The sequence below is a fragment of the Trifolium pratense genome, linkage group LG2, assembly GCF_020283565.1.
Source record: "Trifolium pratense cultivar HEN17-A07 linkage group LG2, ARS_RC_1.1, whole genome shotgun sequence".
Classification (NCBI taxonomy): domain Eukaryota; kingdom Viridiplantae; phylum Streptophyta; class Magnoliopsida; order Fabales; family Fabaceae; genus Trifolium; species Trifolium pratense.
In genome coordinates this window covers 46,645,885-46,790,063 of record NC_060060.1, presented here as the reverse complement: position 1 = coordinate 46,790,063, position 144,179 = coordinate 46,645,885, and the positions used below count along the sequence as shown (strand labels likewise).

The following is a 144,179-nucleotide window of genomic DNA, read 5'->3' as shown; positions in this document are numbered from 1 at the left end:
GTATCTTTTTATAAAGAGGATTATTTGTACAAACACTGTTTTTACTAATTAACTACATTAGTATTATTTTGGTTGAAGAATGTAATACTTAGACTGATATTCTATAAATTGAATTGTGATTTTCCGTTGCGTATTTTGAAAAAGATTTCAGTAAAAGATTTTCGCTTAAGTGTTTTTCTCTCCATCGCACGGCTAAAAGTTAGTCTCCCACCAATAGGAGACATGTCCAGGTCTCCCATGCTAGAATTGCCCTGTAAAATGTAGTCCTTTCGTCTTTAATTAATTATATAAGTCTTCTTTTTTATGAAATTATAAGTCTTCTTAAATAAAAAGATTTGTCCCTAAACATAATTTTTTATTAATTTATTAAATGTTTTTCAGACTGGACCAATATCCACAATGTTGGCAACCCATTTACATTTTAGGCCCAAGATAACTCACCCTCGTCCAAAGCTAAGGCGTATCACTCTCTTATGATACACTGTCTATATAGTGGATAAATGACCTCTGTCATGAGATATTTGTTATTGATTGCACTCACACTATGGAACCCACAAGACGGTTATTCTCACTATCTTCGCACTCATCCTTAAGGTATACACATTTTGCCCATTTCGAATATACTGACTTGAACATTAGATTGTTTACATTTTTGCAAGTACCCTTCCCCATCATATATGAGCTTCATCACCACCGTTAGTAGTAACTAATCTCACCAAAAGAATCATTCAATTCTATCTGTAGTTTAGAACAGTGACGCATGTGTCGATAGGTTTTTTCCATAAATCTTTCCGAATTCACCAACTAAACCCTTTTTTTTTTTTCAATCCAACAAGTACCAATGGTAGGGATAACTACAGACCTACGAAGTACGAATTAATTTTTTGTAAGGAAAATCTAGGGAAAAGAAAAAATGCCCGTTTAAAATTAATAACACGAAATCATATACTTTTTGTATGAGAATCTTAGTGAAAGCAACTTAAGCCATCGTCACTTTATTTTTAACGCTAATTAAAGATTTTTAACTAAGCCATCGTCACTTTATTTTGTAATTAAGGAGTACCAATTAGTAGGGATAAGCTCTTGTAATTTTTTTTTTTTGACACAGTAAGCTCTTGTAAATTATGTAGTTATTAATTGGTTCATAATAACATCATAGTGTATATGGACGGATGATTACCAACATCACAATCATCATTTGCATATGTGTCAACCTAATTATCCAAACTATATAATTCAAGACTTGACCAAGTTAAAGTAACTTGCCTCACGAGTGCATGCAAATTAGAGAATCGTTTATTAGTCAAAACAATTAAAAAGATCTTTGTGTTAAACGAGAGAAAAGATAGGCTTAATTAGTAAAATGGTCCCTTAAAGAAAAAAAGGTTCAAATAGATCCTTAAAGAAAAAAAAGGTCTGAATAGGTTCCTTAAAGACATCTCCGTTAATCAGTTTGGTCCCTAAAAAGATGTCTGAATAGGACCAAACTGATTAACGGATATGTCTTTAAGGGACCTATTCGGACATTTTTTTCTTTAAGGGACCTATTTAGATATTTTTTTCTTTAAGGGACCAATGTGAAACCAAAAATATCTTTAAGGGATCATTTTACAAATTAAGCCGAAAAGATACAAATCCAAAGTAGATCATGATAAGCTTCATGAATTAACGACTTTATCATTGCAAATTTGTTTACTCTAGTTTTCCAAAAAGAACGATTTTAAACGTGTTTTTTTTTTTTTTTTTTTGCAACTATGAATTTTGTGTCACAATTTTTTTTTATTAAATATCATAGTGGCTAGATATTCCACTCTTAAAGCGGATAAATGAGATGTTTAGAATTCGAACATCGACGTCTACATATAAAATACGATGTCTCTTACCAACTGAGTTAAGCTTACGAGGACTTTTGTATTCCATATTTATTGGTCAATAAAAGTAAAAGATGTAACCAAAGTTATCATCACTTCTTAAACTTTCAGTCATTTTGTCATAGTTTAAATCTTATGTAACTTTTGTCGTTTGTGTTGATTAAAGGATAATAATACTTGCAAGATGATAAATCCTGACTACTTTGTTGACTTTGTCTCCTTCAAAAAAGTTATTTCTCATGCCACTTTAATTTGTTGTCTCATTTCTTTGACGGTCACTCACTTTACAGTCGTTTGTCTTGAAAGAAAAATCACATTCTCCTTTGGACATATATTACTATCTTCATCGAACTATAATAGTGGTATTTGACATTTTGTAAGGATTAAAAACAAAAAAAAAAATAAATAAATAAATATATATATATATATGGGATTTGCTATAACACACCCACTCATTTTTATGAAGGTGTGCATTAGCAACGTACACCTTAGGGTGTATTTAATCACTTTTTAGTTATTACTTGCTAAAACACACATTCTAAAAAATTAGTGGGTGTATTCTAGCAAATGCTTATAGGAGTTGCTAGCGTACACCCACTTATTTTTTAAAAGGAGTGTTTTAGCAACATGCACTTCAAGGTGTATGTTGCCACTTTTTAGTTATGACTTGCTAATACACACCTTTTATAAAACAAGTGGGTGTACGTTAGCAAAACCCTATATTATATATATATATATAAAAGATATGATTCTACTATTCTTAGTGTTTTTATCAGTTAAGTTTGAATTTGTAGACTACTATTCTTATTTATTGTTTGTTGTATTTTTAATGTAGCGAGAATTTTTATGTTACATTGATAAATTGAAGTGTATCGATATATTTTTCACTTATAATTTAATAAATAATAGATTATTTTTATGACTTTAAAAGTTATTAGTCGATTATTGTGTTTTTGAGAAATCATTTCATAAGAAAAACATAATTTGATTGTTTATAAGCATTATACTCATTTTTATATTTAGTTTTTGGTTTTAACCATCAGTATTCAGTCCACTGGACATCATCTCAAAAATCATTCATGTTGTGAATTCGTTAATAAATCACACCAATACGAAACTTGATGTGTGGAGCAAAATTAATCAAGCAACCAATATATATGAAGTAGATAGATATGATGATAATAAATAATCCAAAGAGCAAGTAAACAAATAAAAGAGAAGAGACAACAAATCTTTGCTTACCAAGTTCGGTCAAAATAACTTAGTCTGGGGGAGAGAGCAGTCCATCCGTTCCACTATAATCAAAGAGTCACCTTACAAGAAATTCTCAATTGGGTTACAAGGAATAAACCTAGTTTTACCCAAAAACCCGAATCTCTTACCGTGACCAAGAGACTCAATTTGATCTAGTCAACCCAAGGTGAAGAACAAACAATAAATCTTTGCCCTAGAATTATACCAAAAGAAAACTCTTTTGTTCTCTCTCTAAAACACTAGCCTTTGTTGTTGGCAAATCCTTATTGTTCATTTCATTCTTATTTTTCTATGAATAAAGTGATCCCTATTTATAAAAAATATATGCCTTTTTATTTTAAACAAAACTACTTTACAATAAATCAAATCTGAGTCAAAAGAAACTAATTTTTTTCTACAAAATCAACAAAAAAGTATCCTGTTGGCAGCACACATGCGCCTAGCGCAGCATCCAGAAAGAATCCCCAATTTTGCAAAACAATTGTGTCTAGCGCAGAGATGCTTGCGCCTGGCGCAAGCCACAGCTCCTAACCTGTTTTTCTGACTTTGTGTGACCAAGATTTCAAGGCATACCTCAACAATTCATTTAATTTGTGAATGTACCATAGAAGTTGTGACTCCATTGAAAAAATAATGGAGATTAAGAAAGTTGATTTCCATATTAAATTTGTTGAAAATTAGTGTTTTTTCTTTATATAATTTTATCTTTCAAGAGGGAGAATGAATTAATGGTAAGTAGAGACAATTTTCATCTTAGGCTTAACTACATATTTGGTCCCGTACGTTTATTTTAAGTTTTAATTTGGTCTCTTACGTTTAAAAAGTATCAATTTGCTCCCTTACATTTATTTTACGTTTAATGTACATCGGGGAAAAAAATTGAACACTAGATAGAAACGTAGCATCCAAATTTTGATTTTTTGGGTTAATATGATATAGGTACAAAGTTTTCACTATCCGTGGATATACTCTATATAATGTCGGAGACAGCGAGGCAATTGTTATATCTACAATGTTTTTTGGACTAATGCTATATTATCTTTTTTTTTTGACTTAATATATAATGCTATATTATCTACAAAGTGTATTTCATTGTTTTGGGCTTTCTGTTGTATTTTTCACAAGATATTAGTATCGGGCCAAAGTTTAATTTTGTATTGGAATAGCATAGCTACTATTAGTTACCTTGAATTTTTCCCACGTCTCCCCCACCCCACAACCCCACATACATCCCTATACCCTGGAAAATATTAAAACACAGTAGCTTTTGATTTTAAAATTCAAATGCTTTTTTTTCTTCAAATATTAGACTCAGGATGATTTATAGGTCGGACGTTATGGTTTGAGTCTAAACTCTCCGGTCACTCGATTTTGTATGTGTAAATTTTTAATGACTTATCATTTTACCTATATACTATAAAAATAAAAAAAAAATTGACCACGGTTAATTTAGTCCACACCTTAGAACAGCTAGTGTGAAATTAAATTAACTGATTAAATTCAAGAAGTTAATAAGTTGGACCAAAGAATAAACTGTTTGGAAGATCATGAGTTAATATTTATGAAAGTAATATTTTTTTCAAGGAGATCGAAGATTAACAATATAAAGCTACTATAAAGTGTAGTGAAGGATGCTAGATGATCCAAATCCGTATTTTTTATAGGTTAATTACATTAAAAATATTTTAAAAAATTGCCATCTATTTGAGTTCCAAATAATTCGAGGGATTAATTAATAAAGCAGTTATGTGCAGAGATATCATTAGAGCTGTCAAATGGGCTGGCCCGGCCCAGCCCGGTCCGACCCGGTGGATTAGTCAAAATAAATTGGCTAGACTGACCCGACCCGATTATTATTGGGCTAGCAATTATCAAGTTCGGCTTGGCCCTTGTGGGCCAATTGGGCTAATTGGCCAGTCCGACCCATTTCATTTTACTTTTTTTACTTTTCTTTTTATTCAATATTTTTTATATGATTTTGATGTATTAGTTCTTCATAATTATCAATTTTATTGAGATATTATTTTATGTAAGTGTAAATAATTTTTACATCAACACTAAAAAGTGTTTTTATCAATTAAAAGATGGGCTAATGGGCCAACCCAAATTCCGATGGACTAGCCTAGCCCGATGTCCATATGGACTAAATGGGCTTGGCCCGAAAAATCTCGAATACATTTTGGGCTGTATTTTTTATGCCGAGCCCATCCAAGGCCTTGGGCTAATAGGCCGGTCCATCAGGCCGACTCATCATCCCGCCCTTTTTGACGGCTCTAGATATCATACTTATACCTAAAAATGTCAGCCATAAGTTACCCTTTAAACTATTGTAGGTCACAAACTAACATTTGCAAATTTGTATATGTGGTTAATATTTTTTGTTACGAAAACTACTCACAATTTTTTATGGCAATAAAAAAACAAGACTTAATTGCACGTTTACGCAATTACGTTTATTTTGTATATATGTTTCAATTTGATTATCTTTGTTTAAAAAGTTTAAAGTTCATCCTTATATTACTAACGTTATTTTATATTAGTCATTGTCAACTTTCTTTTTAAAATTGTCTACATGTCAAATATAATTGCATAAAAGAATAATTTTGAAGGTTGTCTCGTAGAAGTTTTGAACAAAATTAACTTAAGAATAAGAAAGGTCAAATTTGTACCGACATTAAATATGTAAGAGATAAATTTGAAATTTTTTAAACATAAAAGATCAACTAAAAATTTAAAATAAATACATTAAATATGATTAAATTTTTTTTTAAAAATAAATACATACTCCCTCTAGTCCCTTATACTATAAGAAAACTTTTGTTTTTTAAATCATAGAATGATTTATCTACAGTAAAAACTCTTTAAATTAATAATGTCAGGACCGGAGAAATTTATTAATTTAGAGAGTTATTAATTTAGTTCATTTTTAAACCAAATGCATTAATTATTCCACAAATATAAAAAGTAAAATATTATGTATAAAAGAACAAAATGTAATTAAATAAAAAAATTCGTGTAACACAAGTGATAGATACTTGGGTTCCTTAACTATTTGGTCCTGAATTCGATTCTCAGCCAGTACATATGGAAAAACATTTGTTGAGAGAAGTCAACCCTTAAATGAATCTCAATTACATCGAGGGGATTAGTCCCTCCAATTACACACGGAGAATATCTTTGATTTAGAAAAAAAAAAAAACCCAAAAGTAATAGTAACTCGAAACAGATCAGCTGAATGGTTAGCTAATTTCAGTCTAACTTTGAATTCTTTTGATTTGCATGTTTTAGAGAGTCCTCCTAGAGAACTCCAAAATCTCATTTTTGATGATGTATCCGGCATCTGCATGCCTCGGAGTGTTCGCATAGTGTTCTAGTTTCTTTTTTGGGCTCTGCCCTCTTTTTGTAACCAAAAAAAAAATAGTAACTCGAAACGTGTAACGTACTAAACTAAACGTACAAAGCCATGAAAACAAACGAGACACCCGAATGATAGTGCACGTACGGGTCATTGGGGGACATGGATCCTTGCATAGCGGTTGATACACGTGTCCAGTGGAACAGGGTCAAAGGCTTTTCCCTACTGAGGGTAGTGTGGTCCACTATATCATAGTTTCCTTTCACAAAACAGCCTTGAACTTTGAGGTAGGGGACCTTGTACACTTTATTATCCTTCCACAACTATAGGAATTAATATCTCAGCATGCAATAACCAAACTATTTGACATATATATAGGACATGATATCTGATTACATAGTATATTTCAGAATATAATTTTGTAGTATGAAGTTTGTAGTTCAATTGATAAAAATATTAAAAATTGATAGGTTAGATGTTGTGATTGGAGTTCGAATTTTGATTCATTTATTTATGTATTGTTTGACGATTAAAAGGAGCTTAATTAAGTCTTCAAATATTAAATACAGACACTACTTTATTTGGGATGTCATTTTTGATGTTTTTAGGAGAGCATGAGTATCTATGAAGAAATAGACACATGTGTACTTCTAAACGGACTCATAGGATGAGAGATCTACATTCAGGTGAAGAAATGTTCTGGTGTACGAGTGGGTAAGAAAAAAACATGCACGTATTGACTTGATTGGAGTTTCCCCACTTGTGGGATTGATGACTGAGTTTTTACTATGTGGCAGACAACTCTCAAAGCTACTTTATGTAACACCCAAACCCCTTAACGCGTATTTATTGGATATAAATAAATAAAACACTTAAGAAAATTCAGGCGTCACATGTTATAATACAAAACCACGGCATAATTAAATCAATCATGCTAGCACAGCGGAAATTAAAAACGATATTTATCATAATGTATATCATACAATGATCATAATTGTTCACACAATATCCCTAGGCTCTAGGTCATATCAACAAAGGATATTATGTTTACAACCCAAAAGATAGGATTAGCAAAGTTAAATATGCCATCACGGGCTCAGATACAAATCAAGCGAATATCCCATCACGGTATTACACCTAATCAGAGCAACTCTATACAACCCGTCAAAAGAGATATACAAATATATCTAAAGGAGTAGTCTAAGCTAAACTCCTCACCAAAAAGCGCACTACACGAGCACGAGCAACCTCTAACTTTGATCGGGATCCTCAACCTGAGAACCTGAACCCCCAACGGTCCAGCACATAACACAAAGCATGAGAGTTAGATCACATAATCAAAATATAAGTGTAAGCAAAAGGTACTTAAACACTCCTTCAACAACAACAAGCATATTCATAAGTTATAAACATGCATCACCATTAACTACTCAATTACAAGTTCTAAACATGTATAATCAAGTACCCAATAATCAATCTACAATTCATTACACTTAGCCAAATTATATGTCACATATCACTTATCAAGTAATGCACACACATATAACCTAATGCAACTCTAATGCTTCAACTTCATGAATGTCAATCCTAGACATTACTAATGCATGTGGTACCATCTTCTTTATTAGAGTATCTCACCTCTAATATCCTTCTTTATCGGATAAATATAATCCGATATACTTCTTTATTGGAATATCCAATATCCTATTTAATTCATGAATGCATGTATATGTGTTCATGAATTCACTCACAAATAATTAGCATAAGCTCTTCATTTATTATGTGGAACACTATCCAACATACTTCATCATTAAGATTTAACAAAACCTTAATATTCTTCATTTATACTTCATACATGATTAACAATCATTATAAGCATCAACAAGCATCAACAATCATCAACAATCATCAACAATCATGTAAGAATAAGACACTGATTCGAAACTACATGCAAAGGAAGATCGCAGATGAAAAACTGCAAAATCTGCAACATTTTCGCCTGAGGCGAAAAACCTCACTGCCACAATTTCGCCTGGAGCGAAATAACTGCAGAATGACTGGTTCTCACTGACCAATTTTCGCCTGGGGCGAAACAAATTTCGCCTGGGGCGAAATTCTGGCGTTTTCTACACCAAATCACCCAAAAATCCCATTTTTCATGTTATAAATCCCAAAAGAGTTTGTATTCAAGCTTAACAAACATAGATAAACACAAAAGGACAGTTCATTTCTCAGATCTACGTCATAAACATCGAAAAAGTAAAGATTGAACACTTTTTCATCAAAACTCTCAAGAACACAAAGTTCTTGAGTTTAATCCATTAGAACACTCGTTTTTAACCATTATTTTCGTTTATTAATCATGTTAAAAGCATGTTAAACATATTAAGAACCTTAGAAACGATTTCCATCAAGAAAATCCATTCCAAACTAAAACGAAAATGGGGTGGAGGAAGTTCGGGTGAGGAGAAATCGACATTCTCCCCTTCCTCGGGTCACCCACGATTAAGGAAACTACTCTCATACCTGGATTCGAAGAAAACTCGACGAAGATCTCGAATCTCTAGCTTTTCTTCTTGCCCTAGCTCCACAAACTCTCTTCTCTTCTCAAGAACACAAAGTTATGAGAAAATGAAATGTTCTCTCCCTTGCTTCCGGTAGTCGATGTAACTCTTAAGTAAACATGATCACCTTCTTGAAATTCAATGTCTTTCCTCCTCTTGTCATGATAACTCTTTTGACGACTCTGAGACGCTTTCATCTTCTCTCGAATCATTCTAATCTTTTCCGTAGTCTCTTGCACAATCTCCGGACCAAGAATCATACTCTCTCCGGATTCAAACCAACAAAGCGGTGTTCTACACCTCCTTCCATACAAAGCCTCAAAAGGTGCCATTCCAATACTCGAATGAAAACTATTGTTGTACGTGAACTCGATCAACGGCAAACACGAATCCCAACTTACTCCTTGCTCCAAAACACAAGCTCTCAACAAATCTTCCAAAGATTGTATCGTCCTTTCCGATTGGCCATCCGTTTGAGGATGATAAGCCGAACTCAACCTCAACTTAGTCCCTAAAGCCTCTTGCAAACTTTCCCAAAATCTCGAAGTAAACCTCGGATCTCGATCCGAAACAATACTCGACGGAATACCATGCAACTTGACAATTTGCTCCACATAGATCTCAGCCAACTTAGGCACCAAGGTACCTTTCTTAATAGCAATAAAATGCGCACACTTCGTCAAACGGTCTACTACCACCCAAATCACTTCATAACCTTTAGTAGTCTTGGATAAACCTCCCACAAAATCCATCGCAATACTATCCCATTTCCATTCCGGGGTAAACAAAGGTTGCAACAAACCAGACGGTTTCTGATGCTCAATCTTCGACTTCTAACACACTAGGCAAGCATAAACAAACTCAGAAATTTGCCTCTTCATTCCTGGCCACCAAAATAACTTCTTCAAATCTTGATACATCTTGGTTACTCCCGGGTGAATACTCATTCCACTCCTATGACCTTATTCCAAAATCATCTTCTTCATCTCGGGCACATCGGGCACGCACACTCTTCCATGAAATCTCACAACTCCATTCTCGTCAACTTTGAAATTAGCTTCTTTTCCTTCCTCAACTACTATTGCCAACTTCTCCATTAACTTCTTATCCGTCTTTTGACATTCTTTGATATTCTCTAGAAAAGGATTCGTCAACTTCAACATTCCCAATTTAACACTCTTAGGAGTCACTTCACATACTAGACTCAAGTCTCGGAATTCTTCAATCAACTCTAACTCCTTCACCATTAGTGATGACATGTGCAACGATTTCCTACTCAACGCATCGGCCACCACATTAGCTTTTCCGGGGTGATAACTCAAATCAAAGTCATAGTCCTTCAAAAATTCGAGCCATCTTCTTTGCCTCATATTCAACTCCTTCTGATCGAATAGGTACTTCAAACTCTTGTGATCACTAAAGACTTCAAACTTCGATCCATACAAATAATGCCTCCATACTTTCAATGAAAACACAACTGCGGCTAACTCAAGATCGTGTGTCGGATAGTTCCTCTCATGAACCTTCAATTGTCTCGACGCATACGCTACAACTTGACCTTTTTGCATAAGCACACCTCCTAGTCCCATCTTCGAAGCATCACAATACACGACGAAAGATTCCTTAGCATCCGGTAAAATCAACACAGGCGCGGTAGTCAACCTCTTCTTAAGCTCTTGAAAACTTTCTTCACACTTCACATCCCAAACAAACGCTTGATCCTTCCGAGTCAACTGCGTCAAAGGTAAAGCCAACTTCGAAAATCCTTCAATGAATCTCCTATAATAACCGGCCAATCCAAGAAAACTTCTTATCTCAGAAACAGATTCCGGCGTTCCCCATTGCAATACGACATCAACTTTCGCTGGGTCAACCGCTATTCCTCCACTTGAAATCACATGACCAAGAAAACTTACTTCTTTCAACCAAAATTCACACTTCGACAATTTGGCATACAACTTCTTCTCTTTCAAAATTTGCAAAACAATCCGCAAATGCTCCTTATGTTCCTCTTCGGACTTTGAGTAAACTAAAATATCATCGATGAATACCACTACAAACTTATCCAAGAATGAATGAAAAATCCTATTCATGTACTCCATAAAAACACCAGGTGCATTGGTCACACCAAAAGGCATCACCGAATATTCATAATGACCATACCTCGTCCTAAAAGCAGTCTTTGGTATATCCTCCGTTTTCACTCTAATCTGATGGTATCCGGATCTCAAATCAATTTTACTAAAAACGCAAGCTCCAACCAATTGATCCATTAAATCATCTATCCTCGGAAGTGGATACTTGTTCTTGATCGTCACTTTGTTCAACTGTCGGTAGTCAATACACAATCTCATACTCCCTTCTTTCTTCTTAACCAACAACACAGGTGCACCCCACGGCGATACACTAGGTCGAATAAACTTCTTCTCAAGTAGTTCTTCTAGTTGCTTCTTCAACTCATTCAACTCTGACGCTGACATTCGATACGGTGCCATAGATATCGGACTAGTACCAGGTACCAAATCGATCGTAAACTCTACTTCTCTTTTCGGCGGTACATCTGACACGTCTTCCGGAAATACATCGGGAAATTCACAAACAACCGGTAACTCTTCCACCTTAACTTCACCTTCCATCTTCAAGGATGCAAACAACGCGTACACCTCTACAGGTTCCTTCAACGATTCTACTACTTCCTTCTTACTCATCAAATGCAAACTCTCCTCCGGTTTAGGAAATACAACGGTCTTCTCGCAACAATTGATATGGACTCGATTAAATATCAACCAGTTCATACCAAAGATAACATCTATTCCACTAAGTTGGATACACACTAGGTCCATTCCAAAGTGTCTACCAAACACGGTTACGGGACAGTCACGACATACTAGACGGGTAGTTACAAAACCATTAGCAGGAGTTTCTATTTCCATACGACCAGACATTTCAGACACAGGTATACTAAGACGCTTCATGCAATCAACGGATATAAAAGAATGTGTTGCTCCCGTATCAATAATCGCAATTAAAGGAGTGTTATAGATGAAACACGTACCTCTAATGAGATTATCTCCCTGATCCGCATCATCTCCACTCAAGGCAAACACCTTTCCCATAGTCTTCTTCGGCTTCTTGCACATAGGACTCTTGTGACCCTCTTCGCCACAATTGAAACAAGTCACTTTCACTTGACAAACATCCGACTTATGTCCTAGCCTCCCACAGTTAAAACACTTGTCCACCTTCTTTGGGCACTCATAAGACTTATGACCCAACTCACCACACTTGTAGCATTGTCCACCACCTCTCTTCTTTCCACCACTAGACTCAACAACCTTCTTCCCCTTGTCACCATAAGGCTTCCCACGGTCTTGACCTTTTCCTCTCTTGTCACTCATGGCCTTGTAGTAATTAGTCTTGGTCTTTCCATCATCATCACAAATACGGCACTTATCCACCAAAGTTGCAAAGTCTCGGATTTGAGAAAATCCGATAAGATGCTTGATGTCCGGGCGCAACCCACTTTCGAACTTGACACACTTAGCCTCCTCAGCGTCCACGGTGTTGTAGTGTGGACTAAACGCACAAAGTTCTTCAAACTTCACGGAATACTCCGCCACAGACATGTTCCCTTGCTTGAGCTCCATGAACTCCACCACTTTCTTGTTCCTAATATCAGCCGGAAAGTACTTCCTCAAGAACTCTCCCTTGAACATCTCCCAAGTGATTACCACACCACCAATTCCCATCCTCAGCTTAGCATTCTTCCACCACTTGTTAGCTTCATCACGAAGTACATAAGTACCCAAGGTCAACTTACTCTCCTCGGTACACCTCATAGCCTCAAAGACAATCTCAACTTCCTCTACCCACTTGACAGCAGCATCTGGAGCATAGCCTCCAGTGAAAAGTGTCGGATTATGCCTCATGAATCTCTCTAACCTCATCTCATCTTCCCTCCCGGGTTGATGATCTCTAGCCACGATGTTGGTCAAAGTAGCTATCGCATCTGCCATCTGATTGTTAGCCCTTCCAGCCATGATCCTGAACAACCAATCAATTCCAAGAACAGACTTAGAAAGGTAATATCAACAGTGTTATCTCTACACAAGTTGAATATAGGGGCAACTAATCCTAATTGGTTCCACATGAACCGACCTTGCTCTGATACCACTATTGTAACACCCAAACCCCTTAACGCGTATTTATTGGATATAAATAAATAAAACACTTAAGAAAATTCAGGCGTCACATGTTATAATACAAAACCACGGCATAATTAAATCAATCATGCTAGCACAGCGGAAATTAAAAACGATATTTATCATAATGTATATCATACAATGATCATAATTGTTCACACAATATCCCTAGGCTCTAGGCCATATCAACAAAGGATATTATGTTTACAACCCAAAAGATAGGATTAGCAAAGTTAAATATGCCATCACGGGCTCAGATACAAATCAAGCGAATATCCCATCACGGTATTACACCTAATCAGAGCAACTCTATACAACCCGTCAAAAGAGATATACAAATATATCTAAAGGAGTAGTCTAAGCTAAACTCCTCACCAAAAAGCGCACTACACGAGCACGAGCAACCTCTAACTTTGATCGGGATCCTCAACCTGAGAACCTGAACCCCCAACGGTCCAGCACATAACACAAAGCATGAGAGTTAGATCACATAATCAAAATATAAGTGTAAGCAAAAGGTACTTAAACACTCCTTCAACAACAACAAGCATATTCATAAGTTATAAACATGCATCACCATTAACTACTCAATTACAAGTTCTAAACATGTATAATCAAGTACCCAATAATCAATCTACAATTCATTACACTTAGCCAAATTATATGTCACATATCACTTATCAAGTAATGCACACACATATAACCTAATGCAACTCTAATGCTTCAACTTCATGAATGTCAATCCTAGACATTACTAATGCATGTGGTACCATCTTCTTTATTAGAGTATCTCACCTCTAATATCCTTCTTTATCGGATAAATATAATCCGATATACTTCTTTATTGGAATATCCAATATCCTATTTAATTCATGAATGCATGTATATGTGTTCATGAATTCACTCACAAATAATTAGCATAAGCTCTTCATTTATTATGTGGAACACTATCCAACATACTTCATCATTAAGATTTAACAAAACCTTAATATTCTTCATTTATACTTCATACATGATTAACAATCATTATAAGCATCAACAAGCATCAACAATCATCAACAATCATCAACAATCATGTAAGAATAAGACACTGATTCGAAACTACATGCAAAGGAAGATCGCAGATGAAAAACTGCAAAATCTGCAACATTTTCGCCTGAGGCGAAAAACCTCACTGCCACAATTTCGCCTGGGGCGAAACATTTTCGCCTGGGGCGAAATAACTGCAGAATGACTGGTTCTCACTGACCAATTTTCGCCTGGGGCGAAACAAATTTCGCTTGGGGCGAAATTCTGGCGTTTTCTACACCAAATCACCCAAAAATCCCATTTTTCATGTTATAAATCCTAAAAGAGTTTGTATTCAAGCTTAACAAACATAGATAAACACAAAAGGACAGTTCATTTCTCAGATCTACGTCATAAACATCGAAAAAGTAAAGATTGAACACTTTTTCATCAAAACTCTCAAGAACACAAAGTTCTTGAGTTTAATCCATTAGAACACTCGTTTTTAACCATTATTTTCGTTTATTAATCATGTTAAAAGCATGTTAAACATATTAAGAACCTTAGAAACGATTTCCATCAAGAAAATCCATTCCAAACTAAAACGAAAATGGGGTGGAGGAAGTTCGGGTGAGGAGAAATCGACATTCTCCCCTTCCTCGGGTCACCCACGATTAAGGAAACTACTCTCATACCTGGATTCGAAGAAAACTCGACGAAGATCTCGAATCTCTAGCTTTTCTTCTTGCCCTAGCTCCATAAACTCTCTTCTCTTCTCAAGAACACAAAGTTATGAGAAAATGAAATGTTCTCTCCCTTGCTTCATGGCCATATGGCGCCACCCTCACCTCACACAAGGCCCATTGGGCCTCAAGCCCAATTGGCTTGGCCCAATAACACACTAACTCTCACTATCGCTTAATAACTAAAGTACTCGATAAATAACTCTAGTTATTAACTTAATTAAAATTTCTACGTTAATAAAATACTTTAACACATAAAAATTATTAATTTGAAAATTGGGTCGTTACACTTTATGCAAAATGATCAAACATGCGAAAAAATGTTGTGATACCAACCATGTTTTTATTCCTTTTGCATTTAAAACTTTTGGATTCCTAGCACTAGAGGTTGTGGTTCTTTTGAAACGAATTCAAAGTGTCATACATAACAATAAGTGAGATTACTCATAAATACAAGGTCTTAAGGCTTTGAATAAAGTTGTGGTGTTAAGATCACTTGTGTGGTCGCTCTTAGCCTAATTTGTTCATCCAACCTTGTGAGACATCTTCTCTTGGCCCAACAATTGTTGATCCAATCAAATGAGATTTTCTTCATGGTCGAACAGTGATATCAGAGTATGATTTGACTTAATGACAGAAGAATAAAGGAATCTCTGATAAACGATACCATAATATATATATATATATATATATATATATATATATATATATATATATATATATATATATATATATATATATATATAATTTAGGAATTTAAGTTAGTTTAGAGTTTATATTAGTTAGCCTTATATTTGAATTATTATTTAACTGACTTTTAATCATTCGGACCTTGTAGGTAATTTTCCATTGCAAACACTATACGTTTTATCCTGGTGACACTTTACAAATCATCCAAAATGAATGAAACATTTTATTTTATATATCTTTTCTTTTAACTCTCTTTATGCTTTCCGTGTAATAGTTCTATTTTTTTGGCATGTATCCTAATGGAGTGTTTAGAATTTGAACCTTAGTCCCTAGGTATATAATCTAATATCCTACCAGCTGAGCTAAGACCACAAAGACAACAGTTGTAGCTTTCTGATAGAGAATATTAGATTTGTCAAGTTCCTATATACACAACCAAAAGTTCAGATTCAATTGTAATTATAAAGGTTTACTATTCCAACTAATTTTACTTATATCAATTATAATGACACTTCTCATTAATCCATGAATTATGTGTTCCTGAATGGCCAAGGCCCACAAAACTAGCAACCCACATACATCTCTTGAGCCCAATAGCATTTCCAATTACCTTGGACTAAGGTGTACCATTCTTATAGTGTACCACCATTACCCCTTTACAGACTCACCTTAACCATATGATATACTTTCTATGGCTGATAAATGACCGCTATCAGAAGATATTTATGATTCATTTCACTCACTTAATGGGATCCATAAAAAATTTATTCACATCATTTTCTAGATATATACATCTGCATTCATTATCAAGGTACACATATTTCACCCATTGCATATACTCTCATCTTGAGTACTTACTGATCGACTTGAGACTTGGACTGCTAAAATTCTTGCAGGTACTAGAGTTCAATGAGTATAAAATCATATTGAGTTCCACGATGATTATAATTTTGTTGGTACAGATAAAAGTTCGAATCTCGGTACGTATCACTCTTATTATTAAACGGTGTTTCTAATCAGTAGACTATTTGACAAAAAAAAATCGTGTAATTTTCCCACTCTTCAAACCATTGGTAATTTTATCAAATAATGTGAAATTAGAATGTTATATTATTATTAAAATAAGAGAAGTAGTACAATGGGTACTTCAACCCTTACAAAAATGCATTAGAATGTTATATACTTTCTAGACATGCTATTAGATTGATGCACCAATCGAAAAATACATAGCTTAAGTTCGCCCTCTCCGACTAATAAACCAAAGCCATGAATGTATCTTTAATTATCTTCTCCATCAAATTGTTAATACAAATTGAAGCTCCTCTAAAGATAACTGTTGTGAATTCGTCAATAAAATTATACTAATACGAAACTTGATGTGTGGAGCAATTGAATCAAGCAAGCAATATCAAAGAGTATAGAGACGACGATAATAATCCAAAAGCAAGTACACAAATAAAAGAGATAAGAGACACAAAACTTTGTTTACCCAGTTCGGTTAAAATAACCTAGTCTGGGGGAGAGAGCAACCCCTCCGTTCCACTAGAATCAAATAAGTCACTTACAAGTAATTCCCAAATTGGGTTACAAGAATTAGAAAACCCTAACTCTACCCAAATCCCTAATTCCTTCCCGTGATGAAGAAACTCGATTTGACCTAGTCTACCCAAGGTGAACAAAGCCAACAATAAACCTTTGCCCTAGAATTATACCAAAAGAAAATCCCTTTGTTCTCTCTCTAAAACCCTAGCCTTTGATGGTGGCAAATCCTTATTGTTCCTTTCACTCTTCACTATGAATAAAGTGATCCCTATTTATAGAAAAATATATGACAAAAAACTAGTAACAAATCTATTTTAAAATAAAACAAATCAAAGTCAGAGTGTCCTCCAAAAAAAGATTTTTTTTCCACAAAAAATCAACAAATCAAATCTGTCAGCCCGTATTGGCGCCTCATGCGCCCGTTCCTGCGCATCATGCGCAAAAGGCAGTGGCTGCCTTGTGTTTTGCGCATCATGCACTGCTTCTTGCGCCTCATGCGCAACTAGCAGAATCGACGGTCCTCTTGAGAAAAACTTCTGACTTCTTGTTACCGAGATTTCAAGGCATATTCAACAATAACATTGTTTCTCAAAGACCAAATACACCATGTTGTTGCACACCATATTAAGTGCCTCACTTTCTTGAGTCTACAAGGCTGTAACAATTATCCAAATATTATGAAATGGGCACAACCAACATTCTGCATATTGTAATCAAAGCCCAACCACTCAAAACCTTGTTTCATATCCTTTGCGTGAAGGGACATAAGAAGAAAAGGTGGTCACAGTTTTCTGCCAAACAGAAGCAAAATACGTACGCAGGTTTTGTTTATAGGATCTAAGATAATACCTCTGTTGAAGAGTAGTTCTCTAGTGTCTCTCCTCCCATAATCACCAAGGGTACGCCTTGGCGATTGAGGAACCGGTGGAACCTGTTCTTCCTCCATTGTTGCTGCAGTCCTTTCTTGACAGTCCGGTGTATCCCTTAGCAACGCTGTTCCCCTTGAAGCTTGAGCTTCCCTTGTTGCCTTTCGAATTGCGCGAGCTGTTTTTTCAATCTCCGGATCAAATTGCAGCTCTTGAGGACCTGTTCTCCGCATGCACAATGAAACACACAAGTAGAACGCTCCGGGAGAAAAATATAAACCAGAAAATAATAAAGAAAACACAGAAAATATGAACACTATTGCCTAGTTGAATCAATCACAATCCCCGGCAACGGCGCCAAAAACTTGATGATAAATTTCGCAAGTGCACGAAAATCACGCAGTAATAAAATATCGATCCACAGGGATTGTGTGATCAAACTAGTCGAATCGTGTTCATAGACATTATACAGAAAATACACATAAATTGGGGGTATGTTGAGTAATGAATTGCTAGAAAATGTGCTTGGATAAATTGGAAAAGCGAGGTAGAATCATCGGAATCATCTAGTCTATAGCTAACCGCATGCAACCTACAATGTCACAAGATCTACTCAAGTGTTCACAACTAGATCGACAAATTAGTGAATCGCAATCTCTTGTCAAAATCCACTCTATTCGTTGTCGATACTCCCCCGATCTCTCGGGCGGAAGCTACCTACAACGAATGATGTTAACGCGCGTCAATCGTTCGCTACACTCTATGCCTCAATCTCTCGACCGGAGACACTCGAGTGCTCAATACAATTCAGTTCAGACATTAAATCAATACTCTCGCACGTGACTTAACTCAAAATCATTATAACACTAATGAAGGATTATAAAGCATTAGAAACAGACTTGAATTGAATGAACACTATAAAGAGAGTATGATCTTACACAATTGCAGGTTACATTCAATGAACTACATCCTAAACTATCCTAGATCCTACCTCCAAGGAGTTTAGCTCCTCATCGTTCTTCGTACGCTTCCTCGCTTCATCGCCACGGCTTGTGAATCCATGATCTGATGCGCTTGGAGCTCTCCGCTGGAGTGTTGAATCACGATCTTCAAGTTCCAAAACCAGAATGTAGTGAAAAGATGCAGAATTTTCCAACCCGAAAACAGAATTATGCAGAAAATATATATACAGAAGGCAACCACGCCGCGCGCCAGATCTACCACGCCGCGCGTGGTTGCAAATCCATCAACTATGCTGCGCGTAGTAACAGAATCACGCGGCGCGTGATCAAGTCAGAGAGCATTCTTCTTCTTCAGCAAAGCTTCACGCCGCGCGTGGTAAAGCATCACGCCGCGCGTAGTCAAGTCAGAGAGCAATCCAGTTCCTGAACAAAGTTTCACGCCGCGCGTGGTCAGGTGTCACGCCGCGCGTGATCAGAGTCACAATCTTGGCTCTCTGTGAGCTCCATCACGCGGCGCGTGATGGGCTACGCCCCCAGCGTAGTGAAAATCATTCAAATCCTGCAGTTTTTCCTGTTTTCTTGCAAAACAAGTAATCAAGCTAATGGTTAGATTTCTCTTATATTTATTGCTAAAAACCTACTAAAATGTATCTAATGTTGCTAAAATAGGCATGGATTAGAGAGTGTGACGATTTGTCATCACAACCCCAAACTTAAACCTTTCCTTGTCCTCAAGGAAACGACTTTTACCTCAAGCTTTCGTGTCAAGACCTTGGCATTTTCCTTAAAATCACTCGAATCATACATACGTGAGACTCACCTGATGATCAATGATCCACCTGCAAACAATGCTCAATTGCACAACCGTTACCGCAAGACATTTTCAAGTAGTTCACACTTTTCGACCAAAGCTCTATGATTTCATCACACTACTCACATGCACTCTTCAGTTTGGGTAATTCACTCAAATCAACACATCAATGCAAGTCAACAATAATTTTGCAAGTAGTCTAAGAATTCATTCGGTTCACTTTGTGCACACACATTAGAGGTCTTTTAGGGTTATAACGTGGCTTGGCTAGGGTGGATGGTGACATTTTGGGATAAGTAGTAGAAAAACTTGGAGTTAGATCCCCCTATAAGTCAAAGAATATTTCCATAAACCAAACCCCTTTTTCCTTTGAACTATAGTGGACTAGAGAACTTTTTCAATCATCAAACAAAGTTTTGCAAGTCTTTGAATTCAAAGCTATCACTTCTTTTTGTACTTCTTTTCTATTTTTCTTTCACATTCATCTCTTTTTTTTTTCACTTTTTTTTTTTCTTTGCAAATTTTTGAAATTTTCTCAATTTTTCAAATCAAAACTTTTTGTAAGTTCTCTAGTACCCTCACCCCAAACTTTATTTGTTGCTAATTCCAAAGAGCAACCCCAAACTTAGTAGTGAGCAATGTGCATCAACCACTAATTAGGTGCCTAACCTCCAAGAAAGTCATTCCTTTTTTCATCAAAAATTTCTCAAGGTTTTGCAAAAATAACATTTTCTTTTTCAGCTCAAATTGGTTAAGCAAAGGATAATTATATGTAAGGGTGGATAGAAAGGCTCAACGGTACCAAGGAACATGCCTCGTGTGTGCTACAAAAGTACCAATCAAATAAAAAGACTACAAGCAAAATCGAGAGACAATACATGAGTGGATATCACACATAGAAAGAAAAGTAGTGTTTGGCTCAATACCTCACGGTTGGGTCGAATCAAAGAACCGGTCAAAAAGTGTGCGTTCCCTTCCTTTGCCTCTTGATCACATGAGTGCAACAAGCTATTGCACTGCAAGTTTCACATATCACACACGGAGAAAATCAAGTAATTGATACTCAAGTGACTAGAAAGAACATGCCAAGATATTGAAACAAATTCTAAAAGTAAAAACCATTCCACAATTTAAACAAAAGAAGATTCAACTTCAGAGTACACAATTAAAATATCCAGCCAATATCCAAGCAACATCAGAATATTATTACAAACCAAGCAAATAAAAGACAAAAAGTAAAAATAGAGATAGAGTAGTAGAATAGTAGCAGCAGCAGCAGTAGAACAGCATCACCAACAACATCAAACCGCGTCATCCGGCTGGCCGGTGAAGTAGTTTGTGAACGGGCTATTCAAATTCAAATTTAGCCCATCTACATCCAGCATTTCCCTCTCCATCGCAGCAGCCTCATCCTGCTCAACCCGGCGTCGCCTTTCGATCTCCGCCAACTCAGAAGCTCTCAAACCAGAATTGTATGCTTGTCTGGCCTGAAATGAAAGTGGGAGGAGGGAAAGTAGACCGATAAGTCATCACCTCGGTGTACATGGAAGAGGCGGTATCAAAGTAAAGATTCGGCAGTCCGGAATATTGAGAAATTTCCATTTGATGCAACATCGACGCAAGCTGATTCATATCATGAGAGTAACGAGGAGGGTCTTGAGCTGGTATATCGTGAGACTCATAAGCCGGATCCCCCTGTTGATCCGGATGGTTACCCTCTTCAAACCGATTAATCTCTTCTTCCTCTCTCAAAGCCTCCTCCCTTGCAGCATTCCCCTCACCTTGGGGCACAATCGGACCTCTCTCAAACTTTTTGATGAAGTATGATAAAGACAATGGACGAACGGGATGAAGATCACCTTCTTGCACATTCATGGGAACATTATTCGCCCTACACAAAGCAGCGATGAGATTGCAATGTCCCAAAGTAAAAGTCGGATTCGGATGATTGGCTATCTCATGAAGATCTTTTTGTAACCAATATCCCAGATTAATAAACTTCCCTTCAACCAACAACCGGACCGCGTGCGCATTATCAAGCTGAATTTCTGAATTGTTGCCAACAACCCTCACATTTTTCAACCAAAATTCACCCCAAGCACGGTGAACCGGATTAAAACTTGTTAAGCTCAACCTTCTAGGGAGAGAAGCTGCTGAGTGCGGCAGCCACATTGCTCCCGGACGACATACTATATTCTTTAGTTCCTCCCTAACTTCGATCCCACTCTTGTCAATCCTCTCTCTATCACGCAAGAGTTCACACACTCCTCCAGCAGCACAACCAAGCAGATTATTTATAGTTTCAAAAGAATAACTAACCTTAACACCCCTAACCACAGAAACATACTCCGGAAACATAGGTTGATCCGGTAAATAGGCATTTGCAAAGAATTCTCTAGCCCACATCTGATTTCCAGGATTCATGTCATCTTTAATCATCAATTTATTAAATCTCTCCCATCCCCTAGACCTTATCTCATTCCCTAACTCAGCTACACCTTTCAACAAATCCTCACCAAAACCCTTCTCTTGATTAATAGTAAAGGTTCGAATTTGTGAGTACCTTTTTTCATGAACTTCACTGATGAAGTGGGGATGAACCTGTGGCCGAGTGACATTGCTCCGGCGAGGAGGAGATGCTTGAGCAGACCGAGAAGATTGGCCCTTGCTTGCGCTCATCTTTGTTCTTGCTTTCTTTGGAGGCTCTTGTGGTGGGTTAGCATCACTCTTCTTCTTTTCTTTTCCGGTTAGCCTAGTCAACATCTTGATATTGTAAGGAGTGAAATGGGTTAATTTGGGAAATGGTGAAATGAGATGAAATGAGGGATTTGGAGTGGAATTAGGAGTGGTGATAAGGGTGTAATGTCAATGTGAGGGAAATGGATGATTGGAGGTGATTAGAAGTGAAATTGGAGAAGTTTGGAGAGTGAAAATGGGTTGTCAATGGAGTTTTCCGTGTGGGAGACCGTGTGAATTGATGATGGGACGGATGGAGTGGTTGAGAAGGTGAAGAAATTCAAATTTTACACGCTTTTCTGTGTAACCACGCCGCGCGTGACCCCTGCTACGCCGCGCGTAGTACCAATTGTAACGGTCAAGAACTTCTTTCCTCAAGGCCACGCCGCGCGTGATAACCATCACGCGGCGCGTAATCACTTAGTCAGAGACTCCATATTTCTCCAGTTTTCACGCAGCGCGTGATATACCCCTACGCCGCGCGTGATAGCTTCTGAAAACTCCTTCCTCTATGATGAAGGATCACGCCGCGCGTGATTGTACTGCGCCCCCGGCGTGGTAGAATCCTGTTTTGCCCTGTTTTGCTTCCGTCCTTGCTTCTGCTGCACACCTACCTACATACTTCCAAACAACACAAACTAAACATTAGAAACCGTTGGGTTGCCTCCCAACCAGCGCTTGTTTAACGTCCCGATGCTTGACGTTCCATGCCCCTAAGGGTCACGAAGAAGAAGCGCCACCATGTGGCAAGTAGTGTGCATTCCAAGGTAACTTAAGAGCATGTTTCACAATATGATCATAAACCTGGATTTTAAAACATTGTGGGTCTCCATCATCGCACTCCATCTTGTCAAAGACATTGAATGTCACCTGCTGATCATCGGTCCTTAGCATGAGTTCCCCCATCTCTACATCGATTAGGGCACGGCTAGTTGCCAAAAAGGGTCTACCAAGTAGCAAAGGTTCCCATTCTCTAGTTTCTTCTATGTCTAATACCACAAAATCTGCGGGAAACACAAACCCAGCAACCTTAACCAACACATCATGGAGAATTCCTTCCGGATGCACCACCGATCTATCCGCCAAAGAGAGACTCATCTTTGTCGGCTTTGCTACTGCTCCCGGTATCTTCTTCATCATTGATAACGGCATCAGATTAATGCTAGCACCCAAATCACACAAAGCTTTTTCAATAGTGAGATTTCCAATAGAACAAGGAATTGTAAAGCTCCCCGGATCTTTCTTTTTCTGAGGTAGCTTCCTTTGAATGAGAGCGCTGCACTCTTCCGTCATACTTACCATTTCATCATCTAATGGTTTTCTTTTCTTTGTGAGCAGCTCCTTCAAAAACTTTGCATAACTCGACATTTGCTCCAATGCCTCAACTAAAGGTATAGCCATCTCAAGCTTGTTCAACACCTTCATGAATTTCTTGAACTCCTTCTCCCGCTCAAGATTCTTAACTTTCTTTCTCCTAGGAAAAGGCATCCTAGCATGCGGCGATTCATCAATCCCTTTACCTTTCTCAACCTTCTTACTCTCTTTTTCTTTTATCTCCCTCTGTTTTTCAACTTCTTCTACTTCATCCTCACTAATCTCCACTTCCTTAGACAGATTTTCATTTTCTACTTCTCCTTCATATCTCTTATTTTCATCTTCAACCTCTTGCTTATTTTCAACTTCTCCCTCATTGACCTTCTTTTTCAAGGGCTTCTCCACAGCTGGCCTTTCCGGTATCTCTCTACTCCTCAAGGTGATTCTATTACAAGTTTCATTTTTCGGATTATCATGAGTGTTTCCACCGAAACCTCCTTGGTTTTGCAACATAGAAAACTGTCTTGACAGCTGACCCATTTGCACCTCAAGATTCTTTATAGAAGCTTCATGATTCTTGTTAGAGGTTGCTTGACTCGATTTCATCGCTTCAAAGTTGCTTTGGGTCATGAGCATGAACTGATTTAGAGTCTCTTCCATCCTTGATGGAGGCCTTTGCTGCTGTTGCTGTGTACCTTGACCTTGCATACCATTCCCCCACCCGGAACCGTTGTTATTGTTGTTGTACGGCTTCCGAAAATTGGCCAAGTAGCGAGCCTCCTCTGAACCCTCCGGGAAGCATCCGCCATTAGGGTGGTCCTGCAAACAAAAATCACAGCGCACATTGTCAATTTTACCTATTGGAGAAGATTGAACTTGTGGATTGGACAGCAACTTCATCATTGCTTCCATTTGGCTAGTCATGAGCTTTTGCTGCGCCAATAGCGCTGTTTGAGTATCCAATTCCAACACTCCGCCTTTCTTTTTGGCTCCCCTATCATTAGTAGCTCTATACTCGTTTTGAGCCATGCTTTCAACCAATTCTCTTGCTTCAGTTTCGTCACGGTTCTTCAACGAACCACCGGTTGATGCGTCAAGTATCATTCGCGTTTGAGCCCTCAAACCTTGGGTAAACATTTGCATCTGATTGTGGCCATCGAAACCGTGATTCGGGCACCTTTTAAGACAAACTTTGAACCTCTCCCAAGCATCATACAACGTTTCACCATCCGCTTGTTCGAAGTTGCTAATTTCAGCCCTTCTTTCTAGAAACTTATGAATAGGAAAGTAACGATCTAAGAACTTCCGCTCCAGCTGTCTCCACGTCTCAATAGTTCCGGCGGGTATCGTGTCCAACCAGTCTTTAGCACGGCCGGTGAGAGAATGCTTGAATAACCTAAGTCTTTTGTCAGATTCGCTCACCCCCGGTGGATCGGTATAGTCGCAGGCTTCATAGAAGTGAGACAAGTGTAAATTCGGGCATTGAGCTTCCGAACCTGAATAAGGATTCTCTTTTAAGGCGGAAAGGACCGTGTTCTTGATGTCGAATGAGACAGGATTCGCCGGCTGAAATCCTTGATTTGCCAACGCGTCATTGTCTCTCCTCCCATAATCACCAAGGGTACGCCTTGGCGGTTGAGGAACCGGTGGAACCTGTTCTTCCTCCATTGTTGCTGCAGTCCTTTCTTGACAGTCCGGTGTATCCCTTAGCAACGCTGTTCCCCTTGAAGCTTGAGCTTCCCTTGTTGCCTTTCGAATTGCGCGAGCTGTTTTTTCAATCTCCGGATCAAATTGCAGCTCTTGAGGACCTGTTCTCCGCATGCACAATGAAACACACAAGTAGAACGCTCCGGGAGAAAAATATAAACCAGAAAATAATAAAGAAAACACAGAAAATATGAACACTATTGCCTAGTTGAATCAATCACAATCCCCGGCAACGGCGCCAAAAACTTGATGATAAATTTCGCAAGTGCACGAAAATCACGCAGTAATAAAATATCGATCCACAGGGATTGTGTGATCAAACTAGTCGAATCGTGTTCATAGACATTATACAGAAAATACACATAAATTGGGGGTATGTTGAGTAATGAATTGCTAGAAAATGTGCTTGGATAAATTGGAAAAGCGAGGTAGAATCATCGGAATCATCTAGTCTATAGCTAACCGCATGCAACCTACAATGTCACAAGATCTACTCAAGTGTTCACAACTAGATCGACAAATTAGTGAATCGCAATCTCTTGTCAAAATCCACTCTATTCGTTGTCGATACTCCCCCGATCTCTCGGGCGGAAGCTACCTACAACGAATGATGTTAACGCGCGTCAATCGTTCGCTACACTCTATGCCTCAATCTCTCGACCGGAGACACTCGAGTGCTCAATACAATTCAGTTCAGACATTAAATCAATACTCTCGCACGTGACTTAACTCAAAATCATTATAACACTAATGAAGGATTATAAAGCATTAGAAACAGACTTGAATTGAATGAACACTATAAAGAGAGTATGATCTTACACAATTGCAGGTTACATTCAATGAACTACATCCTAAACTATCCTAGATCCTACCTCCAAGGAGTTTAGCTCCTCATCGTTCTTCGTACGCTTCCTCGCTTCATCGCCACGGCTTGTGAATCCATGATCTGATGCGCTTGGAGCTCTCCGCTGGAGTGTTGAATCACGATCTTCAAGTTCCAAAACCAGAATGTAGTGAAAAGATGCAGAATTTTCCAACCCGAAAACAGAATTATGCAGAAAATATATATACAGAAGGCAACCACGCCGCGCGCCAGATCTACCACGCCGCGCGTGGTTGCAAATCCATCAACTATGCTGCGCGTAGTAACAGAATCACGCGGCGCGTGATCAAGTCAGAGAGCATTCTTCTTCTTCAGCAAAGCTTCACGCCGCGCGTGGTAAAGCATCACGCCGCGCGTAGTCAAGTCAGAGAGCAATCCAGTTCCTGAACAAAGTTTCACGCCGCGCGTGGTCAGGTGTCACGCCGCGCGTGATCAGAGTCACAATCTTGGCTCTCTGTGAGCTCCATCACGCGGCGCGTGATGGGCTACGCCCCCAGCGTAGTGAAAATCATTCAAATCCTGCAGTTTTTCCTGTTTTCTTGCAAAACAAGTAATCAAGCTAATGGTTAGATTTCTCTTATATTTATTGCTAAAAACCTACTAAAATGTATCTAATGTTGCTAAAATAGGCATGGATTAGAGAGTGTGACGATTTGTCATCAATATGCCTTCCAGTTCTATCAAGTCTGCAGCCTCCTCGCGGTGTTCAACTCAGTCGTCCAATATCATATCCATCGCCATCTATCTTCCTCCCACAGACCATGATCGGCTACGGATACCCCATGAAATCTCTCGAAGTTAAACAGACGTGGAAAAATGAAACAAAGAGGAGTGATTTGTTGCAAATACATTGAGGAATTGGACGAATAAATAGTATTTATATATGCAATTAGAACTTATTACACTTCTGTAACCCAAAAAAAAAAAGAACTTATTACACTTCATATATATAAGAGTAACTTTGGAAGTTGACTAGTAAACTGTTTAATTAAGAACAAGAAAAATATAGATATGCAAATCTATAGTATAGCTCATTAAAAAACAAAGTACATGAAAAATATATGAAATCTAAATTTGCAAATCTATTGTAAGTGTTGAAAAAATGAGTATAAAATAACGATAAAACATGTGTTTGTTCAAAGAAAATGTGATTATTCATCGATCGAGGATTTTACATATAATAGAATAGTTTAGCAGTATCTACAAAAAAAAAAAGAATAGTTTAGCAGTAATACATATATATATTAGGAAATTTTCATATATAATTTGATTATGCAACGACTTATTTTTTAGGTTATGAAAAATAACTTATGCAAATAAATAAATTTTTATGTTAATTCATAAATTTTCGTTAACAAAAGTTGTATCTTGATAAGTTGTTTTTTCATAAACTAACTTGATAAACTTATAATAATATATAAAACTGCATAAATTATTTTACATAAAAAAAAGTCAATTGAAACAAGTTTGGCCAAGATCCTTAAAGACCATACATGGCTTTCAATCAAGACCAAATTATATCGCGCAACAATGTATTCTTTAGTAAAAGACAAAAGAATAGTTCACTACGTGATCATCACGCAACAATGTATGATACACAGTAACTTCCTATTCCTCTAATCTTCCATAGTACCCAACAAAGCTTCAATAAGATCCATATCAAATTCCTGCATTAATATTAGGTAAAATAACCTCATCTCAGAAAATATTCCAAAATTAATTTCAATAGACAAACATTTATTTTAACAAGTAGACTTGCCAGATCAGTAGCAGCTGAGGTACTTGCTTTAGACATGTTGTCCTCCATGAACCTATTAGATGCTTCCCCATTTGAAAATCTTTCATTTCCTTGCAACTAAATATATATCCCATAAACAGATGAGTTGGATTGAAAAAATCTTAATCAAGTAAATTTATTCTATCTATTAAGCATAAAATAAATGCTTAGTAACATTTTGTTGGTCCCTTAAGAGCTAACCTAGAGAAGTTATTCAATTGTAAATCATAAATTTCATTTCTAGAATAGTTATGTTTGGCTTTTTAAATAAAAGTTTATAGAAACTAAATAAATAAACAATTTTATCAAACTATATCTAAACTTATGAAATATTAAACAAACAAAATGTGTATATTGAAATAACAGGAGAATTTGCCAATTATTAGTGGAAGTAAACACAATAAAAATATCCGTAAATTAGAGAGTGTGGCGATCAATGAGACTTACCTGTATCGAGATTCGGTTTGAATTTGGTGACTCTCTTAATACACATGATGTGATTCCAGTTAGAGGAGAGAAAACATTATTACCACCATTATATAACTGTTATACAACGAGGAATTTTCAATCAAGTATCTCTTATAAAATAAGACACATAATACATGTTATCATGTTCTACATAATTTATAGAAAAGGAATACACATACTTTTTATTTTATCAAATTTGCTCTAAATTTATAAAATATTAAACATAAAATTGTGTATAAATTAAAAGATTATAGAAATTTGTTAATTAATTAACATAAACACGTGAAAAATAAGCTTCAACAAGATACTATAATGACAAATAAAACTTACTTGATTCGAGTTATGGCTTGAAATACTTGGAGAGTCGTTCCCCACACATGATGTGATTCCAGCTAGTGGAGAGACAACATTATTAACACTGTTGTATAACTGTAATACAATGAGGAATTTTGAGTCAAGTAATTCTTATAAAACAACACACATCATAAATGTTATCCCAAATACTTTTTATTTTATCAAATTGGCTCTAAATTTATAAAATATTAAACATAAAATTGTGTATATATTAAAAGATTATAGAAATTTGTCAATTATCATAAACACAAAAGATACTATAATGATCAATGCGACTTACCTAATTAGAGTTTTGGCTTGAAATTTTTGGTGACTTGTTCCACACACAAGATGTGGTTTCAGTTAGAGGAGAGACAACATTATTACCACCATTTTACAATTGTTATACAATGAGGAATACAACAACTTTTTATTTTATGAAATTTGTTCTAAATTTATGAAATATTAAACATAAAATAGTGTATATATTAAAAAATTATAGAAATTTGTAAATTATCATAAACACAATAAAATATGCTTCAAGATGACCAATGAGACTTACCTGATTAAAGTTTTGGCTTGAACTATTTGTTGACTCGTTCCCCACACAAGATGTGGTTCCACTTAGATGATACACATCATTATTACCACCTTTATATATCTATTATACAATGTGGAATTTTGAGTCAAGTTAATCTTATAATAAAACAAGGCACATCACAAATGTTATCCCAAATACTTTTTATTTTATCAAATTGGCTATAAATTTATAAATTAATAAACATAAAATTGTGTATATATATTAAAAGATTATAGAAATTTGTCAATTATCATAAACAAAAAAAAAATGCTTCAACAAAGATACTATAATGACCAATGCGACTTACTTGATTAGAGTTTTGGCTTGAAATTTTTGATGACTTGTTCCACACACAAGATGTGATTTCAGTTGGAGGAGAGACAACATTATTACCACCATTATACAACTATTATACAATGAGGAAAACAATATTACAAATACTTTTTATTTTATGAAATTGGTTCTAGATTTGTAAAATATTAAACATAAAATTGTGCATAAATTAAAAAATTATAGAAATTTGTCAATTATCAAGATAATATAATTACCAATGAGACTTACCTGGTTAGAGTTTTGACTTGAACTACTTGTTGACTCGTTCCACACACATGATGTGATTCCACTTAGAGGAGAGACAACATTATTACCACGGTTATATAACTGTTATACAATGAGGAATTTTGAGTCAAGTTATTCTTATAAAACAAGACACATATATCATAAATGTTTTCCCAAATACTTTTTATTTTATCAAATTGTCTCTAAATTTATAAAATAATAAACATAAAATTATGTATAAATTAAAATATTATAGAAATTTGTAAATTATCATAAACACAAAAAACAATGCTTCGACAAGATACTATAATGACCAATACGACTTACTAAATTAGAGTTTTGGCTTGAAATTTTTGGTTACTTGTTCCACACACAAGATGTTGTTTCAGTTAGAGAGACAACATTATTACCACCATTATACAACTGTTATTCAACGAGGAATACAATATTACAAATACTTTTTATTTTATGAACCTGGTTCTTTTTTTGAATATTTTATGAACCTGGTTCTAAATTTATAAAATATTAGACATAAAATTGTGGAAAATTTAAAAAATTATAGAAATTTGTCAATTATCATAACACAATAAAAATATGCTTCAACAAGATAATATAATGACCAATTAGACTTACCGAATTAGAGTTTTGACTTGAACTATTTGCTGACTCGTTCCACACACATGATGTGATTCTACTTAGAGGAGAGACAACATTATTACCACCGTTATATAACTGTTATACAATGAGGAATTTCGAGTCAAGTTATTCTTATAAAACAAGGCACATCATAAATGTTATCCCAAATAGTTTTTATTTTATCAATTTGTTTCTAAATTTATAAAATAATAAACATAAAATTGTGTATATATTAAAAGATTATAGTAATTTGTCAATTATCATAAACACAAAAAATATATATGTTTCAACAAGATGCTATAATGACCAATGTGACTTACCTGACTAGTGTTTTGGCTTGACATTTTTGGTGACTGGTTCCACACACATGATGAATTCAGTTATAATTAGAGGATATACAACATTATTACCACCATTATATAATTGTTATACAATGAGGAATATAAATACTTTTTATTTTATGAAATTGATTCTAAATTTATAAAATATTAAACATAAAATTGTGTGTATATTAAAAATTTATAGAAATTTGTCAAAAATATGCTTCAACAAGATACTATAATGACAATTGGGACTTACCTGATTAGAGTTTTGGCTTGAACCTTTTGGTGACTTGTTCCACACACATGATGTGATTCCAGTTAAAGGAGAGATAACATTATCATCATCATTATATAACTGTTATACAATGATGAATTTTTAGTCAAATAATTCTTATAAAATAAGGCACATCATAAATGCTATCCTTTTCTAAATAATTTTTAGAAAAGGGAGACAAATATTTTTTATTTTTTTTATCAAATTGGTTTCTAAATTTATAAAATATTAAACATAAAATTGTGTATATATTAAAAAATATAAAAATTTATCAATTATCACAAACACAAAAGAAATATGCTTCAACAAGATACTATAATGATTAATGCGACTTACTTGAATAGAGTTATGGTTTGAACTTTTCAGTGACTCATTCCACACACATGATGTGATTCCAGTTAGAGGAGAGACGAAATTATTACCACCATTATATAACTGTTATACAATATGGAATTTTGAGTAAAGTAATTCTTATAAAATAAGGCACATCATAAATGTTATCCTTTTTTTATATAATTTATAGAAATAGAAAAGGGATATAAAAATACTTTTTATTTTATCAATTGACTCTAAATTTATAAAATATTAAACATAAAATTGTACATATATTAAAAGATTATAGAAACTAGTCAATCATAATAAACACAATAAAAATATGCTTCAACAAGATACTACATAATCATCAATGGGACTGACCTGATTAGAATTTTGGCTTGATGTTTTTGGTGACTCGTTCCACACACATATTGTATTTTCAGTCGAAGGAGATACGTCATCACAACCTTTATATAACTGGTGATGTGAAAAATTTTGAGTCAAATATTTATTATAATTATAATAAAAGAGGTAGATATAAATATAAGTTAAAGAAAACCTGAATTCTTTTGAAAATCGTATATAAAGCTATTTTAGGAAAATAAACTCTTCATTGTCAAAGTTTTAGTAATTTAATCAAAGAAAAGTAGAAATACATAATAAGTTTTGTGATGTATCTACCCCAATTCTATATTTTCAAAAGTTAGTAGTCGTTTAAGTTAGTATATCTCAAGCCGTTGAATGAAGATCAATTCCATTGTTTTTAACTTCAATAGATTATAGATTTAAAATTCAACTTGAAAAATAAGACATTTGAACTACATCTAAGAACAAAAAAATGGTGATTGCGACAATTATGAAATGACATATACAACATTACCTGCTCAAGAGGTAGCACATCTTGAAAGAAATTGAACATGTATGATTTCAATTCACTCCCATCATGGTTCACATTCATCTGTTTTTAGGACAAAATAATGTTAGTAAGCAATATTTAAATATTTGTAAGCAATGCATTGAATAAGTTTCTATAGTTTTCATACCTCATTCAAAAGATTCATGTCATCAGCCATCAAAAAATTAGAAAGGTTAGATTTCATTTGGTTGAACTCAACCTCATTGTCGGAAGCACAATCAAAGTTAAGAACATTGTTATCATGTTCCATTTGATTTGATAATGCTTGCAAATTTTCATTTGTCGGCTCGCGATTTTTGTTTGCTCTCATTGCCTTAATTTCTTTTACCACCGATATTGGAAGATCCGAAGCAAATTTTGATTTCAACGTTTTATCGGATATATCCCCAACCCTTCCTTTAACGGCGACATCCCGTTGAAATATGAGATACTTCTGCAATTGTTGTGTCGTTATACTAAAGCATTAGAACTTGTAAGTTATATTAGAAAAAGTTGAAATAACGATAAAAATTAGAGGGAAAAAATCAAATTTGTCACCAAATTTGGCATCTCTAATCCTTATTTAGGTCTTTTATGTCAAGCAAATTGTATTTATCAACAAAATAGAGACACTAAATAATCTAAACCTATTTTCACTATAATCAACATTGACAATAACTATTTTACATAATATTTAAAGGATTGACTAAGAGGACTTATGTGCCACATAAAAATAATATATCATATAATAATTTATGGTCAAACATGTAAAGATTGGAAAATAATATATCATATATTAAGTAATTTAGCAGAACAACCTGTAAGTGACTTGCTATATGTGTTGTTGTCAAGTTTGGTATATTCATTATCTCTCGAATTTTCTTTGGCTTAGCATCTGAGTGAGAGAAAAAAAAATAAGCACAAGAAAATTCATAATAAGTATATGATCATATAAAAATTCAATTGCACTTTATTTTATATTTTAGAAATATTTTATGTGTCATGTTTAAATTGTGATAAGTGTATTTGTTTAGGCCTACATGAAAAGTGATATTTGCATGTGCTTTGAAAAATATTATTACTTACTTTCCAATCCAATTTGTTTTATTGCAAGAAGAAACATATTGTGAAGATATCTTGTCCAAACAAGCCTTGGTTTCTTAACAACTTGAAATTCTCCATCTCCTTGGTATTCTTCAATATTGTTTCTCTTACGACATACTTTACGTTTTTTTGCTTCTATAACATACTTCCAAATGTTTCTGAAATCTTCAGCACAAAAGGGCTTTATTATAAAGTGTGCTGCTCCATTTTTTAAAGTCTTCGAGATCAAATGGTGTCTGTTGTCTAAAGACATCACTGTTTAAAACAAGAGAGAAAAATCCAATATAAACTTCTTCTTTTTTTACGAAAGGGTGCTTATAGCATATCATTAATTAAAATGTGTTCAATACAACTTAGAGCATGAACCAAGATCTGGAAACTAGCTGCTAATGTGGCGGTCTTAGCTAGACAATAGACAACCTCATTTGTTTGTCTCCGCACAAACTCTCCAATCCAATATAAACATATCATACCTTATACTTACTTTTTATAAAATGGGAAAATTTAGTTAATGCTCACTACTAAGGTGATCTATTTTTTAATGCTCACTATTTTTTAATTCAAATAATTAATTTCCAAATCATCTATCCAAATTATATATGATTATATTACAGAATAATTGAAATAAAAATAGTGAGAATAATTGATTTAATTTTGAAGAATTGACACTTACTTATTATAGGTATATGGAATTGATCTTGTATATGCTTTTGAAAATCTAATCCATTCATTCCTAGTAGATGGAACTCTGAAATTATGAGATCATAAAGGCCTTCATTGGCATGAAGAGTGACCAAAGCCTGTTGAGCATCTTTAGCAGTTTTAACTGAAATTCAAAACCAAATAGAAGAAACAAGATCATTAAAACAGTATAAGGAGTCACTGATGAAATTTCTGGTACACAGTAGACAAGTGTTGTCCACGATGTTTAGATACTTGTCGTAACACCTGTCTTAACAGTAAGAACAATAAATCAGGGCATTAAAAAACATATACTGAAAAGCATAAGCAACACACAAAATTGTTAACCCAATTCAGCATAACAGCCTACTCTGGGGGCATACCAAGTCAGGGATAAAGTCCACTAAATAGTATCAATTCGAAGACCACACAGCAAACTCCTCGTTTACAATCTTCTCACTTAATCACAACTCGTGCTATACTTTCTACCTAAGACTCACCTAAGTATGAGGCCCTCCTCAACTCCCTCTTCAATCATATGCAGTGATTGGATCAACAGATAAATTCTGAACAAACGGTATGGTGGTGACACACTCCTATAAAACGAACCTAACTCCGTACTTCAAAGCTTATGAGTGATTCACAAGTTACAACTCAATAAACATAGTCCTACTTAATTAGGTATTAAACCAATACTAGAGAGGCTCACAGTTAATAATGAATAGACTAAGCCCTAATTGACACTTTGACAATTGCGGCTTCAGTCAACATATACCACGATTAAAACAAACCAAATATGTGCTTTGATAATCAGAGTCAGCACCCGAGAGGTTTACAAAGTAAAGCACAAGGCTTTACAAAGACACGAAACCCTAAAAGACTACATCTTTGATATTCTATTTTGATTCTAGTTTCGGTGAGTAAAACAGGGTTAGCAGCACCCTTTATATAGCAGAACTTTCATGGGCCTTGAACCATTAATCTTCTGCTCCAAGAAAACCTTCAAAGGTTATATTATAAAATTAAATCTTTGATTCCTTAATTTTATATAATACTTGAGGTCCAAGTAACCTAATACAGCCGCCTTCTGAAGACTAATAAACCACGTGCACCTTATTGTATAAGTAAGCATGAAACAATTCTTCAAGCAAATCTTCGAAAGATTGAATACAAAATTATAACGCAAGCTGGCGCGCAGTCAGACTACACAGGTGTAGTTCCACATGTATACACATCTGTCTCAACACTTGGCTAAATGATGTTTTTGCAAAATGTAGCCAACATACAAAAACCCAACAACTTATGCATAAGGAATAACTTTTATTCGCAATATGAATTCAAAGAGAATAGTGGTACTTTTAACTTGAATATAAAATCAAATACAAGAAATTTGATTTTTGGAAGCGCCTCTTTTTGTTACAAGTCGTTGGCAAAAACTACCTTTCTTGTCAAATATAGAGCGGAAGGCAATACATTCAACAATATAAAAGCCATTAAAAAAAACACTCAACAACATAAAAAGTAAATGTTTCATAAATACTCCTAGGGTTGAAATTGTTGTTTGTGATACATGTTTTAGTATTGTTGTCTAGCAAGCTTAATAACGATAATGTTAGTTACATGTTGTTAGTTTGTTAGTTAGAGCTTGTCAGCAGTTAGGCGCAGGTTAAGCGTAACTTAGGCTCAAAGCTAGCATGACTTGGCCCGTGAGATACGCGCAAGTTGAGCCTAATTGCGTGTCACTAGAGGTGTTAGATTTGCAGATAAAAAATGAATTTGGCATCACAGATATGGTCATTTAAATTTCAGAAGCTTAAACTTGTTGAATTTGAAGAAAAATGTGCATAGCCAACTTTGTAAAGAATTTTGCATGGCCAAGTCAGTAAGGGAGGTAACTGCTATTTTGTCACATTCATAGTTTGTTTGGATTTATATGATTGAGAAAAAGAGTGATGTGTTAACCGAGTTCAAGAAATTTAAGCTACTAGTTGAAAAAGAAAGTGAGTGTAGCATTAAGAAATTTTGAGAACTGATGGTTGATGTGAATATATCTCTAATGAATTTGCAAAATTCTGTGAACAAGAGGGTATATATAGTTCATGAAATTATTGTTCCTTACACACCACAACATAATGGAATAGATGAGTGGAAGAATAGAAGTATAATGGTTAGGAAGCAAAATTAAGTGTGTTTCAGAACATATATGTGAAAGGCTCAAGCAAGCTTGATCATATTATTCTGTGTCTTTATGTTGATGACCTACTTAATCATAAGTGCTAATGAGAAAGAGATCATGAACTTCAAATTCAGCTTGATGCAAGAGTTTGAAATGTCAGATCTAGGAATGGAATTCAAACACACTGATAGAGGAGTTTTCTTGCATTAGAAGAAATATGCCAAAGAAATTTTGAAAAGGTTCAAAATGGTTAATTGTAATGCAACCATCACACCAAGTTCAAAACTTAGCAAAAATTCAAGTGTGAATTTGTAGATACTACACTATACAAGCAGATCTTTTGAGATATATCTGTAACACTAGACTTGACATAAGTAATAATGTTGGATTGGTGAGTAGATTTATGGAACAACCTAGAGTTTGCCACCTACAATAAATTTGATTTTTGGCAGCGTCTTTTTTTGTTACAAGTTGTTGGTAAAAACTATCTTTCTAAAAGAAAGGTAGTTTTTCCAACGACTTGTAAGAAAGGTAGTTTTTGCCAATAACTTGTAAAAAAAAAAAGCACTTGCAGCCAAGAGAAGCATGAGATACATAAAGGGCACAATTGATCATGGTGTTCTTAATTATGCCAAAACAGAAGAGCACTAAAAAGGCAAGAGTGTATGGTTACTCTGATTAAGATTGGTGAGTAGATCAATGCTCAAAAACTTGAATAGAGATAAACTTGAATTGGAATATTACAAGTTAGAAATTCAATGCTTGTATTTCATATATTTCAATTTCCGGAGAAAAAAAAATATTCACCCAATGGGTCGAGTCAACAAAAAGATGATAAAATAAAAGCTAATTCAATCCTTTTTTTCAAATGTGTTGGCACCCCTATCATAATAAAATTTACCATAATTATTTATACTAGCGCGTCAGGCAAGCGCGTTCTGCGTCTGCATGTGTCTAACTTATGTCCAAAAAAAAATGTCTTATATTATGGTGAGTTTGTTAATAAAAGATTTTTGCTGATAAAAAAAAAGTGTCTTATGTTATGGAGAGTTTATTAATAAAAGATTTTTGTTGCTACTAAAGAAAAAACCAAGGATATTGTTGGTATTATGAAAAATCTACATCAAAACTTATGTATTCTCTTTATTAATAACAGTGTGTATATATATATATATATATATTTCCATCAAACATTTTTTTATTATTTAATCTTTAAAATAGCATAACAAAACCTTGTATTTACATCTTTCTATAACATCAATTTGAATAGAATTTTTTTTTTTGGCTTTATTAATATAACATTTGTACATATATATTACTCCATCCGTTCCTTTTTATTTGTCGTTTGGGAATCGTGTGCACTATTCACATAATCTATTTTGACCGTAATTTTCTAGTAATATATAAAAATAAATATTAGCATATAAGATGTTGTTCAATTTATCTCGACGCGTATTTTCAAAATATAAATTTTTCATAATTGTTTATAAAAGATAATTAAATATATTAGTGATTAAAGTTGTGGATTGACATATGTGCAGAAATCTAAAACGATAAATAAAAATGAATGGACGGAGTAGCAAAATTTAATATGATTTAAATTCGAATTACTAGATAATTAAAGATATTAGTGATTAAAGTTGTGGATTGGCATATGTGCAGAAATCTAAAACGATAAATAAAAAGGAATGGACGGAGTAGCAAAATTTAATATGATTTATTCACCTCAACTAAATTCTAGTCGATTACTAGAGATCCATTTCTCTAAGAAACAAAACACAAATTGTCAAAAAAAAAAAAAAAAAAACCAATATGGAGTAAATAAATATTTGCCCGAAAACTCATTAATATACTTAAATTTACTCAACAACCATTGTAACTGAATATCTTTGGAGATTATCATGGCATACAAAAGGATCGAAAAATAAGCATTGGTATACTGATTTTAGTAAAAATAAATAAAAAAATTGAATTTCAATCAAATTTTTATAGATTTGAAAAGGGTCCAAATCCATAAAATATCAATAGCTATATATGAATAACCAAATAAATTAATAGAGACACATACCTATGCATTGCCATTCCATGAGTACATTAGCAAGATATTTCAAAGAAGCATCATCATGGTCTATAATCAAAACATTGAAATTAGATCTCTCACAATCCATTGTCTTGTAATGTTGTTTTTTGATCTACTAAAGTACTCAAGAATACCACTCTAAGATGAGAGTTGAATTTATATAAGCAATTTTTTTCACTTTTTTAGTGCTATGATGTTTTACAAATGTTACACAACTAGAGAGTGACCAAAAAAAGAAAAGAAGAGGTGTATATATAATTGAAGAGAATGTATCTTTTATTTCGTCAGATTTGTATTTATCCTACTTTTTATTTATTAGTAATTATGTAGAAAAAAATAATAATTATGTGGACATTTTTCATTCCTTTTGCTAAAGTATGGGTAGGTTCATCGTATGTTCCTTATATGGAAAATTTCACTATTTTTAATTTCTCTTTAATCTTGCCTTTTAAACAAATTCTTTAAAATTGAGAAGATAATAAAATGTTAGAATATTCATGATAAATTTATTATTTTTATTTTTTTTAAACCAAAGGTATCCTCCGCGTGCAACTACAGAGACTAATCCTCTCGAGGTAACTGAGATTCATTTAAGGGGTTGACATCTCTCAACAAATGTTTCTCCATACGCACCAGTCGGGGATCGAATCCAGGATCAAATAGTTAAGGGACTCAAGTATCTTGTGTCACACTATGTTGATTATATTATTTTTATTTTATTACAATGCTTTACTATGGAATTTTCACTGCCATTCAACACTGATTATCTATACAAGAGGTAGGGACTAATTCATAATCTTTTATTATATTTATTTTATAAACTTTCAATTAATTAATCACAATTAATCATGTGTAATTTTAGAGTTTTTAATAATTTAATGATTATGATTTTTTTTGGTACAAGATGAAGAAAAAAGGAAAACACAAAAAGAAAATTATCTAGAAAAAATAGTCTCACTAGCATCAGCTAGCAGGAGAAGACTCATTTCATCCGGCGGAACAGCTATAGGAGAATAAGCTTCAGGGTTGCGAGCTCCAAACTTGGCTAAGAAATCTGCACAAGTGTTCCCCTCCCGAAGAGTATGCACCAATCTAACCCTCCAGTTTCTAGTGAGAAGATCCTTTATGTTATAGATAATCGCTGCATAGTGGTGCCACTCACTTACATGATTAGATAACAGCTTAATCACGATTTTGGAGTCAGAATAGCACCACAAATCCTTAATGTCCAGCTCCCACGCCAAAACTAAACCATGATACACTGCCAATAATTCCGCATGAAGGATATTCGAAAAGCCTATATTTCCAACAAAACCGTGCACCCACGCCCCGTCAAAGTTCCGAATCAAACCGATTATGATTGATAACTATATAATTTTTTTTTACACTTTTGATGTATATAATTTTTTTTTCTTTTGAAAAAAGAGTGCAGATAAATGGGGACCAAACAAAACCCTCTTAAGCATATATATATATATATATATATATATATATATATATATATATATATATATATATATATATATATATATATATATATATATATATATATATATATATATATATATATATATATATATATATATATATATATATATATATATATATATATATATATATATATATATATTCTTTTCTTTTTCTTATGAGGTTAAAATCGCACAATTAAAATTTGAGGGGTCAAAACTGTATTTAAACCTTATTGTTATGACAATATCATTTTTTTTTGTGGAATACAATTATGATTAATTTATTTTCCTTAAATAAAAACTCATTATTGGTAGAGATCAAATTGAGATTATATATCATTTGGCATATAGTAGATAAAAAATAATAAGATTTTTCTTATTTATTTAAAAAGCTTATTGTAGCATATGTAAGTACTAGAGACAATTAATATCATTTGATAAGTTATATATGCATATATTTAGAACTAATAGAAATGAATGGGATAAGTCTCTCTGAGCTTAGCACAATTGGTAGGGACATCCCATATATTATGCAGAGTCAGGGTTCGAACCCCGAACACTCCACTTCTTCACCTTTAAAGGTGAAATTTCTAACCACTAAACTACTAGGAAAAAAAAGAAATGAATGGGATAATATGTTAACAACTTATGACAATTTATGCAACATAATATTTTAAGAATGAATATTTTATTCTACTTTTTATGTAATTAAAATCAACTTATTTTGCCCGGTGAGTATAGCTTATCAACCTGTTGTTGAGAAATGATTGTCTTAGATGATGATAATTCATCTGGTAGGAGTTGTGGGTGGTGATAATGAGATGGTTTTTTGGTCGTTATGGGGAAAAAGGTACCTGCAAAAATGTTATGACTCCAACGCTCAAGTCGGTATTTGAATGAGGTGAAAAATTAAAATAGTGTAAATTGGACACGCAAATGTCATACATAGGGATTGATGTATGAATGCATATATGGGAGAATATTAGGGTTTACAGTATAGTGGAGTCCTCTATGTGTAGAGAATCTGCCACATATAACACTTGGATTGTCCTTTACTTGGAGAATGTTTCGGATGTTAGGAGTATGGAGTCTTTTATTTGTTCTCATATATTGGCTTTGTGGTCATTTGTGCCACTTGTTGTTCTTATCCAATGATGATGGCCCTTGACGCGTATTGGACTTTAGCCGATCCATAACATCAAAATTGGTAGGAATATTGTATTTTATATGCATGGTAAGAGTTCCAGCCCGGAAGGGAAACTTCTAACTAGACTACTTTAAAATAATAATCAACATATTTTTAATAAAAAATTGTTCATAATTGCTAAGTAGTTACAAATTAAAAATATATAAAAAATTGATATATATATATATATATATATATATATATATATATATATATATATATATATATATATATATATATATATATATATATATATATGGGGTTTTCTAACTTAGACCCTAGTTAGGTCTAAGTTAGCAAGGTGCACCTTTTGAGTTGGACAAAAATACCCTTTTTTTTTTTTGAAACAATAGAGCAACTGGGGCATGTATGTAATTTGCATCATAAAAATACCTTCTTTTTTTTTTTGAAACAATAGAACAACTATTATATTTTTTAAATTTCTTCCAAATTTCGACCTCATTTTACGTGCGAATCGAACGCCGATTTCAAAAACTAATACCGGAAACCTTTGTAAAATTGAAAAACGATCAAAATCCATATAAGGAACGTCGAGTTTCGTTGAGTATTGAGGGAGATCGAACCGGGTCAAAAACCGGGTCGCACGACCCGTTTCTGCATAAAACGGGTAGGAGGGACGATGAACAGTGCGCGTTGCCCACGCCCACTCTCACCGGCGGCGCGTGGGGGCGCGTTCGGCCTCAGGCATGCTCTATTTTTTTTTTTTTTCATAATAAAATTGTAGATAATATTCTGGAAATTTTGGTATATTGTATGAAATTTTTGGAGACCCGAAACTATTTTTAGTTAATTAAATGAGTAAAAAGGTAATTAAAAATATTATAATTCCATAAAAAATTTCCAAAATTTTATGTAAAGTACTATGAATTATTTAGAACCCTCTTGTGTACCTCACTCTCCCTAGTTCAAGTCATGAAATTATTTTCACAAATTCCGCTGATTATTTAAAACCATTTAACAAATAATAATAATAATTTCATAGATTTGTACTCTGAAACCAATTGTTTTTTTATTTGTTTCAAATAAAATATTAGATAATATTCTAGAACTTTTGGTATATTTTATGAAATTTTTTGAGACCTGAAACTATTTTTCGTTAATTAAATGAGATAAAACGGTAATTAAAAACTATTGTTTGCTTCTGAAACCATTTAGCTGGAAGAATGGTTTCAGAGAGTTATACTGTGAAACCATTCTAGCAGTAAAATGGTTTCAGAAGCAAACAATTAAAAATCAACTCCCCTGAAACCATTCTATCAGTGAAATGGTTTCAAAGTACAACGCTCTGAAACCATTGTACCAGCTAAATGGTTTCAGAATGGTTTCAGAAGCAAACAATTAAGAAATTACTCACTGAAACCATTCTACCAGTAAAATGGTTTCAGAGAGTTATACTGTGAAACCATTCTACCAGCTAAATGGTTTCACAGTATTATATAAAGATAATTAAAGGTAGTGAAAAATTGAGTTTTTTTTTTTGTGTCCAAATCAAACGAACCAAGTCTCTATTTGTAGACAAAAAAAAATTATGAATTTTGGTATAAAAAATAAAAAATAAAAAATTAATTTACAACGAAATAATTGAGTTTAAAGTATTAAATGAAAAAAAAAACACGCCAATCACCCAGCAGTTGACACGTGTCCTGCTTTTTTAAAATGAAATTTTCTCTCTCCAGGCGCATATCTAGTGTGGTGCACGCGCTGGCTTATCATGGAGATGGATGATCTGGACTGTCTGATTGATCCGACAGCCATGATGAGATCATCTCTTGGCCGTCCGATGGAAATCAACGGTCTGTAACGGTGGTCCTGCGGTAGGCGCGCGACACTGGATCAGCGCCAATATGTTTTTTGTTTTTTTTTTTTTAAAAAAAGAAAGGGTATTTTTGTCCAACTCAAAAGGTGCACCTTGCTAATTTAGACCCAACTGGGTCTAAATTAGCAGCCCCCTATATATATATATATATATATATAAAGGAAATAGTTTATTATAATTAATTATGATATTATTAATATTGCCATAATATTAATTTAATGATGATATGTTTGTGTGTTTTATATATATAATATTTCGAATCTTGATTGAAAGTTGCAAAAAAAAAAAAATGTATGCAATATATACCTAAAATTATAAATTTTGTTATGAATAATATGTAATGAATGTCCATTATTGTGTAGGTTTTCTTGTCCCCTAATTGTGTCCTATAAATAAGACCCATTTGTTACAATGTAAAGCACACTTGTGAATAAGTTTATTCCTTTCTCTTATCCCTTTCTCTTCTTCCTCTCTATTCTTCCATATTATTGTTCATGCTTAGAAATAGTTTATAACACGTTATCAGCACGATAGTCTCTCCCATTTCAAGAAAGGTATAGCAACAATGGGAAGTGACAATTTTATTTTATCTATGATTTTTTTTTATTCTATTTTTTCAGATTTTTTTTCTTCTCGTTTTTTTTTAATTCACAAACCTACGATCCAGAAGTATCGTGGTGATATATGAATCCTGTAGATTCATAGTGTGATGAAACTTTAAAATATGAATCCTGAAGATTCATAGTATGATGAAATTTTAAAATATGAATCCTGAAGATTCATAAGCATACACTTATAAAAGTACCGTAAAATATCTTTTAAAATATGAATCCCGAAGATTCATAGATATAAGTAAAATCAATATCTTGTTAATCTTTTAGAAGAATTCAAAAACATCAATCCCTGAAGGATTGGATAAATAACTGATTTGATTTGTTATACAGTTCTTGAACAATTTAAGAATCAATTTTTATTCTCCATAATTCTAAAAAATTCATTACGGATACATCTATGAAGGATCGTACAATTAGATCTATTATATAGTTCTCAAAGAACTTAAAAATTCAAATTTTGTGCTCCATGAAATCTTGATGAATTCAATTGTGACACATCCCTGAAGGATGTAAAAAAAAATAATATATTGATAAGATCTATTATAGAGGTTTTGAAGAACTTATGAATGATTCAATATATATGCATCCTAAAGGATTGTACAAATGATTATTTGTACATTATAAATATGTTATATAGTTCCTGAAGAACTTTAAAATTAAATCTATTTCTTTGTATTCATTATTATTATTATTATTATTATTATTATTATTGTTGTTGTTGTTGTTGTTAATTCATGTTCATGATCACGTTTTTTTTTATTTATATTGTTACATGTTGATGAGATTATGATAATCTTGTTGAATTCCAGAAGAATTTAACATTAAAGCATCCTCGAAGGATTGCTCAAATAATAAGATTTTTGTTGTTAGTAAATATCAATTTTGATATAGTTCCCGAAGAACTAAAGAAGAAAAAGCAGACATTGATATTGAAGCATCCCTGAAGGATTGCAAGAAAATTTTTTATATTATTGTTTTGAAGATTTGGGACATAGTTCTTGGAGAACTAAAGAGTTGCGCATCCCATAAGGATTGCTAAATGAATTAATTACTCTTAAACACTATAAAGATAAATTGTAATATAGTTCCAGAAAAACCAAAAGTTTAATATTAGAGCATCTTAGAAAAATTTGCTCTGAAGCATCTTGAAATGATTTTTCATAATCGTTATCTATAAATATTAAATGGTATATATAGTTCTCTATTATGCTCCTGAAGTAGCAAATTTGAGAAATAATTTTAAGAGTATGTTGAAAGATTAATCACATATTGCTTGCATATACCTTCGATGCATATTCTATATATATTTTTTCGATATATTATGCATTATTATACAATTAATTTTTTTTAAAAAAAAAAAAGAAATTATACAATTGATTTAAAATAATAGGATTGTGAAAGGTGTATATTGCTTTTAAATTCCCTCAATTATTTTATAGCAACAGTTACTATTTTTTTTAATTGATATATTTAGAAAAAAATTCTATACAAATTGATTGCTTCACTTTATCTTATTCTGGTGTACGTTTCACTTTTATATCAGAATTTAATTTAATTTTTTTTGTGCCTCAATTTATTGTATATTTTAATTTATTATTATAATATTGGATGATTGAGTTTTTGTAAAGACTAAAAACAATTTTGAGTGAGTTTATTTATATTAATTATTAATTAGTTCTAATTAATCATTAATTTGTATGAATTGGCTTTGAATAAGTTCGGTTACAAAATAAATTCCACATTGCCATAACTTTTTATAGCTACTATGAGTACCTATTAAAATTTCATAATTTTTATTTGTAATGTTAGTGTAATTAGTGTAAGATCGGTTACATAATTAGTGTAAGATTTATATGTTTCAGTTACAGTTTAACTTATACTCATAACATGACCTTTATTGATTTTAAATATTTTAATTTTAATTCTCCATAATTAAATAAAATGATAAGCCATTGGAACATAAGAAACCGTTTATTGTCTATTATTTTTATTCAATCATTTAATTGATAGTCTTCTATTTTTATACCCATTAAATAAATTGAAGAAATTAATGTTGCACAATGCAAAAATATGGCTCCGGAAGAGCTAATATATTTTTACATATGAAGGAAAAACAAGAACGCGTTGAGAATACAGTATATTTTTCAAGTCTCCAAGAAATTTATTAAAACGAAGGAGACCTCGTATCTCAATATTACGAGACATGTTTTTTTAAAGAAAGTATCAACCTTTTGTCTCTAGTTTGGGAAATACTTATAATATTTGTGCAACTCAAGCACATGTTCAAGTAAACCAGAAGTTTACAATTTAAATCATATATATTAAGTTTGTAATTGGCAAGATCGGATGGGTCATCCCGAATCTATTATGATGCGAAATATAAAATAATATTATATGTATTGAAGGGCCTGAAGTTTCTTCAATCTAATCATTTTTATGTGTTACTACTTCCCAAAAGAAGTTGATAAATTAAGTAAATGAGCATCTTTTATTTTTAGAATATACGAAAGGTGATATTTATAAATCAATACACCGATCATGATGTGAACCAATTAGAACTTTATAATTTTAATTTATGCAACAACGAAATGGTCACATGTGTGTTTGTTGTCAACTCACAACCAGAAGTTTGTGAGATTATTTTTACTAATTTGGTTAAGAGCTCATTTAATATTTAATTTTCTAGAAAGTATTTGATAAGTATCGAATGTCAATTAAAATAATATAGAACATCTTGTAGAATATGATAATACAAGAAGAAAAAAATGGAATTGACGATCCATTCTCTAGACGTCTAAAGTTAATTACATGATCGATACTTATGAGATCAATACTTCAAGTTCTATTTTATATTTTGGGAACATTTAAATATATATGTTGAGATACTGATTCGCTCAAGCCAATATGTTATTATACAAAAGTCTTCCCCTTAACTTGCAATTAAGTTTAGTTTTATAATCTAATATTTTTCATATAAGCATTTTTGGATGTGTTGGTATGTTCCGATTGCTCCAATATAATGCAATACGATGAATTATTAAAGAATATTGGGAAACTATATTTGATATGACTCTTCATCCCTTATAAATTATATTGAGCCAATAATTAGGGACTTGTTTATAGCCCAGAAGGATAATTTTCAAGTGATGATGAATTAGTTTTCCCAATATTAGGGGGAGGGAATAAGCAGCTGAAAAATATGAACCAGAAGTTCAAATGAATCACTTGAAATAAATAATTATTATTATCTCATCTTGATCCTCATATAAAATAGATTGAACCAGATGTTCAAAAGATATATCATTTGCAAAGTCTATGAAATCAACTATCAGCTGCTAATGCTCCAATCAAAATAGATGTCCCTGTTGGACAATCTTATATTGCAAATGAATTTTAACCACCCTGTAGCGTGGTAGGTCAGTCGGTTCCAAAGATAAAAATCCTCAAATAAGAAAAGGAGCTAAAAACAAAGATGACCCAAGTGAGGATATGAAAATTCCAAAAGAACATTCGACATAATTGATTTTGCACTTCAGAAGAACTTATCAGGTACCTGAAATTTATGAAAATAAAGAGATCTCGACGAATTATGTCATGAATGGAATACGATGAAACCGAAAGAAAATCAACGTTGACGATGATTATTTATATAATATAGCGCTATATATTACAAGAAATAATGAGGATCATGAATCAAAGTCTATTAAGGATTATAGACAATGAAATTATTGACTAAATAGATAGACGTGATTGATACAATATTAAAGTAGCTTTGCAAAGCGAAATATTCTTGGACTAGTAGTCCATTTCATCTGCAGATGGAAACAATTCGATATGAATAAGTTCTCAAGAAAAAAGAAAATAATGAAAATAAAATATTTAGAGTTTGAATGGTTATTCAAGTATATCGATAAATGTCTATCATTGATTTTCAAGAAGCATATTCACCTAAAGTGAATTCCAAAACTTCTTTGTAATTAATTAAGTTGAGTAGCATATGAAATACTCAATTTATGTGAAATATGTGTTTTAACGTATTTGATTGGCTCACTTGATAATGATGATTATATGAAAATCCTAAAAGGATTTAATTTTCGTAAGACACATATATATTGGAGAGATGACTTTATAAACATGAATAACTCTCCTTATATACTCGGGCAACATCTATATGCATGTTGTATAATATTCTTGTTGAATATTTCCAAGTGAGAAATATGAAAATGACAATTTGTACATTTTAAGAAAATATTTGGCAATAAATTTGATATATTTAAGATTTATATCGATGATAAAAATATGATCAAGAGACTCCTGAAGAGCTTGAGATATTGTCATTTCTTACAAAATAAGTATTTGAAGAATGCTTCGTGAATCATGAACCTTATATAAAACATGATTCTATATGAAATTGTTGTAAGTTCATCAATAGTGAATTACTAATTGGTCCTGAAGTACCATATATCAAATGCTAATATATTTGTTGAGAAATATCATTTACTATAAATATTATCAGAACTCCTGAAGAGCTTCTGAAATTCGTAGATTAAAGAAATATGTTGAATGCACAAAGTTTATTTGGAATCGCAAATTTATAATAAAATTATATAGCAAAAGTATTAAAACAGTTTGACATGGACAAATCTGTTGTGTACTAAAATGGTTGCGATGTCATTTGATCTGAGCAAAGATATTGTAATGCATTAAGAAAAATGATGAACAATTTGAATTGGTCCTGAAGTATCATATCTTAATTCAATTAAGGACACTGATATATTTTACTATATATAGTTATACATGTCGTGCTATTTTATTCAACTAACACAGATATTGGAATAAAGTCAAGCATAATATTTATACCTTAAAGAAACACCAATATCATTCAATCATGTGAAGTTTTCAGTACTACATCAAGCAAGTTGAGAAGGCATTTTTGTTGAGGTCTGTAATTCAACACATACAAGAAACTTGTTGTTTTTATTACAAAAGGGTGGTTCATGCAACAATTCAATATGAAGATAATATCGGACACACTGCTAATTTGGAGAAGAACATAATAAAGAAGATATGACAGATCTTTCTACAAGTCAACTTCAAGTAAAACTTTTGATCAACTAGTACTGAAGATTATTTGGTTTTTCATCTCTATATAATTGTCTTTATGAGGGGGAGACACAAATATGCACTGCACTCTTTTTCCCTTCACCATGGTTTTATCCCATTGGGTTTTCCTGGTAAGGTTTTTAATGAGGCAGTTCACACACAAATGATGATGTACTCTTTTTCCTTCACTAGGTTTTTTTTAGAGAAAGAATATCCTTCATGGACATTCAAGGGGGAGTGTTATGAATAATATGTAATGAATGTCCATTATTGTGTATGTTTTCTTGTCCCCTAATTGTGTCCTATAAATAAGACCCATTTGTTACAATGTAAAGCACACTTGTGAATAAGTTTATTCCTTTCTCTTATCCCTTTCTCTTCTTCCTCTCTATTCTTCCATATTATTGTTCATGCTTAGAAATAGTTTATAACAAATTTATTGTTTAAATTTAATTAAATATTCATTACGACGAACAATTTAGAATGTTTATAAATGTGTTATTAAAGAAATATTGTTTATAGCATAACAAAGACATAGTGGTTAGTGGTTAATGAGCTTCTTTATAACGCAAATTGTTTTGGAAAATTTGAGTTCGATTCCTGATGAAAATAATTTTTGGTCATGCCGTATATTCTCAATATTGTCTTATGCAATCAATAAACTCTCTCTCAAAAGAATTTAACAATGCTACATTTCTCCTGTTTTTTTATTTTTTTTTATTTTTTTGAATTGCAAATTAGTAGTATGTTAATTATTTTGTTTTGAATCTTGAACTTCCAACTCCTTTAACACTTAGCTCAATTAGTTCAATCAGTTGAACTACCCTTCTCACCCTACATTTCTACTGCTTGATTCGAACCCTCAAGAGACAAACTATATTTTCAGTTAGGGATGACAATTGGACCCATATTCAGTGGGTACTCGCAAAAAATATTCACAATGGGTACGGTAAAAAACCAACATTTTGGGTACGAGCACGAGTATGAATAATTACCCGCAAAAATGAGCGGGTATAGATGTGGGTACGGGTACCTTAGTAGCGTCATATATCCATATGATATATATTTATTTATTTTATTTATATTATTATATAATAATATATGAACATCAATTTCCCTTACAAAAAAAAAATACACGAACATCAATTTTAAAAAAAAACACTATTAAACTATTACACATTTTTAATAAAAATGTTTATTTATAACATAATGCAAACACAGTGTAAATATGTCAACAAAAATATTGAACTTTGGCATGAGATTAGTAAAAATATTGTTTATAATTTTCATAAGTCAACATTAAAATATTTGAAATTTTTTTAATTCTATTAATATAATATTTTATAATTGATCAATTTATTTTTTACAAAAATGCGGGTAACGGTTACGGGTATGGGTAATTAGGTATCTAGAGGGTTTGAGCATGGGTACGTATATTTTTTCAAACTACGAGTATGAGGATGTGCACCATAGTACCCTACCCATTTTCAAAAAATAATTTTTATTAATTATTACCTTAATTTAATCGAATAAAATAAATTTATTTCATGAAAATTATTATTATATATTTTTATAGAAATTCATTAAAAATATTTTACTAATCAATATTTACTATTTAATCAACAATAAAATTTGTTTCCAAAAATAAAATTCAAATAATTATATATTTATTAAGTTCAATTGAAATATGTGTTATTTTAATTCAAGATTTAATATTTTCTTTATGAAAATACCAATTGTAAAAAAACTTAAAATTAAAATATCAAACTTGGTTATTATGTATTTCAATTCATCTATATCTATCTATCTATATTATAAATCCTAAATAGTCAAGCTACCACCAAAGCTAAATCCTAATCTATTTAACCAATGATAATCTTTCATTTAACCACATCATCCACTTACCTCCAATTATATCCCTTTACCATACCACATCATTTCCAATTAAATATTTTTATTTCCATGTTTTTTGTATGCCTCATTTATGCAACACATTTATATGCTTTTATACTCAATTTATGCAATCATTCGTGTGTGTTGAAATGAATCTATATGCTATGAAAATTGCTCTTACAAAACAAACGTTGAATATTCTGTTTAATGTTAAATTAGAGGAGGTCTATTTGTCTCTTGTTTTGCATTTTGTAGATCCAAATACATGAGCAAATGGAAATAAGATTGTTAGGTCCAATTTGATGGATATTCAATCATGACATCATATGTGCTTTTAGAGGGACACATCCTTTATGAAAATGAAGCTAAGGATGTTTTGTGCATTATGGCCTTCCTGGTCGTTACACTTTGCTTTAAGAAGGTGGAAAATCAAAGATCAAGATTCTGAAGACCAGTCACGGCTGTGACAAGTGTCAAGATATTATTACATCAAAGGGCGAAGATTTGCGAAAGCTAACCCATTTGACTCTTGATCCACTCCATTAATATAAAGGATTAGTCAATCAAATAATAAATAATAAACGGATTGGTTTGAAAATGAATGAATTGCTGATTGTAGAATATTATTCTCGTCAGACTTAAGCCCTTACACGGTCATGATAGACACTTAAGTCAACATTTGACAGTTTTGCCTCTTTGTATTCCAATTTTTATGGCACTAATGTGTAGTTATTATGACATCCTTATTTTCTCCATGTGTACGTTTTCTAGTCAGTTTGAAGGATATATATATATATATATATATATAGCTCCTCAGACTTAAACGAGTTGGTCAATCAAATAATAGATAGTAAACCAGTTGGTTTGAAAATGAATGAATTGCTGGTTGTAGAATATTATTCTCGTGAGACTTAAACCCTTACACGGCTGTGACATACCCAAAAAATGAGAAGATTGTGTCTGGAAGGGAGGGATCAAATTACACCGATGTAACATTTGAGTAATGTTACACCGCTCAATAACGATTTAACGAATACGAATTTTACAAAATTCATCGTTAGATTGAAAGTTTATATTGTATAGATCATTTATGCTAAGTTTTACAAAATTCTAAAATTATTTGATATGTTATTGAGGAAGATCAAGATCAACGGTATTCAATAAAAACGCATAAACCGTTAATTACATTTTCTAGTCAGTTTGAAGGATACACACACATACAAATATATATATATATATATATATATATATATATATATATATAAAATTAAAATTCCAAGTAAGGATATTGGCGCAACTCCGAATGCTAATGATGGTGTAGTTGTCCAATATTCAACCTCCTTTAGTATGATGCTACATAATGTTTATGATGACATTGTTCTTGGAGATATTCAAACTGATGATCTAGTGTTGCAACAAGTGACCACTGATGATGTGGATGGTGTTACTGTTACTAAACATGATTTGGACCAAGAAGCGGAGGAAACAACTGATAACTCATCAAGTGTTCCAGATACGCAGCCAGTGAAGCAAGCTGATGCGGTAGAAATTGAAAATTCTTTCACCTCGGTAGATATTACAGTCACGACGGCTAACGATTTTGATGCCTCCGCTCGTGCTATACCCGATACAACGCAAAAGATTGTGATATTGCCGGATGAGGAGTTTGATGAGGTGGTCCAAGCAGACCTTCGACTAATTAAACAAGCTTGGGCCTCAGCGGCGAATGGAGAGAAGTTCACCCTTGTTATTTCTAAAAGTAAAGCGAAGAAGATAAAACAATTGGCTCGTAGTGTTGGGCAGCCATATAACACTCGTTTTAGGGGTGGAACATCTCACAGGTCCCAATAAATGGGAGGTGGTTTTTGAAAACCGAAAACTCGCACTACAAGAAAAAAGGAGAACAGCGACTATCAAATAGCAACGGTTCTAGGCAAACTGCTGCCGCTTCCACCTTTACCAGCTGTTTCAAACTGCCGCAGTCATCAGTGTATTACCGGCCGTTCAAACCGCCACTCTTTCTAAAGCGACGGTCAAATAGCCGCTGTTATCAAGGTATTACCGGCGGTTCGCCGCTGTTTGCGTTTTTTGTTTTTTTTTTTTTTGTTTTTGACGAACAACTGTTCTTTTCTCTCAATTATCTATTATCACTTTCCCTTATTTATGTTTTTTTCACTCTTTACGTTAAACTCTCAGAAGAAGCACTCTTTCTCCATAGTTCAAAGACGTCGTAGTTCCGAATCTTCTAATCCACAGTTGTTGTGCCTCTCGTCGCCACCGTAGCTGTTCTTCAACAGGTTTCAGTTTCACCGCTCTCTCTTCCTCTCTCTCTCTCTCTCTCTCTCTCTCGCTGAATCTTTCTCGATCTCCTCTTTTTTTTAGGTACTCTCCTCTTTCGATCTATCAGAACGGACCAGGTTATCATCTCCGATTACTCTCTTGTTAATTTGTTGTTAACTTGATTATGCTGATTTTGAATGATGATAATTTGTTAATTTCTTGGATTCTTCACAGTTTGATTTTAGGGTTTTTGAGTTTATTGGTTTAATTTCTTGGATTCTTTTACAGTTTAATTATCAGGGTTTTGATATTTTGTTAATTCTCTTGGATTTCATATCTTTGAATTAAAGCCTCAAATGAAAAATTAAACCTTTCAAAACCTTCCCAAACTCTATCACTCAGAATCTGGATTTGGTTACATACCAATTTATTAGTTTGATTTGTTATGTTTGTGGATTGTTGTTTATTTTTGAAATTTTCTATAAGCATTTGGCATAAACAGTTGCGAGACTATTTGGGACATGTTTAAAAGGGTTTTAATATATGGTTTTAGTCTAATAGTAGATCTCTTAAACTGATATTTTTTCTGATATAGTTATCACTTTGTAATTACATTAATATATGGCCTGGTGCTATTATTCATCATTGAATTCATCTATGATTGGGCTAAACAAGAAGCAATTGCAAACATCACTTTAAACTAAGCAAGGGATGGCTGTACATATATTTCATTCCCCTTTTCCTAACATTGGAAAATACATACTCTTAGTAATTAGGAAGGGATGGCTGTACATATAGATTCGTTAATATTGAATCAATTGAAATAAGTGGTATAGATACTTTCGAGACCCTTCTCTATTCCCCCTAACAGTGTGTGTTGGTGTGTGAGGGATATTTATATCATGTCAAACTAAGGTCAATTAGGATTTAGTCATGTGAATAACAAAATCACTAGTTCTTTTTTTTTGTCCGGATATAGTAATCAACAGATTCCAATATAATAATCCTTACCTCTTTGAAAGGACTTGATCACAAACAGGGCATGCTCCATCATTGCTTAACATTTCATTGGCATCTTTAGTGCATGTTAACTATGTTAAGGAAACCATAACTATGTGAATAACTACCTGAATAACATAACAAATAGGAGTATCTACCTAATTTGATATGAACTATACTGATTTTATTTTGAAGTTAAGGAACTCAAGGGCAAAATTGAGAAAAATGCATCTGAGTTTAGGCTAATATTTCTGTGGGAAGAAATTAAATTGTCCACTCAATGATAAGTTGGATCTATAATTTGAGTAGTCATTACAACCAAGTCATTACAGCTCCTCCATCAACTGATGGGCCTACACCAGCTACTAACCAACCTATATCACCTCCAAGTAATGAACCTGAAAACAACGATGAATCTCAATTTGCAGTCAACAATCCATCAAACAAGCCAAAGAAAAAGTCCATGACATATTGGACGATTGATGTAAGAGGTATGTAGTTTCTTTTCTTAGGAGAAAATGAGAATGCAATTTTTTTTTAATCTGTGAGGTATTAGAATGCATGGCCTGAATTGCTTGAACTATGAATACTTGAAGTATCTGTACATGTATAAATTATGAATAGAAACAAATATTTAAGTGATAATTATTGTTTTCATATTATCCCTAAACACCTATATTATCCCTAAACACATGTATCTGAATGGTATAAATTATGCAATGTAGAACCACCATTTGAGTTCTACGCCATGGAGGTAGCTTCAGAAGCCATTTATAGTTGCACGCACAACTGAATTGGAGACGGATGCTTATATTGCATTAGATGAACTTACTTCCAAGGTAAATATATAATTGAATTCGTTAATTTTTTTTTTCTTGTGAGTCCTCTTGTCCTGGCCAATACTCTTTAGAATAAGTTAAAAAATAAGAACTTCATTATAAGTGGTTAACGCAAGCAAGTTTTTCTTTCTCTCCTTCAGTTCAGATATCTTACGAGTTATGAGTTATGAGTTATTCTTCACATAATTGAGGCTCTTGCAGGTATACTTAAAAATCATATGTGGTTGTTGGTTTTTAAAAATTACTACTATTGTAATTCCTATAGTTATATTGTTCTCTTTTAGCAGATAACAGCAGCCTGGAGGAGCTTAACCTTGCTGATAATTCTGTTCCGACTGAACTTTCTGCTCTACAATGTGATTTACCATCTAAAAGCTGCTCACAGAACCAGGAAGATAAACTTGATACTATGCATCTCATCTGCAACCTGTGTAGTAGATGCATGGAGGATGAAGTTGGATGCGTTTGGAGCAATTATGCAGGAAATTCTGAATTCTTAAACTAAATTTGTTAATCGGATGCATTCAGTAATGAACGAGGTATGTGTTTACTATAGATTCTTTAGATTATGTGACGCTAATTATTTCAATACAAATGTTACATTTGCCATCGCCTAGCAATAGTGGTACTGGAAAAGGGGCTTCTAACTGTATCTTGAAAGGTTTAGCAAGTAATATCTTATATAATTTTGACATTAAATTTGAAATTTATTTCCCATGGCCTGTTTCATTTTTGTTATACTACTCATTTATATGTTATGGTTATAAGTACGTGCTCAGCCTAGCTCTCAATGTTACACATTTTATTTTTCTTATTGTTTTGGTTATAAGTCAGTTTCATGTTTGTTCTCTTAGTGGTTATTTTTCTTATTGTGTCAATGTTAGTTTTTTCTTTTAGTCGTCTAGTTTTTTCTTAGTATTGATCCATGGACTGCAATGTTAATGATCTGTTTTGAACTATGCAGTAGACATCTGTTTTCAATTTCGACATTCGATAAAGGCTGTTTTTCATTTCTTCAATTTTAGTATTATTACGTAAGAACCTGAGATTTAAATAAACATTTACTAGGTTCAAATATCTTCGTGTCATTGAGCATATTGAACTCATTTTACCAATTTCTGTTTCTTTATCTGCTTGAAGGGTGGGAGGCTTGGAGTTCACCAATATAATGTAGAACTTATTCTCTTGACATGGTTCAGGCAAAGGCACATGGTGCTAATGTAGTGGAAGTTGCCTATCCTTATTGTTTATCATGGTGAGGTTTCAAAAGTTGTAATTTAATTTTTGAGCTTTATGATTATAGTCGAGTTTCTATGATTATCCTTGATGGTTGTTTCTACTTTATTTAATTGAAGGCCAAATTGTGAAGGTGGTTTACATGACGACGATGTGCACGTACGCACGGTTGCAAGCGTTAAAGCTTGCTTTGGAATTGGGGCTGTTTTTTTATAGAATTGGATCTCAAGGTATACCAACAGTAATTCAAGTGTGAAATTAGATGATCTGTATAGTTGATTTTCTATATTGCTTTAGTGTGTTAACTCAAAGCAACTTTGATGTAAACTTGTGAGTATCGTTTTCTACATGAATTGTGAGAATCAATTACTTGATATGATATATTTAGTAAAATAATGTGTGTTTAGATTTTGTTATATTGATATTAATGGGAATCAAGAGTGTTAAATACACCATTTAAAAAAAATTGTGGAAAATGTACCAAAAAAAAATTGTGGAAACAAAAAAGCACGTAATTTTTTTTGTGGGAAACAGGAAAAAAAACAGTTTTTTTTTTTAAAAAAAAATGTAAATTGCGGCGGTTCAAACCGACGCTAAAAGCTCAAAAAACTTTAACAATAATTACAAACAGCGACGGTTGGGAATCGCAGCAAAAATCAATACACCCGACGCTATCGTCTTTGCGGCGGTTATTCCAACGGTTTACGCGAACTGCCGCTGTATACCCTAGCGACGCTGCTTGTTGCGTCACTTGTCCAACCGCCGCATAAGTCAATTAGCGACGGTTTAAACCGACGCTAATGCTTTTTTCCAGCTGTCGTCGCTTGCTTCTTTTTTTGTAGTGTCGAGCCCTTTGTGAATTCCCTCTATCGGGATGACTAGTTTGTACTACTTTATTTGTTTTACTTTTGGGGTAAGGTCTAGCTCCCATGTACATATTTTTTTCTATTTTTATTTATAATAATATGAGATATAGGTATAGGATGAGAGTGTTTAGGTGTGCCAACTTCGTTGGAATATCTACTCAATCTTTGATGCCTAGATGCTCTTAATTTATAAAAAAAAAAAATATATATTATCAAATAAAAGTTCATTAGTTTATTTTATGTTTGTTCTTGTTTATATTCATATAATCATACCTCCGCGACAACATTTTGGGTCTACTGCAACGCCTAATTCTGAGATGTAAAAAAACCGTTCTCGTAGAGCGTCAAAGGCAACTATTTCAACATTCTGTTGCGGTAGTATATTGAATTTTCGCCAATTTTATGCAACGGTGGAAAGTTGTTCTCTACAACAAACGGTTAAGAACCGTTTTGAAATGATTTTTAATTTTTACTCCCTCCGTTCCTTTTTATTTGTCGTTTGGGAATCGTGCGCACTATTCATATAATTTACTTTGCTCGTAATTTTACTACTAGAGTCAGGATCAAATGACACCAACTAGTTTAACACCAAATGTTACACCACTCGATAACGTTTTAACCGATATAAATTTTATAAAATCCACCGTTGGATTTAAAGTTTATATCATATAGATCATTTATGTAAAACTTCAGACAAATCCAAAATCATTTGATATGTTATTGAGATACATCAAAATTAACAGTTGCGTCTTTTTTATGTGTCGTTAATCTTTATGTGTCGCAATAGCATATCAAATGATTTTGGATTCGTATGGAATTTTATACATATGATATAAACTTTCAATCCAACGGTGGATTTTATAAAATTTATATTGGGTAAAACATTATTGAGAGGTTGTTTACGTGGGAATTTGGTAAACAACCGCTAGTTTAAGTATCTAAACTCGCGAGATCAACTAGTAAATCTCAGGACAATTTTGTGTTTATTCGTTTTAAGAAAACTGTTTGAATGTTCGTTTTAACAAGGAAACAAACACTTAGGAATTAAAACGTTTTTAAAACACACAAGATAAACTAATTCGAATCGCCTCGAAGTAGCAGTTTCTCGAGCAAGTATTTGAAATCAAACTTAAAGAAAATTACTGGAAAGCAAATTGCATTGAATGAAAAGCAATTACAAATAAAGATGGTTCACAAAACATACATTTCTCCTCTGAATTCCGTTCGTTCGATCGCTGAGTACTTAGAATTTTAGAGAGAGTGTTTGTATAAAATTTTGTGACCCTTGTTCTGAATGAAAAACTGCTATAAATATTACTACAAAGTGGTAACTGTTTCTTGATCATCTGGACGCTCCTCGATCTGCCACGTCGACCACGTTCTCCACTTTCATCTTTCATTCCTTCAGCGCGCGCCAAGGCCTCTTGGGCCGTTCGTTGTTTCTTCTTTGGGCTTGGCCCAACTCTCTATCGGTTCGATTTCGCGCTTTCGATAGCTTCCTGGCAAAACCAAAACTGGACGCGTTATCCATATCTCTCGAAGCGCTCTTTGGCTTCGACCTAGTTGGCTTTCGACGCCAACTTTGAAAGTTTTATTTTGACAATATCACCTCCAAATAAGTATTGGACCCACCAATTATATTCAATTGATAAATCCCAAATTTATATCCAACAAATTGCCCCCCAAAAATGCTATTTTCGACTGTGTCTATCAAAAGAGGAAGTGGCGTTTTTGAAAGTACTAATGGATATCTTTCTTTTCCATTTATCTCTCCTATCGTTTAGGTTGCCATTCAAAACTTTGGATTGGCTCCAAAACTTGTTTTTCTTTCCACCTGTCAAGGGGGTTGGACACTTGTCAAAAAAGGAAGTTGAAAAATTTGTTATTTTCAACAGACCGCGTGCCTCTATAAATAGCTAGATCCTCCCTTTATTGCGTTTTCTCCAATTTTCGCTCTGTCAACTGTTCATCTTCTTCTTCATCTTCCGCGATTCTTTCTTGAATTCTTGCTTCCAAAAGACTTCCTATTCTCACTATTCTGTTTATCACCAAGTCATCAACTTTCTTTTCACTTGGATTTTCCTCAACTATCTCAAACAACCTGTGATTCCCAAATTTAACCCTAATCCGTTCTTTTACACCATCTTTACACCTTCATCAATGGCGTCAGGTTCAGATGTTGGAAAAATCTTTCCTTACGCCGGTAGGTGGACCGCCGCCACTCTTTCTTCTTACGATACGAATGTGGTTCCAGAACCATCGTTGCGTCTGGACTTGCAAAAGTTTTGGGAAAATCAATTGATCTTTCCTTATTCCGTTGATAATCTTGTGCATGCGTTTGGGGGACCCAAACCAAGTGATAAAAGTAGGAATTCTAAGGTTCTGTCCATTTTTCCTGTTTATAAACCTTGTGCTCCTAGGGTTTTTATCAGTGAACCCTATAACTTTAGCTATATCAAGGCGCCTAACAGAGTGTTTCGATCGGCTCCTTCTTTGAATGACCAAAACCTTGGCTGGTTAGACAGGGTACAACGTGATAAAGCTGATATTTGGCAAGCCTGTGGTATTTATGACCTTATTCAACTCTCTCGGACAGGCCTTAAATACCAGCAAGAGATGATTATTGCTGCTTTACACTTCTTTGAGTCTTCTACCAACACTTTCCACTTCGAATGTGGCATGATGACTCCTACACTGCTAGATGTTGCTGCCATTACTGGCCTATCGCCTCTTGGTGACACTTACGATCCTTGCAAAGCTTCCGACACCATCAAATTCGATTTTCGAAACAAGTCTTACTCCAAATACATTGTGGAAAATCGAAAGACTAGCGATGAAGTGAGTGACGAAGAACACGTTGCTTTCCTAACCTTATGGCTATCGCAGTATGTCTTCTGCACTCAATCTCTCCAAGTAGCCAAGAAATTCATCCCTATGGCTATTCAACTACACGAATGTCAACAATTCAACTTCGCTCGACTTATTCTTGGATGTCTTTATGAATCCATGAGGGATGCTTGTGAACATCTTAAGAGAACAGGCGATGGATCTACCTTTTTAGGTGCTGGCCCCTTCTGGTTGCTGCAATTATGGCTAACTGCCACTTTTCATGCTGAACTTGACCTTTTCTTGCCTGAGCCATACTATGAGGAATCAAGAACGCGCCAAATCGAAGGCACCAGGCTGGCAAGGATGGTTCCTAGGGAAAGAGGCCTTGGTTATGATGTGGCTTTCCAACAGTATTTTAATACTTTTCTCAGCCTGAAGAAGTTCAAGCCTAGCTTTGCTCCTTTTGTGGATAGGCCACTTGGTCCTCCTTGGTTCACTCACAGATTTCCTTCTCCACCGGAATTTGAGACGGTAACCAACAGCATTTGGAATGCTTACTTGATGCCTACAGTCTTGTCTTGTCGAATTGGCTTGACTTCTGGAGATTTTGGGTTAGTTGGCTACTTCCCAAACCTGGTGTCTCGCCAATTTGGCTTAACTCAAATACTCCCTAAGAGCATATACTTGGAAGAAAGGGAGGTTTGTTTAGGCAAGCATGGCATGACAGAACCACAGTTCCATTCGTTCTTGAACCATTTCAATCAGCCTTCTTATGAGCTTACCCTATTCGACTTCGCTCCCTCACATGCCTGTACTAGGGAATTTTTTATCTGGTGGTCTCGACACTATGAAGGACGCCTGGTTGACAAGGCTGCCTTGCTTACTGCTATCTCTAATGGGTTCGACTCATCTATTTTGAACAAGATTAAGTCGAAACTGAACGCCAGAGGTATTCTTTTGGTTCTACTTTTTCTTGCATAATCTTTTACCTTGCGTGCTTTTCTCTTATGCGCACTTTTCCAATGCAGGGAGTAAGTCGAAGGCAGGTTCCAGCAATTCTAGCAAGCCTCTTCCTCCACCACCTAAGGTTGAACTAAAGGTAAGCCTTTGCCTTTTTGTGGCTTCTTACGCTCTTGTAGGATTTCCATATTAACTTTGATATGCCCTTTCCAGATTACTTCACGCAAAAGGCCTCCTTCAACTGAAACTCCTTCTGTTTCGAAGAAACAAAGGCCTATTCCAGCCACTTGTTCGAATGCTCCAGATAAGGTACCTATTTAGCAAAAGACTCCTTTTCCTTTTGTCTTACATGCGAACTTACTGAACTGTGGCCTGTAGGATATTCCTGTTCTCTCGACCATCCCTGAGCAGACTAACATTGCCACCACTCAAGATCTCTCTCCTAATGCTGAACCCGTTACTGATGAGAAAAAGAAAAAGAAGAAGAAGAAGAAAGAACACCAGCCCAACCAAGAAAGTACTCCTGAGCGCAAGTCCTCTGAGATTGAGGCACAACCTGATACTCTGGCATCACCTGAGGACCCTCCTTTAGAGCAATCGGAGAGGAAGAAGAAGAAGAAAAAGAAGCAGAAAAAATCTCCCGTTGCAGCTACTGTTGTCGAGGCTTCTGCTACTGCAAAAGAAACAACTTCACCGCCTGAAGCTTCTGCTACCCCTCCAGCCCAAGTAAGCCATTCTTACTTCTTGTTACTTCTCCAGCTCTTAACTATGTTACTTATTCTTTCACGGTTATTTGTTTCAGCCACAAAACTCTGCTCAAGTTATCCCTCAGGATGAGCCTGCTCCTAGCAAAGCGGCTGAGGGGGTGGTCGAAGGACCAAGTGATGCGCATCCTGAAGATGTTGCAGAAAAAATCCCATCTCCTCAGCCTGTCGAAACGGCCATTCTTACTGAAACCTCATCACCGCCCAAGGCTCCTGGCTCGCCTCACCGTGCTTTCGAAGATGATACCCTTCAGCCTAACACTGGCGCAGACCAGCTTGATCAAGGTCTACCGCAACAGAATCCTTTGACAAACCCTGCCCAAGTATTGGCTGATAATGATCCTCCAACCAATTTTCAAGCTGACCCTATTGCTAATACTGAACAAAGGCCAACAGTTGATGGCGAACACTCCACTACCAATCAACCACAACCAAGTAGATCAAACCATGAGTCTAGTTCACCCAACGCTGACACTTTCGACTCTGATGACGGGAACTCCTGTATTGGTGATTCACTTGGTGAAGAGGGAACTTCCGTGTCGAAGCCACTTCCTACTGTTGTCCTGCCAGCTGAACTTGCCAAAGAGTTAAAAGATTTAACTCCAGTAGATGCACTTATCAAGCTTTTATCAAGCCATGGCACCTCTAGCTCCGTTGTTGAGGACACAGAGGGGAAGGAAGATGTACTTGAGCAAGAACAGTTTGAGCATGAAGTCAGGTTCAGGCGAGAAATTCTTGATGGGGATATGTTGGGCCTGCTTGAGCGTGACTCTTCTATATATTACAACATCAAAGCCCTTTTTCGCAAGCTGCAGAACCCAAGGACTGACGAAGCAATGTTCCTTCTAGTGACTCAGGCTGAAACCTTTTTAGAACAGTTCGTTAGTCAATCTCAACTCCTAACCAGGACTAGCAGCCTTCTGACATCTCTGCTCGCAACCCAGCAACACCATTTCGAGCAAGCTAATAATTGCAATGCAGAGGTCACAACTATCAAAGCTGCCTCTGATGAAGCTCTTGAGCAACTTGTGGCTTGTGAGAACAATATTGCTCGATGGCAATCTGAAATCGAAGCGCTAAAGGAAAAGGTTCGACAAGAAGAGGCTAAGATGGAAAAACTAGCTGCAGTAGCTATCGAAGCACAGAAGGATAAGCTTGATGAGCTAGCACGTGAAGGTATCCAACATTACAGTGATGGTCTAGCTGTCCAAAAGCGAGTTGAGCACCTTGCTAGTGATAAAGAAATGCTACAACGTAAACTGGCGTCCATTCGAACTCAGTATTATCAATTTCAAGCGGCCAATCGAAAGCCTCCTTCGACATCTCAACTACAACCTTGACTTTATAAATTTTCCTTTTAGTCTCAAGTTTTTTTTTTATTCTCTTTTGGATGTCATAATTGTAACTCTCTTAACACTAGCAACTGTCAAACAATTTCGTACATGCCTTTTGAATGTATGCCCTTTTTGGCTTTTTCATGCTGCATGTTCATATTATATATTGGCTGAGTATTTTATTCCTTTATTGTTGCTTGCTTTCCTTCTTTTGGGTCATTATCCCAAGCCTTATTAATGGCATTTTGTAAGGAGTGAAGCGAACATGTTTCCAAAGCAGTCAACATAACTAACTACACGGCTTTGGGCATTAATGCCATGGCATTTCCCTATGCAAACCGACCATGGTTAGTTGTAACTGCCTGGCCATTAACGCGTCTTAATTCTTCTATAAATACCCACGCCTTGCAACTCTTTTTGCTCATCACTTATTAACGCATCAACACCTCTCCACACATAATGGATAACAAGAAAAATCCTCCTTCTTCTACCCCGGGCTCAAGCACGCCACGTCCTCTTGGAAGGGGACGAACCAAGGTTCCAGCTTCCAAACCTCCACGCACTAGAATCCTTCGCCCTAGGCCGACATCGGCTAAGGTAGTAGAAACCATCATTCTCTCTTCTGATTCCTCAAGCTCTAGTTCAGATGACGAAGATGAAGATTACCTCGAGTTCCTCAGCACCCTAGAGCCTGACGAAGAATACCCAGGAACTCCAACTCCTTCTTCTGAGGATGAAGACTCTCAGATCTCAGAACTTTCAATGAAGGAGCTCGAGCCCAGGGTAAACCTTAAATGGTTACCCTTCAACATTCAACCAATTCTTGTATTTTCTTGAACATTCTTGAATGATTGGTTGTATTGTTGATCTTGTATGAATAAAAATTGATTCTTGGCATTTTCTTTTACCATTTCGCAAATTTTATTCTTGCGTTATTCATTTTTTATGCTTATTTCTTGCAACATTGGCTTGTATTTCTTTAAATATTTGCCATTCATGTTGACTGAACGTTTCTCAGGAGTTAACTCTTCAATCTCATAGGCTCCATTTGACAAAACTTGAGAAATCTTAAATGGCCCTTCCCAATTGGGTGACCACTTTCCAAAGACTCGATCTCGTCTGTCCATGGGAAGGATAACTTTCCAAACCAAATCTCCTACATCAAAGAGTTTGGATTTAACCCTTTTATTATATGCTCTAGCAATTCGTTCCTTTTGTCGAATCAAAGCATCTAACGCTTGCAACCTCTCCTCATCCACGTCTGTTAATTCATCTAACATTATGTTCCCATAGTGATCAGGAGGTAGTTCCCATTGCCTTTGCACTCGAATTGACTGCATCATTATTTCGACAGGTAGCACAGCATCGTGACCATATGTTAGTCGAAAAGGTGTTGACCATGTTGACTCTTAAGGAGAATTCCTACATGCCCATAAGACTTGGTCCAAGGTCTTATGCCAATTCTTTGGCTTTTGAGCAACGTGTTTCTTAATTAGACTAATTATAACCTTGTTGGCCGCTTCAACTTGGCCATTTGCTTGAGCATAATAAGGCGTCGAGGTCATTAGCTTAAAACCTGATTGTTCGGCAAAATCTTGCATCTTTCGACCAACAAACACTGTTCCTTGGTCTGTAGTAATCGTCTCAGGAAGCCCAAACCTATAAATAATATGGTCTTGGATAAAATTGATCACTGTTTCCTGATCCACGTTTGTTAGGGCAACGGCCTCTATCCATTTGGTAAAATAATCTATCCCAACTAGTATATAACGTTGGTTCTTGGATGACGCAGGCCTAATCTCACCAATTAAATCTAAAGCCCAGCCTCTAAAGGGCCAAGGTTTGATGATCGAATGCAACTCACTGGCAGGGACGTGTTGTATCCCTGCGTGTTTTTGACACTCTTGACAGCCTTTCGCATATTCTATGCAATCCTTGAGCATGGAAGGCCAATACAAACCTTGTCGAAACAAAAGCCATTTCATTTTGTGGCCTGCTTGATGGGCACCACAGGCCCCACTATGGGCATTTGAAATCGCTATATACGCCTCACTTTCATTGAGGCACTTCAACAAAACTACCTCAGGAGTCTTCTTAAATAGCTCATTTCCCAATCCCATGATTGTGTAATTCAAGGCTCTATACTTAACCTTCCTATCGGCTGTACCTGTTGGATTTTCTATGTATTTAACAATGGGTTGTCTCCAATCATTGTCAGCCAAATTGTCAATCACAAAGACCTCAGTCATCACTTCATCAAAGTGTGCATCCGCCATTTCTAACTCCATTTCGACACTTAGTTCATTTGCCCCCAGCTGGTGGGGTATTACCTCACATGAGATTAGTTTTTCTTTAATTTCAACTATCTCATCTAATTTTTTCCCTGTTACCTTATAACCAGAAGCAATTTGGGCTAAGTCATTTGCTTCTTGGTTCTCGATCCGAGGCACGTGTTGAATGTCACATGAATCAAATCGTTTTAGTAACGAGAAGGCAATGACAAAGTATTTCATCAAATGTTCTTGAATGCATTTGTACTCCTTTGCCAATTGTTTTATTACTAACTCAGAGTCTCCTCTGATTTTTACATGTTTTGCCCCCAAGTCTAAAAGAATCTTTAGACCTGCAATTAAAGCCTCGTACTCGGCTTCATTATTAGAGCATGTTCCATTAATCTTATACTTAAACTTTGTTGGAATCTTTAAAGGAGAAATGATTAAGATCCCAATTCCTGTACCATGTTTGTGCTTTGAGCCATCAAAGTATAGCATCCAAGGTTCAAGTTCTACATATGTTATTGGAATTTCAGCCACTGAGTGATCAACAAGAAAGTCAGCCACTATTTGACCTTTTACAGCCCTCAGGGGTTGGTAAGTCAATGAATATTCAGTTAAAGCTAAAGCCCACTTCCCAATTCGACTATGCAAGATTGGTTTTAACAACATATGCTTAATGATGTCAAAATGAGAATAAACATAAACATGAACTGGTTTAATATATTGCTTAAGTTTGGTACAAGAGAAATACAAACATAGACAAAGCTTTTCAATTGGACTATATCTAGTCTCGACATCATTCAAGATTCTACTTAGGTAGTAAATAGCCTTTTCTACGCCATTTTCATCCTCTTGTGCGAGCATGCTTCCAATAGTCGAATCTGATGCTGCGATGTACAACTTCATTGCTTTGTTTCGAATAGGAGGCATTAAAGTTGGAGGCTTCGATAAGTATGCTTTGATATCATCAAATGCCTTTTGTTGTTCCGTTCCCCATTCGAATACATCACCTTTCTTGAGCCTCAGCAGTGGAGAAAAAGGTTGAGCTTTGCCACTTAGGTTTGATATAAACCTTCTCAAGAAATTGATCTTTCCTAGCAAAGATTGAAGCTGTTTCTTCGTTCTTGGAGGTTTTGTCTCCATGATAGCCTTTGTCTTATTTTGGTTAATTTCTATGCCCTTTTTATGCACAACAAAGCCGAGGAAATCTCCTGCACGTACACAAAAAGCACATTTTAGTGGATTCATCTTTAATCCACATTTTCTCATTCTTTCGAACGATTTTTTAAGATGTTCGATATGTTCATCCTGAGAAGAGGATTTCACAACAATATCATCAATATAAACCTGCATAAATATTTCGATAAAATCATGAAAAATTAAGTTCATGGCTCTTTGGTATGTTGCTCCAGCATTCTTCAATCCAAAAGGCATCACTACCCACTCATAGGTGCCTAAAGCACCAGGGCAACAGAATGCGGTTTTTGGCACATCATCTTCGTCAATAAAGATTTGATTATAACCTGAATAGCCATCTAACATACTCAAATATTCATGCCCGGCTGCTGAGTCGACTAGCATTTCGGCTACAGGCATGGAATATTCATCTTTAGGTGTAGCATTATTCAAATCTCTAAAGTCTATGCAAACCCTAAGTGATCCATTTTTCTTAATAACAGGAACAATATTAGCTAACCATTCCACATACCTGGTTGTTCGAATGAACTTGCATTTGAGCAACCTTTCAATTTCTGCTTTGATCTTTGTCATGATTTCTGGTGCAAACCTCCTTGGAAGCTGCTTTACAGGTTTCTTGTCTGGTCGAAGGGGTAGCCTATGCTCCACGAGATCTCTGCTTAACCCAGGCATTTCGTTATAGTCCCATGCAAAGCAATCTCTGTATTTCTTAAGCAACTCGACCGTTCTTTCTTTTAAGATTGGGTCTATATTGGCACTAATATAAGTTGGCCTTTTAGCAGAGCCATCTCCAATATCAACTTCCTGCAAAGGATCTTGGGCTTGCATTCTTTGAATCGAACTATGTGGATCTTTCTCAAAACCCAAAGGCTCATCATCATAGATACAATCCAACCCTTGCTTTTTGCCATCATTTACTTCACTAGCCTCCAAGGCCAGTTTGTCTCTTAAGTCATCATTGGCTTCGACAGCCATATTTTCTTGAACATTAATGGCCTCGAGAGCCATTTTGATTCTATTTTCGGCTGCGTAAGCCGTAATTCGATCCCATGCTGGGGACTCAATCATCAAACTCATCATGGTTGACCCATCCAGACACTGGTGGGTATGCATCCTCACACAAGGGTTTCTCTATGTCTTCCCTTTCCCAACAAAAGCCATGGGTTGGATGCAACTTAACTGAGTGATATACATTTTTTGATACCACTTCATTTGGATCGAAGGCAGCATCTTGCTCACCACAAGGAGCAATCAAAGCCAGGTTTTTGTCGAAGTTCTGTAAAGTCACAGTGCCTGTCTCTGAAACATATGCACTTTGATCTGCTTCTACATTCTCGACTAAACCATCTTCTCTCCAGATAATTAATCTTTGGTGCATGGTTGAGGGAACAGCTTCAACACCATGTATCCATTCTCTGCCTAATAGCAGATTGTAATTAGGTTTGACAGCTATGACCATAAACAAGGTCTTTCGAACTGTACTACCAACACAAACTTCCAATTGCACTGCCCCCAGGGAATGGCCAGTTTTTCCTTCATAGTTGGCCAGCACCACATTGTGGGAATGAAGGTCTGTGTCATAGAGACCTAATTTCTTCAACATAAAGTGAGGCATAATATTCACCACAGCTCCTCCATCCACTAAGACTTTATTGATTCCCACATTATTGACTTTTGCCCTAATGAACAAAGCCTTCAAGTGGTTCTGCATTCCCAGGTCTGGCTTTTCGAAGACAGCTTTTTGCTCTTCGACACAACCATTTTGCATAACATAGTAACACATTGGCTTATGATCAGCCAAATTGAGGGCCTCGAAGTCTTCTTCTAACTCATTGACTTCAGTGGGCACATCATATTCCAGTGGCAGAATAGACACCACATTGACCATGACGTCGAAATCAGACCCCTCATCCAGGAGATCATCATCCTCCATGTCATCCTCATCTTCTGCCCCTCCTTGGGCATTTTCAGCTATTGGCTCTTCCAATATTATGGAAAGCCTCTCCTTTACTGGCCTCTTGGCCATTTCAACCTTTTCAGCCTTCTGGGTTGCAACAACCTTGCCCCCAGCCTCAGCCTCTTTTGCTGTCAACTTTTGTTTCCTCTGAAACCTTCGCCACTGAGTGCGAGTCATAGGATTTTTTCCCTTATAGTTATTCCTATAAGAGTATTTGTTGACTTCAGTGGCAGCATTCACTGTTTCCTTTCCAGCTACCACTTTTGAACCCTTGGGTTCAGCTACAATGTTCACGTTAACATTGCTAGAGCTCCCATTTTCCATCATCCTTCGATTAAAAGTGACGTACTGTCCACTCACCCATTGGTTAACAGGTGCTCTCCCAGATGGTTTGAAAGTGTTTTGGGGGTCTAGCCTTTGCTGGATCGAAAGGCCTTTGGTAATAGGTTTTCCCCAATTGGCCCCTTTGTAAGGCCAAGCTTTTTGATTTGGCCTAGATTTTGGCCATTTTCTCTTGTTTTCAGCATAAGGTACAACATTTTGAAGGCCTGCAGTAGCCTCTTTGTCGCACACAGCACTGCACCTGGGGCAAAGCATCACTTCAGCATTCTTCAGCTTGCACCTATTCAGGAAGTCCACCAGTTCTTCCTCAGCATTGGGGTACACCTCACGCACCCTCTTTTCGTACTCCTCTTCAGGCACAGCCTTGATTGGAGCAGCAGCATCTATCACTTCAACCATGTTGCAGTCATAGACTTCGATATAGGTAGCGTCAGCAGGTGGCAAGGGGTCTGAATCTACCTTCATTGGAGGCTTTGCCTTATCAGCATACTTCAGCCTTCCTTCATTCAGCGCTTTTTGCACCAAATCCCTGAAAACAACACATTGATAAGTTTTATGTCCCAAATAGTTATGAAACTTACAATAACCTCTTTTTTTTCTTTGTTCTATTGGTGGTATTTTCATATCTTTTGGCACAATAATTTGGCCGTCAGTCACCAATAAATCAAAAATTTCATCACATTTAGTAATGTCGAAAGTATAAGTCTTCGTAACAAACTTATCATTTTTTGGTTCGATTGGATTTTTTCCATTCGACGGCCTCAACAATTTGCAAGTATAAGGAGGCCCAGGCTTTAATTCAGCCACATTAATGTCACTATCATCGAAATCTAAGTACTCATCACTAATTTCATAATCAATTTCATTATCATAGGAATCAACAAAACCTATTTCTTTCTTTTTCTGAAACTTAGAATTTTTAACTTTTTCAGCTTTTAACCTTTCGATTTGTCTCACCCTGTCAGCCAACTGTGACATGTCTCGAAGGTATTGGGTATCTAACTTCTTTCGAATTGAATAATCTAACCCACCAGCAGCCATTTCCACTAGCTCGTGTTCAGGCACTTGAGTAAAGCACCTGGACTTCAGCAAACGAAACCTATTTAGATAGTCATCAATTGACTCTTGGTTTTTTCTTTTTACACTGGCTAACTCTTTCAGACTTATCTTAGTTTGGCCCATATAAAATTGCTCATGGAAAGTCCTTTCCAATTGGGCCCAACTATGAATCGAATTGGGAGGCAAAGTTGTAAGCCAAGTAAATGCATTCTTGGTAAGCGAATTAGGAAAATACTTCATTCGCAAATTTTCATTATTCGCCAAGTTCCCAGATTCAGCTAAATACCTAGCAATATGTTCTACGGTTGACTCATTAGTGTCCCCAGCAAACTTAGTGTATTTTGGGACTTTCCAACCCCTTGGTAGCTCTGTTTGCAACACGTATTCAGTGAAGGCAGAGACAAAATTTGGCCTTCGACAACCCGTGTTTAGGCCGTTTTGGGCCAAAATCGTTTCGACCATGTTGGCCAAATTGTGTTGGCCAAGCAAGTTATTGTTCTGCACCTCTCGCACTACCTCGTCAGGATCCTGGTTCCTCCTAACCATTACCACTGGGGGGTTCTGATGTACCACTTGTGGATTTGGGTTGACAACAGGAGGGTTTTGATTTACTACTTGAGGCATTTGATTAACCTCGTGAGGATAATAAGTTTCCTCTTGTACAACTGGCGTGGGTGTTGGGTTAGGAACTGTTTCAGTAGCCACATAAGTTGGCCTTTGCTGCACTGGAGTCGAAGACATTGCAGGTAATATTACTTGTGGAGTAACAGGATTTACTCTAGGAGGTGGTGGGGGTGTCCCAAAAAAATCTGCAATTCGACTCATTTGAAATGCCAACATTTGATAACTCTCGTTGGTATTCTGAATTAATGGATTAAACACAGTACCAATTTGTTGTGTTAAGAGATTAACCATTTCATGGTTGCTCTCATCCATTTGCTGCCTCAAAGACAACACAGACGCAGTCGTTAAGGGTGTGGGAGTTACCCTTGACGAAGTATACCTCTCAGATTCGAAACTTGGCATCCCTAAGCCAAGTGTAGGGGGAGGCCCATACATAAAACCCTGACCTGATGGTGGTTTCGAACGTCCAAAACCAGCAGTCACGGACGGAATTGCCATAGTTGGTATTGGCAGAGTTGGAATAACATCATGCACAGTCAAAATGGTTGGACTGGAGAATATTGGAACATTCACCAACTCAGATGTTACCAAACTTTGTGGAGGTGGATTGACTCCACCACTCGAACTTGCTTCGCTACTCATCGCACTAGAATTTGGAGTTTTACTAGGATTAGATCTCTGAGTAGTTTTAACCATAACCTAACTTATCATCAGTTATATGCAAGTAACAAGTTTTTATTCCACAAAAAAAAAACTTTAATAAACACAAAACCAGTCCCACTGGGCGTGCCAATTTGTTTACGTGGGAATTTGGTAAACAACCGCTAGTTTAAGTATCTAAACTCGCGAGATCAACTAGTAAATCTCAGGACAATTTTGTGTTTATTCGTTTTAAGAAAACTGTTTGAATGTTCGTTTTAACAAGGAAACAAACACTTAGGAATTAAAACGTTTTTAAAACACACAAGATAAACTAATTCGAATCGCCTCGAAGTAGCAGTTTCTCGAGCAAGTATTTGAAATCAAACTTAAAGAAAATTACTGGAAAGCAAATTGCATTGAATGAAAAGCAATTACAAATAAAGATGGTTCACAAAACATACATTTCTCCTCTGAATTCCGTTCGTTCGATCGCTGAGTACTTAGAATTTTAGAGAGAGTGTTTGTATAAAATTTTGTGACCCTTGTTCTGAATGAAAAACTGCTATAAATATTACTACAAAGTGGTAACTGTTTCTTGATCATCTGGACGCTCCTCGATCTGCCACGTCGACCACGTTCTCCACTTTCATCTTTCATTCCTTCAGCGCGCGCCAAGGCCTCTTGGGCCGTTCGTTGTTTCTTCTTTGGGCTTGGCCCAACTCTCTATCGGTTCGATTTCGCGCTTTCGATAGCTTCCTGGCAAAACCAAAACTGGACGCGTTATCCATATCTCTCGAAGCGCTCTTTGGCTTCGACCTAGTTGGCTTTCGACGCCAACTTTGAAAGTTTTATTTTGACAATATCACCTCCAAATAAGTATTGGACCCACCAATTATATTCAATTGATAAATCCCAAATTTATATCCAACAGAGGTATAACATTTGGTGTCAAACTAGTTGGTATTATTTGATCCTGAAACTAATATATAAAAATAAATATCAGCATATAAAATGTTGTTCAATATTTATCTCGACGTGTATTTTCAAAATATAAAATTTTCATATTTTTTATAAAAGATAATTAAATATATTAGTGATCAAAATTTTTTTTGACAATATATTAGTGATTAAAGTTGTGTATTGTCGTTGGTTCAAAAACAAAAAAATTGTGTATTGTCGTATATGCAGAAATCTAAAATCACAACAAAGTGAATATAATAAAAATATAGATGTTAAATCGTTCTTTATGAGATCGGATGAAATACAAATAGAATCGTTCTCGTTGTCTTAAGCTATTAGCGCGTAATATTTTCATTGTACCACTTTTTATTTGTGAAATTTTGAAACAATAAAATTCTATTTTCCCTCAAAAAAATACAAATATCACGCAGAATACACTCATTCTCCCAAATTTCATTCTCATATTTGTTCATCCCTAAATTTCTTCTTCCCAAAATTGATTCTCATATTTGTTCATCCCCATTGATTCTCATAAATTTCTCTTCTTCTCAAAATCGATTCTCCCCAAATGAACCCTAATGTGATTCTGCTGCTCACAAAATCTTGATAATGTCACAAAATTAAGTATTAGATATTATAGTTTATTTTAAATATTAGATTAGTTTTAAGTTGTTGCTATTTTCCCTATTTTCCTTAGTTAGATTCAATGATTTTATTATCTTGTTATTATCTTAGTTAAAGTAGTTATTATTTTCCCATTGCTATGATATGATCGATAGAGTTTGTTAGCTTTATATAACCATCTAAGTGAATGGAATAAAGATAGCAAAATTCATAATAAATATATTCTTCTCTTTAAAACTCTCATTCAATATTATATTTGCAAATCTCTGGATTCTATCTGATATATTCTATTCCAGATCATTAGAAACCCTATTTGACAGATTGAATTTTATCTGTTCGTCCTAAAATCCACTTTTCCCATCTCAGATCATTTGTTCAAAGACGCAAACCCTAACGCAATTCTGCTCACAAACTGTTGATAAACTGTTGATTTATTCCAACTCAACCCGAACTTTTTGGGCGCACGGCTCACTCATCGCAAGGTACCCACTCTTCATTATGTGATTTCATTTTTGTCTCTGTTTCATCTTCTTCTTCTTTTGCTTCTGCCATGTGTGTTGTGTGTCTGAGTTGCCATGAACCATCCATTGATGATAAACTTCTTCTTTTGCTTCTGCCACGTGTGTTGTGTGTGTGTGAAGAAAGCATATCCACCTCCTCTCTCGGTCCATAAACATACTTTTTTCTTGAACCTTAAATCTTTAACTTTTTTTTTATAAGAAAATCTTTAACTCTTTTGCTCAAACGAGTCTTCCCTATGTACACAATATGGGCAATATTCAGTTAAGTCTGGATATCATGCTATCATGAATTGGGGTTGTCTATCAAATGCTACTTCTGACAATAACACTCAACATATTTGGAGCGCTCTTTGGAAGCTAAATGTGCCCCCTAAGCACAGTCACCTGCTTTGGAGAGCTCTAAAACATGTCTTACCAGTAAAGGGCAATTTATTCAAGAGAGGGGTCAGATGTGAACCCTTATGCCCTCGATGCTCAAATACTACAGAAACAATCAATCATGTGTTCTTAAAATGCAAATGGGCAAAACAAGTTTGGTTTGCCTCATCCTTGAATCTAAACCTAGGGCTGAATCAAATTACTGAATTCTTCGATTGGATTAATTTTATGAAAAACAACACAGATAAAGAATGCATGGAGAAGATTACAGCTATCACCTATGGAATATGGTATGCCAGAAACATGCTAGTTTTTCAGAACAAGTACTTACCTCCTCAAGACATCAGCTCCACTGCGTTGAACTAGATCCAGGAATATCAGTACCATGGCTTTGAGCAGCAAATCCAAAATCCTTGCGTGAGAACAAAAGGTTGCAATAACGATATAAGCAGGGGCGGAGCCCTTCATGGGCTGGACAGGGCCATGGCCCGCCCCAGAAATTTTAATTTTTTTTCATAGGTATACTATATAGCGGCGGTTATAAACCCCCGCTAAATAGTTGTGTAGTTTGTTATATTTTGTTTTGCGGGGGTTTGAAACCATAAAATCTAGTATTCTTTAACAGGTTTGCATTTTGCGGGGGTTTCAAACCCCCGCTAGTGTTACGTCCCAGAATTCAAATGCTTCAAATATACTTTTTAATTTATTTTTTTAAGCATCCCTTCTAATGTTTTATTGTTTAATAAGTTATAGATGTCTTAAAATGTGTTATATATTTTGTCGAAGTATTCAAGTATATTTTTTTGGAGAAAAAAGTACTCAAATTTTTATTTAAAATAGAGTTTGTGCATAAAAATTCATGTTTGATCAATCTTTTGTTAAAAAAATTTAAATTTTTGTTAGAAAGATGCATATAATATTATAAACATAAATACAAAAACTAATTAAAAAGTATGAAGTTTACACATTTGACATAAAATATATTTCATAATATATTTTTAAAATTTATTTAATAAACATGTTAATGGTCCACATTTTGACTATTTTTGAGATATCCATACTAGACAGACTCTCAATATGATATATCTTTTTTTTTAGTAATTTCTTTTGGATATTCGATTTATATATGTAGCAGCCCGCCCCAATTTTTCGGGCTAGCTCCGCCACTGGATATAAGTTGGAGTCCACCACTTAGGGGCATCCTGAAGATCAATGTGGATGCTCACCTAAGCAGTGATGACCATTGGTTAACAGGGTTGGTTCTAAGGAGGTCGGATGGGAGCGCCATCGGAGTTGCAACCAGGGCTTATAAAGGGACTACAAATGTAATAACAGGTGAAGCTATGAATTTAATGGATGCAATTGATTGGATCGAAAGGATGGGGGAAAAGAAGGTGATGTTTGAACTCGACTCGCAAATTGTGGTAAACGTTGTCAAAGGAAAGAACGTGATTCGCAAGAGCTGGGAAAGCATTATTCGACGCTGCAAATCGTTCCTCCGGAATAACCCTAACTCAGCGATTGAATGGGTTCCAAGGGAAGCAAATCAAGCCGCTCATGAAATGGCAAAATGGACCGAATCTGGGTGGTTATGGTGCATAAGCTTTTTCCTTATGCACCATGCATAAATAATGAAAATTGTTTAATGCACCCCCAAAATTGTTTAGCGCCCTCCCATATACTTAGCGCACCCCAAATTTTCTCGCGCGCCCCCAATTTTTTTCTCACGCACCCCCCCCAAATTTTCTCGCTCGCCCCCAAAACCATTTTTGTTGTGAAATGGTTTCACATTGTACTTATAATGACAAAATCATTTTTACTGTCGAATGGTTTTAGAGGGTTGTAATCCAAAATCATTCTGCTTGTAAAATGATTTTGTGTGTTATTTATGTTGGGGGTGGGGGGTGCGCAAAGCAATTTGGGGGCGCGCTAAACAATTTGGGGGGCGAACTAAGTAAACTGGGGGCGCGATAAGCAATCTGAGGGGTACGCTAAGCAATATGGGGGCATATTAAGCAAACTGGGGGGTGCGTTAAGTAATTTGGGGTACTTATGCATGGTGTGCATAAGCCTTGCTTATGCACCATAACTTATGCCCCGAATCTGAACCCAACAAAGAATTGACTGATAACATCCCACCTTGTATTTGGCCCTTTATCCAAAAAGATAAAGGCAATATTACTCTTGTTTCAGATTGATTTTAATAAAGTTTTTCCCCTTCAAAAAAAAAAACGAGTCTTCCCCAAAATATATATTATATATACTTAGGCTCAGTTTGGATTAGTTTATTTGTGAGCTTATACAAACAGTTTATGCAATATAAATTAGATTTTATGATATTTTATAAGTTAACACTAGTGAAAATTCTATTTTTATAAGTTATTTTTATCATAAACTACCTTGACAAACTTATAATAATACATAAAAATTGCATAAGCCATTTGCATAAGCTCAAAAATAAGCTAATCCAAACGGAGCCTTAGTCTTAATGGAACATTTTGGTCTTTTACGTTTATCTTAGGTTTTAAGTTGGTCATTTATATTTTAAAAGTTTTAAGTTGGTCTCTTATATATTAAATGTTTCAAGTTGGTCCTTCAAATTTCTAAAATTTGAATTAGTTAGTCCATATTTAACCATCTTTGAGGATTGATGATATAATCTCTTACTTTTATTTTAGGTTTCAAGTTGATCGTATATTTTTAAAAAGTTTCAAGTTGGTCTTTACGTTACTGATGTTAATATAAGTTCATCCTTTCCGTTAAATTTTCAGTTAATTTTGTCTAACTTTTCAATTAATTACATCTAAAACTTCCGCATAGTACTTTCCTATGTTATCGACATATTCACATATGCAACTCTACTAGTTGACTAAAAGGACTAATTTAAAATTTAACTAAAAGACAAACTTAAAACTTTTTAAAAGACCAAATTATAGAGAGGATTGCAATTCAATCGGCCACAATTGTGATTGGTTGGAAGGGAACCGAAACCACTCAGAACTAATCCAAAACTAGATTAAACTATGGTAAAAGAAAAATAAAAATGAACAAAATTAAAAATTAAAATAAACGTAAATGACCATGCGATTAATTCAATAAATAAAACAGTTTTATAAAAATAAAATAAAAATAAAAAACAAAAAAAAGGAAGATACAGTATGTACACAACCCAACCCAACCCATAAATTCTCTAACCTCACTTTGCCGCCTCCGACCGACCGTCGATCCCTTACCGACCCCGGCCATCGTTGCAACGCTTCTGCCGCCGTTAAAATGTCATTTTCAGTGCTAACTCACGGTTTCGGTGCTATCTCTCTTTCCATTCCCAACAATTTCAATCATCCTCGCCGGTTTTACTCTCACAACGCTCATTCCCAACCATTACATCACAATCACAATCACAATCACAATCTTATTGTTGATGTTGATGATGCAGTTTCTTCATTCAATCAAATGCTATATATCAAACCTACACCATCCATTATCAAATTTGGTAAGATTTTAGGTTCTCTTGTTAAAATCAATCATTTTCATACTGTTATTTCCCTCTCTCATCAAATGGAACTCAAACAAATTCAACCTAATATTGTTACTTTAAACATCTTAATCAATTGTTTTTGCCAAATTCATCAACTCAATTTTGCATTTTCTGTATTGGGGAAAATTATCAAATTAGGTTATCAACCTGATACAGTAACAATGACTACACTTATCAATGGCATGTGTCTTAGTGGTCAGGTTAATAAAGCATTGCATTTTCATGACGATGTTATATCAAAGGGATTTCACCTTGATCGAATTAGTTATAACATCTTGATTAACGCGTTATGTAAAACCGGGGAAACAAAAGCTGCCCTAGAGATTCTTAGAAAGATTGAAGAGTTAATGGTTAAACCAAACGTGGTAATGTACAACACGGTCATTAATAGTCTGTGCAAGGATAAACTTGTGAGTGATGCCTTTCATTTATATTCTGAAATGATTGTCAAGAAAATTGCTCCGGATGTTGTTACGTACACTACTTTAATATATGGTCTTTGCAGTGTGGGTCAATTGAACGAAGCGGTTGGTTTGTTAAATGAAATGTTGTTGAAAAATATTAGCCCGAATGTTCGTGCTTTTACTGAGTTGGTTGATGGTTTATGTAAGGAAGGAGAGATCGAAATAGCTAGAAATGTCTTAGCTGTTATGATAAAACAAGGTTTTAAACCAGATGTTGCTACGTATACTTCTTTAATATATGGGTATTTCTTGGTTAAAGAAGTGAACAAGGCTACATATGTATTCAACACTATTGCTCGAAGGGAAGTGAAACCTAATGTTCATAGCTACAATGTCATGATTAATGGATTATGCAAAAATAAAATGGTGGATGAAGCCGTGAGTCTCTTCAAAGAAATGCATTTGAAAAACATGGCTCCTAATACTGTAACATACAATTCACTTATTGATGGACTTTGCAAATCAGGGAGAATATCTGATGTTTGGGATCTTCTTGATGAGATGCATGATAGAGGCAAACCTGCTAATGTGATCACTTATAGTTCTTTATTGGATGCTTTGTGCAAAAATCATCAGGTTGACAAGGCGATTGAATTATTGAGGAAGATCAAAGACCAAGGAATTCAGCTAGATATGTATACATACACAATACTTATTGATGGGCTATGCAAAAATGGAAGACTTAAGGATGCACAAGAGATTTATCAGGATCTTTTGATTAAAGGCTATAATTTTGATGTGAAGATGTATACTGTTATGATTAATGGGCTTTGTAAGGAGGGCTTGTTTGACGAAGCATTGTCCTTAGTGTCAAAAATGGAAGAAAACGGTTGCACCCCTGATGCTGTTACTTACGAAACTCTTATTCGTGCTTTGTCCGAAGACGACAAGAATGATAAGGCGGAGAAACTTCTTCATGAAATGATTTCTAGAGGTCTTTTATAATAGTAAAACTGGTGAGATGCTTTCAAGTTACGATTTGTTATTTTGAATTTCAAATCGACCATCTACTCTTTATTTCTTTACATAGTCATAAAAGATGGTTAATGCATTTGGCTCACTATTACATTTTTTTTTAATTTTATTTAAAAATTATACTTTGGTATTTTCATTATGATAGTCGTAACAACAATTGTGGTTGACTTTTTTTATTCCTTAATAATAACTATACTTTACTTCCCAATTTTCTGTGAATCTGCATCATATTTTTCAAGGATTTTTTTCAATCACTGTAATTGTTGGAGTTCAATTTATATTTAATAGAATCGATGAAATGAAAGATGTTGTAACACTGTTATATTGCAGAATATGGAAGGGTAATTACAATGCAAACAGAAAGGAAAAGAAAATCTGATAGGATCACTACCAGCCTAGCCAAATGGTTCCCTCAGTCGAGAACATTCTCTTTGATCAATCTCACTATAACCGAATTCTATTATGATTTTTCTCTCTGATCAATCTCACTATAACCGAATTCTATTATGATTTGTAGATAAAGAAGGCCCTCTACTGTTCAATCATCTGCTGTTGAACAGGTATGGTAGAGCTGTTGGATCTAGGTGCAAGGAAGTGCAGTTGGATCTACAACATCTCTGCAAATGCTGCAGAGGATCAGGTCCAAATATTTTACCCTATAAACAATGGTTTGTGTCTAGCAGGCTGCACCTTTAGCTAGTTGCGAGGTACTTGGTTCATTTTTGGTCTTTTGCAACTTTATGATTAGATTCCGGAGCAAGCTTGCATATACTAGTTTTTCATTTTCCCGGTTGAAACGGGTAGCAGGACATAAATCAAGTTATTGATAATAAGCTTCTGTTTTTCCTGTTTCAGAGGTCTTAATGTCTCGTGTCTTTTAGATCTACATGATGATTTGTTGTAATAAATGCCTATAATGCTTGTTTCACTTCCTCTTCTTTGTCCTTCTGAATATAATAATTATCTTAAGTTTATACATTGAAAATGAAAGAGATAGAACTTACGTTGGTAGCATGTGTAAAATTAAACCAGTTCCGTGCTCTTCATATGCTGGAACAATTACATGCATACAACTGAAGAGTTTGATCTTCACTTACCTAGATAGTTCATCACGAGGAAACTTTGTTGAAAGCACCAAATGAAACATCGGAAAGATAACTAAGTTCACTAGGTTCTGTATGTCTTTGTTATGCTTGTGATTTCCGACAATAATGGAACCTTACTTTCATGGTTTGTCAAATGTATACTGTGAAAACCATACACTCCCCCATTTCAAAACTTGAGTTTGTAATTGAGATGAAAATTGACCAAAGATGATGCTAGAAAGCTGGTTTATTAAGATGTATGACCATACATTTCAAAGAATTGTTGCAATTCATTATCTTCTCCTTTGTGCATTGCTAATAATTTGTTATACGTTTGTGCTTAGTAGATTTTAGAGTATCCTAATAGTAGAGATCAAACAAGCTTCATGTGTTTGAGGTAGCGATGTAATACTGAGAATTCCAATCTATCCATTTCTCAAACTAAATGATTTTTAACATATCTTGTAATGCTATTCTACAATCGTTTTTAAATACTTTATTTCCTGAGCTAAATACTTGGTAAATTCTATTATTTCTAGTTTGATATTTTTTAATAATTAATAGTGTGCTCAAACTTCTTCTCCTAGAATTGTTGTGAGCTTTGATACTTTTTATCTAATAATTGACTATTATGTTATCATGATCTAGAAAACGTCATACTGACATGTGGCCACTCTGTAGTTAACAGAGGCAACTATAGTGGCGATGCGTAGAGGCCCCTAGACGCTGTGTGAAACCTCGTTATGTTGTGTTTGAGTAGCGGATGCGGCAGATGATACAGTGAAGGAAACACTTCTTTGTTAATACATGTCTCCTAACCTAGTAAGTTTTGATTCAAACACAGTGAACACCTGTATACTAGATTTGTAGACTTGCACAATGAACAAAGGTTTCTTTATCTTGTTCTTTAAGAAGTTTATTTTATATGTTTTATTACCATAGTGTCATACCCTAAATTTTGCCCGTCTTTCACTATCATATGGATTTTTGTCGCATTTATTTTCGAATATGTGAATTAGCCAATTTGGTAGGGAGGAGAGTGTTTGAGGAGTTACAAGTGCATGGTCATGGGTTCGAATCTCACTAGTGTGTTTTTTTTATTTTATTTTATTTCATTTTTTTATTATTAATATCATCATTATTAAAAACAAATAAAAATAGATAAGGCGCGTATATCAGTCCTGAAGAAGAAATTTTGAATCTTGTTCATTTAAGTAGATTAAACACAGAGGAACAAATCAAAATAAAAAAGGAAACTCATAATTTCATCATCAAGAACATTGAAGCAGTTTAAGTGAGGATTATTACAGATCAAGACAGGATTGGAATTTGTGATTTCAATCATAAAACAGAATTAATCTGTTTAATTGTTTTCCAAAAATATGAACTCAACTCCTCTACTATAAATAGAGGTAGTCACACAAAGAGAAGGGTAAATATCAGACACCAAAAAAGAAAAATCAAAAGCCACAGAAATTACTACGTGTTTGAACATAACACTGAAAATAAAATTATAATAAGAAATTACTGCGTGTTTGAAGATAACACTGAAAATAAATATTCAAGTAACAAAAAAACCTTATTTGTGAAAAAAGAACCTGGTGTGCCGTGAATTCCAACAGAGTAAGATTCCTCTCAATTCCTTCTTTTTATTATTTTCCTCCCGTTCTCCTGCTCTCTGCTTCCTTCTTTTGGACTTTATGCAAGTTTATTGCTCTGGATTTGGAGGCTAGGATTTGGATTGGAATTTTTATGGTTTTATGTTTCTCTGTTCTGTGTGTTTTTCTGCGTCAGATCTTTTATGTGTAATTTCTGTGGCTGCTGATTTTTCTTTTTTGGTGTCTGATTTCTCCCCCTTCTCTTTGTGTGACTACCTCTATTTATAGTAGAGGAGTTTAGTTCATATTTTTGGAAGACAATTAAACAGATTAATTCTGTTTTATGATTGAAATCACAAATTTCAATCCTGTCTTGATCTGTCTGTAATAATCCTCACTTAAACTGCTTCAATGTTCTTGATGATGGAATTATGAGTTTCCTTTTTGATTTTGATCTGCTCCTCCGTGTTTAATCTACTTCAATGAACAAGATTGAACATTTCTTCTTCAGGACTGATTCACGCGCAAGTTGTGACCCTTATCTCTTTTTGATTTTTTTGTTTTTAATAATGATGATATTAATAATAAAAAAATGAAATAAAATGAAAAAAACACACAAGTGAGATTCGAACCCGTGACCATACAAATGACCATGCACTTGTAACTCCTCAAACACTCTCCTCCCTACCAAATTGGCTAATTCACATATTCGAAAAATAAATGCGACAAAAATCCATATGATAGTGAAAGAGGGGCAAAATTTAGGGTATGACACATAGTGCATTTTAAATTTTAGCAAAGATTATTATTTCCTCTCCAACCCTACTTTGTGATGTCTGTCCCCTTCCTTCAGCCTTCTTTTCCTTGCCGATTTTTCCTTCATTTCACATAGGAAGCCAAATGTAGAACTCATGCATGTAGAATGTGTATATACTATAATGTAAAGCATTATGCATATATGCTATAATTGAGTAAACAATAATTTTGATCCTTCACAATAAAAAAAATAATAATTTTGATCCTTAAATGTGTAAAGGTGCTGTCAAATATATCAAATTACATAAACATCCCTAAGTGTGTCTTTTGTTAGTAATTTTATGGACCAAATTGACAACAGAAGATACTTTCAAGGATAAAACTAATGGAAGACACATTGTAGGACCAAGTTGATTGGCGAAAAACACATTTTTGCATTTTTATGTATTTTTGATACATTTACGGACTATTGTGACGTCTCACACATTTAAGGGCTTAAATAATTGCTTATTCACTATAATGTCGTTTGGGATCTTTTGGCTGAGATGCACGATTGTGGTCAATCAGCTAACGTGATCACCTACACTTCCGTAATACAGTTTGTGCACAAACTATCATCTTGACAAGGCAATTGCACTGTTTACGAAAATGAAGGGTCAGAGTATTCAAGCAGACACAGTAGTGATTGACGGGTTGTACAAAGGTGGAAGACTTAAGAATGCACTCAAGGTTTTCAAGATACTTTTAATTAATGGTTATCATCTAGATGTCTTCTTGACGTATAATGCTATGATCAATGGCCTTTGTAAAGAGGGCTTGTTTGATGAAGTATATTTTCCAAGCTCTATTTGGAAAAGGGTAGATATTCTTCTTTGTGAAACGATTGCTAGAGGTCTATTATAAGAGTACAACAAGGTGAGATGCTTTCTATTTACAAACTAAGTTATTTCAATCTTCATGACTACCGCCCTATGTTTATTTCCTTTTAATGTCACACATGGACTTCACTTGCAATTTTGTTTTTATTGAAGTTACATGTTTTTCGGTTCATATTGATATTGAAAGAATAGTGGTGGTTAATCTGTTTTCTATTTTTTCTAGTCTCGACATATTGCAGCTACAGTCTGTTAATATCAGCCCTGTTATCATTTTATTAGTCTGATAATATTCAGTTAGTTAGACTGTTACTGTTATATCCAGCTATAAATAATAGAACCTGTTATAGCCAGCTATAAATAAGAGATATATTTAGAAAAAAGTAAGAAATGCATCTAGAATTTGTACAAGGTCTTATATTTAGGAACAAACAAATGTTATAGATGAACCTTATAATTAGGGATAGAGGGAGTAAAAGATTTTTTTGAAATTTTTTTATTGAAATTGTTTTACAAAACATGACTTGTGAGACATGAATTTTTTGTTTGTTTATGTTCTGTTCCATTTATGATATGGTTTTGAATTTAATCTAGTCTAGACATGTGTTTTAGGCTGCAATTTACAATGCATTGTAAATGGTTGCAAGTGTGAGTGGTTTTACACTTGTCACAGACTAGCATTTTATTTGAGTCAACAGAGCTAAAATTGTGTCTGGTATATTTGTTTTTACTTATATTAAAAATAGTTCCACTTGATTGTTTTATCATATTGTATTAATGCATTCAAAAGAAAATATCATTGCTGGCATGATATGTCACATTTAGATGAGTCTTTTGGGTTGTTCATACAACTGAGATACAAGTCCAGGTGATATTTTTAATAAATGCATATGCAGAATGAAAAGAATGGTTAGAAAGTGCAGTTTCTTCAAACTAGGTAATTCATAAGGTACATTTATGCATATTATTTTTGACGAGTCTTGATGAAATGTGTTGTTTGATCTGTTCACTTTGTCGTCGTCATTATTTTACTGTAACCATTTTGGTAAAAGATCAGTTATTTGCCTCTTTCAACATTAACCATTTCTTATAAAAAAAAGGATGTACCAGATTTTTTTTTGCTGTGATAGATTGTAGGAGCTAAATACAAAAAGAACCGTCTTATTAAAAATCTTACCTATAAAACTCGAGGAAAAAACCAGGTGAATAAAAAAGAGTAGTGCTTCAATCCAAATATTAACAAAATCTATACTAAAGAAAACCAAATCTATTGCTAGTGAATTCATTACAAATACTAGGAGAAATAATAATATCCCACCAATGAGAATCAAACAATAGCATAATTCTTGAAAACTAATTTCACAAGGAGTTATAGCTTCAATGCGGGAAAAAAAAAGAAAGACAACTTCTCTTGAATGCAATCTCAATGGCCATCACAACACAAATAAGCTCAGCATGAAGGGTACAAGATATACAAATATTGCAGGCAAAATAACTTATGGTTGCAACTGAACAAACCCTCAAGATACATACACCACAACCTTCTCAATTCCTCTACTCTTCATGAGTACCAAACAAGGCTTCAATAAGATCCATATCAAACTCCTGCATTAATTAATTTTAGGTAAAATAGCCTTATATTAGAAATATTCCCAAAGTATATTTCAATAAACAAACATATATTTTAACAAGCTGACTTACCGAGTGAGTAGTTGAGGTATTTTCTGTAGACAATTTTTCTCCCATGAATTTATCATATGGTTCCCCATTTGAAAATCCTTCGGTTCCTTGTAACTAAAAATCACATAATAAAAACTAAAACTTTAGAAACATTCTGTGTTCTGCAAGAGTTAACACACCTATAGAAGTTCTTCAATTATAAATCATAAAAGACAATGTATTAGAAGAGGTTAATTGATCATTTTTTTTAAAATTACTATAAAAAATTATAAAAGACGATTATAAATTATAACGGCTTTGTCATTTCGTCTATCTATAAAAAAAAGTGAGTATCGTACCTGATTGGAGTATTGGGGTAAGCTTATTGGAAACTCGGTGAGTACACATGATGTGATTCCAGATGAAGGAGACATGTCATCACCACCATTATCTAACTGAGAAAGTGGGGAGTTTTGAGTCAAATACTTGTCAAGGTTAACAAGATAGAAACATAATAAAAATACTTTTTATCAACTAGCTCTGAATTTATAAAATATTTAATAGGAGTACAATATTGTACATATTAAAGCAATGGGAGAATTTTTGTAATTATTAAGTGAAGGAAACACATTAAAATATATTTTAAACGGAGAGTGTGATGACCAAGGAGACTTACCTGATTAAAGTTTTTGTTTGAACTTTCTAGTGACTCATTCAACACACATGGTGTGATTCCAGTTAGAGGATAGATACCATCAGCACCTTTATATAACTGGTGAAATGAGGTATTTTGAATCAAATACTTGTTATTAAAGATGTAGATATAAACATAACTATTCACCACACACACAAAAAAGAAGATATAAACATAACTTAAAATCTTGTGTTCTATGGAAAATTGTATGTAAAAGCAATTTTAGGAAATTCCATTTAGGAAATTCCATTAATTGTGATAAGGAAAGTATTTCAATCATAGAAAAATATTACTTTTGGGGTATGATACCCCTATGCCAATAGATCTCAATCATTGTATAAAGATTAAGCATATTGTGTCTAACATCAATAAATTGGATTTAATATACAATATGAAATACAAGATGTTTTGAAATTCAGTTTATGGTGCAAAAACATTAGGCCTAAAATGACTTATATAACATTACCTTATCATGGGGTTGCACATCTTGAAAGGAATTGAAGAGGTTAGATTTGAAAAAATCACTTGCATCATGGTTCTCATTCATCTGATTCAAAACAAAAAATATGTCAGCAACATTGAAAAATTTGTATAGGTATATATCAAATATAATAAAAACAACAAAACATAGGTGAATTAAGTAAATATGATTTCCTCAAATCCCTATTTTTCTTAAAGTTTGTTGTAACAACAAAAGTGTTTATTATTTTAAAAACCATCCGAAAAGTATCTAAGGAAATGCAAATAAGTATGTCTATAAAGAATTGTATATTTAGAATAAATATTTTTCTCTAAAGTTTTCCTACCTCATTAAGAAGATTCATGTCATCAGCCATCAAGTAATTAGAAATGTTGAATTCCATTTGATTACTCTCAATCTCATTCATGGAAGTAGCACCATTATCGAATTCCATATCATTTCCATCTAATTTATGCAGAGGAAAATCTCTGTTCTCAAAAACATTTCCTTCATTATTAACCAAACTTGTTTGAAACTTACTTCCACTCCCGCCTCTAACATCAGAACCAGAACCAAAACCAAAACCAAACTCTCCTCGAACCAAGCCAAAGTTTTCATTCACGAAAGGTCTAAAATTCATATTTGCATTTTGATCCCCAGCATTGAACCAAGAGTTATTGCTATTGACAATATCATCACTTATATCAACACTATTAAACCTTTCATTATTCATAGTTCCAATTCGAACTATTTCAGATTCGTTATTGATTTGAATTCCAAAAGGGTTATTGTTTCTTGTATCACAAGAAACATTTTGAGGTAGAATACTAGAGCTACTCCAATTTTTCACACCATGATTGATGTGATTGAAAGGGTCATTTCCAATTGAGCCATAATTTTGGTAACTAGTTTCACCAAATTCAAAATCTCTTGTTAATAAACTTGAAGAAGAAAAAGAAGAGGCCATCAATCCTTGACCAACATCATATGACGAAAAACTAGTTGAAGCACCATTATTGTCCATAAAATCACTTGTTTCCAATCTTGATTTTCCAAGCCTAACTTGATCACAATCTTGAAAAGCCAACCCATTTTTCACATAAGGGAATTCTGTATTGTTTCTTTGAGATACTCCTTCAACAATTCTTTCCTCTGCAACATTACGCAGAAATATGCGATACTTCTGCCATTGTTATGTCACGTAAATCTTTAGAACTTGTAAAATATAGTAGAAACAGTTGAGATAACTAACCGAAACTTGAGACGTGAAAAATGAAATTAGTCACTAATTGAAATATATGATTTTAAAAAAAAAATTGTACATACATATAGAACATTGATTATTAATAAGATTTTGACATATTATAGAAATATTTAAAGTAAATTTAGAAGAAAAACCTGTAAGTGACTTGCTACATTTGCTCTGGTAAGGTTGGGTACATTCATGATTTCCAGAATTTTCTTTGGAACAGCCTCTGGATGAGAGAAAAAATAACAACAATAAACTCATAGTAATTAGCTATATATATAATGGAAGAGCCAGAAACTTAATGTCATAGGAACAAAAGTATAATACATATGAAAAGTGTGTATTATTAGCTATAAATTGTGAATAATAATTAAATTTTTATCAATGGCATGAAATTTAACATATTAACTTAGCATACAAAAAGCACTGAAATAAAAAAAAAATCAGATAATTCACATTCACTTTTTCTTATAATTAAAGATGGATGGAGTACGAATCATATGTGCGATGGAAAACATTGCAAACATATACAGATCAAAATACATCAATTATTTATATTTAAAATTAACTCTATTCTATTTCGTCAAAAAATAATAATAATAAATAACTCTATTCAAGAAAGAAAGAAAGAAAAAACTTACTATCCAATCCGATTTGTTTAATAGCAAGTAGAAAAAGATTATGAAGATAAGTTGTCCAAACAAACTTCGACTTCTTAGCAACTTCAAACCCTCCTTCTCCTTGATACTCTTTCTTCTTCTTCTTCTTCTTGGGGTGCTCAGTCTCTTGTAATTCTTCACTTCTTACCAATAAACTTTCAATTTTCTTTCTCTTTGCTTCAATAGCATACTTCCATATGTCTTTGAAGTCTTTGAAGTCTTCGGCACCAAAGGGTTTACTAATAAAATGTGTTGGTCCAATTTCTAAACTCTTGGAGATTAAACTTGGCCATTTATCTTCAAAAATTACTGTTCGATACAAGAGACAGAAGTCAAAACCCAAATCCTTAAATACATTGAGTGCATAATATAATTTAAAGAGAATATTTAAAACATAAAAAATCCTATACATTTCAAAAAAGAAACTAAGAAAAGTTTGCAAGGTAGATTTAATATCTAATTAGAATGTCACTTACTTATTATAGGTATCTGAAATTGATCTTGAATAAACTTTTGAAAATCAAAGCCAATCATTCCTAAGATATATAAATCTATGATAATGACATCAATTGTGCTTTGAGAGTCTCGAAGTATGACCAAAGCTTGATGAGCATCTTCGGCAGTTTGAACTGAAATTCAAAATCAAATAGAAGATATAAGCTCATTGAAAATTGTAAAATACAATTAAATGTTAGCACCATGAAATATACATTTTTCCTTGATGTCACGAAAAGGAACATTTTTTATGCATGTCTTGTATCAAAGAAGATACATTATTAAATTAGAACACTAACGTGAGTATGTCAAAATCACGGTGACTACTTGTAATATTACGGTAAGTAAGCCACACATTATTTACATGAATTTCTATCAAATATAAAAAATTCACTTTATATTAATCCAGTAAAACAAAACAACATAAATCTTGCTACATATGTTTTATTTTTATTTTTATTTTAAATTTTTTAGTTAGACGAAATGTCCCGTCATTGGAAATTAAAACATACAATGTGGAGGAACAGGAGTTCGAACTCCGATGATAGCTTTCGACCTAACAATTTCAACATTTTTATCGGTTAAAACTATGAATTTTTTTACGAAAGTTAAAACTAGGATTTAATTTGTATAAAGACTTGATGAACGCATATAAGGGGATCAAACACAAAAATCATGTTTTGTTAACACATAAAATCATGTCTTTGTTAACACATTAGAGTTTGAATAATTGCTAGAAGATCATTAGTCAAAAATATTTTATTTATCTATTGGTCAAAATTCTTAATTATCATGGATTCATTCTCTTAAGAATTAGAGAGCTAGGATAAAAAAAAAAATCAAGAGTTAGAGAGTTAAGATTAAAAAAAAAAAAAAAAAACACACACACACCGTTGAAAAAAAAAAACTATTTGCATGACACACTCGTTAATATAACTAGATTTACTCCGCAATCATGCAAATTGAATAACTTTCGAGATTTTTCAACGCCTACAAAAAGATCGATCAATAATTAAGAGTATACTCCTACGTTTTTTGAATTTTTTTTAATTTCTACCAAAAAAAAATTATAAGAATTTCTACCAAATTTTATACATTTGTAAAAGATCAAAATCCATGAATTCTCAATAAAAATAAAATACTTCAATTATAAAATATATTTAAATAAACAAGAGAGACATACCTTTGTATTGCCATGCCATGAGTATATTAGCAAGAAGTGCCAAATACCACTTATCATGGTCCACAACCAAAACATTGATGTTAGATCTTTCACAATCCATTTTCTCTTGTGATATTTCTTTTATCACTCGAGAATACCACTCTAAGAAGTGAGTTGAAAGGATTTTTTTTAAAAGGAAGTGAGTGAGTTGAGAGTTTATATAAGCAATTATATATGTGGAAAGTTGTCATTAAGTATGGGATGGTTCATAGTGTGTTCCTTCTATAGAAGATTTCACTATATATATTTCATTTCTCTTTATTCTTTCACTTTTTACCAATTCTTTTAAAAAGAGCGAAAAATAAAATATTAATTAGAACATTCGAGATGACTTATTTATGGTTATATTTACTTTTACGTTTAAAGAAAAGTAAATTTAATAAATTGCCGTGATTGTTAGAGAGAGAAACTCTGACGAATACACATTTCCTTCACCTAGAAGCAATCCTACCTACCACCATTGTTTCATCGTCTTGTCTAGTCAAACAATGGTTGAACCCATTGTTCCTTGGCCTTCTCTTGTAGCTAACGAACCAAAACAACAAAATTCACCCCTGATTGTTAATCCGCCAACTCCGAAGCAACAAAAATCATCGATGATGTCATCAACTACATTTAAAATATACCTTTAAGTCAGCTTCCCAAACCCTATGTTAAAGGAGATAGGCTTGCTATTACTATCCCTAAGGATGAATATCAACTTGGTGTGGAGGCATGCAAGAACAATTTGCATGGGAGAGTTATTTAGCCAAAAGGTTCTACACCGATAACTGTGGTTGCCTTGAAGAACAAGTTATCAGCACTTTGGAAGTCCGTAGGAAGACGAGGCATCACCTTTCTTGGTAAGGGTTACTCTGAATTTTCTTTCTCCACATTAGAAGATGTGAGAAGGGTTAGGTCGGTAAATTCGTGGAATCTTAACCCCATTTTTCTGAAATTATTCCCATGGACTATGGATTTTAACCCTATGATTGTCAAGCAAACCTCAGCTCATGTATGGATTAAGATTTATGGTTTGGCACAAGAGTATTAGAGACCTAAGATTATGTTTGTTATTGAAAGTAATATAGGTACTCCCCCTTTGAACTTATTCAGCTACAAATAAGATATGTTTTGATCTTCATTTTGGTCATTATGTGAGATTCCTTGTGGATATGGAAATTACAAGTGAATTGAGGTACAAGGTCTTAGTAGAAAGAAAAGGGTTTGCTTTCTTTGTTGAACAAAGTAAATATTTGCCTCAGTCACTCACAAGAACAAGAACTAAAGTAAGGAAATTTTAGATTGGTCATATTCTAGATAGTTGATACATCTTCAAACTTTTGGTGCTTACTATATATACATGGTCTAATGGTAGAAAAAGAGTTTGTCACACCGAGAAGAGGTTAGATAGAGTTATTTGCAATCAACAATTGATAGATCATTGCTTTTCGGTCTCTAGCTTGTTCTGCATTGGTAAAAAATATATCAGATCTTTTACTTTGTTCATAGAGTTTCAATTGCAATCTAGCTTAAAAGAGATAGTGCACATAGCTTTAGCAAATTTCAATCATAAGATAATCACTAAGATTCTGGTAGATAGGCTTACACAAATCCTTCCTCATAATCAAAGTTATGGTGGTAATGTGACAATGAAGGTTGATATATCCAAAACTTTTGGCACCCTTAATTGATCTTTCCTGCTTAAAGTTTTCAAAAAATTTGGTTTTGATGATAAGTTTTGTAAGTGGATAGAAGTTATTCTCCATTCAGCTTTGTTCTTAGTTTCCATAAATGGTAAGCAAAGAGATTATTTCTCTTGTAAGAGAAGGGTAAGGCAAAGTGACTCACTTTCACCTCTTTTCTGTTGAAGATGTTTTAAGTAGATCCATACTCATTTAGTCAATGATAAGAAAATAAAGCTTAACAAAGGTTCTAGGAATTTATCTTTTCATCATGAATTTTTTTTTTTAAACAATCAAAGAATCATGTATTAAAAAAAAAAACACTCTAAATTAGCACAAGATGTGCTTAATGTAGAGGCTAAACAAATGTCAAAATACAATGGAGTAACATAACACCCCAAAACAGAAACATAATTAAAAGTCTCGCGAACTAAAACAAAGTAAAGGGTTGTCAACCATAAACTAAAAGCACAGTCGAAACCTTTAAACTTTACCTTGAACCACCCTCAAACATTAATTTTTATTAGAGAAACCACCGAATCCACATCAAAAGCTTTATTATTAAAAAAGAAATCACTGCAAGCCCTCCAAATACCAAATAGATGCCAATCATATGACCTGGAAGCAATTTTATACTTCAAAAATGGACATGTAAGCCGTTGAATTATTGTGCATGAATAACTTGATTATTATGAAGAGTACTTTGCACCCCTAACCACGGAAGAACATCACAACACACCTTATGTGAGAGATTGCAAAAAAATAAAAGATGGGATAAAGATTCACTCAATCCACAACCAAGAACACATTGTTGAGCATCAAAATTCAAAATGCCCCTTCTAATTAAAAGATTCTCACGAGTAGGAATCCGATTTGCCAAGACATGCCATGCAAACATTGATACTTTTACCTGTGCCACTTTATTCCAAACCAGAGCATTACAATTCCACTCTAAACTCATTGCTTCCTCTCTTTGTTTTTAAAGATTGATAAGCACCCTTAACAATAAATACTTCAAAGACATGACCTCCAAAGCCACCTGTCAAGCATATTAGTCTTCAAAATAACATTATTTAAAAGACCACGACACCCTTCCATCAGTTCCTCTTCCTAAACAAACAGAGGTCGCCTCCAGCTCCACCCCTTCACCTACACCCCAACCCCTCTGCTAAATCTCACCCATTGTCACACCCTGCTAGCCTAGGGAATTGATCCTGCATTGACACCCCTTATTCTAGCCAAGGATCATCCCAAAATAAAGAATTCCCAAAACACCTATCAATCCAATTAAAGTACACACCCTTTTGTGTACTAAGATGTTCTTCCACCACTTTGATCCCTTATGCCCACCCTCGCCAACTACACTTATTATGCTCACACCTTAATTATGCTCTAAGACCCGACGCCATAGTCCACCCTCCTCTGTCCTCAGTCTCCAGCACCATTTACCTAAAAAAGCTACATTAAACTCATTTATCCTCCTAACCCCAAGACCCCCTTGACCTCGCTCTAGGCACATCTTGTCTCATTGTATATATTTAATGGACCTTTCGGGATTCCTCATCCCAACCCATAAAAAAGATTTAAAGAAAGATCTGATCATAGAAGTAATACATGTGGGAGCCTTGATGAAAGAAAAAATAAATCGAAAGAGAAGACAAGACAACTTTGAGAAGAACCAAACAATCCTCATCAACAAATTATGATACTTGCTGACAATTCAGATTTCATTCTATCAATGACCAGTTTCCAAAAAGTAAGTAAAAAATCTTGCAAAAAAAAAATAAGTAAAAAAAATATACAAAATTATTCAAAAGGTTCATATCCCTTACCTCTTAAATTAATTCATAATTGGTCACAATATTTCTACTAAATTGTCGCATTTGTAGAATAGTAATTCTTGTGGTTTTTATATGTTAATACATCGTTAAATTTTTATTGTTTTTACCCCAAAAAAATTCTTTGGGGTAAGGCCTAGTCCCCCCTTGTAATTATTTATTTATTTTATTTAATAATATGAGATATAGATAGAGGATGGTGCGCCACCATAGTTGGTATATCTCTATCCTGATATCTAGATGCTCTTAATTTATCAAAAAAAAAAATTTTTTTTAATAATATTATTAATTATTTATTGTAATTAGAAAAATAGATTGAATGTGATGATAAATAGCTAATGGAAAACAGTTTTATTGTAATTACAAAAGCACTGAAGTACCTCCTACTCAAATTGGAGTACCTCCTCCTATAATAAAGTTTTTTTTTAACAAAATAGAGTAGTATTTAATAATTTATTAAAATTAGATTTAAATTAATTTTATTAAACTAAATCTTCTTTTAAATTTTTTTAAATTATTTAAGCTAAAATAAATCAATTCAATTACTCAAAATAAATAAATAAATCAATTCAAATAATTTATTTATTTGAGTTATTTTAGCTAATTAAAATTGTATTAATTACATTAATTTTGATAATAAATTATATTAAAATAATATAAAATAGAATATAAGAACTTTTTGTATCCTTCTACAAATTTAAAACAATGTATCTTCAATTTTTCGATTTTTCCCTAATTTATTTTGTTGATAGCTATTAAATAATTTTTTATTATTATTCCTACTAAAACATAATTAGTGCCCACTAAAACATATTAAAGAATTTTATTTGTGAACAATCAAATATGTAACATTATGGAACAATTGAAACACATGCTCTAATGGTTAAACTTTATTTTTGGGCATTAGCCCTCTTTTCTATCAAAAAAATATGTAACATTATGGGAGATAAATTGTTTAATAATTCTTTGATTTCATAAAGAAAAAATATATATTTAGTGTTTTTTTGACAGATGTATTTATACAACAAATGCAAAATATGAAGACACATTGAAAAAATTTAATTAGTAAATATTTAAGTATTTCATTAAAGAAAAGGTAAATATTGAAGTGTGTTTAATTTTTTGGATATTATAAAATGTAGTGTTTAATTTTCAGACTTCAAATTTTCACTTGGCGATAATAATGTTATTATATTATCACTTTTATATTTTTATATTTTTATACAAACCTTGTTAGTGTTAGTAAATAACAGAGTTGAAGAAGAAAAATAAACACAATCACAATACTAGAATATAACGTGAAAACTCTACAACCGGAAAAAAAAATCATGAATGTTATCTAAACCGACATCAGAGAATTATTACTAGGTGAAATTTTTTACAAAACTTCTCTCACTCTCATCCCGATACTCGAGTACAACCACATTCTCACAAAACAAATATCTAAAATAAGTCAGATATAAACTTAAAGTGTTATTAATTTGTGTATCTAAAAACAAAAAACTTAGGTCCAATATATAGTTTTGTTCTCCCCTTTCTTCACCATACTAATCAATGTGGAACTTCTTCGATAGGTAATTTTTAATGGGCCAGGATTGCATGTTGTCCTATTATCACGTTGTTTCACGCAGTAAGAAATCTCGGCTATTGATTAGAGATTGGACGACTCAGATCATTCACACAGTAAATCAATATCAACTGTCCATTAAGATCAAACGGTTCAGAACTGTAACTGTGTCACGATATTAGTAATCTCACTTATAGGTCGCTCAATATTTTAATTTTCATTCAATGTGAATTTGTTAACTCACATTTAAAACATCAACACATTTATGGTACCAATGATCATCATAGGGGTGACATTTAGCATGGTCAAGTGCTAAAATTTCCCACCATGAGCAAGTTAAGTTAAGTTTTAACCATTAGATCAAATGAAGAATACAATTTTATTATAGTCTCTCAACACAAGATTTCACCACTACCCTTTGTAACCCATTTTCTTCTTGGCCCCACCATCTCACCTTCTCCCTCCACCATATTGTATATCATATCACATTGCCTTATCTTTCTCTCTCCTCTCTCTTCCAACACTGGCCAGCAATATCCATGGCTTCCAATGTGGATGCTTCTACATTAACAATCCACAATTACTAAAACACTTGCACAATAGCTTTCAATGTGATTGTTCCTACATTAAACTCAATAACTTAAAACCAAGAAACACAAGAAAGAAACCCAAAAAAAATATAAATTAAAATAAGAATAAGAATAACTCAATCTCAAAATAAGCAAAACACAACAAAGATACCCAGAAAAATTAATTAAATTAAAAATTGATCCAAATCAACATGACATAACCCATAAAATAAATCCGAACAAGATAGTGAAAAGTAATACATATTTTCATCCTAAATCAATCTCAAAATTACCAAATTTGTGAAAAACTCATATTTCAAACAAAATGTTATCATTATATTTGAACCAAAAGTTTTCAAAACCATTGTTACAACTTAGATTAAGCTTATATAATTATTAAACGGAAAAATTCCAACTTGTTAGAATCTGGAATAACATCCATATAAATCTTCAATCTTTGAGAATGAAATTATTATTATAAAATTTGATGAAAATATGAAGTAGATTTGTCTGATTTTTCATTCTTTGATTCTTCAATCTGCGATGGTGGAGGACTGGAGGTAACCTTAGGAGCTGTTGATAGGGGGTGGAGGGAGAAGTCCGGTTAGATGATGGGGCCAAGAAGGAGATGGGTTGCAAAAGGCAGTGGTGAGATCTAGTATTGAGAGACTATACTAAAAATGCGTTCTTCATCTGATCTAATGGTCAAATGTTAATTTGCCCATGGTGGGAAACTTTAGCACTTAGACCATCTCCAATGGTGGGTACCTATTTCTTAAGAATTGGTACCTAATAGGTATTCTCATAGACAGGCCAATGCTAGGGTGGGAGACCATGACATGTCTCTCACCGGTGCACCATATGATATGTGGATTGGATTGAATGTGTACATGATATTATGGTGTACTGTCAGTATTATATTATTTATTAATTTTTTTGAAAAAAAAAAGTTTTCAATTTTTCCGGATAAAATTTTTCTATTTTTTTTTTGGAAATAAAATTTCGGTTTTTTTTTTCGAAAAAAAAGTTCCAAATTTTTAAGGAAAAAAGTTTCGATTTTAGAAAAAAACAATTCCGGAGTCTTTGCTGAACAAAAAAGTTTTCGTTCTTTTTTCAAAAAAAAAAAGTTTCGGATATTTTCCGAAAATAAAGTTTCCGATTTTTTTTCTGAAAAAGATCCAATATTTTATTCGGAAAAAAAAGTTTCAAATATTTTCTATTTTTTTACTCTTTTTTGTATCGACAATAATTTTTAGGTGAACATTTCGAAACTATTTTTCCCAAAAAATCGGAAATTTTTTTTGGGAAAAATCTGAACTTTTTCCATAAAAAAACAAAAACTTTTTTTTTTTGAAAAATATCCGAAACTTTTTTCCCGAAAAAAGAACGGAAAATTTTTTTCCCAGAAAAACTCTGGAATTGCTTTTATGTGAAATCGAAATTTTTTCCCCCAAAAATTAGGAACTTTTTTTCCAAAAGAAAAAATCGAAAATTTTGTGCCCGAAAAAAAGATAGAAAACTTTTTTCCAGAAAAATTTAAAACTTTTTTTTTTCAAAAAAAATATAAATAATATAATACTGACAGTACACCATAATATCATGTACACATTTAATCCAATCCACATATCATATGGTGCACCGGTGAGAGACATGTCATGGTCTCCCACCCTAGCATTGGCCTTCTCATTGGAGCAAAATACAAATGAGTACATAATAGGTACTAGTTCTCAAATAAGCATTAGTACCTATATTATTTTGGTGGGACCCATTTATAAAGATATATAGTTATTGGTTAAATGTGTTATTGGTAGGATCCATTTAGAATTTTTTAAGAGGTGTTTGGTTAGAGCGATTGAGTTCTTATTAGATACTATCATTAAAAAATAATAAATGTGTGATGTGTACATGTGGGGTCCAATTAGATACCATAAAATGGGGAGCTCCATTGTGGATGGGATGCTCTTACCCATGCTAAATGCCACCCATCATAGGATGGGTCTATAATGTTTTTTTGCTTGAGTATGTCATTTTCGTGCTTAGTATGGCCAAATGATATAAGTAGTGGGGTATGGGGCTAGTATTGTTGTTGTCTAGGGATACAAAAAAAACTCAAACCCGAGAGATCCACGCGAACTCAAACTCAAGTCAATGGGCGAAATCCGATTTGACTGGGTTTGGGTTTGGGTTCGGGTGACACCCGATAATATGGGTGTGGGTTTGGTATCAGTCAAACCCACACCCGAAACCCATACATCCACTCGAAATATTTTATAATTACCTAATTACCCCCCATAGTCTCCCTCAATTTTCTTGGAAGACCTTAATTTTAGTTGTAATTTAATTTCTTGAAAGTCTATGTTGTAATTTCTTGAAAGTCTATGTTTGAATTTTCTTGGAAGATCTTAATTTTAGTTGTAATTTAATTCAAAGTCTATGTTGGAATTTAATTTCTTAAATTTGCAAATTATTTTCAAATGTGATGCGGGTTTGGGTGAAAAAAACCTGAACCCAATGGGTGTAGGCGTGAGTGTTGTTTTGCCACCCGAACAGCCTTTGGGTTTGGGTGATGATTTCGGGTGGGGGTTTGGTAAGTGTCAAACTCGCACCCATGGGCGCCCGTTGTCATCCCTATTGTTGTCTCACATTGTAAAAAAGGTAAATTCTAATATGGACCACTTCATCAAGTGGTCCATGGTGGACCAGTCATGAATAACATTATAACGAATACGAATTTTACAAAATCCACCGTTGAATTGAAAGTTTATAACATATAGATCATCCATAGAAAAATTTAGAAAAATTGAAAATCATTTGATATATTATTGAGACACATCAAGATTAACAGTTTATTAAATAACGTAAATCTTGATGGGTCCCAATAACATATCAAATTATTTTCAAAAAATTTATGGATGGTCTATACGATATAAACTTTTCAATCAAACAGTGAATTTCGTAAAAAAATTATTCGATAGATCACTTGTCCACGGTGGACCACTTGTAAAGGTAGTCCACCGTAGCATTAACCCGTAAAGAAATCCAAAATGTAAACTTGGGTGACCAGTCTCTAGTTGATATACATTTACCTAATACTTATCCTTAAAGGTAACAACTATACATCTCCAACAAAATAAAATAGGCAACAAGTAACAACTATTACTGCACCATTACTGCACCATATAAAACTGCGGTAAATCCATTTTCAAATTAAGGTTGGTCTAATATAGGGTGTGAATCCCGATTTTTCCATTTATGTATGTGAGTTTATTATGTGTTTGCTATTTCATCTATCTATCTATAAAAATAAAAATAAAAGTGGGTATAATTACTGAAAAAGTTGACTTATACTATGTAATAATGTGAGTTTAATTTCTGTTATCGCATAAAATCTTCATTTGTAAGCATGAAAGATATATTGAATGGGGGATCTTGCCCCATAAAAAAAATTACTTTAAAATGTCCAAAAATTAATTTTTATTTTGCCTAAAAATTTATAATTAAGTAAAAAGATAGTAGGAACTGGAATGCACAGTTATCTATATAAATCAGTAGTTTAGGGAAAATAAAATATATAAATCATGAGAACTTTTTTCCATATTGTTTTTTAAAACTATCCCATCAGGAATGCATTGCAAATTGCGCATACATAGTACTATCCAATCCTATCCATTCCAAGTGCATAGAATAATATTCTAAATACAAATAAAGAAATACCACAAATATACGAATTGATTTCTAAGAACATGTGGCTCTCCGGTTAGGAAAAAAACATGTGGCTACGAGAGAAGAACACAAATATCCTTACACATAATTCAGACGTCGCTTTCACTTTCACTACACGCGAATTCAAGCTTAAATGAAAAGGAAATCTAACGAGTCAACACAACGCGCTGTATAATATTTTGGATTAATTATTATAATTTTGTTCTCTATAAATTTCTTAAATTTTATTTTTAATTTATGAATTTAATTTATATACATTTTTTTAATAAACTTTGGTACTTTAAATATTTTCTATCATAATTTTGTATCCATGCTTCTCAATTAACTCGTGTATATCATTCAAAAAAAAATTAAAAAAATTATCTGACATGTTTAGTATATTATAAGAATCTCTCTTGCAAAAGTTGAATTTAAATTTGTTTTTAATAAGAGATGAATTATATATTGATTTTTTAGTTTTTTACACTTAAAAATTTATAAGTAATTTATCTTATGTTAAAAAATTCTAAATTCATAAATAGTCTCTCTTGCAAAAATTCTAATTCTAAATTTTTATGGAAGAAATTCTTATAATATTATAAACATAAATACACAAAAAACTATTAAAAAATATGAAAGTATGTAAAGTTGATTAAAAGTATGGACAAAAAGTTGTGAACGAAAATATTTGAAGGACAAAAAATTGTTAAATTTTTTTTATAGGACTGAAAATAAAAGTCAAGATATTTATAGAATCTAAATATTTATTTAACCCTAAAATTTGTTCTGGCCTTAATTATAAATAAATAGTTTTTTTTCAAAATTAATTGAATAACTTATATAATTTAGTCTTAAATATAGTCCAAATATATCAGTTATCTTTATCTACTACTCTCTGCACCTATCGTGCGCCTAAATCCTGCAACAATGGTGCACGGCTATCCTGCACCTATGCACCATCACACACTTTGAAAGGAATTACTCTCCTGAAAAATAGTGTTTTATTGATAAGAGATTGAGATACATATTTTACATCACAAGACTAGTTACCTTGTTACAAGTTAGTTATTTTAATCTACTCCTCTAACAAACTTCAATTACACTCAGGATTGAATTACAAATCAACAACTCCGCCCCTAAATATGAGACTCTCAAAAACCTCTTTACTCCTGAAAAATGGGTGTTCAAATAACACTCCCCGTAATAATATTACCTTTGATTCCACTTATTAACATCAATGAATGAATTAGTAAAAAAAATAAAATAAAAAATCAATGAATGAATTTCTCACCACTAATTTATTTGACAAAAAATACACTATTTGCTTTTTTAATATAGAACAAAAATTACTATAAAAGGAGTAAAGAGCTTTATTCGACTCAAAGGAAATAAGAGCTAAAAATAGCATATTCTATGTTTGCTTTTAAAAACCTTATTTAATCTTATAGGAATAAAAAACATCATTTAGTATCATAGAAGATATTTTGATAACATCACTACACTTTTTGAGCCTTGTGGGGTGTCCCTCTCTAAATAAGCACACTTCTTCTCTCTCCTTGTCCCTTTCCTCATCAGTTTCCCTTTCTCTTTACCAAATATAGCCACTAAAATAACCAACAAGGCAAACCTGTTGTCTCATCTCATCATCTCATTATAGTTAAATATCCAACTCACCACACAAAACACACACACTCACAAATACTCTCACGGTTACCTCATTTCTTCAACCATGATGATTCACTATATATACACTACCTTACTCTTCAATCTTTTTACACCAACTCTCTTTTCAATTCTCACTTCTCTTGATCTCAAAACCATTTTCATCTCCAGTCTCCAACACATAAATATGTTTACTAGTAGTAGCAGCTCTTCTTCTTCACAACCTATTTCGTCGGAACCATCCTCTTCCTCCCGCACGATATCACTGCCGAATTTAGAGGTATCTCATGAGATATCGTTTTCCAACGAGGAGGTGCGGTTAGCTGCAACTACCCCGAAGAAGCGTGCAGGGAGAAAGAAGTTCAAGGAGACTCGCCACCCGGTTTACAGGGGTGTCAGGAGGAGGAACTTAGATAAATGGGTATGTGAAATGAGGGAGCCTAACAAGAAGACTAAGATTTGGCTAGGGACTTTTCCAACGGCCGAGATGGCAGCTAGAGCACATGATGTTGCAGCATTGGCATTGAGGGGTCGTTATGCTTGTCTAAACTATGCAGACTCGGCTACGCGGCTTCCTATACCTGCAACTACAGAGACAAAAGATATACAAAAGGCAGCTGCAGCAGCTGCTGAGGCTTTTAGACCAAACAATATTTTAATGACTACCGACATTGAAGACACAGCTGAAGCTTCCGCCGCTACAGAGGAGCCGCTTATGTTTAGTTTGGAAGAGGAAGAAGAGGGAGAGTTGAACATTCCAGAGTCATTGAGGAATATGGCACTAATGTCCCCTACACATAGCTTAGAGCATGAGCATGAGCATGAGCATGTTAATGAAGATTTTCAAGATGTTGAGGTGTCACTATGGAGTTTTTCAATTTGATTTTTTTACGTTTTTTAATGTTTTTTCAGTTGTATTTTATTTGTTTGGTTTATTTTTTATTGAATTTTTATATAAAGTTTACTGTTATTTTTGGATTGTAATGGACCATTTTTTATCAGTAGTACTGATATTGTATATATACATAAATGGAAGTTGAAAAAATTATATTTTTATAGCTTTTCTGTGAATGAAACTAAACAAGTATAAAGTGCATCTCATCCGTTTTATAATATTGCAATATGACAGATCAATATCCCTTTACTATCACGTGATTTCATTATTCCATTTCCATAACTGATTATGCTACTAGTATGATTTTTTCAGTCTATGTTATAATATGAAATGTCAAATGGAATTAAGTGTGTTGACACATTAAGCTGATTTCAAGTTGAGTTTTGGTCAATAGTTGTACAGTGTACTCACTCCGACCGTATTTATAAGAAAATGTCAACTTTTCAAATTCATTGAATAAGTGATGTATCTGATCTATATTATAACACATGAGGTAGTAAAGCTGGCAGCAAAGTGATCAGAAATCTAAACAATAACACAACAATGCAACAACAGCAAAATTCCCAAATCAGAAATTAAACACAACATTAATAACTCAAACAGCCAATATATTTATTACCACCAAATACCCATTGCATTTTGCTTCTAAGGCCAATTTTAATCAAGTGATTGGTCCCGAATGAGCTTCTATTAAGACGAATCATTCGGTAGAATCTAAGTTCAATTTTTTAGAAGAACAATTTTTTGTTAGAGTCTATTTACGTCACAGTCGAATTCTAGATTATCAGATGTTTTCCCCGAAACAGGGTTAACACAGAAAAAAATGACATCTTTATAAACTACACAATTTTTTACTCAGTCTGTTCCAAAATCAGAAATAAAACCAAATTAATATCAAAATAAATAACAAGGAAACACTCAATTCAACAAAAAATTGGGGATTTTCTCAAATCAAATATTTAACTTATTTAACAGGAGGATAAAGTTTATGATTATCAACGAAAATTCAGGATTTTTAGTTTGAAAGAATGAACTGAATAAAAAATAAAGCAGCGGAATAAGAAACTCACCTTAGAAGGAGAAGAAGGCGGCGACGGCGGAAGGAGAGTTCCGGCACGGTGGTTCCGTTAGAAAATATTCTTGTTAGAAAAGTAAGAAAATGGAAGAACTCATAATTGGGAAAAAGAAGAAAATGTGAATAGTGAATGTGGAAAGTGGAAGTGAAGTGTTGCTAATATAAGAATACACGTGGAAAAGAGAATAAGACAAGAGAGAAAAAATTAATAATAATTACAAAACAATTTGTGGGGTTCATAACTTACTCGCGCCGGTAAGGAAAACGAGTGGGAGGAATAAGATAATCTCGCTAATAACGTGTTTGCTTTAATGGAAACACCCGCGAAAGAATTAGGAGCAACAAATAAGTGAAAAATGAATTTATTTATTTTTTTAGTCAAATAGCTCACATTAAATTTCGAGAAGTTGAAATTTATTTTTGTGAGTTTAGTTCAGATGGTATAAACATCTTATTTTATATACAAGGATTCGGATTCGAACTTCGAAAATCATATTTATCTATTTTAAGAGTGAAATTTCTAGTCACTAAGCTATATAACATAAAAAACAAAAAGTGAAAATTGGAATCGAATGTCGATCCATCCAATAATGTCTCTAATACTACATCCATTTTTTTAAGTGTCATTTAGAAAAAAAGTATTATTGTCTACAAATTCTATCTCAACTGACATAAATACCGAAATTGTTAGCGTTGGACTTCAGGATCGGGGTTTAAATCCCGGTCACTCCACTTTGGGTGTTGAGTTTTCAATGACTTTGTAATTTCGTCTATAAAAAAAATTATTATGTCAATTATATATATTCAAGAAAAAGAAGAAAAAAAAGACTTTGAACTGATGTAGATCAGTAGATACTAGTTCAAGAAAAATATTAAATAATGTATAAATATTATTATCTGCTAATATTATTATTTTTGTTTCTTTAAGAGAAGATGAACAAATTTCAAGTAAAAATAAACATTTTACAAAAATTACAATTTTTTCAAATAATTCATTATCCATGGATATCTATAAATATCAATTCGTGGGTACCTCAAAATTTGTGGATTATCCGCACAAATATAGAGTGAATATGAGATAAATTCTAACATAGACCACTTCATGGTGGACTAGTCACGAATAACATTATAGCGAATACGAATTTTACAAAATTCACCGTTTGATTGAAAGTTTATATTATATAGATCATTCATAGAAATAGTTAGAAAAATTAAAAATAATTTGATATGTTATATTGAGACCCATCACGATTAACGATTTATTAAATACCTTCAAAAGTTAATATTATTATTATTATTTTGAAGGTGGTCCAGGTCCACCGTAGCATTAGCCGTGAAAATGAATATCATATTTATTCAACGGAGTGAACAGTTATATCATACTATCCGTCTCCATGGATATCCATTTAAATCCCTACTTGAAAGAGACATTATACTTCATTTGATTCATTTTGAAAAAGTCAAAATGAGATATATATTAATAGACCAGAGAAAATATTATATAGAGTTAAAATTCGAATTTCAAATACTTTATTTATCCATTTTAAAAATAAAATTTTAACTATATGGTGGTATCCATATAGTGGTATCCATAAAACAACCATGTGAATCCGTGACAGATGTTATCTGTGGGTAGGTTTTTTCCACCCATACTCATTATTGTACTGTGTGGTGTATTATGTTTTTGACTTGAGCATGTCAGTTACATGCTTAATAAGGCCAAACGATACTAATTACAGACATGTCGGTCATGGCCCCATGGAGCTATAGTGGTGTCGTTCATGTCCTACGTTGTACTACTACATATAAGTAATAAAGACAATGTATGTTTTGGGTGCCAGTCTCTATAGATAATGTTATTTTCTTTTTTTGACTAATAGATAATGTTATATTTGTCCCATGAATTGAATTAATCCTCAGAAATATTGTATTATATGTGTAAGAGCTAGAATCTGGAGTACTTTATAAGCATCTTAAATAGGGACGTTTTCGAGTTTTAGGAGGCTCTGTGCAAAATATAAAAGTGACCCCTTAATATAAAAAATTTAATTTTTTTTATAAAAAAAATTGTCGATTTAAATTGCGTATAATATAAAAAAAATCATTTTTATTCTTGTAAACATATAAATTATCAATATTAAACTGATTGCATTAAATCAAATGAGATAAGAAATATAAAGTAATTATCTTTGTATATAACGTCAAAAATGAACCTCCTAATCTAATGTTAAATTTTATGCAAAGATTAAAATGAACTAAAACTATATTTACGAGTATAGATAACTAATATATTGATACTCATATGATATTATATGAACATTAACAATATATAACTATTAGTTTAGGGCCTAAAAATTAATCTATTAATATACATCTGATATTTTATAGGTATAAATAATATATAAGTAATATTATAGGACCTCAAAATTTTGAGCTGAGACCCTCAAAATTTTGAGGTCCGATGCCGTCGCACACCTCGCACATGTGTGCAAGCCGCCACTGATCTTAAATATAATAAATTTTTATAAAATTATTATAGAAATGTGTAAAATCAGCATATTGGACATTGAAATGTTTCACTTTTAAAATAAATAATTTTTATAAAGGAAATGCTTAGAGTATTGGGACACTCGTTAACAAACGGGTAAATTAAATAGATGTTATTTTTATCCAAAATTAGTGACGTGCATATTTTGTTTGATATATTCCTTTATAAATCACAAATATTATCCATATATAGAATAATATTCTAGTGTCAAAAAAGAATAATATTCTAAATACAAATAAAGAAAAATACATTAAGCGAAATTGATTTCCAAAAACATGTGGCTGTAAGCAGAACTCAAATGTCTATGTAAGTATCACTATCACTACGGTCGAATTCAAGCTCAAGAAATAGAAAAGGAAAAATAGGTAGATGAGAAAAGAAATTTTTCCTCCACAAAAAATAGCTTAAAATTTCTTTTTTGTGAGTTTTCATTACTTTTATCTTCAGCTTTTAATATTTAAAACATTTATACTTAATTTATTTAATAATAAAAAAACATTAGAGGGGTCTTTTTATAATATTCTATATACATCAACAAAAATACAAAAATATAAACTAACTTAACAACAATGACTATTGTCAAAAAAAAAAAAAAAAACTAAAATAGTTTACAGGATAATTTTGTGAGATTTAAATTTACAGAAAAAAAATTATGAAAACGAATAACAAAATTTATAATTTTATAGAAACTAAAAATATATTTAAATTTTTTTAAGGAAAAAAATATTTAAATTTGAATAATATAAAATCCAATTAACAAAGACATTGAATTTAAGTGGTTAATCATTATTGAGCTCTTCATAGAATAAATTGTTCGGAAGAACCCAAATTAAATTGTTACTGAAAATAATTAATCAAAAATTTTATTTATTTTGTGGTCGATCTCTAAATTATCAAACTCATTCCTTAAAAATCAGAATTTTAATAAAAAAAAATATATAATACAATTATAAAATGAGTTATAAAAGAAGATAAATGCTTAGTAAAAAAAAAAATGATAAATGCTAAAAACAGCACATTCCTACGAATGCTTTATATACCTTATTAAGTCTTCTTTGTCGACGAATAAAAAACATCATCTATTGTCTTAGAGAAGATATTTTGATAACATTATTACTCTTTTTTATCACTCAATTTTTTGTGGGAACAATTTTTGTCAGGTTTTATTTACCTCGTGATCGAAGTTTAGATTATCGGGATCTCTTCTTCTGAAAATTAAAGGGTTAATATATTGACTCCCAAGTAACAGCTTCGGCCCATTTTCTACATATTTAGAAGACAAACTCGGCGTTGTACCTCACGATCTTTTATACCCCTCTCTAGTAGAATTTTTGTCTTCTGTTAGAATCGAACCACGTACCCTGAGGTACATATTTAATCCATTTCTACTGACAATTGAGCTAAAATAAATATTTTTGTGATAACAAACAATTCAATGACCATTTTAATATAATCAAAATTCAAATGCAAATATTTTTACTACTATTTTTTACGCACATCATTCACATATAATGTTAAATGTTTTTATAATTATGAAACTATACAAAATGCAATACAATTCTCGGATAAATTACCAAAGTCAATTAAAATCTATTATATATTAAATTTAGATTCTAAAATAATAAAATATTCAAAGAAAGAAAATTAATTTCTTTAATAATGACTTAAATTTTTTAACATAAAATATTAGTTTAAAGTTAATTGTTATCACTGCAGTTAGCGATGATATTGGTACGAAGTTTTCACTGCAGTTAGCGATGACTAATCTCCGTCGGGTAACTTGTGGGAACACAAGGTTGATTCTCCTGGCCAGATCAAGTTTTTGTCCATACGCATGAGCCAAACATCGAATCTCTAACCATATGCTTAAAGTTAATGGGATCAAGATCCTTACCACTTAATTAGATATAAAATAACGCATTTTATAAAGTATAGAATACTACTCCCTCTGTCTCTTAATATAGGCCTCCATTAATTTTTTTTACGCATATTAAGAAAAGTTGGTAGTGTAATAAATGTGTATTTTTTGAGTATTATAATTATTAAATTGTCCTTTGTGAAACAATATATTTTTATTTGACTTTTCGTATTCCAATGCAAAGTAGTGTTATTTTTGGAAAAATAATAATAAATGTGTCTAAAAAATTGAAAAGAGATATTTAGGGATAAATTTATCTTTGAAATATTGCTTATAACCTATGAAGCACGGACACCGCGACACGACAAGGACACGGCGGCACCGCTAAAGTAAAAATTATAGGACACCGACATCACTACATATTTATAAAAGATATAAATTAAGAATCAAAATATCTATACATATAAATCTAAGTTGGGCAAATTATTTCTTAAAAAAAGTTTAAAACAAGATATGATAGTATTTTACCTTTATTTATCCATTTATTATTGAAAAATCTAAAAATATAGTAATCAAAATGTAATCTCTTCAATCTTTCATTGATCAATATTGTTGTTTCGACACATCGTTAACTCTTGTAGAGATATGTGTGATATGTGTCTAAAAAGAGTATAAGCAAAGAAAAATAAAAAAATTTGGGACACCTGTCTGACACATGTCATACGAGTGTCTTACAGGTTCAGACATCGATGAAAGAAGTGTCAAAATTGAGTTTTTTTTTTAGAACATCGATCTGAGTTATCCAACACGTATCATAGAAGTGTCATACGAGTGTCAGACACCGATACGTGTTGGACATCGTGACATACTTAAGATGTACATGCTTCCTAACTTATAACGAGAAAGATTTGGATAGACACAAACCCAAATCATATTTTATTTGGGCGCACACACACTAATTCAAAAATTTAAATCAAAAGTAATATAATCACATCAATCAATATTATTTTATTTTTTTTCTTTTTAATTTTTGCTTTTTTATGTAAGTGTGTCTAACACCTCATATTTATATTTGCGTCTATGAAAGAATTTTCCACTTATAACGGATGAAATAGTATACACTATACAGGAAGATAAATATGCTAAAAACAGCACATTCTCATGAATGCTTTATTTACCTTATTTAGTCTTCTTTGTCGACGAATAAAAAACATCATCTACTGTCTTTGAAGATATTTTGATAACATTATTACTACTTTTTGAGCCTGGTGTGGGGTTCCACTACAAACACGCACACGTCTCTTTTCTCAAGAGTAGTCAACAAGAGGAGTGCTAGCAACACACTCTTTAACAAACACACTCTAACATACTCTCTTCTATTGGTTAAAATTTATATGGTCACATAAAAGTTATATGGGTCCACTTTTTTTATGGGACCCATGTGAATTTCAACCAATAAAAAAAAGTGTGTTGGAGTGTGTTTGTTAAAGAGTGTGTTGCTAGCATTATTCTCTAAGGTAAATACTGTGCCTTTCGAGAAAAAGAAACTCTTGCATTCGATATCAGTAATGTTAGAAGTCTCATATTGGCTAGAAATATGACATAGATAATCTTTATAATAGTAGTGTAAACTTCAGCTCTCAAGCTAATTTTTGTGGTTCAGTATGAGCCTCTCAAATTTTAATATGGTATCAGAGCCTATGTTAGATCCATTTGTTGTTTGTTGTGGAGACCTCTCATATTTGAACCACCCATTGTTATTGAGTCCACGTTTCAGCTTGTTCAGTTCTGGACGTGAGGGAGTGTGTTAAAAGTCTCACATTGACTAAAGATATGACATAGATAGCTTTTATAATAGTAATCCAAAAGAGGTGTGTTTGAAGCTCCGTAGTCCATTCTCTCATTCACTCACAAAAAAAACACACACACACACACTCACAAAACAGTATTCTCACTGTTACCATTCCTTCAACCATGACACCTCCCTATAAATACAACACCATACTCTTTACTCTCTTTAACATGCCCTATCTTCAATTCCAAGTTTCCCTTTTAAAACTTTTTCACTCTCTTTAACACATACATATGTTTCCAACTAACAACTCTTCCTCTTCACACCCCATTTCTTCAATACCTTCCTCTTCGTCACACAAAATATCTCTTCCCTATTTAGATGTCTCTCATGGTATGTCAACTTCCAACGAGGAGGTGCGGTTAGCTGCGAGTACCCCGAAGAAGCGTGCAGGGAGAAAGAAGTTCAAAGAGACTCGCCACCCGGTGTATAGGGGTGTGAGGAGGAGGAACTTAGATAAATGGGTATGTGAAATGAGAGAGCCTAACAAAAAGACTAAGATTTGGCTAGGGACTTTTCCAACAGCCGAAATGGCAGCACGAGCCCATGATGTTGCCGCATTGGCATTGAGAGGTCGCAATGCTTGTCTCAACTTTGCAGACTCAGCTTGGCGGCTTCGTATGCCTACCACTACCAAGACAAAAGATATTCAAAAGGCGGCTTCAGAAGCTGCGGAGGCTTTCAGACCAAACAAGACTTTAATGGTTAATGACACTGACACAATTGAAGTTGTCGCCGCTATAGAGGAGCCGGAGCGGCTTATTTTTAGTATGGAAGAGGAAGAAGAGGGAGAGTTGAACATTCCAGAGTCATTGAAGAATATGGCACTAATGTCCCCAACACATAGCTTAGGGCATGAGTATGAACATATTGATCATGTAGACTTTCAAGATGTTGAGGTGTCATTATGGAGTTTTTCAATTTGATTTGGTTAGTTTACTTTCATTTTTTTGTATTTTAGAATAGAAAATTGTTTCTACTGTACCATTTTTTATTTTATATATATTGAAGAAGATTTGTGCCATTTAGTACTACGAATATATATTGTATAAATAAACATAGGTAAAAATTGAAAAATATTATTTTCTTTTAGTTTTTCTGTGAATATATGTAAATAATCAGATATAAACTGCATCTCATCCTTTTTTAATATTGCAATATCACAGTTCACAAGCATACATACTAAAAAAGAATCTATCCAAACTCTACACACCTAATATACATACCTTCATCCACCTTAAGCTTACCGATTAATTTCGCATTACAACCGCGACTGAACTGCACGAAGAATTAATCTTCAGGGATAGGGGAGGTTGATCAGCAGTCCAAACAAGAATACTCATGAAGATAACATATACCATCATAGTTGAGACTTGAGACATAAAAATTGGTAATATGCAGCATGTGACAATTTAAGAACAAGCATATAGAAATATACTATTTGAGTAAATCAATAACTCACCCCCAAAATTGCAGTTGAGCATTTACACCCTGAAACTTGTTAATAGACCAAAAAAAAATATTCCAATTTTGAATGACTAGCAACTTGGTTTTTCTGTTAACTTGTAAGGACTAGCTAGTTTGAGAATAAGCGATATAATTCATGGACTAATTATTTGCTAATAAGTGCTATAATTCATAGACTAAATTGACGATAATTCAATAATTTAAAATCAAGGTCTAAATGTCCGACTACTACAAAATCCGGGGGGGGGGGGGGGGGGGGGGGGGGGGGGGGTGGGGGGCGAATTGGTCAACGTATTTTTTACCACCCTTTTCATTTTGCTACTACAGCCGATTTGAAATGACATTTTTATAAACTAAACAATTTTGATACGTTCATATTGTTTTTTGAAGAAGTTAAATTAGCCCACCTAAATTGAGATCAGAGAGAATCGAACATGAGATATTCTTATCTGTGCAAGTCTGCAACATTTGATGAAGAAAACAAATAACAATGGATGCTTTTTCTAATTCCAAAAAATGGAGATTTAATGTTTTTTACCAAATAATAATGGATGCTTTGTTTGATTAAGGAATTTTAGTTTTGAAAAATGAAATTATAAGAGACTCACCTTAGAAGGAGAAGAAGATGACGGCCGGAGGAGAGTTCCGGCACGGTGGTTCCGTGAGAAAATATTCTGGTTCTAAACGTAAGAAGAAAATAATGGAAAAAGAAGAAAATATGAATAGTGAAAGCCGAAAATGGAAAGTGAGTTTTGTTATATACACGTAGGGGAAAAAAAGAATAGAGAAACAAACAAAGAAATAATTGAAAAATTGGTGGGGCTCATAACGCGCTGGCAAACAAAACTAGTGGAATGAAAATGAATATTATTATTATTTTTTTTTTTATATAATTTTTTTTTGAAATATAAAATTACATGTTTAATCCCTTAATCTAATTTTAATTAATATTTTAGTCTTTATTTTTTTATATCATTTTAGTCAGTTTTTAGGTTTGTATATGAATTTTAAGCTTCAAATTTTTAGTTTTATTTTTTGTTAGCTTTTAACCACAAATATAATTTATGACTTTTGAAAAGTATTAATTTGGTTCCTTATGCTTCTACTGTTTGTATTAGTTAGTCCTTTCCGTCAGTTTTGTCGTATGTGACAAACAATTTGCATATGTGGACAGACATGCGGACACTTAGACACGTGTATATATAGTTTTTTTTTTTTTTTTTTTGAAAACTTGGTATCCGGTCTTAGAACCGACTAATCCAAGGGGACCAATCCCACCACTACAAGAAAAACGCCAATTATTGGCGGCCAAAAACCGCCAGAAACGGCCAAATTAGTGGCGGATTACTGGCGGCCACGATACGCCAGTAATTAAGGCGACGGTAACACTACTGGTGGCCAAAGCCGTCGAAAACTGAATTGACGAGACTTACTGGTGGCCCAGACCGCCACAGACTTGCAGGTTGCGACAGAGCTACTGGCGGCCAGGACCGCCACTAATTTTGCCCAGATTTTGACCATTTAGCGACGGTTTGGACCGCCACTACAGCCTTTCCGATTTTTTTTAAAAAAAATGTTTTTAATTAATTATTTTGTTTTAAAAAAACCGTTTTTTTAAATATTAATTGCTTTAAAAAAACATTTTAATTTATTTAAATATAAAATTTAATAATTAATTATTTTGTTTTAAAAAAACATTTTTTTTAAATATTAAACACAATTTATCATATCAATATAAACATCAAATATTAAACTTGCATGAATATTAGAGAAATACTTACCAAAATGAAGAAAAACAAGAGTGAAATGATAAAAAGTTTGAGAATTTTTAGAGAGTGAAATGATAAAAGTTGAAATGATAAAGAGTTAAGAATTTTTAGAGAGATGTTGGAGAAATTTTAGATAGAGAAAGGATTGTAGGAAATGAGAGTTGTGAAGTGAAGGAAGATATATATAGAGGGGGATGAAATTCGTAAAAATCTGGACTTGGAGCTTATTGGCGGTCAAAGCCGCCACTAAGTCCCAACGGTCATTTTATTTTCAAATTCCAACAACTTTGCGGCGGCCCAGGCCGCCATTAATGGCTGGGCAAGTTTCAAGAACATTACCGGCGGTCAAAACCGCCACTAAGTCCTCCAACGGCTACTTTTTTATATTCCCAAGATTTTGTGGCGGCCTAGGCAGCCAGTAAGGTCTGAAGGCGTCAGTTTTTTTTTTTTTTTTTTTTTTTATATTCTTGCTTAGGTAGTGGCGGCCTGGACCGCCCGTAATTAAAAAGAGAATTACTGACGGCCAGGACCGCCAATAAATTCAAATTTTTTTATTTAAATATTATTTGATTAGTTTGTGGCGGTTTTGTTTAATTATTGGGGGCTTAGGCCGCCAGTAAGCTACTGAGGGCCAAAACCGCCAGTAATTTTCGCCGGTAAATGAATATTTTCTTGTAGTGCACCGCCCACTTGCGGGGGCCCATTTAAAGCCAGTTTTTTTTGCTCTGTATGGACTTAGCCCACCGAAATTTGCACCAGTGGGAATCGAACCTGAGACCTTTAGAGGAGCATACTCCAAGGGCCCAAGCCAACACCACTCGACCAACCCCAAGTGGGTTCACATGTATAGATAGTTCAAACGGTGTTAGAGACAATAGCTTTAATAAAAACAACTAGGATAATACTTGTGCCTACGCACGGGTCGTGGCGTTGCCGTGATTTTTTTAAGGTAGGGCGAGTATTGTACATTGCGAAATTAATCCCGTTATGAAATTACTCATCGTTGCAAGATTGTTGTAATTATCAATAATAAATATTTTTTCCCTTATCTATTTATGTATCAAAAGTAAATGTTTGGCTTGCTCTGTTCTTCATATTCGTCAAATAACAAATATTTGATTAGTGATCTATTTTATGTAAAATGATAAATATTTATACATAAAATAAATAGGCACATGTATTATTATATGAGTAGAAATATAGGTCCTGTTGAAATTATATAAAATAAACACTTGTCTTAGTTAATATATGAGTAGAAATATAGATTCTCATATAAATTATTACCTCTGTTTTTAAATATAAGATCCTCTTGAGATTTTTCTCTATTCTTTTTTGTAAATTTCTAAGTGATTAGTGATCTATATATAGTGATCTATTATATGTATATGACAAATACTTATAAATAAAATAAATAGGCACGTATATTATTATATGATTATAAATATAGATATCTGTTGAAATTATAGAAAAAATAGACACACATATTAATATATGAGTAGAAATATTAAGACTTAACTACACATTTGATCCCTTACGTTTATTTTAGGTTTTAATTTGGTCCCTTACGTTTAAAAAGTATCAATTTGGTCCCTTACGTTTATTTTAGGTTTCAAGTTAGTCATTTCCGTTAGTTTTGCCACTAACATCGTTTGAACAGTACACGTGTCAGTGTGTCCAAGTGCCACGTGTCAGTCCACATATGCAAATTGGCTGCCACATATGACAAAATTGACAAAAAGGACTAACTTGAACCTAAAATAAACGTAAGGGACCAAATTGAAACCTAAAATAAACGTAAGGGACCAAATGTGTAGTTAAGCCAAATATTAATATAGGTCCCCATTGAAATTATAGAAAATAGACACTTGTACTAATTAATTTATGATAAGAAATATAAGTCCCCTTAGAAATTACTACCTCCATCTAGAGATTTTTCATAAATAGAAATTTCTGCGTTGAAATAATTAAAAAATAGACACATGTATTATTATATGATTAGAAATATAGATCTTGTTTAGTGATTTATTTTATGTATAATGACAAATATTTATACATAAAATAAATAGGCATGCATATTATTATATTATTTAATATATAGATCCCCGTTAAAATTATAGAGAAAATATATATATTAATATATGAGTAGAAATATAAGTTCTCGTAGAAATTAATACCTCTGTCCCTAAATATAAAACTTTATTGAGATTTATCATGAGAAGAAATTTTCGTGTAAAAAATATTAAAAAAAAAAAAATAAACACACATATTACTATATATTTAAAAGTTTACATCCCCATAAAAATTACTACTATAAACAAAATGACATAAAATCAATGTATCAATGAAAATGTAATAAAACATTATTATTATTATTATTATTATTATTATTATTATTATTATTATTATTATTATGTATAGTTGCTTGACACATGAAGCTTTGTGGTGCAAGCAAGGGTATAATGGTCTTTTATAGGTATCTCATTTTAATAGATTTATTTATATGATTCATTCAATAATTTTACAAGAAAGAACACAGTTTCACATTTCACTTATATTTTATCCATATTTTATAATTATAACAAATGCCTAGATCTATAAAGTAATAATAATAATAAAAATTATAAAAAAGGTGGGCTCCATAATTTTTTATTTTCTCCTTTCGTATGTGAGGAGAGGTCCACGCAAAACAACGTTAGGGAATGATAGTGATTTTCTCACGATGTTTTCTCTCCCCACCCCCCGTGATTCTTTTATACTCCCTGAATTTTTAATTTTACCCTTGCAACCGAAGTTTTTTTTGCTTTGAAAACTGAAATTTACTTTGAATTTGTACTAAAAAAAATTCGGTTTCTGCGAACCGAAGTTTTTTATAAGGGCAAAATCGAAATATTGAAGGGTATAAAAGAATCACTGGAGGTGGGGGAGAGAAAACATCTTTTCTCACATGTAACAACACTAAAGTTCTTGTGAAACAAAAAACAGCACTAAAGTGTAATAAAAAAAAAATTAAAATTTCAAACAAGTGGCCCACAGATTTCTTAGAGAAGTAATATTTTTTTTGACATCGTAAAAAAAAATATTATTTTGAGAATGGTACATTTTTTTAGAATGGTACATTTAACTCCTTAAAAATTGACATCTTTTACATAAAATTTAGCATGACCCTAACAAAAATGTCACGGTGTTAAACACTTCAGATTTTTTTTTTAATCTCCTTCAGATTTTAATATTATAAGTTTTTAATCAAGTAAAATATATAGTATAAATTAAACACGAGAATTAATTTATCAGAAATATAATTTGTATTTTAAAATACTGTTGTTGATCAGATGCGTAGTTTGTCTGATCACTGTCTGCTGATTTTGTCAGCCAATGAGGAGAACTGGGGCTCCCGTCCTTCAAGGATGCTGAAGTGTTGGTCAGACGTTCCGGGGTATAAGCTATTTGTGAAGGATAAATGGAATTCTTTACAGGTTGACGACTGGGGTGGTTTTGTCCTTAAAGAAAAATTTAAGATGATTAAGGTGACTCTGAAAGAGTGGCATTTGGCTCGTACTCAAAACTTATCCAGTAAGATAGATTCCTTGAAAGCCCGACTTTCCGACCTTGATCTGATAGACTCTAACTCACAAATATACATTGATATCTTCATTCAAGAATAGATCTGATTACAAGATAATTGTAATCAAAACATCATTTATAAACAACAAACATTTAGCAAGTATAGACAATTCATAACAAGTTCCAAATATGTGTCACACACCAATTATCACGTAATGTACACATAATCCTAATGCAATCTAATGCCACAACTGATGCTATGTCACCCTAGACATATCTAATGCACGCGATACCATTTATTCATTCATTTTCGGATACATAATCCATACAATTTTAAGTCATTTAGGACACTACTCGTGTTCAGATTTATGTCATGATGGACTCTGCTCATTTATTATGACACATCAATAAATAGATTTAGCATTAAGCTCATCAATTATAAATGTGAAACACTATCAAACATTCGTCTTTATTAGATAACACTATACCTAATATTCGTCTTTATTAGAATAACATAATTCTAATATTCTTTTTTATTGGGATTATAATACAATTCATAATATTCTTCTTTATTAAGTTGATTTACACCTTAATATTCTTCTTTGATATTTAAACAAACATCATCAACAATCATCAACAACAATTATATTCCACACATACCATCAACAATTCATCAACACATCATTATCACATACAATACATTTACTCACATTTTAACACAATATTAATAATATAATTCAATTGTATTAAGCATGCATTATCTCACAAAACAAACTCCTGAATCAGAGTCTACGCGAAAAACCGAGTAAAATAGGTTCTAGGTGCAACAACTACCAAAAAGTCAACCCTGAAGTCAATGGTCAACGCAGGTCCAAAATGAACTACGCCGGGCGTGAAAGGGATCACGCCAGACGTAATATCCAGCAAAAAAAACATGAATCCCTTAAATCAATTACATCGGGCGTATCTCAGATTTTCACGAAAATAAGCAAATAACCGCTCACTTTGACCCAAAACTTCATTTTTGATGTTCCAGATCCATAGAAAAAGTATTTTCACGCATACAACATGTATATAAACATCAAAGGACGGTTTGATTTTCGGATCCACAACAAACACATCAAAAAGTATGAGATTTATACATTTTACTCAAACTCACACACACCCACATGTTCTTGAGCAAACATCTACAAATTCTCATTTTAAACCCCACCAATTCGTTCATACAACTTGTTAAGAGTTTATTAAACATGTTATGATCAATATATTTCACTTTCATTAAGAAAAATTCCACAACCCAAAAATGAAAATGAGCGAAAGAGTTTGGGAATGGAGGAATCGACATCCTCACATCTTTATGACCACTCACGAATATGCAATCTAACTCTCGTACCTTAGATCCGACGAAATCTCGAGCTTCCTCTTTGAATCTCAAGCTTTTCTCTCTTCTTCTTTCCCTAGCTTTTCTCCTCCTTATCTCTACCTCTTCCTCTTGAATCACAAAAATGATTCTCTCTATCTACTTTGAGCTATTTAAAGCTCTCCCCATTTTCATTGTGACTTAGGCCCAATGGGCAAGGCCCATTAACTCGGCCCAACACTCACACGCCACATAACTCGCTCGTTAACTAATGTTCTCGATAAATAACTATGTCACTAACTTAATTAAAAGTTATCGCAACAATTAATTAAATACTTAAATAGCGAATAATAAAAATCGGGTCGTTACAAGTATGTTGGGTTAGGGGTGAGGCAGTTGAGGGAGTTTAACTTAGCTTTATTGGGTAAATGGTGTTGGAGGTTATTGATGGATATAGAGAGTTTATGGTTTAGAGTGCTAGCAGCTAGGTATGGGATGGAGGGAGGTAGGGTGAAAGAGGGAGGGTGGCGATGGTCTGCGTGGTGGAGGGAGATTGTGAGAATTCGGGAGTGTGCTGATGGTGTGAGGTGGTTTCGGGAGAGTGTCTCAAAGAAGGTGGGGGATGGGTCTGATACCTTGTTTTGGACAGACTCATGGCTAGGAGATAGTGCTTTGTGTGTGAGGTTTGGGCGTTTGTTTGAGTTGACAGAGAATAAATCTGCTACGGTAGCTGAGATGTCTTTGTTAGGTTGGGGGGTTGGCAGACAAGAGTGGGCTTGGAGAAGGCGGTTGTGGGTGTGGGAGGAGGAGATGTTGGGGGAGTGTCAGACCTTACTACTTACTATATCTTTGCAGACACGTACTTTACACAGATGACAGTGGTTGCCAGATCCTTATCATGGTTACTCTGTTCGTGGTGCATATCAGTTATTGACTTCTCAGGACATGGATGATTTGGATGATGGTCACGATCTTATATAGCATAGACAAATTCCTTTGAATGTGTCGATTCTTGCATGGAGACTTTTGAGGGATAGGTTGCCAATGAAGACAAACTTGGTTACTCGAGGTATTATTTCAGCGGATGCACGCTATTGCGTGTCTGGATGTGGAGAGGTCAAATCAGCATATCACTTATTTCTCACTTGCAGTTTTTTTGGTTCTCTCTGGTCGATGGTTCGGGCTTGGATTGGTTCTATAACGGTGGATGCCAACAACTTATATATATATATATATATATATATATATTTCATTTTCACCTTTTAAAAAAAAAAAATTGTTGATTGATAAATTAGAGCAGAAAAAAGATTAAAACGGTGTACAAATTATAATCAACATATATAGACATTAGTCAATATCTTACACACCACAAATATAGATTAACTCTCTAATTAAAGAACCTATATGAAAACCGAAATAAAAAATAAAAAACATACATGGTATTGATTAAAAGAGTCTATAATCGGTAACTGAGACAAAAAATTTATAAAGTCTAGATAAAATATTAGTTTTAAATAAAATATTGACCAGAGTCTAATAAGTATTCGGGCTGGTTGGGCAGTGGATCTGCAACCGTCTACAATTCATTTGGAATCCAACTCAAAACATGAACATAATTTACCCTATTAACTAGATATTCAACAAATAAATTAAGCGTAAGTATAATTCAGTCGAAAATTGCATGAACGTTAATTTACAAAGATACAAGTTTAATGAATTTAAGATTTCACAGTTTTTTATATTTATTTTTTCGAAACAATTTTTTATATTTAAAATGTGTAAATCAATCCATTAAATAAACAAAAAGTTAATTAATTTCTAAAAAGCAAGGCATGCATGTGGCTCCCTCCGTCCTAAAATATAAGCAAAAATTGGTCGATGAAAATTAATGTATTTGATTTAAAATTTAGTCCAGATACATTCACTTTTGTTGACCTCTTTTTACTTATATTTTAGGACAGAGTGTACTTATTAAGAAAAAACATGTGGTTGTAAGAGAGGAACAACTTAACTGTCATGTAGTACATTATCCAAGAAGCATCGCTTTCCTTACGCGCCCGAGTTCAACTCAACAAACAGCCATAACATAACAATAATTGCAGTTTGTTATCTGCTCCTCCTAGTACATACACAATTCCAGTCACATGATGTATCTACTAAATAAAGGAAAAAAATATATAATCGCAATAAGTTGTTAAAATAAAAGTGCTTTTTTTAAACAAATCTATATATATATAAAAGATGATAAACTTTGCAACCCTAATTGGAAACCCTAATTAGCTAACCAATTAGTGCTTAACACATTTGCCTCATATCCAATTGTATGTTGCCACCATGTGCTTGTCTTGGCCCAATGATCATGTTCCACATACAACTTTGAAACCATCTATATGTCACACATGCAAGCTTCACATGACAAGTGTGTTGGTTGTGATGCAGAGAAGATAACTAGAAGCAATATGTAACACATGCATTAGGTCCAATGACATATGTATTTCTCTTTTCCCAAATTTTTTTCATTTGTAATGTTTTTTTCTCTCTCTTCTCTCCCTCTCTCTCTCTCGTACGCTCTCTCTTTTTCTCACCATCACTTTCATCTCTCCTCCGTGCCTCATCTCCTCCTCCACCACCGCATCCACCACAACCTCCACCACCACCTACAAATCGATCTCCGAATCAGAACGTCCTCTCCGCTTCCGGTGATGCCGCCGTCATCAGAATCACGTTATTCTTCCTCTCAGGTAGGCCGAAAATCATCAACCCTAACCCCCAAATTTCAATTCCTCAAATTTAGATCTTGCATGTTTGAAATCCTCCATGAAATTGGATCTTTGGATGTCAATAAATTCAATTGACTAGAAAAATCTCTTTTCTCTTTCAAACTGTTTTCGTTTTTTTTTTTTAATTTTAATTGTTTGTTGTTACAACAGGTTCCTCGTGTCAATTTGCTCATAAACTTTGTAGAAATCATAACTCTTATTGCTGCAGCTGCAACAGGTACTTTGTTAATCTTTCTATGAACTGACAATATCTATAGTTTGGTTATTTCTGATCTTTGGTTAATACTATTGATTTTTATGGTTTTGTTTTATGATTTCTACAAAGATCCAGTTCTGCCATTGATTTCCCTATATGGGTTTTCAAACTCACAAGTGATTTTGTGGTATAATAGAAATTGGGAATTGGAAGAAGTATGTGAAACCCGTATTCTGGACAGGGGCTCACTAAAACGGTAACTGCTCTTCCTCTATAACTCCGAATTTAGTGTGGTTTGTCTCTATGGTTAGCTAACGAAATTCCGGTCGTTCCGACGCCAATATTATGAATTATGGAGCTGTATTGAATCCTGCAGACGCGTTTGAAGTTCAGGGTCAGGTGCAGAATTTTGGGTTTGAGGTTAGCATCATGATCATCATCTTGAGCTACTGGGAATTCTATGGAGTAGCTCATTTCTTAAAGTTTCTGAGTTAATCTCATTCAGGTGGGTTCCTTTAGGAAAAACTCACTTTAATAGAGTAGCTTTAATAGTTTTCCCCAAATTCAATTATGCATGTTAACTTAGGGATTTAGGATTAATTAGGAAAACTCTTGAATTGAATTAATTAATGACTTAAACAATACATAAGCTAAATTGAACTCTGCAATATTTTGGATTATTTTGTAGTTTTTTTTTTGTGTGTAGGTTTTGATATGTGATTTCTTGAATCCATCATGGGACAAGAGTGAGTAACATGAAATTTGATTTGAGGGTAGTTTTGATTCAGTTTCAATTATTGCTTTTGACCGTGTCGCTTCTACCGTCAAGTCTGCAGTTGATATTCAAACACCGGGTGATCTTATAACTCTTATTGCTGCAGCTACAACAGGTACTTTGTTAATCTTTCTATGAACTGACATTATCTATAGTTTGGTTATTTAAGAAGTTCAATCGCGATTTTGTCCTGGTTCATTGTCTGGTTGGGTTTGTAAAACATTGTTTTCTATGCTTGTAAGATGTAAGATTTTCTACGGGTGATAATGAAGGTACTACTAATTTAGTTTACCATTGAGGCTTATCTTTTTATTTTTATTTTTTTATAATGTGCTTAGTGATTTAGCTATGAAGTGAGAATATTAAAATAATATTGATTTTGAGTTTGCATACTTACATCATGCATTTTTAATTTGCTTGGACAGTTTGCATGCTCTGAATGTTCCATGATTCAAATCTTTGCATAAGCACTATCCAGGCATCAAGTGGCATGATTGTAGATGCAAAATTCAGAAAAGCATGCACCTTGTGATGCTAACTCCTCTTTAAACTCTTTATTCTAATTGTGTTTTATGTTGCTACAAGCACTTAATAGGCCTAAGCTTCTCTTCACATTTCTTTGGACTCTTTTATGCTGCTATCATGTGCTTCATTGTTTATAACTTCATTTTGCATTGTGATGTTAATTTGAGACACGGTCATATTTTCTTCGATACAGGGTAAAAAGGCTACTGCTTTTCCTGCCATGTGCAGCAAGTTATCAGATCAGAGTGAAGTAGAAAACAGGGTTGTTGTTGATGGGACACTATGCACTATTTCATATCGTTTGAGGTATGAGATGTTAATTTATGCATAAATTTTTCACATCGAGTTTTTCCCAAAGTTGATCAATTTTTTCTATCATAATTTGCTTTTTTGAATCTTTTGCAATAGACTTGGTTTTAAGAAGTAGATCAATTTTTGCGGTTTTGGTTTTGCAACTTATTTGCTAACCATTTTACTTTGCTAATTTGCTTTATTACCAGCAGATGCCTCGGAACCTCCATTGAGTTTGCATTAGTTATTGTGCAGAAGCTGTTTGGACGCAATTTAGCTCTAGAACTTGCAAAGACAACAGTGTTCACAAGCCCATAATGTATTTAAATGAGTAATACTTTCCTCCTAATGTATCAGACATTTGTGTATGATTATGAATAACCAAGTATTTGAATGAGTTGTAAGTTACTTTCAATAGCCCAATTTGCGATAACTTAATTTGTATTTGGATCCTTTGCAGTCAGAATTTCGTCGCAGTCAGTCTATCTAAGCTATTGATAGATATCAAGTGGTTCGTGGCATGACTTTGACCGATCAGAAACTAAAGATGGATGTCAAAATATACGATGCTGCAAGATCCAAAACCAAAACCAGATTCAAGTATCTGTTGAAAAGAAAAATAGGAAAGATATATTTCAAAGATGGATGGTATGATGGGGGCTTGAAGAAGGTTTTTTTAGTTGGCTGTGAGTTCTCTATTTTTTGCTTCTTTGTATATGTATGATATGTTATACTTATATTGGACTTAAGATTACCCTTTTTAATTTTTGCAGATCTGGTGTGTATCCTTATATGAAATTAGTTGTCATCCAAGCATAGACTTTGCAGCAAAGAAAGTAACTGTTGTTGGAGATGTGACTCAATTGAGTGTAATGGCAAGCATAACAAAGGTGAAGTCTGCATAAATTTGGCCAGAATTTGCTTCACCAATTGGAGCTACAAGTGGTGCTGCTGAATAAAGGAAATAAACTATAGGTGCTTTCGTATGCTTTGAGTCTGTATTAGGTGGTAGTTTAATTAGTGTAAATGAGAATGTTAGCAAGTGAAGTTGTGGCTTTGAAGAGATATTGGTAGTTTATTTAGAAGGAGCTTTATCTTTGCATAAGGATTGACTATTGAAACCGATTTTCATAATGAGTCTGATGTGTGGATATAAATAGTGGATCATATAAGTAAAGATTCATTTTTTAAATTCATTGTGTCTTTGGTTAAAAGCCACTTATGAATTATCAATTTTGTCAATTTTCTTTTAATTTTTGCTGGATGAGAATTTCAAAATATGATACAACTTTCACAACATGGAATTAATGACACAATATTATTATAAGAATATCCATGGAAAAATGGCTACAATTTTGTTCAACCTTAAAGTTTGAAAATCCTTCCAAGTTATATATTTTTTTTCAAGGCTCAGTCACGGGTCTTTGAAAGCTCCAATATAATCATTGATAGTTTGGTGTTGATAATTTTTACCTAAAAAATTGTAGACCTTTTCATAAGCAGGGCGTAAAAATTATGAATCTCTCTATCAATACTCGGAGGTTGAAGTATCTTGAAAAAGTCATAAACCTTTCTATAAGTAGAGGTTGAAGTGTGAATCTTTCTATTAAATTTTATTAATGTCACGGGTCATTGAAAGCTCAACTATAAAATTCGATGTGACTGAGCCATCTACCAATAGGGTGATTCACGGGTCTTTGAAGGCTCTACTATAAAATTCGATATGACCGAGTCATCCACTTATGAAAGGAAAGATAGTCGACAACAATTGTTCACAAGAAGCTATTGTTTGGGAGTCATATTTTGCTATTCAACAAGCCAAATATAGTAAACTAATGCACGAGCAAATTGTCCACGGCAAGAAGAGTACCCGTGTTGGTTCCAGTTTTTGTGATCCAATTGACCTTTAATTTGTTTTTGTTGTTTTCTGGTATGAATCTGTACTTCATTTACTTTGTTTTAATTGCGACATGATACTATTTCATTTGCGACGTAAATGATGTCCCCCTTTGATAATTTTCGCATCCAATTTACCTTTAATTTGTTTTTGTTGTTTTCTGATATGAATCTGTACTTCATTTACTTTGTTTTAATTGCGACATGATACTATTTCAATTGCGACGTAAATGATGTCCCCCTTTGATAATTTCCGCATGTTCATGACTATCTTTTTCGGCTAATAGCATCCATGATTGGTATATAAATGATGCCCCCTTAAGGAATTTGCATATGCTTATGACTAATTACCTCGGCACATAGCAACCATGATTGGTATATAAATCACGTTCCGGTGAACCCGTGCAACGCACGGGCGGCCGTCTAGTTAAGGAAAAAAGAGCTAAAAATAGCATATTATTTTGAATGCTTTAATTACCTTTTTTAGTCTATACTATGTCGAGAATAAAAAGCATCATTGAGTGTTCTAGAAGATACTCTTAATGAGATAAACTATAAATAAAAATTATCTTTTTATTTTTATAGGATAATTAATATATCTAATTTATATTTCATCCGTCAATTATATATTGAGACGGAGGGAGTATTATGGATCAAATACATCAATTATGTAAAAATTCTATTTTTTTTGTTTTGTTTAAGTAGTTTAGTGACTAGAAAATTCATTATAAAGATGAATAAGTGGAGTGTCCCGGGTTCGAACCCGAATTCCTGCACATATAATCGATGTCCCTACCAACTGAGCTAAGCTCGCGGGAACTATAAAAATTCTATATTAATCTATCTAAAATGATAAATTTTGATTATATTTTATCACAAAAGAAATATTTTGATACGTGAGACATACATTATTCTTTAAAGAGTTGAATGTATATATTCAATATTCAATGAAAATAAGTCATATAAGTAAATTTATATGTAATAATTTCTACAAACTAATTTTTATTTCATATGAAAAGTAATTTATATTTATCATTATTAATTGTTGGATAAATACCATCAAATAAAAAAAAACATTTTGATATTATCATTATTCTTTTTTAGCCTAGTGGTGTGGTGTCCTACTACTATAAAAACCCACTCCAATTTTTCTCTCTCCAACTATAACCAATTACCAAAACACAAAGCCTCCAACTAGGGTAAACCAGGTGTCCCGACTAGACAATGTACTACACCTAGGATCTTATCGTATATGTAGACTCCTCTTACAATCTTTTGCACATGTAATTATTAGGGATTTATTTTGCAACCCTACCCATTACTCGCGTGTCCTAAGTCATTCCCTTTTTACCTTTTTGCTATTTAAGTAACAGACATTATAAAAATAAGAATTTCTAAAACACCTCGTCTGCTATTTAAGTGACGGACGTTATAAAGGTAGGGTGTTTTGGGGGGTGTCCACTACTTAAATAACATACGGGGGTATTTTGATAAATTCATAGGGCGTGCTCCAGAATGAGTAGGGTGGCAAAATAAAATCTCTAATTATTAATAATATAAAGTTAAGATAAAATCTGTCCATTTTATTTTTTTTTTGGGTACAAAAGGAGCCTAAGCCCAAAATCTGTCCATTTTAACTTCTGCAATAATATGTATCAATGGGACAATTACACGGGAACTGCAGCCTGACTTTGCTCCATCTAAGGCCGTCCGATCAATCGTGGGTTCCAGATCATGCCAAGTGTTCTTTTTTTATTTTCTTTAAAAAATTATTATAAAATAAAATCAGGATTCAGGGTATATGTATATTGGTCTATGAAGCACGGACACAGACACGGACACTGGATACGACACGGACACTGACACGTCGACACCGATAAAAATTTGGAAAAATAACATAATTTAGTGTAATCATAAGTGTCAGTGTCAATGTCGGACACGGACACCTCACGTGTCCGACACAGACACGCCTAATCTGAGGACTGTCGGTGCTTCCTAGACATTGGTTCACCGCCTTCTTTTGTGCCCGACCCATACCTTCTTTGGGCCCGACCCGTTCTCAACAAATCGCCACCGTGTCTATCTCTGCTCCACCGTGTCTCTCCGCGCCGCCATCCTCTCTGCCGCTGTTCGCTGTTGTTTCGATCGCTTCCGTCAACGTTCACAAAGTACAAATGATGTTTATTAATTTTCTTTTCATTTCATGTAACAACAACATCAAAATACATAAGTGTTTGCTTGTTAAGTGTTGATTTTTTTTTTTTTTTTTTGCAAATCCATGAATTGAACTGTCACAATAAAAATAAAGAGTAGTATAATTAATTTCCTAGCTTGTCTTCTAGCTCCCCTTGTGTTTAAGTGTTGTTTTTATGGCAAATCAATGACATGAGCTGCCAATCTTGATTTCTGCTTGTTCAAGAAATTATGCATGCAAATGATGTGGTGATTTCACTGTTGGTATTTCACAGCTGGTATTTTTTATGCCGCATATGCTAGGAGTGGTTAAAGAACCTTGTTTGAGAAGTCCAGATGTATTTAGCCTTCATCTTGGGCCAAAAATACTCATGGAATGCAGACCCGGCCCACACCCGTGTGTAGGGTGTGCGGCGGCATCAGACCTCGTACTAATGATTTGGCTTCAATTTACTATCTTAGATCTATTTAAATATTAGTATGATTTGGTTTGTTGTGTTTTTCTCTACTCTTTTCTCTTTGGATCTTGATGCTGTGTTTGGAAAACAAAAAAAGAAAGGAAACCTAGCAAAGATGAGTGAAAATACAAACTTCAAAAACTAAAACGGATTAAGAGTGTTTATTTTAGGCACTTCATATACAATGGAATCCAAAAAGTTGTCATACTTACCTTGTATAAAAGTGCATATGTTGTTCTTTATATGGTATGCCAATCATTTACTTAAGGCCCTTTATTGAATTTGATGGAGTGTTTACAGTGAGATAGGTGTGCTTGAAGGGATTTGTCAAGATAGTATAGGGTATATATACATGTTTTCCTGAATCTATTTGTTGGACAGTGCGGGGGCACGAGAGAAACAACAGGCCCAAATGCTCCAAGACCACGAGAGAGACACCACATCTTTACTCAAAACCTTAATACATTAGATTAATGGATATCACTTATCTTATACATTCAACATTCTACTCATTATAGTCGTTGTCACACTTAACCAGCCACACTTAAAACCGAACACTATGGTATCTAAGAAATTCAAAGATGCTATATTGTTGCAAACTCTAAAGCATGAATAACAGGTAGGTTAAATGGCTACTGTCATCAAATGATCAGTAGTTCATTTGTTCTTAATTGAAAGGAAGCAAAATAAATTCATGTATTGTAGAAGGTTGAACCTGACAGAGTTGTAAGACCAAACATGGTTATATTTCCATTCATTATTATTATAAAGAAAAGATAGCATAAAGAAAAGGAAACATGGATGTAAATCAACAAAAGACTACACAAATAGTATCAAATCACCAAGGTTAAGCAACCTAGTCATCATTTCTATCAAAAGGACTTGCTAATGTGTATTATCTAACACTCAATTCACAAACCAATTTAGAATATATAAAGGAATAACCATTAGTTCACAATTTCTTGGATCCAACATGAGAATATAATTGATACCAATTTTAGAAATCTAATTCCAACACTTTTGGATCAAAGTCCGAAAACAGATGCATATAACACAAAAGTTCTTAACTACTTAATGTATGTTTGGTTTAGCATGTACCAATTATTTCTCGTGTTCCAAGGCACTCCCACCGTGAAAATACAGAAGCTCGAAATTGAAGCTTAGTTGGGCTATTGTTTAATGCCATCACACTGCAGAAAAAACGTAGGATTAGACAACTCGGATTTAAGGGCTATACTTAGAGCATAGAGCATATTAATAAATACACTTCACAATCACATTACCAACGTTGATTACAGGAGAAAGCTCTTTCTTATTGAGATTGAGATTAATAGAATGACCACAAAAACTGCATCTTATTTTGATATGCTACTGTTTATTTACAAATGTACAATTGCAAATAAACAGTAGCATATCATAATAGCATAAATTAAATTGCAAGAAAATATAAAAGTCATGCTTTAATGTCAAATAATCCCTATAGCCATACAAATTAACAAACAATTTATCCAAGGGATATAAGAATAAGATTGGTTTGGTGACTGAGGTGGGGGAGTTAAGAAGTGGAGTGCTAAGGAGGTTGAGGGTTTGATCCCCGTTCCCAGCATAATAATGCCAACAATTATTAACAATATTGACATTCCTGTTTAAGAAAAAACTAAAAATTATCCCAATTCTACACCTAATACAAATCTTTCTCACCTTAAATTTACTGATTTCACTTTGGACTGGACAGAGACCCAGAAATTTGGTTGGGCTGGACCCGCCTCTATAACAGGAAGCCCAATATGCCCAAAAGACTAGCTCATGCTTTTCCTATGGGTAAAATAACCTAGATAAGGATGGATGAAGTCGTGTAGAAGCGGATAGGTCCGAAACAATAGGACACATGGGAACACATCGAAGGGACGGAGCGGTACTAACCGCTCCTCACCCTTTAGGCAAAATGATAGCCATATCCGTTAGATGAAGGCCTATATATAGGACCCTAGTGCCATTAGGTCAGATCACCACTTTTTACATATTCATTATACCTCTAAGACTTGACTTCAGAGCATTTTTGATCAAGTGTTAACCTAAAACGGTGTTTGCAAGAACACACTTAGTGAAGCTCCCGACTAACAGCACGGGAGGATGACCAGCAGTCCAAAAAATGACATAACAATCCAACAACAGCAAACATATATACCCAAACCAGAAATTAATCACATTATTTAACCAATATTTAACAAAATTGAGCTAAGTTTCAGATTTAACCAAAAATTAATCACAACATTAGCGGAGCTTGTTGCCCACTTGTCTTTCATGTGTAATTATCTTAAATTTATATAGATTAAAGTCTACTCAATCTATCCCAAAATCAGAATTGAGACCAAATCAAAATCAAAATGAATAGCTTGGAAAAATTAAATAAATCTCAAACCACGAAACATGGACACTCCTTGGATTAGGTGTGTCGAACACGCGCAGGTGTCCTGCACCTGCACATATAATTACATCAAATTATGTCATTTTCTTAAAATATTATTGGCATCGACATGTAAGTGTCTGTGTCGTATCCGGTATTTGTGCTTCCTAGATTAAAAATAGAAAACAGAAGTGGAGAATTTTCAAATGGTCTCTTGATTTTGTAACACAAACTGAGTAAGGTGATAATTTCAAACAACACAACAAATTTTCAGATTTAACAATTACACTATAAAATTTTCAACAAAAATTTATAGTTTTGAAGCATGAATTGAACAAAGAAAATTAATAGGAGACTCACATCAGAAGGAGAAGAAGATGACGGCGGAAGAAGAGTTCCGGCACGGTGGTTCCGTCATGAAAAAATTCTGGTTCGGAGTTAAATGTAAGAAAATGGAAGATTTCAGAACATGAAAGAAGAAAATGTGAAAAGCAAGTGGAAAGTGAAAGTGTTCATGTGAAAAGTTGGTGGAGTTTAGCACGTGTTTGTTTAAAGAAAACGAGTGGAAGGAATAGGATATTTTCTCGTAAATTCCGTGTTTGTTTAAAGAAAACGAGTGGAAGGAATAGAATATTCTAGTTATTCCGTGTTTGTTTTTAGCGAAATTGCGGCGAACGAAGTAGGGGTGATAAATAAATAACTGTAAAGTGGGCTCAGAACTTACACGCTAAGAAAGAAAACGAGTGGAAGGAATAGGATATTTTCTTGTAAATAACGCGTTTGGTTTTATAGAAACTGCCAAGAAAGAAGTAGGAGTGACATATTACTTAAATAGAATATTCTTTTATTTACAACTAGTCGGCTGCCCGTGCGTTGCACGGATTCGGCGGAACACCATTTATATATTAATTATGGATGTTATCAATCATGGATGTTGTTGACCATGGTAAATTAAACAACCACCTACGAGTTTGGAGGAACGCCAAATATATTTCAATCATGTATGCTAGCTGTTAATCAAATGGATTAAGCATCACAATATATATGTCAATCATGTATGTTGTTAATCAATAGGGTTAGACATAAGCACAACGAAATTAAGTGTGCATCTCAAATAATATAAACTAAGTTGGTCAAATTTTCTATGATGTTGGATTTTTATAGTTGAGCCTTTAAAGACCCGTGACATATATAAAATTTAATGTTTACCATTTTTTTGCGCAATTAATATGATTATAAAAGACAAATATCAACGGATTAAAAAGAAAACTTCATTAAGATAATTACATAAATTGGAATTATTATGCGTCACAATCATGAGGATTAGAGATATGATATTTAATCTTCCCACCCTATATATACTTCAAACATCTCTATTAAACCCGTAGTTTTAACGATTACCTTAAAAAGGCAGAACCTATTATTAAAACATAAGTTACTTTTAATTTATAATAGTTATTTTAAAACTTTTATAAGTGCTAAAAATTGTCATCTCCGGGTGAACTATAACTTTTTATTAGTAATAATTTGTAATAGTGATTTTAAAACTTTTATTAGCTATCAAAATTGTCATTTTCCCGTGAATGATAATTTTTAATCAGCAATAACTTGTAATAGTGATCTTCAAAGTTTTATCAGTGATCAAAATTGTCATCTCCTCGATAAATTATAAATTTTTAGCAGTAATGACTTGTAATAGTATTATTAAAAAAAGATTTTTCTATCATGTGCAAATTTGCACATGTTAATAAATTTAAAATTAGTAAATTTGTATTGAAACTTGTGCATTTTATATTAAATGTATAATATTTTAATAAATAATTATTGTTTTTTAATAAAAAAATTACCACTTTTAGTTAACTTAACATGTGCAATGTTGCACATGTTAGACAAACCCTTAAAAAAAACTTGTAATAGTAATTTAAATGTTTTTTGTTAACGATAAAAATTATCATCTCCTGTTGAATTATAATTTTTTTATCAGTAATAATTTGTAATTGTGATTATAAAATGACGATGAACGGTGAAAATGGTCATCTCCCCGTGCTTTATAATATTTTTCAATATCATGAATTATAAATTTTTATCAATAATATTTGAGTAATTGGTATGAGTTTATCAAGAGAGAATTAATATAGCATGATTTTACAAATTCTTGTAAGTGTGAGAGTTCGATTCCTATTTTAAATTTTTTGACAAAAGTGCAATTCCTAATTTTTTTTTACACTATCAATTCCTAATTTTAACTATCACATTCCACTCATTTGTTAAAACATATTAGTGTTAGGATGCTCTGAATATTTGATTGGAGGCTAATTGGGGAGCGCCATAATAAAACAAATTAATCAAAGTTTCACACTGAATTTTATAGTGGAGCTTTCAAGATCCGTGACATGTATAAATTTTTTTTTTTGCCGAAGACCCGTGACATGTATAGATATAGATAGTGATGAGTATTTTGCAAGTATACAATTATAGCTGTCAAGTAGTAAAATTATCGATCCTCAGGGATTGTTGTAATTCAAACACGAATTGAATTCATACTTAAACACATAAATTTAAGGCTTAACTATACATTTGGTCCCTTACATTTATTTTAGGTTTCAATTTGGTCCCTTACGTTTAAAAAGTATCAATTTGGTCCCTTACGTTTATTTTAGGTTTCAAGTTGGTCCTTTCCGTCAATTTTGTCACATGTGGCAGTCAATTTGCATACGTGGACTGACACGTGGCACTTGGACACGCTGACACGTGTACTGTTCAAACGGTGTTAGTGATAAAACTAACGGAAATGACTAACTTGAAACTTAAAATAAACGTAAGGGACCAAATTGAAACCTAAAATAAACGTAAGGGACCAAATGTGTAGTTAAGCCTAAATTTAAATGTAAAAAGGGGGGGGGGGGGGGGGGGGGGAATTTGTTTGGTTCAAATTTCGATCATAAGAATTGGAAATAACTTAAGATTAAAATCAATAGAAGAAAAGCAATTGATCCTTTTGGTTCATTTAATTACTACTTTTCTTTGTAATTTCATGTATGATTACAAATTACTCAATTTAGTTTCACGATTAGATTAAATCAAAAATGATTATGCCCAATGTCTTGGTAACATAATCATCTCTGTTGGATATTTGTGTGTTGGCCTCATTTTGCAAAAACAAATATACAAGCAAGATGTTGGACCAAATGTTTCAACATGTTGGGTACAAAAGATGTTGGACCAAATGTTTAAACATGTTTGGGTACGACAGTCAGATTGCCCAAATCTCGCGCATTTATTACACGTATCTGCTATATATGGAAATCCACTCTACAAACGTGTATATCAAGATTTGATCTGATCAAGACGTTATTAGTGAAGATATGTTCTTATCATGACTTAATGGAATGATTAACACATTGTTTATTTCCTAAAGAGGATCAACCATTTTAGGAAAGTTTTTATTAAGGTCTGATTTGCTTAGCTGGACGTGACTCAAAGACCAGCTGTGTTCTAAAGCTTATCTTGGATGATCAGGAGTGTGCTACCTCTGTCTATATAAAGAATACTCAAGACCAAGATTTTTTTAACCGAAACCATTGTTCATCAAAGATGTAGTCTTTAGGGTTTCGTGTCTTTAAGTCACTCTCTAGGAGAGTTGGTGTAAGTGAACCACTCGGGTTGTGAGATGGTCACTATGTCCTCACTCAGAAACCTTTAGGTAATGAGTAGAGTTTTGTAATGTCTCTGAAGCTTTTAAGCAAGGAGATAGTGTTTGTGAGCCTCTCACGTATTGGTTTAATACTTGAGTAGGACGGTGTTTTATTGAGTTGTAATGTTTTAAGGTTACTCCTAAGCTTTGAAGTACGGAGTTAACTATGTGTGATTTACTCGAAGCTTTTAAGCAAGAGTAAAATATGTCACGGTGATTGTCACCACATTGTATTCAACATTATATGAACAACACATGTTGTGTTGGTTGTGTGGAAGTGAGATGGAATCTCATGTCTAGGAGTTCCTAGGCAGAAGTTGCATGAGTAGTGTCGAGGTCATAAGACGTAAACCTAGAGTTTGCTGGAGGTCTTAGTGTAAGACGTAAACCGAGGGTTTGCTGGAGGTCTTAGTGTAAGACGTAAATTCAAAGGGTTTGCTGGAGGTCTTAGTGACTAGAGCTATTAGTGGATTTCCTTCCTGGATTGGTATCCCCCAGAGTAGGCAGGTTGGCTGAACTGGGATAACAATTTTCTGTGCAGTTTATTTACTTCGTTTTTTAATGTTATATGCCTTGCCGTGTTATTCATGTCAGACCAGATGTCTCGACATTCTATACAACATCTGGTTCTGCTATACCAGAATTTCAATCTCATTTGATCATCGATTCCTAATGTCTTAGGTAATCTATGATCAATTGAGGTTTACAACCTTTAATCTTTTAATCTCAATTAACAATTCGAAATGTCTTAAGTGAAAGTTAATTGATCAATTATTCCTAGATAGATCATTCATTCCTATCGTCATAGTAAAACAAACAATTGAAATCATTACACAATTGATCAAGTCATGCAAAGCATTAAACACAAGGAATAATTGAAGAAACTAACTTCGTAATTCATTAATCATAACATATTATAATCACATAGTTCCAGAGAAATAATAATCAAAATCCCCTAAGGACCAATCATGGTAGTTTAGTTACACATAGTATAAAAAGACATTACAATCAAAGAAATGAAAGAAAGTATGATTACAAGATGATCTTGATGTGTTTCCACACTTCAATTCTTGCCTCCAAGCTCCTAGATCTTCAAAAGTTCGTCAAATTGATGTTTCCAATGCTATTTTTTCGATCCCTAATCTCAGATCTGCAACTTCCTTTTATAACTGGGGTCAATAAATGAGATTTTCGCCCTAGGCACAAGCATTTTCGCCCCAGGTTGCAGGAATTTCGCCCCAGGCACCAATAATTCCGCCCCAAGCGGCAAAACAACAGCAGGAAGACTTTATGAGTAAATTTTCCGCCCCAGGAATTGAAACTTCCACCTGGGGCGGCAAAACAATAAACAGGCAGATTTTCGCAGGAAAATTTTCGCCCCAGGCACAAAATTTTCGCCTGACGCGTGAAAACAAGATATTGGCTGATTTTTCTGCATTCTTCAGCTACTTACTTCCTTTGCAAATATCTTCAAACTAGTGCATTATTCCTCCATGAAATAGGTTACAATTATTCTAAAAACACTTGAAAATGGTCTTATTTTCAAGTGTAACGACTAAAATTCAACTTTTAAGATGAATAAGTGGAGTGTCTTCCGTTCAAACTTAAACTCCAACATGTAAAATGCGATATTTCTACCAACTGAATTAAATTTACAAAAAATTTTATTTTCTTTTAAAGATCGATGCAAAAAAATGGTCAAACTTAAGGAATTGGTATAATTTTGCCTTTAAATAATACCAACACTACTTTTTTTTTTTTTTTTATGGTTGGTAAAAGGAAGTGACAAAGACCACTTAAAATTTACACATATAACTCTAAAGTTTAATTTAATAATATCAACGTTCTCAATTGAGCTAATAATAAATTAATGGTCCATGGTGGATCAGTATATAAAAAATATTTAAAATATTATCGATATTATATGTTGATATTTAAAAATATAATTTAATGGTTATTTTAATTTAGGGATAAAAAATGGTTATTTTAATTTTAATAATTAAAATAATGACTTAATTGACACCAATTTAATTAAAATAACATATAATAAAGATGAGACTCGTACTGAATTGACGTTAATAATATCATTTTTTTAACTGTAAAAATAAAGAGTCGTAATTTTTATTTTTAAAAAATATTATCGACGATCATTAAAATTTTTGATTTTAATCATTGATCCACGGTCTAACTTATTAAATTGGTTCACCGTATAGCTTTAACCATTTTATAAAAAGGGTCTTGTTAACATGTGCCCTTATGACACATGTTAAGATATACCAAAATAGAAATTCAACATTTAATGATACAAGAAATTTAATGCTTCAAAAGTCAAAATGCACAAATTAGCATTTAATAATTTCTATTTTTACTTCCTTAACATGTGCCTTAAGGGCATAAGTTAACATTCTCCTTATAAAAATTAGGGTAGGATGAAAAACAAATAGCATGTTCCCATGAGTAGTTTAATGGTGTTGTATATATCCCAATAGAAACACGTACACTTAATCACAAAGTCTCCAACTAGGCAAACAGCTGGCACACTACACTTATAAAATATCCAACGTCACTCACAGTCTCACTGTTACCTCTTTCCTTCTACCTCGCTTCCCTATATAACACCTTAATCTTCACTCTCTTAAATCTTAACACCAAAAAAACAACAATCTCTTTTGCTTCATAATAAACTCTTATCTTCATTTCCAACTTTCACCATCAAGTATCAAAAAGACCTTTTAATTTCCCACTCTCACCATCACATAAACATGTTTGCAACTAACAACTCTTCGTCCGACATGTCATTGTCGAATTCAGATGGCTCTCATTGGATGCCAGTTTCTAACGAGGAGATGCGGTTGGCCGCGACTACTCCTAAGAAGCGTGCGGGAAGGAAGAAGTTCAAGGAGACTCGCCACCCGGTGTATAGGGGTGTGAGGAGGAGGAACAACGATAAATGGGTGTGTGAAATGAGGGAGCCTAACAAAAAGACTAAGATTTGGCTAGGAACTTTTCCAACGGTCGAGATGGCAGCTCGAGCCCATGATGTTGCTGCAATGGCATTAAGGGGCCGCTACGCCTGTCTCAACTTTGCTGACTCAGTGTGGCGGCTCCCTAAACCTGCCACCGCTCAAGCAAAAGATATACAAAAGGCAGCAACACTAGCCGCCGAGGCATTTAGGCCAAAGAAGACTTTATTGACTAATGACAACGACATGACTGTAGTTGTCGCCGCCCCAGAAGAACAACCTATGCTTTGTAGGGACGACATGCCAGAATTGATGAGTAATATGGCACTAATGTCTTCTGTGCATAGCTTGGAGAACTCATTCTATGAAGAAGCAGAGTTGTGGAGAAATATGGCACTAATGTCCCCTACACATAGCTTGGAGTATTATGACTATGAATATGTTAATGAAGACTTTCAAGATGCTGAGATATCACTATGGAATTTTTAATTTTCATTAGGAGTAATAGAATTTTTTAATTTGATCTGTTTTGTTCACATTTATTTAATTGTGGATTGTAGAATGGAAATTGTCTTTGTACTACAACCCTTTTTATTAGTAGTACGGATTATTCATATTAATTTATAGGTTGAAATTGAAAAGGAAATTCTTTTTGTATTCTTTTCTCTTAATGTAGACACTTTTTTTTTAATGTAGTCACATATCAAGCATAAAGTGCATCTCTCATTTGTGATGTATATATGAAAGAAGAATATAATTTTGCCATGTCAAAATTTCTATGTATCGATAAATGTTTTGACATTTAAATGTGACACAAATACGGGACACATGGTGTGTTGTATAAATACCTTAGAGGTTTTATTTTCCTCAAGAAGATAATTATATATAGTGGGATACTTTTGCAACACAGATATCAACTTATGTCATTAATCATTTATATATAGTACTTCATTAACCGATAAAATATTAATCGCTGCAGCCGTTTGTTGGCAGCAACTCGGTTGCTGTTTTGTTGTGGTTCAAGAATGTTATCTCTCAGTCAAAATCCTTTCCTCCATAATGATTTCTTTTCGAGGCTTTCCCGGTCGCCACACAATCAGATTGCAAACGTAGACCTTTTACCTAGACCAGTGGTTTCTGGCAGTCTTCATTGAGCCGGTTGTCTTGGTGTGGTGTGGTTGCAGTTTACTCATATCTGTATGGAGTGTGTTTGGTTGCCGGCGCTGTCTCTTTGCCCGGAAGGATCTGATCAAGAAAGGGTGTTTTTTTGTGGGAGAGTTTTTGTTTCTACTTCAACTCAGCAATGTTTTGGGCAGGGGATGGAGTTGGTTTGTGTATGGCATTATTGTGTACTTGATTTTAATTGTGTCAGTTGGAGTTGTTGTTCTGCTGCATTTATTTGCAGTTTTGTACCCATTCACGTCATTTGTATGTCTTATAATTGTTGATTCTATAATATATTTGCTTATTCAAAAGAAAAACAAAAGATGGTACTCCGCTGAATTATTCGATAAGAGAGAACATTGTATTAGACAGGGCACTCTTTACACATGAGAGTGTCTCCTTGATCGTCTCCTTGATCTATATTTCAAAAATCAAACTAATAACACGCTGAATTGTCGCGCAGGAGTGAGTGTTGTATTAGAAAGAACACTCTTTCACACCTAGCCATCATAACAATCCGCACCACACCTTTGGGCTGATGAAAGGAAGGTATAGAACACATGAGTGTGTTGTCTAAAGCTTTAGCCATGAAAACATTTAAAAGCTGCTTGCAACAAAAGTCCACAATAACAACTTCCTCAAAAAAAATTGAAAGATTTTATCACATATTTGCTAACCCAAATTAATTTAATATAATAAAAGAAATGAACAAATAGTTGAACATGAATGCTGTTAAAACAAATATGCTAAGATCTAAAAATTAAAATGAGAACATGATAGAACAAATGTGAGAAAAAAATGATAACTCTAAAATAAAAATTATATACAAGGAAAGAAAAACATTCATCATATCACAACACAAGGCAAGGGTATTTTTTTCGGATTATCAAATAAAAACCAGTCTTTGATGATTTTGAAGTAACACAAAATTATAAGCAAGGTGATAATTTTGAAGAATGAAATGAACAAAATAAAGCAATAGAGGAGAAGGAGAAGGAGAAGAAGATTACGGCGGAAGGAGAATTCCGCCACGGTGGTTGGTTCCGTCGGAAAATGTATGATAATGGAAGGTTTTAGAACATATGTAAGAAGAAAACTTGGAAAGTAGCTGGAAAGTGAAAAAGGTTCATGTGAAAATTTGGTGGGGCTTAGACGTGTTTGTTTAATGAAAATGAGTGGAAGGAATAGGATATTTTCTCATAAATGCCGTGTTTGTTTTATGGTGGGCTCAGAACTTACACGCTAAGAAAGAAAACGAGTGGAAGGAATAAGATATTTTCTCCATAATAACACGTTTGTTTTAGAGGCAACTGCCGTGAAAGAAGTAGGAGTGACAAATAATTGAAAAATGGAATATTGCTTCTAATATTTTCTGAATGTCATTTTTTAACTTTTACCCCCTTTATTTGTCCTAAAGGCACATATCAGTGATTCATAAAATGAAATGTTTTATTATAATTTATGTATCTAATTCATTTTTTAAACTTGATCACAAATTAATTACACAAAATTTAAGAAAATATTTGTTAGCAAGACTCTTTCAAAAAAGTAGGAACGACGAATATATGAAAAATAGAATAATTCTCCATTTTTTTGTCGCATGAACTTAGTTTCAAATATGTTAAATAAACTCTGAATTTGAGAATTGTTGATAAAAATAATATGATTAAGCGGGAAAATTGTATCTCTGTTTTGATTCAATAATATCGTTATAAAAAAAAGTTTAAAATAATGTTAACTATTTTTTTGTTAGCTAGTCTATAGAACTAATTTGATATTATCAAAAAAAGTTTAAAATAATGTTAACTATTTTTTTGTTAGCTAGTCTATAGAATTAATTTGATTGGTAATATCGATATTATTAAGTTATACACATTTACTTAAGTTTAAGCCTTACTTTTGCAAAGCTGCGATTTGCTTATGCGCGCATATTGTTTTGGTTGTGCTTGTCACACAAAAATAACTACGCCCTCCTTCCTTTTAATATATAAATCTTTATTCAAGGTAATAAATTTATCTGAAATGTGTGTGAATATTAGTATAAGTTACCCTTTGTATTTAATGTTGAAATTACGTTCACATTTTTTACCAGCTAGGACTTATGGAACTAAATGGATTGATTTTACCAACTTATTGTGATTAATTATCTTAAAAATTACAAAGAGGTAAATCTTATATTCCCATTATCATATATTATTTAGTATCTTTTAGAAGATACTATTTTTTGGTGGTGTGGTGTCCCTCTAGAAAAACGCATACTTTTTCACTCTTGTCTCCAACTAGACAAACGAGCTGGCTCAGGCTCACTAGTCACTACACTACAAAAACACACACTCTCACTGTTAAGTTACCACTTTCTTCAACCATGCTTCACTATATATATAACACATCTTACTCTTTGACTCTTTAAATCTTAACAAACCAAAATCCCAACCTCTTAACTTCCATAACCAACTTTTATCTTCAATTCCACCTTTCACTCTCTCAAAACTATTTCTCACTCTCTCTACCACATTGATATGTTTCCAACTAACAACTCTTCCTCTTCCTCAGACATGTCATTGTCGAATTCCGAGGGCTCTCATTGGATGACAGTTCCTAATGAGGAGATGCAGTTAGCTGCGACTACCCCGAAGAAGCGTGCAGGGAGGAAGAAGTTCAAGGAGACTCGCCACCCAATCTATAGGGGTGTGAGGAAGAGGAACAATGATAAATGGGTTTGTGAAATGAGGGAGCCTAACAAGAAGACTAAGATTTGGTTAGGCACTTTTCCAACGGTCGAGATGGCAGCCCGGGCACATGATGTTGCCTCAATGGCATTAAGGGGCCGCTACGCCTGTCTCAATTTTGCAGACTCAGTGTGGCGGCTCCCTAAACCTGTCACCAATGAGGTAAAAGATATACAAAAGGCTGCTACTGAAGCCGCCGAGCTATTCAGACCAGAGAAGACTTTAATGACTAATGACAATGACAATAACAATAACATGGCGGTAGTTGCTGCCGCTGCCACAGAGGAACAGAGTATGCTTTGTCCGGAAGAGGAAGATGTGGGAGAAATGAACATGCAAGAGATGTGGAGGAATATGGCGCTTCTGTCTCCTACACATAGCTTTGAGTATCATTATGAAGATAATACACAAGACTTTCAAGATGAAGAGGTATCACTATGGAATTTTTAATATTTTTTTAGGAAGAATAATGGAATTTCTTAATTTGTTCTGCTTGGTTTGAATTACTTTTGGATTGTAGAATGGAAATTGTTTGTACTACAACTTTTTATTAGTAGTATATGGAGTCTTCATTTATAGTGTTAAGAATTCAGATCGGCTGCGAGATGACCTAAATATATGTTGATAAGTGAAACATCACCTTACAAATCGGTTTTATGAGTCTCTCCATGATCCGTTGGGCTATCTACTATCAAGTTTCTAATCAGGCCACACATGCCGACTTTGTAAGATTGTGTTGGAGTCGACTTTCAATTTTAAGATATAAGTTGAAATTGAAAAGGCAATTCAGAACAATGAAGAAGAAAGTGTGAATAGTAAGAGCTGAAAGTGTTCAAGTGAAAAGTGTTGTGTAGACGTGGACAAAAAGTAGAAGAAAAAAACAAAAACAATTGAAAAATTTTGGTGGTTGAGAACTTACGTGCGCTGGGAAAGAAAACGAGTGCAAGGAAGAATAAATTTTCTCAGAAATAACGCGTTTGATTTAACGGAAATTGACGTGAAAGAAGCAGGAGCCACAAATAATAGCGTGTTTGCTTTAAGTGAAACTGATGGGAATGAAGTTGGAACGACAAATAACTAATAATGGAATTTTTGTTTGTTTGTGGTAAGAAGGACAGACAAATATCTGAAGAATGGCTTTGTCTAACTAATAATCACAAGTGATACAAGATTTTATCGGCTAGAACATCACATATTATTTGTATACGGTGAAAGATTTATCTCATTTGTGCACCATAGACTTGACCTCGGAAAATAGTAGTTATTTCAAATAATTCGTCATAACGGGAGCTTGTTAACCACTTAAACTCAATATTTTTAGCAACAATTTTTTGTGTTCGAATATTAATGTGGATATAAAAAATATAATTATGAAAAGAAACTCCATTAAAAGTGGTCGGTCAAATTTTCTTTCCGGAATTAATCAATTATAAAATCAATTATTTTTTATTTATTTACAATGAGCTGAGGATCGAACTCAGGACTTATAACGTACTACCCAAACCCCTCACCACTAGACCAAACCTAATGACTTAAAATCGATTAATTTTTTGCATCAATAACATAGTTAAAAAAAGCCAAAATGCATTTTTTTTTTGACACAAACAAAATGATATTCATTCATTCAAATCGACAGATACATCAAATACAACCACATATTCAACTTCGCTAAAAACGTAAAGGATGAATCTGCGAACAAACTCACAGCATCCGAGTTAATAGCATACAACGGCATAATGCCTACAACAAATAATATGATAAAATTAAAATCACCGGAATATCCATGCTTCCGGATCTGCAACGTTGATGCCCAAATCATTGATTGAATCTGTAATTGACCGAAGATGATCTTTCGAGAAGAATCAAAGAACACCGCAACAAAACGGGAAATTAAATAACGCCGCACAAGACGACGATCAGCACAACGCCGCACTTAGACGACGAAATCACAAAAAAACACAAAAGAAAAACTTAATCTATGTGAAAATCACTTATTTAAATTAAAAGAAAAGAAAAAAAGGTGTAGAGGGGGTGATTCTAGGCCAAAAGTGACCCAAAATCACCCCTCTATAATGAACAAAGAGAGCTTGGAGACAAGAATTTTTTTGTAAATTAGGGCCGGCTAGGAGCCTCAACAGTGCTACTTATAAAGCTTATTCAAAAGCCAAAATGCATTTATACATCCTTTAATTAAGTTTTACATTTGAAATATATAGATCATTTAAATTTTTTAAATAACAAATATGTCATTTAAGTTTTACGTTATAACAGATAAGTCCTTTAAGTTTGTAAGTTTGTATGTACCTAAAAAAAAAAGTTTGTAAGTTTGTAACATTTAAGTCCTATTTTTTAAGTAAGAGAGGATAACTTGAAGCACCTAAATGTTATTTAAAAAATTTAAAGAACATATATGTTTTTTTTTAAGAAGCTAAATTAGCCCACCCAAATTGGCACCAGAGACATTCGAACTTGAAATCTTAAGGAGGAGCACACTCTCAGGTCCCAAGCCAATACACCAGACCAACACAAAGAGGGTTTAAAGAACATATATGTTACAAACGTAAAACATAAAAGACCTATTTATTATTTGAAAAACTTAAAAGACCTATCTCTATTAACAACGTAAAATTTAAATAACATATAGTATTTTGCATTAAAAAAAATTATATATCAAGTAATGTTAACTTATTTTATGTTAAAATTATCCTTGGTAATTATTTTGAAAAAGAAAAATATGTTAAATTAAACATGGTTCATTCATTTCTGAATATCATTTTTGTTAAAAACGCTTGATTATATATATATATATATATATATATATATATATATATATATATATATATATATATATATATATATATATATATATATATATATATATATATATATATATATATCTTTCGCAGTTAAAAAAAAAATATCTTCTTAAGCTACATCCAACTATCCAAGCCTCATTACACCCAAATGACTAGAAGTTTCCGTATTCGTGTGGAAACTCTTGTGTTACAGGTTGCCGACGAAAACAAACTTAACTCGAGGCATTATTTCACCAGAAGTTTACTTTTGCGTGTCAGAATATGAAGGCTTCGAATCGGCTCAACATTTATTTCTCCCATGCAGTACTTTTGTTTCTCTTTGGTCATTAATTCGGTCTTGGATTGACTTTTCGTCGTAGAATCTCAAAATCTATTTGATCACTTTATTCAACAGGTGGTCTTTGAGCGCGGCGCACGATTTGTATTTTTGCCTTTTGTAAAAATTGCAATTATGCGAAAGTTTGAAATGTTTGTCATTTTTGTCCTAATAAAAATTGTAGATCGAATAATAAAATATTTTGTTTAGAGATTGTGGAGTAGATATAAAGTGCCTAACCACAATCAATTAGTAAATTATATTTTTTCTTTTTTTAGCTTCTTTTCTGCATGTTTTTCTATTTGTTTGGAGATTTTTTCTTGTAATTTTCCAACAAAATAGAAAATTAAATGGAGGATATCTAATATGAACCCAATACAAAGATGAATTCATTATTTTTAAATAAATTTTATGCAAATATTACATTTATTATTTAATTTTTATTATAGTAAAAATTATTTTTAACTCAAAAAAAGTAAGAGCTCACTTTAGACCATTTTAATTTATAAAAGTACATATTAGATTTATGCTCGTTATTTTTTTGTTGATCAATCTAATCAAATAAAGTGGAAAGACAAAAAAAAAGGTGGATCCTACTAGCTATTATTAATTTTCTTCGTTGAGGTGCTAAGAAGTAAGAAGGTAGAAAAAGAAGGGAAATGAATTTGGTGCGCTAATTGCGTGACGCAGTTATTTACCTGAAATTAAATTTGATGATATATAATTTTAACCGTCTGATTGATGATCAACGTTTCAGATTAACTAATGCCAAAAATTGTGGCAAATAATTACAGTTGGGAATCCGAGTAAAGAAAGAAGCACAGACTAGAAAACTTATGGGTGAAGACAGTAATAGTGATTTTCTCATATAGCAACAAAACTAAAGTCCTTGTAAAAATGGTACCAAAAAAAAAAAGTCCTTGTAAAAACAAAAACAAAAACAAAACTAAAGTATTTTACAATTTTAATAACTATTAAAATATATAAAAGAAATACATTAATTCAAAAATGATAAAATAAAAACATATTAACCAATTGCAAAATGATAAACTTTATTAGTTGCATCAATTGAAATCTTATGTTTATTAATTTTCTCTAGCATCTCAACCATTAAACATGAAAGTGGGTCTATGTGTGCATAAGACATCGTAATATGCAGAGGTCTGAATATTTAAATTTGAAATTCTTCATTTTTCATTTTAATGAATGAAATTCTAACAACTAAACATCTTGTCAGAATAAATGAGAGCAGAAAAATGAAATAAAGTTATTAAAAAAATAATTGGTTTTGCTGACAAGTGCATTTGGGGTACTCTTTAAGCATTCTAATTAAAGGAATAATTTATTTAAAAAATAAAAATTTTAATTTTTAATGTGTTGATTTCACACATTTTCATAAATTTTTTACAAAAACTTATTATTTAAGATGTTTAAAGATTATCTCGAGAGTATTTGTTTTCATTTTCCGAAAATAATTAAGTTTGATGGTTGACATATTGAAATTGAGAAAAAAAGAAAATATTTTATTAAAAAGAATTTATTATCAAATTAACAAAATTTATTTTTTGCCAAAAATAAAATAAAATTGTATTAGCCATTGGTACCACCAATGGTCATTGCAGTATGGGTGTATTATGTTTTTGGATTGAGCATGTCACTTACATGCTTAATATATGGTCAAAATAAAAGCAGATGGGGCATAGGGCTAGGATTGTTGCTGTCCCATGTTGTAAAAGAATATAAAGACAAACCTATGTTTGCATGGCTAGTTTTTAGTTGATTTAAATCTATGCAGGCGATTCAGAAATTTTCATGGTGGGGCTAGAAAATATTTCCTCCGTGCTTTACCCTCCAACAAAATTTAAGGATATAAAAAATATTTGTAGTAATAAATTTGTCAAAAAATAAAGATATTTTCTCCACACTTCTGCCGCACCTCCACCGAAACAGTGACCTCCAATCTTCACACTGCTACTCACTTTGATGCTATGATTTTTTTTTATTTACAATGAGTTGTGGATCGAAACCAAGACTTATAACATACTATCAAACCCTCCACCATTAGACCAAACCTAGTGACTTTGATGCTATGATTTTGAAACAATAAACAAATGATGAAAAACGAAACCGAAAATAGGAATAACTAAAATTAAGGTTAGTTTACTAGTTGCTTAATTTTTCATCTTTTTTTAATCTCTAATTTTTTCTTCTTATGTGTTAATATGTTAATTTGTGATTTTATCTAAAAATTGCTAATTATCTCTTAATTTTATTTGTGTTGAGAGTTGTCTTGAAAAACGATGTTCGAAACTGTGGAGCTTGCTGGAATTTGCGCCCCATGCGCCAGAATGGGCGCATCTGCG

The 144,179-nt window shown here is 33.5% G+C and overlaps 6 protein-coding genes, 2 long non-coding RNA genes, 1 other non-coding gene and 1 pseudogene across 73 annotated transcripts; 8 read left to right on the top strand and 2 right to left on the bottom strand.

The window, feature by feature from the left end:
- The first annotated feature begins 25,077 nt into the window (after positions 1–25,077).
- On the top strand, positions 25,078–25,183 carry LOC123912014. Its single transcript, XR_006810867.1, has one exon. It is a non-coding gene; the product is annotated as a small nucleolar RNA R71 (small nucleolar RNA).
- Positions 25,184–28,073: 2,890 nt separating this feature from the next.
- Positions 28,074–89,287, bottom strand: LOC123904808 (annotated as a pseudogene).
- Positions 52,651–56,543, top strand: LOC123905910. Of its 10 annotated transcripts, none has more exons than XR_006808631.1 (9): positions 52,697–52,865; positions 53,007–53,107; positions 53,193–53,227; positions 54,518–54,580; positions 54,815–54,928; positions 55,069–55,129; positions 55,216–55,467; positions 56,069–56,183; positions 56,284–56,543. It is a non-coding gene; the product is annotated as an uncharacterized LOC123905910 (long non-coding RNA). The 10 variants fall into 10 exon arrangements; XR_006808629.1 differs by having other exon boundaries at positions 54,290–54,580; XR_006808623.1 differs by having other exon boundaries at positions 54,285–54,580.
- On the top strand, positions 76,649–83,552 carry LOC123905909 (pentatricopeptide repeat-containing protein At1g62930, chloroplastic-like). 10 transcript variants are annotated; one of them, XM_045955692.1, is made up of 5 exons: positions 76,649–78,455; positions 78,805–78,880; positions 78,992–79,181; positions 80,241–80,381; positions 82,568–83,552. In XM_045955692.1, exon 1 carries the CDS (start codon positions 76,771–76,773, stop codon positions 78,442–78,444), a length of 1,674 nt encoding a protein of 557 aa, XP_045811648.1. In that variant the 5' UTR covers positions 76,649–76,770; the 3' UTR covers positions 78,445–78,455; positions 78,805–78,880; positions 78,992–79,181; positions 80,241–80,381; positions 82,568–83,552. The 10 variants fall into 10 exon arrangements, with proteins under 10 accessions (XP_045811648.1, XP_045811644.1, XP_045811650.1 ...); XM_045955688.1 differs by having other exon boundaries at positions 76,653–78,455; positions 82,513–83,552; XM_045955693.1 differs by having other exon boundaries at positions 76,654–78,455; positions 78,992–79,114.
- Positions 89,288–94,403: 5,116 nt separating the features above from the next.
- Positions 94,404–110,673, bottom strand: LOC123905908. 2 transcript variants are annotated; one of them, XR_006808622.1, is made up of 3 exons: positions 110,532–110,673; positions 109,683–109,751; positions 94,404–94,916 (listed from the first exon to the last, which is right to left on the bottom strand). It is a non-coding gene; the product is annotated as an uncharacterized LOC123905908 (long non-coding RNA). The 2 variants fall into 2 exon arrangements; XR_006808621.1 differs by lacking the exon at positions 94,404–94,916 and having other exon boundaries at positions 109,516–109,751.
- LOC123905905 (dehydration-responsive element-binding protein 1A-like) lies at positions 99,543–102,326 on the top strand. Its single transcript, XM_045955682.1, has one exon. It carries the CDS (start codon positions 100,296–100,298, stop codon positions 101,109–101,111), a length of 816 nt encoding a protein of 271 aa, XP_045811638.1. The 5' UTR covers positions 99,543–100,295; the 3' UTR covers positions 101,112–102,326.
- LOC123905906 (dehydration-responsive element-binding protein 1A-like) lies at positions 108,500–109,382 on the top strand. Its single transcript, XM_045955683.1, has one exon. The coding sequence runs from the start codon at positions 108,690–108,692 to the stop codon at positions 109,380–109,382; it is 693 nt and encodes a 230-aa protein (XP_045811639.1). The 5' UTR covers positions 108,500–108,689.
- Positions 110,674–118,668: 7,995 nt separating the features above from the next.
- On the top strand, positions 118,669–122,372 carry LOC123905907. Of its 46 annotated transcripts, none has more exons than XR_006808618.1 (11): positions 119,036–119,354; positions 119,544–119,610; positions 119,786–119,845; positions 119,966–120,094; positions 120,296–120,335; positions 120,426–120,479; positions 120,790–120,892; positions 121,083–121,195; positions 121,390–121,511; positions 121,641–121,866; positions 121,954–122,372. XR_006808618.1 is itself a non-coding variant. In XM_045955684.1 (5 exons), the coding sequence occupies exons 1-4, from the start codon at positions 119,103–119,105 to the stop codon at positions 119,973–119,975; spliced, it is 456 nt and encodes a 151-aa protein (XP_045811640.1). In that variant the 5' UTR covers positions 119,095–119,102; the 3' UTR covers positions 119,976–120,094; positions 120,278–120,472. The 46 variants fall into 46 exon arrangements, 1 of the variants encoding a protein (XP_045811640.1); XR_006808589.1 differs by having other exon boundaries at positions 120,419–120,479; positions 121,393–121,511; XR_006808615.1 differs by having other exon boundaries at positions 118,740–119,354; positions 120,419–120,479; positions 120,790–121,195.
- Positions 122,373–134,446: 12,074 nt separating this feature from the next.
- Positions 134,447–135,438, top strand: LOC123905904 (dehydration-responsive element-binding protein 1E-like). The gene has a single exon (XM_045955681.1). The coding sequence runs from the start codon at positions 134,591–134,593 to the stop codon at positions 135,278–135,280; it is 690 nt and encodes a 229-aa protein (XP_045811637.1). The 5' UTR covers positions 134,447–134,590; the 3' UTR covers positions 135,281–135,438.
- A 3,036-nt stretch (positions 135,439–138,474) lies between these two features.
- On the top strand, positions 138,475–139,134 carry LOC123905903 (dehydration-responsive element-binding protein 1A-like). The gene has a single exon (XM_045955679.1). The coding sequence runs from the start codon at positions 138,475–138,477 to the stop codon at positions 139,132–139,134; it is 660 nt and encodes a 219-aa protein (XP_045811635.1).
- Positions 139,135–144,179: the final 5,045 nt, after the last annotated feature.

What these genes read in the sequence shown, in the direction of transcription:
- LOC123905904 (XM_045955681.1), top strand. Translation starts at nt 134,591, where the DNA reads ATGTTTGCAACTAACAACTCTTCGTCCGACATGTCATTGTCGAATTCA.
- LOC123905903 (XM_045955679.1), top strand. Translation starts at nt 138,475, where the DNA reads ATGTTTCCAACTAACAACTCTTCCTCTTCCTCAGACATGTCATTGTCG.
- LOC123905909 (XM_045955692.1), top strand. Translation starts at nt 76,771, where the DNA reads ATGTCATTTTCAGTGCTAACTCACGGTTTCGGTGCTATCTCTCTTTCC.
- LOC123905906 (XM_045955683.1), top strand. Translation starts at nt 108,690, where the DNA reads ATGTTTCCAACTAACAACTCTTCCTCTTCACACCCCATTTCTTCAATA.
- LOC123905905 (XM_045955682.1), top strand. Translation starts at nt 100,296, where the DNA reads ATGATGATTCACTATATATACACTACCTTACTCTTCAATCTTTTTACA.
- LOC123905907 (XM_045955684.1), top strand. Translation starts at nt 119,103, where the DNA reads ATGTATTTCTCTTTTCCCAAATTTTTTTCATTTGTAATGTTTTTTTCT. An exon ending in CACGTTATTCTTCCTCTCAG is followed by an intron (nt 119,355 to 119,543) that starts GTAGGCCGAAAA and finishes TTGTTACAACAG; the next exon opens with GTTCCTCGTGTCAATTTGCT. An exon ending in TATTGCTGCAGCTGCAACAG is followed by an intron (nt 119,611 to 119,718) that starts GTACTTTGTTAA and finishes ATTTCTACAAAG; the next exon opens with ATCCAGTTCTGCCATTGATT.